General features: G+C 37.8%; 4 protein-coding genes across 4 annotated transcripts; 3 read left to right on the forward strand and 1 right to left on the reverse strand.

The window, feature by feature from the left end:
• Window positions 1-2,002: 2,002 nt before the first annotated feature.
• Window positions 2,003-20,429, reverse strand: LOC139722173 (mesenchyme-specific cell surface glycoprotein-like). The gene is made up of 12 exons (XM_071633489.1): window positions 20,234-20,429; window positions 13,478-13,699; window positions 11,978-12,248; window positions 10,873-11,014; window positions 10,257-10,377; window positions 6,481-6,672; window positions 6,036-6,080; window positions 5,360-5,466; window positions 4,374-4,538; window positions 3,249-3,466; window positions 2,747-2,871; window positions 2,003-2,106 (listed from the first exon to the last, which is right to left on the reverse strand). Exons 1-12 carry the CDS (start codon window positions 20,427-20,429, stop codon window positions 2,003-2,005), a joined length of 1,908 nt encoding a protein of 635 aa, XP_071489590.1.
• Window positions 20,430-31,195: 10,766 nt separating this feature from the next.
• Window positions 31,196-35,742, forward strand: LOC139722150 (ciliogenesis and planar polarity effector 2-like). Its single transcript, XM_071633461.1, has 4 exons — window positions 31,196-31,474; window positions 32,263-32,418; window positions 33,698-33,822; window positions 35,233-35,742. Exons 1-4 carry the CDS (start codon window positions 31,366-31,368, stop codon window positions 35,710-35,712), a joined length of 870 nt encoding a protein of 289 aa, XP_071489562.1. The 5' UTR covers window positions 31,196-31,365; the 3' UTR covers window positions 35,713-35,742.
• An 11,843-nt stretch (window positions 35,743-47,585) lies between these two features.
• On the forward strand, window positions 47,586-71,102 carry LOC139722151 (uncharacterized). The gene is made up of 18 exons (XM_071633462.1): window positions 47,586-47,680; window positions 52,935-53,195; window positions 54,355-54,494; window positions 55,293-55,635; window positions 56,474-56,664; window positions 57,459-57,599; window positions 58,277-58,576; window positions 59,510-59,649; window positions 60,888-61,005; window positions 61,685-61,789; window positions 63,138-63,404; window positions 64,127-64,248; window positions 65,215-65,320; window positions 66,115-66,344; window positions 66,996-67,112; window positions 68,063-68,211; window positions 69,395-69,584; window positions 70,508-71,102. Exons 2-18 carry the CDS (start codon window positions 52,999-53,001, stop codon window positions 70,595-70,597), a joined length of 2,946 nt encoding a protein of 981 aa, XP_071489563.1. The 5' UTR covers window positions 47,586-47,680; window positions 52,935-52,998; the 3' UTR covers window positions 70,598-71,102.
• A 6,878-nt stretch (window positions 71,103-77,980) lies between these two features.
• On the forward strand, window positions 77,981-100,365 carry LOC139722161 (tumor protein p63-regulated gene 1-like protein). Its single transcript, XM_071633476.1, has 5 exons — window positions 77,981-78,203; window positions 84,539-84,824; window positions 86,391-86,662; window positions 89,026-89,182; window positions 94,981-100,365. The coding sequence occupies exons 2-5, from the start codon at window positions 84,618-84,620 to the stop codon at window positions 95,167-95,169; spliced, it is 825 nt and encodes a 274-aa protein (XP_071489577.1). The 5' UTR covers window positions 77,981-78,203; window positions 84,539-84,617; the 3' UTR covers window positions 95,170-100,365.
• Window positions 100,366-144,179: the final 43,814 nt, after the last annotated feature.

Raw genomic sequence — 144,179 nt, forward strand, 5'->3', positions numbered from 1 at the left:
AGTTTGTTTTCCCCTTGATTACTGTGTTAGTGGAAAAAAGGTGAAACTGTGATATGAGGTGACTTAGATGAAAACATTAAACACAGACTGATTTTGTCACCACAAATGAGCCATTCACTCTCTAGCTGTATTTTCAAGGGTGAATATGTAGCAAATTTCCATGGCAATGTGGGCACGGGGACATTCACTTCAACAGTTATTCATTCTTGGATGAATTTGTTGGAACTCTGCAGTATAGTTCATGTCCATAGGTTTTGACATGTCCCATGTATGGCATATGATATGACAAGGTACTGTACAACCAGACATTTTCGCATGCATTTTAGTTTTGCAAATATCACAAAAGCCAAGATTCACGAAATTAAAATACATGCAAAAGTTCTTGTGTACACCATAATGCATGGGATGCCAGTGGCAATTTGCGTAAAAGGCCATAGGCTCCAATTCGTGAAAATTTCACGCCGTGAATATTTCTTGCTTTACAGTGTTGTAGAGTATGAGTGAAGAAGGATATCAGATATATGTGTGTACTATTCAATATACACATGTCATGATGTATGATCCAACTACAAATTTTTATCAGAAAGTGAGAGATATGACATTATGACATTAAAATGTGATTTATGAGCATTTATGCAAGTTGTCTCCTCTAGTGTATGTGTGTTGTGTTGTGATGTAATAAGAATGTTCACCAATGACAGATTGTAGGTGTCACAGTTGTGGTAGTATAGATAGATATGGCAGAAATAGTACGGTATATATTAGACACCAGTACATGTAGCAGTTTTTCTACAGTCGGCTCTGCATATGTTGGAGCTGGCTTTGTCATATTTTTGCTGGAGTCAAAGTAAATGTTGAACCAACTTAAAAGCTGGTACGACATAGTAAAAGTGGAACATTGCCCAAGTCAAACTTATACTTGAGCTCTGATAGATAAGAGTGATTCACAGTTAGCTGTTAACGCAATCCTGCTGAAGATACAAAAATATATCATCAGCCTAAGTTGAAGTAAATTCTCTAAAAAATATGAAAAAAAAAAGATGTATGAAGAACACAATTTGATTTTTACCTGTACAGAGAGCTTATTAATCCAAGGTGCAGTAGATTCCATGTATGCAGAGTCGACTGTATATGCATAATGACGTCGCAGTTAAAGTGAAGAGTGATATAAGTGGTAATGAACATGTTTCGCCCAATCACTGAATATTTTTTTCCAGATATTATTATCTCTCCCTCTCTCTCTCTCTCATTCTCACTGGGATGCTGTCTTCAGCCTTTAGCAGGACAATTCTAACACAGGTTTATGTTTGAGTCTACATTGTTTTATTTAAACATAAAACATATCTACGAATATAAAATATTGTGGAATACGCGGTATGATATGATTCAAAAGGTCAGATTTCATACAAGTGTGTAAATACCTATTCCTCTTTAAACATCTGCATCAGAAAATGCACATAAAACTTTTTGTAAACTACCCCTAAATGCAATAGCCACAGTCCAACTACAAAATACAGTGAAAATGACATCAATCATAAAGTAAATACCAGTATTTCCAGCTGTGCTGATGCACAGAGTATCACGATATTCACTCTATGTGAATCCATTTCCATGCATTCGTCCTTCAGCGCAATTAGCTCTATGTTACACATCAATATTTTGTTTGTGGTCAAGAATAATTTCATATATAGATTGGAAATATACATTCAAGAATATTGCACACAAGAACCCACCCCTCCCCCTCCACACCAGAAAGAAGAAGAAGAAGAAGAAGAAGAAGAAGAAGAAGAAGAAGAAGAAGAAGAAGAAGAAGAAGAAGAAGAAAAGAGAAAAAAAAGAAGAGGTTCCCCATTCTAGAGTAAAATGAGTTTCAGTTGTATCCATTTGCGTCAATTGTACAACCACCTGTGGCTACATCGGCGTTAAATGGTTTCTCGCTGAAAGACGGCAGTTTTGTTTTGTTTTTTGTTTTTTACGTGAGAGTGTTCTTGCATCAGTTTATTCACATGAAGCGAGTAGCAGCAGCCAGAAGCAGTGAAAGCAGAACGGCTGGCAGGGGAGACGGGCGGCTCGCTGCACCGCTTCTTGACATCGCCGCCTCCTTTTCTGTGGTGTGGAAGGAAGTGATAGGAGAAAAAAAAGGGGATTTAGTGTGACTTCTTTATCAAAACGTGAGCAGCTTTAATTCATTAGAATTAGTCAGGTAATTAATCCTTCATTCAGTCATTTATCCATCCATAATCCATCATGATTCCGTCTTTATACAAGATATTACAAATTAGAAAATACTCTCTTTTTTTTCTAATCCACATTACACGAAAATGTGCTACGGATGATGTACAAAGTTACAAATGCCTTGTAGTGCTAAAACTAAAGGACTGGTGCACAATAATCATAATGCTGTTTTAGCTAAAGTGCTTAGATTTAAGAACATGAATACCTGGTACTCTTTGGCACTGTTAATATTTCTTTCTTCACTGGGCTTGATAGAAATGCATAAAATATAGAATTAGTCACTTAAATTACCTATGAACTTATAAAAGGAGAGGGAAAACTAAACAAGAACAGAACCACGATCACGAGGTCTCTGGTTAAATTGCCCTCGTGGCTGTGGCGGTTGTGCCCCCGGGCAACGTACTTTCTCCTTATTGCCGAGTCCCATGGTTGCCTATTCATTGCCTCTTTAGCAGCTTATAAACTGTGATATAATTCAAATTTAGTCAAATATATCATTCAAAATACTTACTGAGTCTTGCAATCATGAGTTTCCTTGGCTCGTTGGTCACTCTGTACATTGTCACCGTACCACTCTTCTTCCCACCAACCATCAGGTAGGCATTCTTGTCGATCGTCTTAGCCGGTGGGATGAATCTAGGACAGAAGCAAATAGGAGATCATTTACCGGTTTAAGCATACTTTATTTTTCCAACGAGGACTTGTATATACAATATATATAAAATCATGATAACTGGTATCCAGCAACGAAATGTTTCATTACGTGGAATCCACTTTGCATGAATAAGTGCTATATCGGGCAATTCTTGGGTAAGCTCTTATAGTAAGCTGGAACAACATTTGTTATTCAAAATTGTAGACTTTTGAATGGATTGTCCGATTTTTGTCAAACTTCACTGATGTGTTCCACTAATATTGCCGCTTTCACTCAATCCATCATTGTAATATTTAGGTTTTATTCCCCTTCAAGAGAAGCACGATACTAGTACTGGATTGCCTTGATGACAACTCACTGCAGCGTGGCGGGATCCACGTCGCCAATCGTCTTGGCGTCCATCAGAATGCTGAACTCTGGCGTCGTGGGCGCATTGCGGTACACGGACTCGAAAGCGGGAGTGACGTTGTTGGCTCCGACGCTGAAGATGGCGATGACGCTGGGCCCATCGACACCGACGAAGACCAAATCGGTGCCGGCCACCTGACCGATGGCAAGGCTCTTGCATTCTGCACCCTGTGCAACATTGTGGAAAAAGGTTGTAACCAGTTATTGAGTATATTCTCTCACCCAATATGCTGAACTGTCGGTAAATTGCGTTATAGCGGCCACTGATGCCATTTTAGGGTTAAACAGAAAACATCCACACATAATCATCATCAATAACTTCAACAACGACAATTGCGTAATTTCCTAAGCACCTGTTGTTGGTGTTTTTTTTTGGTACAAGAAATATGTATAACTGTCGATAGTTATTGCTAATATTCATCAGACATGCTACGTGAATCTTACACAAATACATTCATACATGTGCTGCTTCTCTTTGGTTGTTATAGACAGGTTTGATTGTATAATTATGTATATATGTATATTTGTTTGTGTGCGTGTCTGTAGGGCCTACTAATGTCTGTTTACTAATTGCTAGAAGCATTATGCATTTTGTCGGCATATAATTTGAGTATACATTCCGTACTTTCGTGTTCCAAATAGCATGAGTACATAATAGTGATATGCTATTCGACCTGCTTTCTTCGGTCTCTTATTTTTCGCGACCTGTCAGCCAGCTTTGCCGTTGTAAAGCAACTTTTCTTCTTCTTCTTCTTCTTCTTCTTCTTATTATTATTATTATTATTATTATTATCATTATTGTTATTATCACTATCATTATTATTCTTATTATTATCATCATTATTCTTATTATTATCATCATTATTGTAATTATTATTATTATTGTTATTATTATCATTATTGTTATTATCATTATTATTATTATCATTATAATTATTATTATTATTATCATTATAATTATTATTATTATTATCATTATCATTATCATTATTATTATGATTGTTATCATTCGTCTAAATATAGAAGAGATGCATTGAACAGAAATCTATGAGAGGGAAAAGAAGCCGATTCGTACCAGTGACATGGAGGCCTTATCAGCCTGTGAGGCAGGCCCGTGGGACTGGGCGTCGGCAGTCTTGCTCTTGCTGTTGAACACGTCCGGGAAGGTCTCCTGTACGGCGGTGGCGATTATGTCGCCACTATCCCAGACAAATTCCAGATCGCTTGTTGTGCCGTTGAACTGAAGTCAAAAGATAATGTTTCGGGAAAATCGGGTTATCACGGATATGTCATGCCACGAGCTAGTAGCCTACGTATATCTACTGGGCTGTCGATCGTGCATTTAAACAGAGTGGTTAATTCGTTAACTTTTGAAAATATCGCATCGTAATAATCGGAGCAGTCAGGCGGACGAAACTCACACTTTGATGGTCTTGGTCACTAAGCAAAACTATTCCAAGATAAATGTTGCTTGGAGATTCCCTCGTGAGCAATTATTATGTAGTAAGTGGTGGTTACAGGATCTCGGTGTCCATTTCACTGTCGATCAGTGCGTGATCTATGGTACTGATCTTTAATATTGAATTGTGAATATACGCTACAGTGTAACCCTGATTATTATCTCCCATACATTATCTGCGTTCATAGGAATGTTTTATACCTCGCTCCGACGCTCCCTTGAATGGGAATCAACAGCTACAGTCAAATGCCGATTTTCGTGCACCATTTCATAGGTAGATATATATCTTTTTTGTTGTGCCTCGTATCATACGCTATATACTCTTGAGAAATTTCATAATTATACCTCATAAGTTGCTTCAGACCTGTTATTCATTTCGTGCCATGATACTAACAACAGAACATGGTTTAATCACATAGATCTACATATTTTGAATGTTATACATATATTATCATTATAGTACTTGATATATATCATACATAATCATACGCTATAAGATATATCATAATATATAATGTAATTGTAACATAATATGTATTTGACAAGATAAGCCAATAATTGAAAAATGATGGCGTTAGATTGGAATATGTATATCTTGTTACCTTGAAGAGGGAGATTCCTCTGGAACCAAAGAAGTGAAGACGGTTGATAGGTGACTGTGGGTTTGAGGGGTCTGACCTGCCGTCCACTTTGCTCACCATCAACTTGCCTAAGAGAAAAGAGAAATGATCACGAGCTGATGAATATTCCTCTGCGAAAATCGGTTGTTTCATAATTATCTATTCTTTATCATAGTCTTTAATTTTATCCCAAGCAAAGAGCATGGCATGAATACAGAACTAATGGACAATAAGACACAATGTACTACAGCACCACCCTATCAAACATGAGAGCTGCTGTGTTGTCGAAAGTCTTGTTGCAAAGGACATTATCATAGGGTTCTTCCTTCAGGGGTTTTTTTTAAGCAAAAACATACTTCTCTTTTTGAAGATTTGAGCTTCCGTTTACGGGAGACTTTTGAACAATGACATCGCTATACTTTATTCCATTTTCAAGAACAAATTGCTCATTTCATCTTGACTAAAGTAATTAGTTTAAAAGTGATTATGTACAACCTGAAAACTCCGTTTCTATATCTTACATCCGATTGTAATGAAACTTCTACCATTTTCTGTCTTTTTGCTTAGATACGTGATAGAAACGTAAAGCGGTTTGTGTTTCTACAGAATGCGGCAAACAATCACTCATTATGGTTTGCGGACTGCAAGGGAAACTTACCAAGTTTTGCTGGATCCTGAAGGTCAGCTTGGAGGGCGGCTGGCGCTGTGGTAGCAATGAAACAAATCATGAAATGATTTCATGATTATTAGTTCAGAAGAACGGACATATAAACTAGTAAGCATATAAATGCATTTGTTTTGCTTAAGTGTTTTTTTCCGTCATTGTCGTTGTTACCATTATAAGGAGTATCCCTTCCCCATATATTTCTTGGCATTTTTTTTTTGGGGGGGGGGGGGGCAGAACAGTCGTGTACAACTTCCCTATTGTGATAATGATATCATTTTTATTCATGAGGCTTTACTATTAATGGAATTTTACATTTTAGTAACTTTGATATTACGGAGCCATGGGACTCAGGAATATAACTCTGCTCAGAGGCGTGAAAAATTACACAATATATTTGTGGTAGCCTTGCTTGTTATGAGAATGTGAAGTTAATCACCGTTTTCGAGATTTGCTCCGCGGATAGCATCGGACCAGGTGCGTCCCTCGAACGAGTATCGAGTCATGGCTCCTTGGTCGGCTGTCAGTAGGTACGTGTCCAGCGTGTTCCAGCCGGTCTTGCGCTCAAACGGCTCGATGGCGGCGGCCTGCCGAAGGCTGGAGATGTCGTAGCGGCCGAATGACGGTCCAGCTGAAACGAATCGAGAAAAAAAAAATGTTGAGCTCGAGTATTTTCGTTCCACATTGATCTCTTTTCATGTACGCTGACTCATTAGAAATGATAGTACAAGTGTACTCCCGTTATAACGAACACGGTTATAACGATATTCCGGTTACAACGAAGTAAAAATTCAGGCCGCATTATTATCCGCTCTCTGTTTTTTATTGTTTATTTGTTCGGTTACAACGAATTATCCATATAGCGAAAGAAAACTGCTGTTTCCGAGGACTTCGTTATAACGAGAGTCCACTGTATTAGTAACAAGTATTGACAAGCCTCGATAAACGCCGACTATAGCTCATCACGCACGGTCATGTGAAAATGGTAAAGCTAATAGATGATAAGGGCGCAAAGAGGTATGAAGTTGACTTAAACTACAAACGCTTGTGGTACGATAAATGTCAGGCCCGTAGCCAGGGGGGGGGGGGGGGGGGGGGGTGCGTCGGGTGCGTACGCACCCCCCCAAATTCTGAAAGGTCCACTTTTTCATAATAACGGTTTTTAGCAATTCTCAAGATAACAATCCATATAAATATAAAGACACATTATATGCTACGTAAATGTGGAAGAGTACGTTTAACAATGTTAAAAATAATTGTACGAAACCCTTTTGTTGTATGAACCATCGGATCGTCCCCATGCACACAAACACAATGTTATGTATCAATTTGTGCGAGCTATTATTATATTGGCACTGCATGCCATGGCCCTTGGCGCGTGTGACCGGTGTTTTTTTTTTCCACTGGCCGCCCGAGTACATGCGATTCGTGGATGACATTGAGGTTGACACTTGCATTTTTTCACAGGAACAGAGGTAAGTGGATGAAAATCTAATAGCCTCAAGTTTACATATAAAAAGATATGATAAAAATTAAAGAAATTTCCTCGAAATTACTATAATCGAAAACCTGAGACATTTTATTCATACGTCTCACAAAGATATAGTACATGTACATATAAGTACATGTTGGCATGATAATGCCTGGGGATATATTATTATGTCAACTATTTTCCATTATGAATGCATGCTCCAATCAAATTGTGAAAAGGTGGTCATGAATTAGCATTTCTTACGAACGATCAGGAGAGACAAAACAAAATGAAAGGCCTGTCTTACTCCAGTTCTCTATTAGTTATACATTTTCTCATGTTGTGACAGTTCGATTGGTTCTCATTTTGAAGTGAGCCAAAACCTAAGAACATTCTCACTTATAATATCCAAAGAGTATTATGCAGGCACGCAAACTCAATTTAGTTGTATTTCATTCAAATGTAATGGGTAAGAGGGGATGAGAGAGAATGCTGAGCTATGAAGTAAAATGGTAAAGTAAAAAGTTTGTCAGATAGTATTACAAAAGCCTGAATATTGCAAGAGCTCCGGAGCAAAAACAGCTAGGGAAAAACCCTATGTATGATAACATTGTGAGAGCGTTAGACTGCATTGTGACGCGTCGTTATTTAATTCACATTCTTTATTCATATTTTTCATAAAAAACACAGGTAATGAGCCGGATTGGGTTAAAATTCTCACTTACAGCTTTGTAGAAGTCTGAGTCAACAGTATCACACAGTACTTCAAGACGTATTAGTACAAAACGATTTCTTGAGCCTGCACCGTTTCAGGCTCTGTTCTGGATACGGCGGTAGAAACTCATTCTTTTTTGTTGTTTATTTTATCATTATTTACTAATCTCTTTTCTAACTTACAGGTAGCGGATTTCTTTGCAGGCCAAATTCGGAAATGTACTGTTGATTATTACTTATACATTTTCTCATGTTGTGACAGTTCTATTGGTTCTCATTTTAAAGTGAGCCAAAACCTAAAAACATTCTCACTTATAATTTCCAAAGAGTATTATGCAGGCACGCAAACTCATTTTAGTTGTATTTCATTTAAATGTAATGGGTAAGAGGGTATGAGAGAGAATGGAAAGTGCTGAGCTATGAAGTAAAATGGTAAAGTGAAAAGTTTGTCAGATAGTATTACAAAAGAAACTCATTCTTTTTTGTTTGTTTATTTTATCATTATTTACTTATCTCTCTTCTAACTTAAAGGTAGTGGATCTCTTTGCAGCCCAAATTCGAAAATGCCTAGAGACAGCTAGTAACCAAATATGCTACTATAATTTAATAAATAAGAAATAACCATTCCAGTATGTATCTTAGTGTGCACAGTAAGACAGATCAAATCAAATAGGAAAACATCTGAGCACTAAGCCTGAGGTCTGAATTTGCACTCAACTTCTTCCAATGGCTAACGGATGTTTAATTTTTGAATTTCACTGACCTCCAAATTTCACAAAGAAAACCTTCTTAGCATGATGGTTAATATGACATTTGACTGATATTGGAGATGTTTGTGAATCGGATCTACTACCTTTAATATTATTAAATCTAAAATGATTATTTGAAAGTTCGGAAATGCTGGAAATATCCTACCACAAGGAGGCAAAATATAAATGGTTCACATTTACAATTCATTTTGTTTTAAAAATTTTCTTATTTATTTTCGTTTTTGACAAAGTCGCATACCAACGGCTGATATACTGTATAGTAAAGTGAATGTTTCATCTTCCAAACAGCATCCAATGGGATGGAAAACTCCAACTGAAAGGTGGACACCGTGACCATACTCGCTAAAGAAAACGCGTAATAGGGGTCGTTTTTTCTCACGGATTAGATGGAAAGTGTGATGTACGAGCGTATATAATCAAAGGGTATCAAAAAGGCCGAAATTTGGGAAAGTGGTATATTGTTCAGTCATGATGAAGTACTTCTTTAGGGTGCAGGAAACATTTAAGGAATACTTGTTTTTAAGGCCCGAAAAAGTCATATGATCATTACTCGTTTAGGGGCCATTTTGAAAGTCCATGTATGAGCATGGTGTCCACCTTTTAATTGTCGCTACCCCTCCCGGGACAGTATCAAAGGACCGTTTTGTTAATTAACGCAATCCCCCCTTCCTTTAAAAATCCTGGCTTCAGGCCTGCTAACGCGGGTATACAATAGAAAAAATAAAAGTTAAGACAACACCAGGAAAATCACTAGTCTCAATTTTGCGGCGCGCTACGCGCGCAGAGTCTAGAACACAATTAAACTTTGCAACTTCAAAGGCAAAATGAGTTTTTACTATTTCCTAGATGAAATACCGTAACGCGATTGCATGCAACAGACAAAAATACAAATTTCCTCGAGACTTTAAAACGTCATTAAAACAGTCAAAATTCACAATTTGCGGCGCGCTTCGCGCGCAAATTCTTATACAACTTTTGTAGTTCGGTCGTCCAAAGAATATATATATATATGTATATATATATATATATATATATATATATATATATATATATATAATTGTGTGTGTGTGTGTGTGTGTGTGTGTGTATGTGTGTGTGTGTGTGTGTGTGTGTGTGTCATCATTGGTATTGGTACCGAAGGTCCATTTTTTTAGTGACCGCACCCCCCCTTGAAAAATCCTGGCTACGGGCCTGAATGTTCAATAGTTTCAATCGGCTATGTTCAATGTAAGCTATCGACAGAGTGACCTAAAGACTTACGTTGTGGAGCGTTAGTGGCGTCCAGATTGAGCTGAAACCATTCCTTAGTACGGAGAGAGTTGAATGCAGACACGGTCTCATTGCCATACTCCAGGTTGATCTGGACTATAGCGTTATTTTCCTGAACAAGAAAGATAAGAAAGGGGGAAATTCAAGAATTTGCTGTAACTACGCGGGAGTCTTAGTTTTCTCTCTGAATCTTACTGCATCATCTGCATCAACACTTGATTAAGATATTCATAAGCATCCGAACTGAATTTCCAACAAAATGAACGTTAAAGTCTTGCGATAGAAATGGTTGTTACGGTATATTTTAACTGAATATTATGATACCTGTTATCATTTCTTTCTTTAGGGGGAGTCGTTCGATGGCGTTGTTAGCACTATTACTGTGTAATTAAGTTTTGGTTCTTTTGTATGTTTCTGTGATAACTGTATTTAAAGAAATGATGACAGCTTGACTAAAATGTGCATCGAATCGACCTTTTCCTTCTTGTGGTCCAGTTTTTCCAAATGATTAGCATTCACACAGTTCGCTCAAATCAATAAAAATGCAATGGTGAAGTCACTATCACATAATTATTACCATGGCAAGAATTTCGAATTCGCATCTTACCCTCAAGCTGACGTAGGCGCTGTTGTACGTGGGGTCTCCTGTCACATAGTAGGGCTCCACTCCCTGGGAGAAAGTTGGCGTGCTGCTATCAAGTGAACCGTCATAGGGTGTTCGGACGAAGGACAGGTACGGGGCGAACTTTCTGCAAATTATGAACATACGAAGACCAATCGTTGGCTTTAGTAAGATGGCGTCATATTCTCTAAACGTAGAATTGGAAATTTATCTTTCTATAGTTAGTAACGTTAATGTTAACATAATTAGAAAACAATGTAAACCATTCTGGTTTAATCTGAGCATGTTCAGCCTGTGACAGTCCCCTTTGTATCTTAGTGTGATCAAAGTACGAAAGAATATTTGATTTCAAAACAAATGCGCCACTAGGGATACTTTGTCGTGTAACACAAAGTTGTGTTGAAACGAACACTGCGTAATAAAAACAGTGAATTTGGTCAAGTTTTGATCATCATTCAGTATAATCGAACCGAGGAGTTACGCGGAACTAAGAGATAAGAGCCATTTGAGAACATCGGCGAGGAATGAAACGTAGTGTTGCGGTCATGAAAATAAGCGTAACGTAAATAAGTGTTTTCATCGTGACGTCAGAGTTCTGTTCCCCATTGCCCGATAGACTAACTCTACCGCCGATTCCTCTAACACACATACACACGCACACTCACGCACACTCACACCTTTCTTTCTCTCTTTCGTGTGGAAATGATTTTCGCCGACGTCTTTCGTGGAAACTCACGCAAAAACGATTTATCCCTTACAAGGGTAATACATCACCTGCTTCAGTCACGTTACCCACATTTTTTTTTTCCGACACCATCACACGACATTATTGATGATTCGTCGAGATTAAAATTGCTACAAATCTGTCATTGAACGTAGATACGAACTTCCACCCATCTTTTTTTCCCTTCCTGTCACTTCATTTATTCCAAACGAGTCTTTCTGTGGAATGAATTTTACTCGGGCTGTTGGACACCTTCTCACTCCTTTGGTTCTTACAATATGGTGTTTCAAAAAAAACCCTAAAATTTAGACCATTTGAAAAAAAAAAATCGTTGTAATTGTTAAACAATATCAGGCTCTGACTTACGGATCATTGAATCGTGTGAAGTCAATGGTGCTGATCGTCATTCTGAATGGAGCAGCCGTACCACAGTTTTGGGGTACACCGGGACCCGCTGGTGGGCCATTTGGCGGTAACTGCTGGTTGCCGGAGTTGGGGTACAAACGAACAATGGAGACTGTTCCTTCAGGGTTGGTGAAAGTTCCGGCAGAGGCGTCACCTGCAGCTGTACCCTTGTTGGCGACGACGATGGTCGAGCAGTCATGGAAGAAGCGGAGGTGGACCGGATCACTTCCGACTGCAAAGGACGTAGTTTTATCAAGAAGTTGAACGAACAGAATGTAACACAATTAACACAACAAATAGGAAAGCACAACTTGCTCGTAATCTGTGGTATCTTTTCTTATTATAGTATATAACGTATGATGACAGCGATGCGTTCCAAGTTGTATGTGTCAGAGATTCATTATTGGTGATCATCGTCATCATTAGCATACATTCGACTGGCATTTTTCCTGTAATCACTTCCACTGTCATCAAGATTTATTTCAACATTAATTATCAATATCTATTTCATATTAACATCCTCACCATAAAGATGTCATATCTCTACAGACATACGCTATCCATTCACCTCCTGCTATCAGCATGATACCAAGTGACGGATATCCTGTATAGGCTTTCCTTCATTTGTGACCCGCTACAACAAAATGATCCTAAAGTCGGGCGAGGTCGATTATTTGAAAATTGCATGATATAATTCCCTAATCTTTCTGCTTTAAATTGCACATTTTATAAAAATAATCGGCTGCGGAGATATCGACGTTTAAAAGAGAGCATGTCGGGACGTCTGGAAAATCACTGTTTCGAGAAAATCGCCCTAAAAGTCTTCCTTTCGACGCAATCGCGATCAAGGGACACGCAAGTCAGTTTTCACCTCTGGACAATAAAAGGTAAGCCCTAGCAACCCCCGAAGAGTTCATTCAAGCACATCAGCGTCGGCGGTCTCGTCACCAACCAATCAGTGACCAGGATGTGAGAAGCGGCTGAGCATAGCGCACCCCGCCCACACGCACCAGTCGACTGGGCAGTGTGCGAGCTTCACGCTTCGGTTAGCAGCAAGCAGCAAACTGACCAATGAGATCACTCTGGTCGTTGTTCGGGGCGGAACCTATCTGTGGCGCTCAATCCAAATTTTCGAACCAGTTTCTGCTTCGTTGAAACGCCAAAAAGCATGGCTCAGAAAAACGCTATTTTTTGGTCTTTCCTTTGATCATTTTGCTTCAAAATTTCGACAGAATATGATAGAAAACATGTTAGACTTCAATGATATGTCAAAATCAGAAAATCGTAAGTTTTGACCAATTTTAATGCTCTGACTTCAAACTCGATTTTCACGGCTTCGACCGTGCGCGACTTTAGGACCTTTTTGTTGTAGCGGGTCACATTTATTGAAGTGAAAATACATAGTTTCCTTTGTTTTTATTTCCCCTCCTCTTCTTAATCTTTATAATCTATTTTTCTCACCTTGTGCTGAGCACAGCATGTTCCATTTCTTGGAGACCCGCCTATAACTGTCGTATATCGTCAGGGTTCCCGGATCAGTGATTGACGCACCGCGGGTCAGCCAGGCCACAAAGTATCCGCAGTGGGCAATGTTCGTGACTGCCCCACCTGTAGACTTGACCTTAGCCACGATGTCTGGACGCCGGAAGCGCGCGAAGTCGACAACCTGGACATGCTTGTCACCTGGGGAGATGATAAATGGGAAATGTGAATCTACTTTCCAAATTATCGTACTTCTTATATGGGAATGAGCATGTCTATCTCACTGCATCGCCAGTCTTTTTATACAAACAACCCCGCTCTTCAACCAGGGAGGTGTCTCTTCCCACCTCCCTGCTTTAACCCATTCTGTGTGAGAGACTATGGACAGTGTGTATACACAACTCTCTGCAATGGGTGTTTTGTGTCAATCTTTTCTCAAAGAGAACAAAAGGTTAGTCACTTTGTGCACTGACAAATATGCAGTGTTATATTGTTTCATGATATATGATTTGCAATTTCATAGAGGCTACTTTTATCAGTGTAGAATAACATCTGAATGACTGAAAGGCAACAGCAACAAAAGCAATCTATCCCACTTAGAACCATTGGAAATCAGAAACACATGTACAAGTAGGCCTATCATTAATGTTATTGTGCATATCAATTGCAATTTTTACGACTATGATGAATGAGTTATGACAGCAAGTTAACTTAGCAACCCCTTTGCTATTTTACAAACGCAAGGGAACAACACACTATACAGAGGAAAGGGGCCTTGCTTAAGAAGTATTTTTCTTGTATTGCAAATAATGATAATACATAGAGCGTGATCAGAGGGGTGTTTCATCAATTTAGTCAGCGCTGACAAGTTGTCAGTCTGACAATTTCAGTAAAATCCTTGGCTTTGATTGGCTGAGAAGCTTTGGTCACTGACTGCTACTATGGTAATTGTCAGAGACTGACAACTTGTCAGCGCTGACAACTTTGATGAACAGTGCCCTGGTGTCTTCGCTGACCTCCCACTGCCTGCCTCATCTGCTATCCTTTTTTTTCTCTTTTTTTTTCCATTCGGCACAGATATTTTAAACTGACTGTCAGTGATTGAAAATTATTTTGTGCTCTTGAACTCTCTTGTCGAATGAACTTCCTGAAGACGTCGGATTTTGAAAACTTTTGTATTGTACGGTATTGTATTGTATTGTATTGTATTGTATTGTATTGTATTGTATTGTATTGTTTTGTTGCTTTTTTTTTGGGGGGGGGATATTTAGTCACGTTACTGCCAAGTTAATGGAGCATTAACCAACAGCTTAAGAAAACCTGGGCAAGTTTCAGCTTGGTGCATGTCACGCTAAGTTCACAGTGTTTCCAAAACGTTAAATGTAACTCACTGAACACGAAAATGATACATAAACAACTCTCAGATCTCTCTTCATTCCTCAACTTCGTGAACGAGTTGAGATATGATGTCAGGTTCAATACAGTGTTTTACTACTCCTACAGCAATGTAATAGCCTTTGGAAGATTCATATCTAGCTGACGGCTGACATGGGTTCAGAGATGGGTCATGTCTACTAGCTGCCTGGCAGCACTATATGGCTTTAAGACATTACATGTACCATGATTACTGGCATTAATCCTTCTCTATGGAGACCTTACTAGTCTCTAAGCATAACAGCACCAACTGGGTATATCATTCACGGCTACTTTTATTTTGCCCGCAGTATACAGTACACTCCGTGAAGTCAGCAGGGCGTTTCTTGCTGATTCGGGGGCACATCCTCTTACGTCATTGCCTTGCAGGGCGGCTTTTGATAACAGGAATCCGGTGATGAGTCTCATTAATCGATGTCGGCAGGCCGAGGTTTATTTTCAGGTCTTCATGAGATGTTTCCTCACTCCGTTTCCCAACTTAATAACTATCCGTGACTAGTTTCAAATGACTGGATAGATAATTTGATACCGAATTCCTCTTGACCGCGTGCAGTGTATAGATTTGACCTTTAAGAAAGGGGGGGGGGGGGGTGTTGTGCGATGTAAATTTCAAGGCTGCTTTCTTTCTTTGACTGGCTTCACTAAAGTTCAATGCTGAAGTCTTATGGAAATGAAGACGAGATGAGCACTTTTGGCAACTTTTTTCCTTCTCTTTTGGATGAAATTCACAAAGAATAATCGGATAGGTACATTTTGGCTTAAGAAATATGAAATATGGAGTGACCCCATTTCTTATGAGCAGTTCAAATAAGTCGCCCCTATATACAGCTAGAATAAGGGTATCTTATGATAATGTGCTACTCTGCATTCTATTTGTAATTATTTTGCAATACTGACGGCATTCTCTTAACACAAAAGTGCTATTTTTGTATTTGTACATTTGTCCCACTGATATTTTGTTCAATTTTAAAGCTCTTGAATTCAGTGTTTCATGATTTAAGATGGTGCAGTTATTACAAGAGGATTCACACAAAGTTGACATAAATGAAATACAGACGGGGCGAGAGAGGTCGTGCTCCGAATCACCAAAACATGATGAGTAACAATCTACATTGGTTTGGAGAGAAAACGACAAAGCGTTTAGACAATTATAATTAAAGTAACTTATTGTGGAGGACAAACGTGAAATGACATACGTATTAAGTTTGTCTTGAATATATAGCGTAAATGAAAACCAATCGAACCTAAAGTGACAAAACGGTAGAAGTTTTATTGTTAAAATCGCGCAAAGAAAAGAAACATAAGAAAGTTTTTTTTTTTCTCTCTTGAAACACTGACTTTGGTCACAATCAAAATAAGAATATAGGCCTACCAGGTTTGGGTGTCGTCGTCTTGTATTAGAAGTCTTAAGCTGAATTTCACATAAACCTGGACAACTTTTTTTTTTGGATAAAAGGAGACTAAATCAGCAAGTGTGTGACGATATGTTATCCTTATACGCAACGTAATTTGACTTGATTAAACCATGTGAAACTTTAAAAACATCGTCGTCTTATATATACCTTTCTTATTTTATGTGAGAGTTTAAAGAAACTCTAACATTGCTTCGTTTACTTTTCTTTTACAAAATGGGAGCATAATTATGTATTCATAATATGCATAATTGCAGATATTGATATTTCATTTAGTAACAAATTTATTATTCATTTATTCATTTATTTGTTTATTTATTCATTTGCTTATTTATTCATCTTTTTTAACTGCACACAGTAACAGATGTCGTCTCCAAGCTCCTTATTGAAAAGTGATATCTAATCTAATACTGGAAGATAGTACCAGCCTCACGTATTAGCGAAAGGGATCTAGTTGCCAAATCATCTGACAACCACCAGCACGATCTCTTCTATTTCTGGAAGGCATTATTTGTTAGAATGCGACAACAATCACTAAAATTCGGCGTATTCAAAGTTCTTGCGAATGACTATGACGTCGTTTGACTTGTTCATGATGGGAATAATGCCATTATATTATAGGAGTGCAAAATGCGACCATTATTAAAGGTATAATCCACGTTTCCTGGGGAGGAAAATGCATGTTATCACCAAACAAACCCCGACGGATATTGATCTTAATCACCTGTAACAAAGTTTTGCTCTTTCTCTCAAGCCCAGAACGGAGAGGGATCAGACAGCTCCCTGTGCGGAGGGAGATGTTTTGATATTGCCATAGAATCTTGATTAGTGAGCACTTCCTTGCGGGGCATCCAATAAAGAACTCAAAGTTTTGAGTTTGACATTTCGTGTTCAAAACAAATTCTCTCTTTTTGTTGAGCACTATCTAAATTAATAAACAAAACGTTTATTTCCGGGTTCCTTTCATCTGCGATATTCTGTAAGCCTACAATGGGCAAAGTCTGCATATAATCATTATAGAATGTCGTTTCCTGTTGGACAGGACGCAAAAAGCGACGGATACGCGACGATTTAGCATTCAAATGTTCACGCGCAGGCAATGCCTTCACATACGAGTCATGAACTTGTGGTTAATTTCATTGATGTACCTAATTTCCAAAAATAGTTTCAATACTTGCCACGACTAAAAAAAAAGAGGTTTAAATCAGGTGAATGGGTGGCCTTGTAGGGAGAAATAACCCTATTTTCAGAAACACAGACTGAATTAGGACTGTTTGATTACTCATTTTGGCGACATCGTATAAGCTTGTCGATTGACTGCTGTCACGAAAATAGGACATGAAATTCGAAGCTTGAATTGACTGACATAAAAAGATTTACTTGCGGTGAGTTGATAAATGAGGATATCATGGAAGTGTTTTCATTTTACCAAACACCATGATATTGACTATCTTTGAACTAAATTTTGACACGATGTATAGGCCTAAAAGGCTTGGTGAAATTTGACACATTATCATCTTTGAAAAAGGCGACATTAACAGTTTACTGAGGAGCAGTTCTAGTTTAGGATTTAAGGATAAAATCTAAAGCACGTTGTTCTATATACTGGTGTATTTTTATTCTGGATTGACCTTTACATGAGCTGGGGAAGGGGAAGGGGAAGGGAAGAGTTGGAGAGGGGTAGACAGCGGTCTAGGACGAGAGAGCCGAGTACGGGAAATGACACATCGCAGCGTGTAGCAGACTAAGGATGCCGAAACGACGCACAGGGACTAGACACAAAGAAATCAAAACCTCGAGATGGGTTACGCCAACAGAGACAGAAATCAAAACCGAGAGAAAGAAGAAGAAGAAGAAGAAGAAGAAGAAGAAGAAGAAGAAGAAGAAGAAGAAGAAGAAGGAGAAGGAGAAGGAGAAGAAGAAGAAGAAGATAAGAAGAAGAAATATTAGTGGAAGAAGAAGAAAAAAAAAGAAAAAGGAATATTAGTAGTAGAAGAAGAAAAGAAGAAATATTAGTTGAAGAAGAGACAGACAGAAGAAAGTGTGTGTGAGAGAGAGAGAAAGAAAGAAAGAGAGAGAAAGAGAGAAAGAGGGAGATCAAGAGAATAGTCATATCGTATCTCTCTGATGAAACACTCATGTGGTGACAAGGGGTAACATTGCACTCCTGAAAGAAGAGTTTTCAAGAAGAAAGAAATGCGAAAACTTAATGGCATTACTAATGAGTTCAACAAAAATGAATATTATATAACTACAGAAAGAGAATGTTTTATACAAAAGGAATGCATATATTTTTATTAGCATGATATGTTTGGTACATCTATATTTTTGATCAAAATGAGAAGAAAAAACAGCAACATGGAACAAAAGGTGTGATGATTAGCCTACAAGGGTGAGGTAACCAAAGAGACTAGCACAGCATCTAATGTATGCCTATTATTTTTTAACTATTATGTTTCCAATATACCTTATATACTTTCGTGCTTTTTTTCTTAAATGATGAAACAAAACAAACCTGCTGATTGAGAAATTTTAAGAAATTGACAACGTTAATACACTATTTAGGAACAATCATTATTGATGCTGAGATGTTTGAAATAAGAACAATCAGAGTCAGTTTCGTTGAAATGTTTCCATACAATTGATTAATGTGCTGTGGTCTATTGTGTTTAGATCACAGACGATAAGAGCCAACAGAACACGTGTACTGCGTTCCCCCCCTCCCCCCACCCCAGCATGATACACTTCACTGTCACGGGTACATGTTGCACGTGAATGAAACCGCGAACATCTCACCACGTTAAAAGTCAGTTTCATGAAAAGTTTCCATAAAATCACTTAAATTTCCTACAGCTAACAAACCCAATTTTAGATGCGAGCATGCAATTTCCTACAGCTAACAAACCCAATTTTAGATGCGAGCAGCAGTGGCGTTTATAAAACAGCTTAACAGCTGGAAATAACATTTATCTAGTCTGCTTCAGAAATGTAATGCATATATCTCGAAAATATTTATTAGATTATCGATACAGATATATAGGAGATTAAAACACTACAAGAGGCCTTTTTCATCCTCTGTCATTCCATAGTTATAATATTACATTCACCGTTACTCATCGAAGAATTCAGGCCACAAAAAGCACTGTATCATATATTCCATTGATAAAATCTTAATGAATTGGGGTTGTTTGCAGCCAATGTGCTACCTTTAATTGTGCCCTCGTAGAGAGACGAAAGCACAGCCTTCCCCACGCCCGGATAGACTTAATTTAGCCAGCCAGCTGCTAACAATTTCCCATTCCAAAATTAGCCCCCCGAATTGGCACGCGGACCAACTTCAACAAAAAAAGAAAAATGTTATATGCTAGCCCGGTCAAATTTTTCATCTGGCAAGAGTAGATGTAAAACCATCCAAAAATTAGCAGCAATAATTGGGCTATTACTAATCAATATACTCTATTAACACGAGATGAATGTCTTGGCATCGTCGCATATCGCACTGTATTTATTATCATCAATTCTTCAAATATTCAGTACTGATAATATACACGTTTTTTCCTCCTTATTCTCATATTTTCAATCTGTACATCTCCATTGCTATTGTTAGTAACCATTCCACTTCTGAACGGTTCCAGAAGTTCCAGCTTCATCCTGAGCTGCGTGTATGTATATCTTGTTTAAATGTATATGTAGGTTCAAATCCCAGTCCTGATACTTGCGATGCACTTAGCACCATATTGCATTTCTTTTCTGGCAACCAATCCTCTTTCTCCTTTCTTTACTTTCGATGCCAGCTTCCTCGACGAGAAATACCCTGGATATTGGTAGCCAGAGGCACCACAGTTTGATCAATATACCTTCTTGGTTTGAACACTTGAGAGTGACTTACCTGCAACGTATGCGTAGGAGGTAACTGGGTCGTAGACCACGCTGTTCACTGCTCCTCCATCATAGACGTGAGTTGGTTCTGCTGCGTTGATATAGTCCGCAGGAACGTACTGGGTGGAGAGTTTCTGGAGAGTCCAAACGGCGAAGGCACCGTGGATTGACAACAAGAAAACGGGTAAGATTCGCAGAAGTCCCATGGTTGGGGTGTACAAAGGGGCAAGAGTCCTTCAAGGAGAGATGGATGTACCTCACAAGCGGACTCCTTTGTGAGATGATGAAGTTGAAGAAGAGGCTCGCTAGAGAACGTGGATCAACCAAGGACGTCCACAAATGAAGAGGGTGTTTCTAGAGGGATCGATGAAGGCGGAGCGAAACTTCCCAAAAGACTCACGAGCATGCGCGGATGCTAGAATTAGTAAGAGCGCTCTGACGTATAGATCTCGTGTTATACCTTTACAAAGCTCACGCCAAGATGACTAAAGGCAGTACAGAACACAGCCAGCCAACCAATTCTGACTGCTTTGACATCAAGCGAGTTAATTGTGAAATAGGGCTTAATAATTCGGCTCTCTCCCTTGCCTTGAGCGGATGTGTGAAATAGAGTTGATTACCACAACACTGGTCAGTAAGGGGAATCGCTCATAATCACCCTCTGTGACGTAAAATGTGTTTCCTTATCTAAACACTAGTAACACTCTCTCTTAAAGTTTTCTTTCCTTAAAAGTAGAATTCTTATTTTCAGGACTAGCAATCATATTTGCTGGGTTCAAATAGCAACGACATTATTATCTTATCAATGATGCTTTAAGACCCTTAAGTTCTTTTTTGTCGTGCAAATTTTTCTCCCAGGACATTAAACCATGGTAAATGCAAGAAGTCGGTAAGAAAAATAAAAGATTTTTGTTCGGTTTATTTATTTTTCAGAATCTCCTTCTTCAGAATGAAAGAAAAGAGGGGTAACAACAACAGAGGCAGAATTAAGTCATCTCTATAAGATTTTATGTAAAGACGATTAAAAAAGTGCGTAGATCCCAAAATTGTCTACATTTCAGGACAAAAAGCCTTTTTGCAGTTCCACTTTGCGCATGGGCAGAATAAAGTAAAAATAAATGTTCTTGTTAAAACTGAGATGAACTGACATTAAGAACAACTGTGTTGATCAAAATGCTAATTCTATTACATATTCTCTGTTATCGTATATGCTTCTCCTCAAATAATAGATTGGAGTTTATGTTCAGTTTCATGTGTAGTTCATAGTGTGTCGTATATACTACATTAACAAATGGTTCAAAATTCCCCGAGAGTGAACGGAAGGGATATACTGATGGTAATGAATCCTACTGATGAATAATTGTGTTCTGATTTCGTCAATTTATGATTTTTATGTAATATTCCGTTCCTAAGTTATCCAAGGAATTGTGTACACCTTGTTACAGCACGATCCACGCTTTTGTTCGTTCCTTATACTTTGCTTTTGAATAATAAGGTCCGTTAGAAAGAAAACAATGCGTATTCGTAAACCTTATTGCAGTAAGACGTGCAATTCTAATGTAGGGAAGCTGCCTGCTCTTCGGATTAGATCGGGTTACTACACAGACGCAATTCGTCATGTTCGTTCTGGCCAAAATGCGTATGGCGTCCAGATAATCGACTGTAATCTCAGTTAGTGCTGGTTGCGGTAAGCATGAGTGTGACACATACAGTTTGTGGATGCACACTGACAGTGGTTGCCTGCCTTTGCCTTCTCCAATACTATAGAATACGTAGATACATGCATCGCCAACTTATTACGACGCAAGATAAAAACAAACAAACAAACAAACTTATTACGATGCATGACTTGACGGTGATTCACAGAATTGACGAGATGTTGAATCAGGGCCTAGAGTTTGTGGTCTGTTCAGCACATAAGCATAGAGCACATCGAATACAAGTTTAATGTCAAACAGACTGACTGTTGATTTCCCAGGAACTTTTTATATGAAAATTTCAGCCCCAGCTACGATCTAAATCGCAGGCGTCGAAATCCTGGGAGGTTCCATAGCTATCCTGCGAAAAAGGAGACCTGCCAATATTTATCGTATGATCCTTTAATCACGTCACACTGTCTCATTAGAGATTTGAGAGGTATGATTACGACACTGACAGTAGCATGGTCCGTTTCCGCACAACATTAGGCGTGTGATGAATATGAATGTCGATAGCTTTCTACTATATGTATTGAGCTTGGCTCTGTTTGTTATGATGTGAAACCAGTCTTGTGTAGTGTTATTAATTTTGTTAAAGGTTGATTTTGCGTTATTGTTAAAACACTCTTAACAAGTATGAATCCAAATTATTATGATAAGTTCTTTTGTGTTGCTATCTATGACAGCGCCAAAATCTATCTTAATTAAAGGTTTCATTGAAGCTTAACTAAAGTAGGAACAAAAAGTGTATGCAAAGCAAATTCAAACTGTATGGTTGAAAGGAGTACTGTAAATGAACAACTCATTAATGACACTAATTATTGAGCAAGCTAAATCTGGTAGATCATGTTGATTGCTTTACTTTTTCTTTATTGATATGTTTACTCGTAAAGAAGAAGTTGTATATCTTTCATGCCTTACCATAAAAGTTTCGAGTGCTAATTTTTACGTACCGAACCGCAATTGGTTACGTATTCAATTTCATAAAGCTACAACATTGTTGATGACGACCATGCCCAAGACTTGTCCAACACAGCAACAAGCAAAACACGGAAACTTCATTCCGAAAACTTATTCATTTGATAATGGGCCTGATGATGGTGATTAAAAAGGATAGATTCTTGGCCCATGGTAAAATAATTTGTGAATTTGAATAGATTCGTAAGGTTTCTTAGTAATGATAGAGAGCGTTATTTTCGGCACTATGAATAGGTGACGATGCAGAGTCATCGAATACTAGTACATTGATGAGAACTCGTGTGATTATTACTGTCACCGCCCGTACATAACTTGCTTCCAAACACAGTAATTGAAGCAATACGCATTATGATTAAGCACAACACTGTCCACTGGTCATACACGCATATCTTTTATAGTGTATTGTGTTGCAAAAAGTCTGATACGCAGAAGAAATTCAGAACCTATTTTTCGCCTACGGGCTATGCTTGGGGATCATTGGCCGGATCAGGGGTAATCACACTTTTCCTCTTCGGTATTAGGTTCTTTGTCCCCTTCCCATGTCGAGTTCACAGCGGATGTTGACACATGTGTAAGCAAGCGCCCATTTACTTCTGGCATTGTAGTTAAGCCTGAACATTTTTTCTGTTAAGTTGGTGAAACAGAGAGACATGTTTTGTATGTGTATTATATATGCGTGTGTGTTTGTCTAATACTAGTATATAAGAGTCTACAATTCCACTTCTACAAATTAATTCGTTTTGACTAAAGTAAGATTGCGTAATGACATTCTTTGGAGGACGAAGAGAAATGAAGACAATGGTAAGGATGAATGAGAAAAGGGGGCGAGAGGGAGATTTAGCCAAGCTACTGGTCATGTATGATAATATCATGTGTAAGCTTGCTTGCTATTTGTAATCTCATCTAACCATGATAATTTGCCTTGAAGAGACCCGTCTGTAAAGTATGTTTTAACTACTGATTTCTCCAAATATTTTAAACTGAAATTGATAATCTTAACTCCTCATGTGTTGTTGTGTTCAACATTATATTAAAGCACACATATAAATGAAACCATTCTCGATTAAAACACGCCTGATTTGCTAGGTTTACTTTGCTATTTTTGCATGCTTCCAAACAAGGCCTTTACTCTCAATAAATGTATTCATCCGAATGAATGGTAAAGACCGTTAAACAGAAACATGTCGAAAAGCGTCTGTTTTAATGGTTTACTGTTTATTGTAACTGTTCCCATCCAAAATGGAGTGCACCAAGCGGTTAGATATTATCTTTTTCGAATGTTTAGCATTTCGATTGATTCTATTTCCTCCCCAATTTACTTCCCTTACTCTTTTTGAAAATACACACAAAACTTCTTTTTCAATGGCATTTTTTAATTCCATTCACATAATGTAAGAACAGTAATCTAAAGTGCCATTTCTGTACAACATAACACAATATGTGCATCATTTGGACACAATTAAAAAAAATATCTTTCTGTCTTTTTTTCCCACAGTTAAAGCATATAACCATCAAAGGTTGATACTGAAAACACCGAACATCTCATTTGTTTAAGTGATAACGACTGAAATGAGAATACACAGAAAACAATGAAATCATACTAAATGTAGCCCATTCCAGCCTCATCATCCCCTCCCCAGCTCTCCGCAGTTGCCCCTCCTTTAACCCTGCATAGTGCCTCTTCGACTGTTCTATCCCCTTCACCCTGTTCTTCCTCCCCAAGGTCTGTCAACTTCCCCTGAACACACACACACATATTAAACACACACACACACACACACACACACACACGCGATACAGAGTAACACATACACATACATACGCACACAGCAGTAACACATATCCAGATGCACACATATCTTCTCCCATCTCAATCTCCTCATGAAACAATTTTGACTTCTCTACTCTAAAGGCAAACGTGACTAAGAGTCAGTTACTTCTGTGGCATGAACAAGACGCACACAGGTCCAAAGTCATTAAGGTTGCCATTGGCAACCCGCTGTCTGGTCTGGGGCGAGGTTCCCTCGTGTTCTCGACTAATCTTGTCCCCCGGTCGACGCTAACCACATCGTCACATGGTCGATGGCCGAGTCGAAGGCTGCTGTTGTATCTTACTCAGCAATCGAGCCGCAATGAGATAACGTGTTTCCCTTTTAGAAAGGTTCTTCTTCGTCATCATCTTACCATAACCATATGCATAGAATGTAAACTTTACGGGATTCAGGCCTTGAACGCGAAGTACTCAACAAAAAAAGAAAGTAAACACTTTTTCAAGTTTATGTTTTTTATAGACTTTTTGGCGAAATGTTAAGGCATTATATACCATATGAAAGATAACTAAATTTGCTATCAACTTGGTAAGTCAATAAAAAGGGAAACTTTACCCATGAGTGAACACCTTTGTTTTTCTCTTCCAAAACACAAAAGTGAAAATTGCAAAAATGATCAAGTTGTCATTCTTGCGTAAATGCTCATCAATGTAACAATATGAACAAAAGACAAATTTAACACAATAAAGAATATGGATTCAGTTGCAAAAATATACCTATGATCTCAATATCTTTGAAGCCCAAAAGATCAATAAGGGCTAAAAATAATAGAGGAAAATGAAGAATATTCTGTCAAATCCAAATTCAAATGAAATGAGAGAAGAAGCAACATTAAGAAAAATGGTAGAATTTTGAATTGATTTCTCAAATTAGGAAAATTGTAAATTATATTTGGTTCCTGAATTTGTGTCATAAATTCTTGAATGACTAAAGTGAATTAATGAAATAAAGATATTCTGTTCATTTAAACATCTTTGTGCCCTTACTCCCTATGTCATTTGAAGTTTGAGTTGAGAGAAAATTCTTATCTTCTGCCCCTAAGTTTCCCACTTTGATTTTGTTTGAGGTTATAAAGAGATAAAGAGAACGCAAACTTATTTTTGCTATTTCATTCATGTCCCTTATTGTGTTAAACTGGTCTTTCGTTATCATTGTTATCTTAAAGGGCATTTCCAAATGAAAGACAATTTATGTCAATTTTTGCAATTTTTACTTTTGAGCCTTGGAGGACAAAAACAAATGTGTTCACTCATGCGCAAATGTTCCCTTTATATTGACCTAATAAGTTGATAGCCAATTAAATTACCTTTAATATGGTATATTATACATTGATTTTCATCAAAATCCTCTATGAAAATTTTGAACTCGAAAAAGTGTTTACTTTTTTTTTTTTTTTTGCTGAGTGTATATTCGGTTTGATTACATTAAATCATACATATTAATTTGGACCATGATAACTGTAAAAGCTTGTCTCTATGAAGATAATTGATTTTAAGTTATCTAATCCCTTATTATGCTGGAGAGAAAATATAATTTCATATGAACTACATCAAGGATTATGAATCAAAACCGCTGTGTATCGCCCGCCGACGGCAGTGTTTTACTTTTTTTCGTGCCGATTTTCGCAGTCCTCTTCATTACTGATCTTGTTTAGACTGATTTATGCATGCATGGAACATAATATTAACTCACTTTGAATAAACTTGACCAAAACTGTATGGAAGGAAACATTTTGTGTTCATAGTCCTATTCATCAAATCATTATTTAGAACTGTTAGAAGAAAACTTCACTTGGATTTACCAGAAATAATTTTGCCCCATGTCTACATAATGTATGAGACATGTGCACTTTTCATGGAATACATTGAATCGTCGTTTTGACCATTCTGTTAGATAACAGAAACAAAAATTATGAATATTGTGTCTTTTTCGGACGTTTCCAAAATCATTTTCACAATCATGTGATTATGTCATTCATGCGAAAACTAAGCAGATCGCTAGGAAACTAGTTGATCACCATGAGTTTCACAAAATACACCACTGAGACATATAGCGTACCATGCGAGGGTTTCCAAAATATGAAATCGGCCTCGTCATACAACACTGGATAACAGGGGGGTCAGTCACAGCAGTGACGTAGGCTTTCCCCATCTCTCGGGTCACAGTGTAGGCGATGGCTATGATAGGCCCTGTCAGTCCTTGACGTTATCTGATGCATCGTCACATGAGCCACAGGCTTAGGTATAAGCTCCTGCCATTCCTTTCATCTTTCGTCCGTCGTCAACAAATTCACATTCTTATAACGGATCTATAGTCGAGTCTCATCTGAACTTTTAGGAGTCATTCTTATAGAGCACGTGTTTCAAAGTGTGTACCAAGGTACATAAGGTTAAAACGATTTGGATGGCAGGGCCCCCAAAGTTCCCTACAGGTCCAGAGTCTATCAAATCTCTAAAATCTTCTTCTCCAGTTCCAGGAGGAGTAGATTCACGTCATGTTGCATGTAGACACTGTTCGTCTTAAAGACTATACGTTTGGGTAATTGAAACAATTGGCGCTGTCATCTCATTTAAACATCAGACAAAGACCAACTTCGACAAGAGTCGTTATTAGGAACAGGAGACGCAGAATTGACCATGCAATTCCCCGCTAAGGCAATAGACCTTTGTGTGAAGACCTCTTATTTATGGGAAACTTTACACTTGTTCAAGGTGATGCCACGGATGGCCCATTTTGGCCGCAAGAAAACTTACGTAATATCATTGTTTTCCAGAAATACAATGATCATATTATTATTCAGTAGGGATCACTGGTACGCATTATTGGGGATGTAGGAACATGCTAGTAGTCCGTAAGGAGGCACTAGGGCAGGGTTCCACTGGAAGTACGAGAGCACTATAAATCTTTTTCTCTTGATCCTACAGTAGTGCAAGTGAATTGTAGTTCGTGTATAGGTAGGTTGTGAAGAAGAATAATTCATGTAATTGCCCGTAGAGTCCGAAGACTTGGTTTTTCGTTTAGCTTATGACGCACCACAGGGTGGTAATAGCGACGTTAAACTTCTTGGCGTCAAGTCTCTCTTAGGGCTCTTGTCAATAATGGAATATTTTTCCCCTATGAAACTACTAAGCAGGGATCCTTAACACTCTTTTTGAATAGAAAGGATTCAGTTCGACGTAACTATTAAGGCTTCATTTCATTTCATTTCATTTCATTTTATTTCAACACGGTAATAAAAGGAAACTTGCTCAGCCATCTGCTGTTATTCTGCAAGTCCGTGCATGTATACAATATAACAGAACGAAACGTAGATTCAGTAACAGCGTATAGCAATGATTGAAATAAGAACAAAAAAGAGAAAAAAATCACGAAGAAAAAGAAAAGGCTTGTTGATACATCATTATTTTGATAAACAATCATAAGTGTTTTTCCTTTCATCGTCCATGCCGTCATTGTTATCGGCGTCGGCAGCATGTTATAAAAAGCCCGTGATTTAGCAAGGGGCTCCCATTCATATGAAACCTAAAATTATACTATCATATCCGCTTAATGTATTTTTTGATAATTCGAGCGCCTATGTGGCCTATAGTCAAATATGTCAATTTGTATTTTCATTTAAACACGTTATGTATGTGGTACACTCTATCAAATTAATAAAAAACATAGTTACAGAACAGCAGAGTCGGTAAGAATGTAAATCGCACAGTTATATTCAATTTTCATAACTTTGTTATTTTTAACTTTTAAGGAACATACTGAGCACACTTGGGTATCATGGAAATAGACGATTCTCGTTAGTACCAAAAATCCATACATTATCTTTAAAACAAATTTTAAGGGGCCACAATATTTTATGGGTGTGAGAATAATATAATTGTTATTATATACAATTCCAACAGAAGTGTTTGCAATTGTACGTTTCTTGTATTATTATCTAAGACGACTGTATTTTTCATGTATTGTACTTATCGTTTATTTGTGGTTAGATATATTAGAGGAGATTTGAAGTATTTTGTGTGTTAATATCGTTCTTAAAATGGCAATAAACAATGGTTAAATCCGGGTTTTTTTTTTCTGAATGGGTAGGGAGAACAAGACTAGAGTGCTCCCTTATGCTCCATGTGCCCTTGATTTTCGCAATGTCATATTACTATGTTTGAAGCATTTTCTTTTTATGGGGGGGGGGTAATCATCTATGATAACATTTTGTCACATTTTATGTACTTCCAATAATATGATTTGTATGGTAATAACGTGGTAACACACGTTGAAAATCTCGGGGGGGGGGGGGATCCTACTGCCCCTTGGTGCGTATGGCCTGTTTAATGAAACATGACAGCCTATTATGTGGTTAGCTTTTTCGCTCTCAGTGATAATGGTTTTTTCTGTTCATATTCCACCTGATACGTGACTGACGAATTCTTTGTCTAGAAATAAAGAACGAAATGAAAACATAGCTTCATACAGAACTGCTTGTACTGTAGAAAGTGTCCTCGGTAATAATCACTGAGTCGTTTGCGTATCATCAGGGAGGTGAGAAGAAAAACCTGTCTCACCTCCCTGGTATCATCTCGTACAAGATTGATTGCTCATACGCAGAACTTTCAAAGAAAGGGAAAATCCCGTTCATTCTGCGCCACGACAAGTGAGGGCAGCAAACTGGGTTTGTGTGCTTACGGTTACGACCCACAGAAGTGTGTTACGACCACGACTACCGTACTCGATTCGACTCGAGCGATTTAGTACACAAACCAAGTTCAGTCTCCTGCATAGAGTACGCATACACACGGCATGCACTAAAGCTCTAGCTATTAGCCTTCAGAATCTGTATCCATCACAAGCTAGCCAGCTGCACAGTACAGCTCCGAAGCGACTACACGCCGATTTGAGCCATGTTTCACTTAAAAGTGCTGCATAAGGGTCTCGTAAAAGTAGATTCTAGACGGAGCCACTTGTGAGGTACCGGGTATGTTATTTTCAAATGCTTTTAAGTGTGCTGTATTCAGTGGTATTTTAAACTTATGAAGTTATGTTTGGCAACAAGCAGTCCTTCCCTCGACCTCTCTCACAGCTCAGCCGGCGTCGCGAAGCGACAGCGTCGTGTCCCTTCCCCACTGCACTGTTTAGAGTTCTGTAGACAGAAAATTCCATCTGTCCGGAGGAGTCTTTTATAATTTTGTTGGTTATCATACCGAGCGATCTTCTTCGGTCAAAGAGTTCTGCAACAGAAGCTTACGGGGCAGGGCCTTGGGATCAGCTTCAAAGAATAAAAGCTGGAACAAGCATTGCCAGAAGTCCAACATCAGACACAGAGCAAGCAAGACATTAGCCTAGATAGGGCTTCTCCGCAGAACATTATCACCATGCACCAAGGAAGTAAAGGCCAGAGCATATACCGCACTTGTCCGGCCCCCAACTAGAATATGCATCAGAGGCCTGGGAACCCACACACAGCTACAATGGTAAACTCTCTTGAGCAGGTGCAGAAAACTGCTGCTCGGTTTGTACATGCCCATGTACTTCGATCCTCAACGCTGGTCTCAGCTCTTGGTTGGGATGGTCTCCACACACGACGCCTCCTTGCACAGTGCACCCTCTTTCATAAGATACACTACTGTCAACTTCTACGTTTGCCACATGTGATTTTCCCAGCTACCTACATAGGAAGGCATGACCATAAGCTCAAGTACATAATCCCAACCGCGACCATAGAAGTGTTCTAATTTTCCTTTTTTTCCCCCGAGCTGTTAGAACCTGAAACCATCTGCCACGACCTGTGGTCGCAATTACCATTCCATTAACGTTCAGAGAGGCTGCTCTTCCAGTCATCTGAGTGATGCAGCCTCCTGTTGAGTCACACATGCTCTAATAATACTAAGAAAAGAGGCATTTTTTTTTACTAATACTAGCACTATGCACCATCACTTTTATTGTACATCAGTGACATTTAAAATCATCCTGTTCACCATGTCACCTCTCACTGACGCACGACACTTCTACCATCCCGGGATAGTTTCAAGGAACTGCTGAAAGGGATTACTACTTCAAGGCTCAAGCTGTTTATACCGCATTCATTGTTCATGTCATCACTCTAATCAGTACTATTGCGAGTCATATTTAGCATTAGTTGGTGTCATGGAACTCTGTCATGCCATGAGACCAGTTCTGGTAGAGTACTACTGGCAGATGACTATTTTCTGTTTTCTGTACGACTATAAAAAAGGGGCCTACCCATTTTGCACTTATATATTCCCCACCAATCACCTGACGTGGTGTAATGTCACGCGTATTAATTGCTAGACACTAAATGAACCTGACGTTAATGATTGATTTTTGGTCACTAGACTCTATATATGGATCTTATACTATTACATCATTATTTTGATTACATCTCATACTCCTATATAGACTATACTGTGAGTGTGGTATGCTGTTTTTCTATATTCCTCACAGTGTTTGGCGGTCAAAATCTAGGTCTAATTGTAACAGAATGTTCTGTCGAAAGTATTCCCATCAGTTCCTGATTTGTGAGCAACCATTGTGGCCATGATCAGTGATTAGATTAAATGAATGCTTCTGTCCCATATCATTTCTTTCGCCAGCGTAGCCGTAGCCATTCCAGATAGTAGAGAGACACAATGTCTGTGCAGCCAGGAACATACATCGATCATGACAACTGGCACAAGACTCCAGTTGGTAGGGAGTACTTTGCCAGTATTCTCAGGCATGGAAAACGAAGAACATTCGGTGAGTATACTGACTCATGAAACCTCTGATATATATCAGTAGCAGTGGCGGATCCAGAGGGGGCGCACTGGACACGTTCCCCCTTTCATTTTTTGCTAAAACAAAAGAAAAAAAATGAACTGAAACCCTTCAGTAGCACCAAAAATATTTTTGATTGCACCCCCCCCCCCCCTTTACCCTTTACGGAATTCCTGGATCCGCCCCTGAGTAGCACTATTTAGAAAGTGGAAGAGTTTGCTCAGTGGAAAACCTGTCTTGTATTTAGACACTCTAGGTATCTGGATTCATGTCTCTGCTCATGCCGGTAATTCCTAAGGAACTAGCTCTTCTCTCCAAACAGAAGCAAGACAGTCTGTTCATAAAATTCTAGTAAATGACGTGAATGCCCATGGGAGAAGCTACAAGCCTAACTTGTAGCAGATAATTGTTCACTTCGTACTGAAGAGCAATGTGATTACACAGTGAAGTGGGCAATTTAAAGGCACAGATTGGAAACAATATGTACATCTTGTATTAAGTTAAGTGTTTGAGGTTTGTCCCTGGCAAACAATATTAGCTATAGTACAACACATGAATCCAAAAGCAGAAGGGAACGTTGACATGACAAGTTAAGTATAAATTTGCAATTCTGATAGAGCTATGCCTCATTCTTTAGTAATCTTGATTAAATTAAGAGCCATTTGATTTTAAACATTTTCTTTACTGTGAAATGTAAGACAAAGAGTCACAAAAGGCTCACATTAATCTGTTTTTCACAAGAGTATTGAACCTCATCATTTTTCTTGAAGGTTGCATGGAGAGTCCAATGCCAGCCACACACTTGGCTGGGCCACAGATCATCAAATATAAACTGTGCTTGGTTGGTAAGACTGCAGTGGGCAAGAGTAGTACCGTGGCCAAGCTGTCCGGCCAGTCCGTCCCCATGACTCATTCTGAGACTCCTGGTAAGAGCTTCTTTTATGACTCCTGTTTGGGTATTATATCAATATAAAAATTATATATTTTTTTGTCCAAGCTTCTATGTGGGTTCAATCTGTGAATATGCTTTTTTGTCGAGCCCACCGGAGGTGCGGGGAGACTAAGGGATCGCCTGCTGTGTCTGTCTGTCCGTCCATCGTCTGTCCGTTGTTCGTCCGTCGTCCGTCCGTCTGTCCGTTGTCTGTCCTTAACGCAACAAACTTGAATAACTCTCTACAGAGGACTTCAGTTTCAGTCAAACTTGGAGGGAAGAGTGGTTATACAAAGTTAAACGTTTTGTTAAAAATGAAGGTCACCTCAAGGTCAAAGGTCACAGGTAGGGGTCAATGAACTTTAGGGCCCAATGTTTAGTTTTTACGGCGCGTTTTGATTATGGCTCATAACTTTTGATCCCTACAAATTGTATGTCCATTTGTTACCAAACTTGGATGGTAAATGTCCCTTGGGGAGTTGAAGGTCACCACAAGGTCAAAGGTCATAGGCGGGGTCAATGAACTTCCGGGAGTTAGAAAAATCTTAATTTCTTTTACGTGAATGGGCGAGACACATTTTGGCACTTGCCTTGTGTTGATCATCCAAACAGATAAATTTCTACTAGGCAAAACCATATACATGTAAAATTGTGTCATTGATATCATAGGTGTGTTTGTGTCAAATGATGGTGGTGCAAACCAATTGGCAATATGTTATTTCCCCATTACCCCCTGTTGATGGAATCATACCTGTATCTACAGTGCAGTCACTCTACTGCATTTTTAAGTGTGCGCACACTACAATCCAAGGACCAAATAATAATGATACATTCCAAACAGCCACTGATGGAAATTGTGTTACATCATACTCACTTTCTGCTGTACCCATTTGTTTTTGAATGCCTGAATCATGACCATTTCTAAAGCTGTCCCACTCTGCATTTCTCTGGTTTCCTGTTTTAGGGAATTTTATTTAGATGTCGCTGTGTTTTGTTTTATTTTGTTTGTTTGAATGTCTTTCAGTCTAACAGGCACTTGTTTTGCTTTAATGCAAAATGTTTTCAAGCTGTGTACATCTGTGTATATGATTTTTGGAAATAGGGAAAGAGCTGTAGTAGATGCTGTGTGTTTGTGTGATATATGCCATTGGCAAATCTCTTCTTTTGGTTACAGAAGAATAGAGAGATATGTTATATAAGAAAGGAAGTGAACTGACTTGAACAGCTTGATCTCATGCCATGCTGAAAGTAGTTTCCTATCATTGCTTTGACAGGCATAGTGACCACTACTGCTTACTGGCCAGCATTTCTGAAGAGCTCTGGAAAACCTATCATGTTTCGTCTTCAGTTCTGGGATGCCGGAGAGAGTGTCAAAAGAAAGTTTGATCATATACAGCCAGTAAGTGTGATGTCAGTGTATGCAAACTTTGTATTGGAGGCTTCTGAGTTTGTTGAATACCCATAGATGAAATGTGCAGCCCTTTGGTGTCTGTAAACAGGGAGGTGTTAAGATCAAATGGTGTTGCATCTGTAAGCATTCTGTTTCGGGATCATTTTTACACTTCATCTGTTGTATTGAAGAAATTTACTGTGTACTCTGGACATTGTTTCAAATGCTTGTAAGGACCATGTCTGAAATCTGTACCAATAAAGCTTGCCAAGATATCTGGTATATTTTTTACATGTAAACTACAAGTCAGGTTATCAGTGGCACAATGACATATCTTCCTGCGTGAAATAGTATTGCTGAATGTGATTATTTTCTCTTTTTATGAAAGAACCAAACTGCATTCCATTAAATATGATGACACAACATTTGCTCCTGCAACAATTGCTCAGGTCTTATTTTCTCCGAGGACTTAGGATTAGGGTTAGGGTTGTGACAGAGTTTTAGGGTAGTTTGATGTGAGGATTAGGATTAGGATTAGGGTTGGGGTTATGCTTGTGGATAGGTATTATATTTGGGTTGGCATACATATATCTCACGTAGCAATTGACGCAAGAGTAAATGTCATGGAACCGCTCATTAATGGACCTGCAATTCATGAAAGGCAATGTAGATAGCGTATCTCAGACAAGTGATGTGTGAGGAGCAACAACTGAAGAGTTCAGCTTGAATCTACAAGTTCCTCTACATGGCATTACTTGATTACTGGAAGTATTCCTTGAATGTCATTACATTTTTCTGACTGATTTAGACATCGTTTTGTGTGTTCAAATATAAAAAGTTTATCTTCTTAGACTCAAACCATGCACTGAAGGCTCGAATAAGTTGTCTTATCAAGCCTCATTGCATACTCTTTCCGTTGCTGCACTGCAATGTCAGTCTTGCTTATATTAAAGGCATAATTTACCATTTGCAGATGAAACAAAAACCCGGTATTAGTGCTTTAAAATAGTTCTGAAAATGTGAATTAGGGATAGAAACAACCAATGTAAAAATTTGAATCCATATAATATATGTTAAGTGTTTTGAAATACACAAAATGTGAACAGTAGTTATAATTTATAATTAAAATGTTTCCAGACTAAACCATCTGCAGTTATGGTTTAATAAGAAAAATACTGATATCCTCTTATATTTTAGGCCTTATTTTGAAAATTTTATATGGTAGGGTGTTTTGTGATACAACTGACATACACATATGCATCACATGTGATATCTTGAAAAATTTTTAAATCACTGCTCCCAAAGGTAAACAGGACCTTTAAGTTATGTTGGTGTAGAACATGCATTTGCTGCTATCAAAGATGTGAATGCTTCTTAATGTTTTTAACCTAATTTCTACCTTTCTCAAATCATTCTCAGGCATGTAGGGAAGGAGCACATGCCACCATATACCTGTTTTCCTTTGTGGACCGGTCAAGTTTTGAGGATCTTGGTAACCAGCTGAAGAAGGCATCATCATCAGGCAATGAGGACACGCCCCTTCGTGTGGTCATCGGCACCAAGTACGACCAGTACAATAGGAGTGAGATCACATCGCGGGAGTTGCATGACTTCCAGGAGCAGTGGAAGGTGCCCGTCCTCAGACTAAAGAATGTTGTGAAGCCCACAGAAAGCAATGCCCTGCTGTCTGGGGACTCCAATGCAGAGATTGATGACATTGCGCCTGTCATGAACACGCTGGTTGAGTACCTGTGGGTCCATGAGCAGGTGCTGGCAGGGAACATTAGGTATGGCGCGATGTCACAGTCCAGACACCCACTGCCGGGTGTTTCTAGAGACAGTGCAATAGGTAGTGAAGGTGCCAATGACAGTGAAGATGATGAAGCAACATATGTATGACCAAGGCAGATGGATCCCTAGTGCAATGAACTGAAGGACTGGTCATTGTGCTCGTAGTATGAGCGTCATATTCGCTGTGCTGTTATCATTGTGTAATCACTGTGATGTTACATTGTGGCCATATGGAGCTGCTGTTGTCACTCTTGTTTGACATTGTTGCTACCAGTGACAGCACATATGCTCCTGCAACAATTACTCTGGTCTTATTTTTTTTTCCAAGGACTTAGGGTTATGTTTTTGGCTAGAATTTATGTTTGGCTGGGGGCAAATGTCATGGAACCGTTGATACCATGTACATGTATGTGATGTATAGGCAGTTACGTGTGTAAGTGTCCACTGAAATCTTTCACTGTATGCACATGCATTGTATCTGCAATTCTACCCTTAAATTTTTCACTAGGAAGCTATAAACAATGCCTTTGTGAAAAACACAAGTTGGTTAAAGTTTCCATGTTCACACCACTTTGATGTGGTGTAAGCTAAACTGAGCATACAATATAAGCTGTGTCCTGGTTATACTCGTGGTTATACACAATGTACTTATAGTTTTGTAATGATGTAAAAGACAATGTCCATTTGGAATAGGTTGTTTCATGTCATTTTGCATGAATGTGCCAAATGAGCATATGTGACCCACCACAACAAAAGGATCCGAAAGTCACTGAGGGCTGAGCCAAGAAAATCGAGTTTGAAGTCAGGTCATCAAAACCAGTCAAAACCATTAGATTTCTGTTTTTGACATAATTTTGTAGCCTGATGTTTTGTTAAATATCTGCTGAAATTTCAAATCTGAATGATCAAAGGAAAGGCGTTTTCCTGGGCCATGATTTTCCAACTTACAACGGGACAGAAACGTGTCTGAAAATTTTGATTTTACGCCGCAGATAAACTTTGAAGGCGGTTTTCTTGAAATGCTGATTTCCTAGCCCACTTGACATGCTCTCATAAAATAACGGTATCTCCGCAACTGAGTACTTTTATGAGTCCTTTTATAGATTGAATGAAAGCGGAAGTGTAAGGGAAAAGTGTCATGTCATTTTCAGACGATCGACCTCCCCCGACTTTCAGATCCTTTTGTTGTAGCGGGTCACATATGCTTTGCTGCACATTCTTCTATATGTCTCATTTTTGCTTTCTTTTGATAATGCAGTTAAGTTAAAGCAAACTTAATGAAGCATGAGTGATTACAATTTGTGCTGAGGTTAATTTGAGTCTATACCCTTCATTGGAAGTAAATAATTACCAGAAAAGCGGTTGAGATTAAGACTACGGGATAACATTTGTGTTTTGCCGTAGTTATCAAATGTTGTTTAATATCAAAGACACAAGGTACTATACCATTATCATCAATGCATGTTGTATATGAATGGTGCACAACAACTTTTTCATATTAACAGTTGTTCTTTTTGTGCTCTGTTATTCTCATGTGAAAAAAAAAACAAACAAACACAGAAATTATATTTAGATATGGAGACAGAGTGGTAGTGCAAGACAGTGGGACAAAGAGATGATGGAAATATGGTAGAATAGTGCATTTTTAAAAATAACATTTAGTTTTTGTTGATTATTTTGTTTTCTTTCTGTGAAGTGCTGGTTAGTGATGTTTTTGTTTATACAGCACATTTAATTTTTCTGGTCACCCCCATCAAAAAATCAAATGCTCACACCCTCCTCAAATAAAAGAAAAAAGAAAAAAAAGCAATTGAAATACAGTAAACCTCGGATAAGTCGACGTCGAGTGAGTCGAAAATCACTTAACTCGAAGCAAAATAAAAAGTCCCGATTTTTCCCTATGTATTTTCTCTAAGAAATATTTGGATAAGCCGAAGTACGAGAGTCGAATTTCGGCTGTGTCGAAGTAAAACATTCAGTCCCTTTTGTACAAAATACACATAGTTTACATCACTTGAGCCGAAGAAGATTTGTCTGGCATTCTCATTACATTTAGAGGAGAACAAAAAAAAAATCGGCATGTCGCAGAACCCCGTCCCTGGCCTGCTGCAGGTAAGCATGCACACTCACCGTACCGCTCTGCACGCATGTCGAATACTAGTACATACACATGTATACATGTATACACACAGCACATCGATCCATATACTTTATCCATACACACAGCACATCCATACTTTATCCATGTCAAGCCATAACTCCTTGGTCAACCAATCGCTGCTTTAATATTTTAGTGACAGGCCAAGTGGGCGGAGCTTGTTTGTGCGTGCCCGGCTGGCTGTATAGTTTTGTTCAATGGAGTGTGGGATGGGCCTGGGAGAGTGTTTGTCTCAGGGTAGGTTGACAGAGATGGCTACCTATGTTGCACCATAGACATTATCTTCAAGAACAGACAAATTTGAATGCAAACACACACACGCACGCACACACACACACACACACACACACACATGCATGCAAATGTACTATAATACATGTACATAACTGTGAGTCGAAAAAAAAATCGACTCTCGCGAGAGTCGAATTTCACTTAAGTCGACGCATTTTCGTCAGTCCCGAGAGCTTCGACTCATGCGAGGTTTACTGTATTACACAACCACACTCAAGTTATTGTTTTTTCTGTCTTAGAGCTTCTAAAGCTGTGTTGAATTATATGTTTAAAGCAAACTCTTTTTCACCTTTTTTAACACGTTTTTTAACAAGATAAGCAAATTAATGTAACAGTAGTTTTCACAACATTCACTGCTATACAAATAATGAATGTTTATGAGTGCAATGGACAGAATATTTCACGAGGTGAAAATACTGATCCATTCAATGAGGTGCAGCCAAGTTGAATAGATCAATGATTTCATCTTTCACTGAATGAAATATTTTATCCATTGCATGAATGAAAAACATGTATTATTTGTTTTATATAACACTTTTAAATAGATCCTTGTCATTTGATGTTTTATGAATTCAGAAACAAAGGAGAATATGCAAGATCAGAGATCGATGGAGTGCTGAGCACTCGTTGTCAATATACTTGATCACATGCACACTGCAAATGCATGTGTTTTACGTACCTAGTACGTAGTGTGCTAGGCTCTCAGCGTGCGTGCAAATGGAGCAAATTTCATGGGTCCAAGATTGCATGGTAAATAGAGCCACAATTGCAGGAATGACGACTTAATAGTAAAATGAGACAAATGATCGATGTCAAACAACCATTCAAATGACAATTAGGCTCTATTTAGGTGTTTAATGTGACACCATTCAGACACCACAATCACCCCAATCGGACATACACCACCACTTAAGTGACAAACAAGATACATATGCTCATTTGTGTTCACTGTTGTTTCATAATAACTTTCAATTCCTGTTGGGCTACATGGCAACAGCCATGTTGCTTATTGCTAGCTGCCATTTTTCTGACCACTGACGAAGATAATGGACCAAAAGCTGTGAAGTATAAAACTGGGAATTCAAACCAGCAATGTCCTCGTATTTGTTCATCACTTCATATCTATCAATCAATCAATCAATCAATCAATCTATTTCTTTCTCCATCTATCTATTTATTTATTTATTTATCTATCTATCTATCTATCTATCTATCTATCTATCTATATCAGTTATTTGTAGTCCATGTGTTGGTCAAATGATATATATATAAAAATAGAACAAAACTCAAGAAATGCATCATGCTGTCAATACCAGCAATTTATTTGATACATCTCTTTAGTTCTTTTCTAATAAGATTTTCAGATACATCTTATAGATTATATACACTATATATCATGTAGTCGGGTAAATCTACAACAAAAAATAGCCTTACCCCAAAAAAATTGATACAAAAGGTTTTTTAACGGTTTTGGGTAGGGTTTGACCTCCAAAATAACATACTAAAAATCTACTCAAATCCACCTACCGGAAAGGGCCTATTTCCAAGATGGGGTCCAAAATGGCCGCCGTGGGCTTAAATTGCCATAGAATGGGCACTAGTTGGCCTATATTTGGAATTTTTGTGTCAATTTCTATGTTTCGGAGGTCAACATATCTATTGAAATCATTTTCAAAGTTGATCAGTGATGGGAAAGCCTTAAATCCAAGATGGCGTCCAAAATGGCCCCCAAAATGGCGGTCATGGGCATAAAATTGCTATTAAATTGTCAATAAATGCCGAACGTGTGTGATGTATGTGCCGATTTCTATGTTTTGGAGGTCGACAAATCCACTGATATCATTTTCAAAGTTGATTAGTGATGGGAAAGCCTTTAATCCAAGATGGTGTCCAAAATGGCCCCCAAAATGGTGGCTATGGGCATAAAATTGCTATTAAATTGTCAATAAATGCCGTGTATGTTTGTGTCAGTTTCTACATTTTGGAGGTCAACAAATCAACTAAAACTATTTTGTCACGCTGATTTATAGTGAAGGGAAAGTCTCTAAAACCAGGAATGGCATCTAAGGTGACATCCAAAATGGCCACCATGGGGTTAAAATTTCTATAAAACAGCCAATAATTCGTTATACTCAAAATACCCAATACGTATCTGATACTTCCAATGTTTGGATTGGATTTAATCCGTTATTGTGGAGGTCAGCTGTATAATCCAGGCCAAAATCATTTCTTGCCAAGTGCTAGTGTAACAAAACTTGAAATTCTGATATGGAATCCCACTTATGTGCATTTTCCTTACTTACTTTATAATTACTAACTCGGCTATTGATTGTACATTTCAGTTTCAAATTTGTGCGATCTTTTGTCGTATAACAACAAGTTATTTGTCCCTGTGTTCATTGTTGCTTCAAAAACTTGCACCAATAGTCTATTTGACACCTTGATAATATGTGCAAAATTCAGATGGTTTGTTTTTTAATTTCACAACAACACAAGATTATGAAATTAAATGTTTAATGTTTCCAGGTAAGCGTCCCTGGTCAGTGACGGGGCATTAATCTGCACATTACTTGAATATGAGACCGTTCTGAAGCAAATAATTTTCACACAACAGTAGATATATAATGTACTCTTAAATAAATCCCACAAGGATTGGAACAATCATCCCTCAGCATTCCCACTGATTCCCACTGATCGGTTACTAGCCATCCCCTTTAAACAAAATGTCAATTTTGAGTTGGGTCATTGTTGTCTTATCATTTCACACTGTTGGTGTGAGCATCGATATTTTGTGGGAGCTATCCTTCAGTTTCCGAAAGGCTACCCCAAACTGGCAAGGAATGATGTGCTCGCTTTATCAAGGGTATGAACACCCTGGTCAGTCTTCAGTGATGTTTTTGCCAATGATAGACATGTATTCAGGGGATAAGACTTGCGTTCTATCGACTTTGGAGTTCCTTACCAACATGGCAATGAAGCACAATTTCTCACCCATCAGAACATTTGATCAACCACTCTACTGGAAAGCTGCTGAAATCATCCAAGATGCACAGCATGGGTTGTATTACTGCTTGGCTGTTTTCATTTGTTCATGAACTTGCTCGGTGCCATAGGAACACTCATGCAAGGAACAGGGCTCAGCAAGGTTCTAGAGGTCGTGTATGGTGAGAATGCAGTGGTGCATATGATGACTGGAAAGGCAGTTCAAAGAGCGTTCAGAGGACATTTGCTGGTAGACAAGTGCTTTAATCGAATGGTTGTATCCGAAATGATGAATGAGAATACTGAGTTTGCATCACTTGTGGCTCAGTCAGAGGATATGTACTCTAAGGTGTTGGATGGTGAGACAACGCTTGAGAATGTCGTGACATATGAAGCAATGGTTACAATCAGAAGACAAATGGACAAACGTAAGATGGAACTTCGAACAAGATCCAAGACAAGTCAGTTGTGGTTAAATTATCAGACAATGTTAGGGGTCGCAAGAAAGTTGATCATGGCAGATCGAAAAGCATCTTGACCAATGCACCTACATGCTGTAACTGAATGTCTGCCAATATTTGCTGCAGCTGGCCATTACAACTACCTGAAGTCTCTTACTTCTATCTTCAAGAAATGTCAGAGCTAGAACAGAATCATCCAGATGTCTTCTGCAAGTTTGCAGATGGATTCCATGTCATCCGACGGAGTAATAAGTTCTGGGTGGGTCTAAGCCCTGATCTTGTCATCGAACAGACCTTGATGAGATCCCTGAAGAGCACTGGTGGCCTAACACGCGGAAGTGGGATGGGTGAAGAACAACTGTCTCTATGGACAATGTCAATGCCGGTCACGTCGGAATATAACAGTGCGATGCAGGAATTCACTGATCTTTTGTACACGACTAGTGAACAACACAAGGAATCTAGTGGCGCAAGGATGGAAAGAGATGCTTCTGACCTAGCCAAAAGCAGTTCAAAACTCAATGAATGCTCTCCATTTTCTGCAGATCCCTCACTAAGAAATATTGTGACTGGAGTGATGGCCGCGTTGAATGTGAATGTCCACGAGCATAAGTCTGTTGGAGAGAAGATTATGGAAAGTATGGTCAATAAACCTGCTTTCACATCTTCCTTCAATCGAAAAGACAGAGCCAAAACACTTGGAGATGTATCTTCAGTCAAACTTGGTCCAGACAGAGCAATTGACCCTGCTCTACTCTTTCAAAGATTTCTTGTCGTGTCAAAAACAGGAGACATTTCGTTGGAAAATGTCATGGGCTATGACCTGAGCCCATTTACCCCTGCCCTGTTTGAGGGTATAGGTATTTTCAGAAAGGCTGACAAACCTCCATTAGTTCAAGCTATCGAGACCATTCTGCCAAAGTGTCAAATGATACCGTGTCCGACTCTGTTCCCCAAACTGTGCACTATGTTCTTGATGGTGGCTCCTTGCTGCCTCATTTGTCATGGACAGCCGGGGACAGTTTCAATGTGATAGCCAAGTCGTATGCTGACTTCACTATTCATCACTATGGAAAAGTCGTTTTTGATGGTTATGATGATGGACCATCTATTAAGGACAATACACACAAGGGCCGTGTCCGTGTTCCTGTCCAGGAGCTCCAACAAGCAACAGCTCATCAACCTCATCAGTGAGGAAATGAAGAAAATTTGCTTGAACGTAATTCATGCACCAGGGGATGCCGATGTAGGCCCTAGACATAGTAAAAGCGGAAGTGACATCGTCATACCAACAATCAACTACCCTGATTGAAAAAGATACCGATCTGTTGGTGCTATTATTGCATTACGCTAGCGTCGACAGCAAAGAACTGTATTTTCGTTCTGACAATTCATCCTGGAACTGGAAGGTGCACAATATCAACCAGCTGAAAGTATCATTGGGTGAAGAGCTATGCCCACATCTTCTCTTCCTTCATGCCTTCACTGGGTGTGACTCGACATCTCGAGTATGGAATTGGAAAAAAGTCAGCATTTCAGAAACTGGCAAAGGGGGATTCAGCAATCAAGACTTGTGCAAACACCTTCCTTGTCCCCAACCAAACAAGATACATGGTCGTGGAAAACGGCAACAATGCCATGAAAGTATTATTTGGAGGACATCCCTGTGATTCCCTCGCCAAGTTGCGATATAATGTCTTTGCGAAGAAACTGACTTCAGCTAAGTCGTTTGTCACCCCAGAATGTCTGCCACCAACAGCGTCTTCAACAAGGTTTCACTCTCTGAGAGTATACCATCAGATTATGGTCTGGATGGGGAGGAACGGAAACTTGAAGGCAACAGACTGGGGCTGGAAACTGGAGGACAATAAACTAGTTCCAGTCACGTCAAACAAGGACGCTGCTCCAGAAAAATTGTTGAAGAAGATCCGATGTACTGCACAACTGGCTGTAGAACAATTCGCTGTAGCTGTAGGGGATACGGTCTGCCATGCCACAGCGTCTGCGGACCCTGTCAACTTGATACCTGCGAAAATCCTTTCAACAAGACAGTATCGGAAGACGAAGAGGAAGCATAGTTTATCTATGGTAAATGCTACTTCAATGAACGAACTTTCGTTGATGTTTTCGATTTACCCTAACTTGAAGGCATTTTAATTGAAAGTACGTTCTAGAGGAAATGGTGATCATTGTGAGAATGCCGATTAATTGATAAATTACCAAAGCATATTTTTATTTATGTTATGCACAAAGTGGTTAATCAATTCTGATCACTACACACGGGACTACTTTTTAGGTAGACACTATTTGAAGGATTGGGCATGACCTCCAAAACATAGGAATAAACACAAACACTACAAATGTAATCCATTTATTGCCAGTTTTAAAACAAGTACACGCCCATGGTGGCCATGGGGGGGGGGGGCATTTTGGACGCCATCTTGGATTCAAGGCCATACCATCACTAGTCAACTCTGAAAATGATTTCAGGTGATTTGTTGACCTCCAAAACATAGAAATCGACACATACATCACACAAGCACAACATTTATTGACAATTTAGTAGCAAATTTATGCCCATGGCGGCCATTTTGGGGGCCATTTTGGACGCCATCTTGAATTTAATGCTTTTCCATCACTGATCAACTTTGAAAATGATATCAGTGGATTTGTTGACCGCCAACACATAGAAATCGACACATATATCACACATGCACGGTATTTATTGACAATTTAGTAGCAATTTTATACCCATGGCGGCCATTTTGGGGGCCATTTTGGACGCCATCTTGGATTTAAGGTTTTTCCCATCATTGATCAGCTTTGAAAATGGTTTCATTGGATTTGCTGACCCCCAAAACATAGAAATTGACACAAAAATCAGAAATGTAGGCCAGTTATTGCACATTCTATGGAAATTTAAGCCCACGGCGGCCATTTTGGACGCCATCTTGGAAATAGGCCCTTTCCGGTAGGTGGATTTGAGTAGATTTTTAGTATGTTATTTTGGAGGTCAAAACCTACCCAAAACCGTTGAAAAGCCTTTTGTATCAATTTTTTGGGGGTCAAACCTCAAATTTACTCTACTAATGTGTGTATATGTATATATATATGCATGTATATATATACCGGTATACGAAGACCTGAATATAGGAACGACCCAAGTCCAATTTTTGGCCAAATTCAGTTTGACATGGGAAATTGTAGCTTATGCATGGACTAATCTTGTGTATAAATGATATATCCTAATTACCCCCGGAAGTGCCTGAAATGAATGAGTTAAATCGTATATGAATGTAAGAATGAAGGACTTGGGTCATTCTTACATTCATATTATAGCGCCCTCTCTCATCCTTCTCTCATCTCTATAGCAGAATACCATGTATATGAATCAAAGAACGACCCAAGTCCATCACACAAAATGGCCTCGCCACAATTAATGTAAATGTTAATTGTCATAATGATATATGTTCTAATTCTCATATACAATGTTGCCTTCCCATCACAGTTAAATAGAAATCATTGGACAAATAAAAAAGATATGACTTTTTTTAAGTTTACTTGAAATGGTCTTCCATGGACTTGGGTCGTTTTTATATTCAGATACTTATGTATATATATTTGTATGTATATATATATATATATATATATATGAAGAGTTTGTTTGCCAAACCGATAAGTCCATATTTGCCAAATGCAGATATGTGCGATTAAAGGTCAAGAAAAATACAGAGAATAATAAGAAAAATTTTGCTTCTTTTGACTATAACTTCAAAAATGTACCTTTATATGTAGTGACCAATGTATCATTTAAAAGGTATTATTTGGTATTTTGTGACAGACCATACTTCAAAATCTTCAAAAATGGACTTATCGATTTTTGCAAACAAACTCTTCATATATAATGCATATACATATACATATACATATATATATATATATATATAACATATACATATATATATATATATATATATATGGAGGTGTATCCTGTTACCGAACGATTTTTGTTTTATTGCTCCAAACGGGCAACATTATGCAATAATTCAGCCAAAAATATCCTTATAGATAATTGAAATGCTGATGACTTTAGCTGTAACGAAAATACTTGAAAAATAAGCCAACTTCTAGAAAAAATCCGTATTTCAAATAACCCTTCCACAAAAATTGTCTCTTTTTACCGACGCAAATCGTATTGTATTACCGAACGTGCGCCCTCTGTATGGGGAAAATTGTACATTGCATTTTCGGTCAATGTTTATTAACGCAGGACAACGAACATCGAAATTTTAGCAATTATTACGTAAATTTGAGGTAAATTACGTTTTGTTTTGTTTTTTGCTGCAGTTTAGCAATTTTCGGCACTGGCTTCCCCTGTGAGATAACAGCGCGTAGTGCAATGAATGCGTATTCGAGTTGTTGTACGCGCTCCATTGACAAAGTACGCGTTCGGTAATAGGATACCGTTCGGTAATAGGATACCTGGGGGGTGTTTCATAAAGCCGCTCGTAAAGTTACGAACAACTTACGAGCGACTGGTGATCAGTTCTTGTGCTGATTTATGGAAATTCTGATATGTACAATAGTGTATAGCACATCAGAACTGATCACCAGTCGCTCGTAAGCTGTTCGTAACTTTACGAACAGCTTTATGAAACAGGGCCCTGGGCCCTGTTTCATAAAACTGTTCGTAAAGTTACGAACAACTTACGAGCGACTGGTGATCAGTTCGATGTGCTATACTTACCAGAATTTCCATAATTCAGCACAAGAACTGATCACCAGTCGCTCGTAAGTTGTTCGTAACTTTACGAACAGCTTTATGAAACAGGGCCCTGACTATATATGTATATATATATACACACGCACACATACCTTATCTGTTGCTTCTGTGTATAAGTATGTTTTCTAGCATCAACACCCTTACGTTCTTAGTGTTGAAATAATCCAATGAAAGTGTTTCATATTCCTGGCCTTCATTATTCTCAAGTGGAATAATAGTACATAAAACGTAATACTAGTAAAATTAATGACTGTTAATAAGTCTCATCTATTTGTTCCCATTAGTCCAAATCTTGGGTCCTTGATAGAAAAGCCAGCATGACGTCAAAATGACAAAACTCAACATTTTAGTATCATCTTCATACTGTCAGGTTGTTGGTATTCATTTTTTTTTTTTTTTTTTTGCGCAATCTATCACATCTTCTCACTCTTTTCGCGCGGAGGTTGAATTCAACGTGGAAGAATCGTAGCTACTGATTTCGATATCTCTTTATAGACGATAGAGTTACGCATGCGTTACAGAGACTCAACGCAAGAGGGCGATCTGACACATTAACCAGAGCGGGTTGATAGATAGAGTTGCGACACCGGAAGTTCGCGCTGATTGGTCAATCCCTCAAAATAGTTCCCCCTGGTCGTATGATATCGATAAGACCTTAGAAAACCGCGCACCCTATTATGACGCAAACAATGCATTCATTGTTATTTTGCTCCGTGGCTCGCGCAAAGTAGAGTTACGCGCTCCGCGCATGGGTTTTGCGCGAGAGTGCAAAATAGCTTCCCCTCGTCGTCATAACAACAATAAAGACCCACAACCCGGGATTTTGAATTACAACAACAATTGTAAAGGAGTGGGACTACATGATATTTCCGTCCTTACATTTTGACGTTCGCCCATCAACATCATCCAGGAGTGTTAAAACAACTCTGAAAATATTTCATCATTTCCGGTTGTTTGCATCCGTTTCCTTAACTTCGACAGTAAGTACTCCTTTCTCTACTTCATTAAGTTTACATGTTTGTCGTAAAAACAGGACAATTTTTCTCAACAAGTCACACTCCCGTCGCAAGCAACAATGGTATCTCACACTGCCGCTGGGTCCAGGTACTGCGCGCCTATGTGAAAACCCTGTAGAACTAATTCGTCGACATCGACGACCAGGGGGAACTATTTGACGTGACCTTTGTACCCCAGTGTCGCAACTCTATCTATCAACCCGCTCTGACATTAACCTTTGTGACCCATTCATTTCGTACTCGTTTCGTGACCGTACGTTGTACGTTTTCAACTTTCGATTTGGCCTATATCAGTATAAAACATAACAGCGAAAACCAAGGCTCCGTGATCTCGATCACTCTTCTGTTGAACTTGCCCGACTGGTATCCTGTCTGGCTGTTCTTGGTAAGACAATTGATTTAGTAGTGAAACGTTTGATGCCTTTATTTAGATAGAATACATGAAAATATGGTGTAAAGCAACAGTCAACTTTGTGGAAAGGCTACGAATACGATTACGAATCAACGATCTGTTTCCATGGCATGGGCATGGCATTACACTTACAGGAGAGGGCACGTGTGGGACCGTTGTTGGCGTGCTTTTTGCATTGTATTTGTAATCCCAAAAATGCCAAAAGCATGCCAACGCTTTTAACATACCACGGGTTATTCTTGGCATGTTTATAGCATTCTAAAAGTGTTGACGATATCAAATGGGCCATAAATACAGATTTCATAGTCTATAGATTACTTTACTTAGCTTAGAAGTTAGAGGACAATGTCAATAAGTGAGCATGGACATACACTCACTGTGTAGGTCTATATGTGTGGTGGTGAGTGAGGTGAGGTGAGTGAGTGTGATGATGATGATTTACTGTGTCTGTAAACGTTAACGTTGCCCTGATTTTGGTAGTGTTTGGTGTTAGTTTTTATATAAATTTTAGGTTCTAGTGCCATGGCAATGCATTAGACGCTAACGTTTGATCTATGATCTCTTTGACCGAAAGATCGGTCTGTATCTGTCCGTCAGGCAGGGTATGTTCCGCGGAGACTGCGTCTGGCTTCACGGATCCCCTCTTCAAGTCAATGATTCCGGCTCCTGTGTGGAGCAGTCGCGCTCAGATCAAACGTTACGATAAACCAAATTTCAGACAGCTTTTTTACATTCAAACAAGTTTGACATGACATGACACATTATGCAGCAATATTTGGGGTAAATTTCTCACATTGTGCAATCGAAATACTCGCAGTAACTGGGTTATAACGCAGAAACTTTATCCATATCGCAACATCGCCGTTTGCTAGCTGTAAGTCGCCATTTTGAATCTGTAAGCCAATCACATGCTAAATCACGTGCAATCACGTGTTAAAGTAAAAAAACACGTAGAAATTACCTCGCATGTGATTGGCTAATAGATTCATACTGTATGTTTCTGCAGTTTGAACGTGACGACGCGACGGGCGGGTTGATGTGTGTTTTACGTTGAAAATTCTACCAAAATGTTGGATTATTCATTAATCTGGTGAGTGTAGTGTATTCTTGAAAAGTTGATTTCATTATACAAGCTTAAATTTGCCGACCTAGGGCCGTGAATTAGACGCAATCGAGAAGGGTGAGGTACCTCACCCAATTTTCCATAGAGAGAGTGGTTAAGAACATCCACACAGCAATGGGTACTGATACCTTCCGTCTGCCTACGGAGGACAGCGTTAATGGCAAAATATAAAAGACTCCTCCGGACAGACGGATCTTTCTGTCTATGATCTCTAGACTAACGTTAGACCTAGATCTAGTGACATGACAGTGAATTATGTAATGAGAATTTTGTGATTGTAACACAATTTGTATGTAAATTAATTGAATATACATTGGTGAACACACTGAAGATACAGTTAGGGCACCAGTTTTCGACACTTTAGCACATTTCCTTGTTTACCATCAATACTGCACCGATTTACCTCGGAATTTCGATATGAAGTTTAGCTACTAAGGCCAATTATAAGGCCAAGTAAAAAAAGATAGTAGTTTCTCGTCCGGGTTTTTTTAGCAAGGCGATGAGGGAGGTCCTTACTATTTGATATCTTACTATTTTTTCGAGGATTGTCGAAATGAAAGTAATATGTGTTTCTCGTCCGGTAATTCTGAGAAAGGTAAGGAGAGAGGGCTTTACTATTTTCTATATCCAATTTATGAAATGAAATATCACTCTGGTAGCTGTGTTATGAGAGACCAGGTCCCAAGTGTATATCTTGCCTGCACTCTGTGCATTTTCAAACAAATACATGTAGATTATGTACCATACTTGAAATGAAACTTCATGCATGCAGAAATACATTTGCTTTTTCTTTCCACTATAGATGTCAAGGGAAAATGACCATCTTAACACTGGTATTTAGTGTTGTAATGGCATTTCTGATACCAGTGCACTTGCAATTCTGATGTATTGTGCTATTAAATGAAACAGGTATGAAACTTGACCGAAAGATCGGTCTGTATTCTGTCCGTCGGGGAATGTTCCGCGGAGACTGCGTCTGGCTTCACGGATCCCCTCCGTATACGGAGGACAGCGTTATAAAGGCAAAATATATAAGAGTCCTCCGGACAGACGGATCTTTCTGTCTAGCATAAAACATGTCTTTCAACAAAGAATGTACGACTGAAATAAATTCCATGATATATTCAAAACACTGCTTCATTCATCATTGGTGTTTGTGACTTTTTGTGTCCACACAGCTGGTATATATCTGCATTTCTTCACAGTACAATAAAATTGTAGCACATTCAACTGGAAACTGGCTTGTACAATTGCAGATGGATGTCAAAATGATACTGATATGGCATTATAGCATTAAACATTTAAAGATGTTTCTTCATGTTCTAAAAAGACATTTGATAATCACTCATCATTTGGATGATGAATGATTGTATACCACACTAAAGATGATATGACTCACGGCCGTGTCCGTGACATCGTAAAGAAAAAAATCCCGCAGAAATACGAGACAAACCAGAATCTGTGGAAAAGTTATTTATTTTGTAGATACACCATTTGATGATTCTACATTTGCTGGAAAAGCGCTGTCAGATGCAACGTATACAGTGCAGAGTGTACGGGCTTCTACACATTCGAATATGTTCATGCGTGCGTGCAGACAGCTGACAGACACGGGCCCCGTTGCTAGAAACTTTGCGTTTAAACGCAACTTGCAACTGATTGTCACTGGCCAATCAAAATCATTGTTGCATGTATGTCTTCTTAATAGGGCAGACCCTGAGCCAATCAGAATGGTTGTTTCAAAATTAGCAATTATTTGCAATTGATTGCAACTTTCTTGCAACGGGGCCCAGGGGATGGTACCGGTCGGTGACCGAACCTGGACAGCTACAGACACGCACACTTTGCCAATACGCTGGTGCGGTACAGCCACTGCACCAGCACCGTACCATCCGACACTGCACACACATGCACATATAGTCACAGTGACATGAAAATGTATACAAACTCGATACAATCCTCACAAGCATTTGTACAGTACAATTCATCCGCTTGAAATATGAGAAACGGAGAAAAATACGAACAATGCGCGAAATATGCGTGGAATATCAGCGATTAATCGCAAAAATGTTGCCGCTATCGCGTTCACGACGTACCGAGTGCGCTGTACATCACAGCTAGCCCAGGCGCGGCCTGCCCGCGCCCATCCAACTACAGTTCGACTGCTTTGTGGGTCATTCCTTCTTGCCGAGCTCGCAGTGTGAAATGCATGCGTTATTACATACGCACTACAGAAGCTACAGCTGCACTACAGCTAAGTAGAGGACGCAAGGCGTAATTAGAAATGACATCACGATTGGTAGGTGAATTGTCGATCTTTTTTCGGCGGCCGAAAAAATAGTAAATATCAAAAAAGTCGATGCGGCAACTGAAAATCGATGCGGGCGGGAAGCGGGCTGGGACGAGAATTATGAATTTCTTGGTATTTTCAGCGCCATTTTGAAAATAGTAAATAGTAAAAAAATTGATGCGGCGGCCAAAATCGATGCGCGCGAGGACGAGAAACTGGTTTCTTTTTTTACTTGGCCTAATATGCCTTGAACGAATTCCCATTTGAATGCACTCGTGTTCAATTTTTAAGCGATTTCCGTCATGCCGACGCTGGCATCAGATTTCGACACCCAGCATCATTTTTCGACACAATCACAGCGCGCATCACGCATAAATCACATGGCGCGTACAGTACGCGTACACTGCATTGTGGACGCAAACCAGCAGTCATACATGTACCAGCGGAAGAACTTGTTGTTTCCTCTAAAACGTGTCATAATATGGGAATGTCGAAATCTGATGCCACATTCTCAAAGCCAACTCTTTCTACAAGTTTGCTCATTTATCACGAATTCAGCCATGAAATTACTAAAGACGATTATGAAATCAAACATTAGGATTTGGCAAACAAACTGGTACTAAAGTAAGATAACCGGCATGGGTGAATTTCATATTACGGCGATGTATACAAAATGCGTCATATTGTTTTGAACCCCTAAAAATGGCTGACATCAACATTTCTGCTGACACTGTGTTGCTTTTCTCCTAAATATTCTACCGTCGGATTATGATGACAAGTGACAAACGGTGTTTATATAAGACTAGAAATGTGATTGATAACTTGGTTAGTTGTTGAAGTCAGACGTTTGTATTGAGTATAAAATTTAATAAGGATTATATGCTGGGTGTCGAAATCTGGGTCCTGTCGAAAACTGGTGCACTAACGGTACATTGATATTGTAACTCAGGAACAATGGAATTGTGCAATTTTGCACTTTACGGCCCTATATTATCGGTACCTCATTCACCGTATGCCAAGGTGATTTCCCATGAGCCACCACACTGAGCAGCTGGCGAGCTTCTCTAACAGTAACACTGTACAGACTGACAAATCGGGATAAGATTTTTATATATTTTTTTTTTTGGGGGGGGGGGCACATACCGGTAATAATTTTACCAAGGCAGCGAGTGGACATATGTCTTCTGCAATAAGATAATTAGTGATCCCCTGCTTAAGATATAACGCCAAATTAATTCATTTAAAATCATGATTGAAGCATAGAGCAGAGTTTACCACTCATTGTTTGTGTTCTGTTGCATTATGTGCCAATGCTCTTTCGCGCCATGTTGCGCCGCGCAGGGAAGGGTATTAGAGCCACCATGTGGCATACCATAAGTGCTTTCATCTCCATGCACACACACGTTGACGCACTGCGTCCCAACGAGAAATCTCACACACGTGCTCACGGTACAGTGCCGGAAAACATGCTGTGGAACCCGTGGTGCCTGATAGGTACTTAAATTCACACGCACTGCTCGATTAGGGTAAAATCTTGCAGCGATGATATAGGGCCATAAAGTGCACATTTGCTGTAAGTTGTTAGTGATGATTAGACACTAGATTCTAATTGTTAGAATTTAGCTCATCTATGCGTTTATTCAATTTCTGCCAGCCCCAATGAATTATTTATTACTTCTCCAGCTAGACAGAAGGCACCCCTCTTCAAAAAACAGGTCAGTGAGGAATGGCTGAAACTCTTTGTTTGATTCTGATGAAATCAGAGCAACTTGTAAGTTTGCATTATCTTTGTATGGCTTTATTTCCTAATGCAGAAGCGGCACCCTTCATTTGTGTGGGTGGTGGGAGAAGATAAATGACGTAGAACCCTGAAGAGAAATGCCAAGCTCAGAGAAACACGCACGAAAGGACAAACACAAACAAGAGGAGGGTGATTGGCGAGTGAAGACACTCGACGAGATACGGCAGGAGAAGAAGAAGAAGAAGGAGGAGGAAGAGAAGAAGAGTCGAGAGTCATCTAAAGAGATGGAGGCAGGAGAGAGGAGGCCAAGAAGACATTCTTCAGGAGATGAAAGGTTGGTATACCAGTATATTCTACTTACATTTGCATATATATGGCTTCTTAAATGTCCTTCCTAATACAGTGCACTCCTATTATAACAAAAAGAGCTATGATGAAATTTTATTGCTACAACGTAAAAATTTAGGTCCCGATATTGCCTATTCAGTGCACTCCCGTTAAGCAATCATGGTTATAACGAAATCCCGGTTACAACAACGTAAATACTCAGGCAGCAACATTATTCACAGTATGTTTTGTTTTGTTTTGTTGTTCATTTGTTCCGTTATAACAAAATTTTGATATTATGAAAGAAAACTGCCGGTCACAATGACTTTGTTATAACATAAGTCCACTGTATATATTCATATATGGGTGCTCTATTTGTGAAAAAGCTATAATGGAATTTTGATGTAAAGAAAGAAAACTGCTAGTCCAAAGAGTCGCCTGAGCTAATATTTGTGTAGAATCAAAGTAATCGCTGCCTGCAATGTCAGTGAACAGTATAATGTGTTGATATCTTTCAGTTAAATCAGTTGTCATGAATTCAGTCAGCTGATACTGCTCTCTACAAGAAACCTCACATACAACACACATAAGCCCATACAAATATGCAATCACATTAATACAAGACCCATTGGTCTGATACCTTCATATTTGAGGCAAGTTCAAGCAGCAGTGTGTGAGAGAAAAATGTGTAATTCTTTGAGTGCAGATTGTCATTTGCAAGTCAATTGCTTAGCCTGTATGCATTTGATAAATTTTCAGCAGTAAATTGACATTAACGTATTCTGTTCACATCCTCAAGTAACGGAATTCATAGAGATGTCAGTGAAGTTTCTAGAGTTTATGGTGTACGGATTCAAATCTTCTCTTTATTAGATTATACGAATGTTAAACTGAATCTTTTTTTTTTTTCTGAAAAAGGAAAAGGATCCTTATTTCCTCCACCATGTGGAAATTGAGATTTGACAATAAGGACTACATTGTATTTATGCATGACTACATCTCTTCAACTTCATTTCTGGGATGAACACTGTGCTAGGGCTATCTATAGCTCAGTTGGTCGAGCACCAGACCAGCAGTTCAGAGTCTCGGATTTGAATCCAGATGGAATCCCATTTTTTTTTTGCTCAATTTTTCTCGAATATTATTTTTCTTGAATCCATATGAAGGTTGGATGATGATGAAGATGACATGTTGAACATCCAGCCGCCTCAGGCCAAGGCTAGCTCCCACCGTGACCCCAAACACAGGAAGGAGGAGAAGAGGAAACACGGCCGTTCACACAGCAGGGATCATGACAGGAAGAGAAGTGAGTTCACACTAGTCACTCACCTCTACACACGTTACAGATCATTCCCTTAATCACTTACTATCCAGATAGTGATGTATCATTGGATTTTGCAGGAGATTGACTCCACATTGTGAAAAAACAAAACAACTACAATCTCTGTCAGGAAGAAATGCTGTAGTCATCAACTCGATTAACATTGGATATAAATAGAAATGTGGGCGTCAACGTAGTATTGCATGAGGAAATGACATAAGCTGTATGAATAGCAAAGTTAAATAGGATAGCATCTTTAGCATGATGTCATGTAATAAGAAAAAGATGTTAGATTCCAGTCAGTACCCAGAATCAGCTTGTGTAGCACCAGGTGCTTGGAAGTCAATGAGTAAAATTTTTCCTGTCTTTCTTTCTTTGTCTCCCTAATTGCTCCTTGTTCCACCTCCTTCTGCCTTTCTCTCTTTTCACTCTCGTGCATCATACATTTGTTTCATTTTGTGTTTGTTTATTTGTTTGTTTGTTTGTTTCTTTCTTTCTTTCTTTCTTTTTTTGGGGGGGAAATACACTTTGTCAAGAGTGGTTCCAAAAGCAAGCAAATAATCATTGATTAGCACATGATACATTGTGGTGCTGCATCAGATGATGTTATGATGAAAAAATACTGTTATATTTCTGGCATTTGAGAGGATGTTATGAGATTTGGTTAGCAAAGATCCTTTGTTCCAAACAAGTTTAGGAGTCTGTTTCTCCTAAATACTGAGAAAAATGTCAGCAAAAGTTTTTCTTACACTGCTGGGTATACATTGGTATCTTTTTCATCAGGGAAAAGGTCACGATCAACAGACAAGAGCAAGTCTAGGAGTAAAGACAGCGAGAGAGATAGAGACCGTGAGCGGGACCGGGACAAGGGTCGGGAGAGGGACGGCAGGGACAGCCGGGACCGGATGAAGAAGACTCGCAAGGACGACCACGATGATGGCAGACAGGCTGGGGGCCCCGTGGGACGAGGCCACCACGAAGACACAAGGCACGTGATGAGCGGGGGCGCTGTTGCATCTCAGGAGGACCTCAGGCAAACAATTCTGGAGCGGAGGGACCCAGTTGGGAGTGGTGACAAGTATCAGAGAGACATGGAAAGGAGAGGCAGGGAAGGAAAGAGAGAAGGGTAAATATATTTAGTATAACTTTAATTTTTCTTTTATATACAGCATGCATTTTACCAACTCTTATCGGTGTAGGGAGATCCCGTCGTGATGTAGAAAATACTTACCATCAAAAGAGCATATCAAGCTATTTGGATGTGTGTGTGTGTGTGTGTATGTCTGTTTTTTTTTTTTTTTTTTTTTGGGGGGGGGGAGGGATATATCATAAAATGGGTTCAAGACTGTAGCCAGTTAGAAGTATTGAAATGAATCATGAATGCATGTTTTATTTTTATGCTTATGCAGGGGAGTGCAAAAAGAGCACAACAATATAGCATAATACACTCTCACTGATGTCACAATTTACATACTCTAGCAGCGCACACTAAATCAGTTACGAGCTCGTGTTCCTTAACTTCTTTACTGTTTACAATTTAGAAGTTTGTAGTCAGTGCATTAGGAACATTTGTTCAAACATCTTGACTATTGAGCAAGTTTTACATGTAGCTGACTGATATTCACCCATAAAGGTTAATGGAAATAGTTCATAGACCCATTTTGTAGAACAAATAATGCACAGATTAGGTTCATGATGTTCAATAGTGGAGATGCAGCGCACTCTCACCCACGCATTGTTTGCACTGTAAGCACTCATGTATAAGGCAAACCATTTTTGTCCTGAAAAATATCGCGTTTGGGGCACGCCTTATACACGAATGTAAGAACCTGCGTCAGTGTTTTTTTTTTTTTTCCGGCCCAATGTCCAAAGTTGGGGTGTGCCTTATACACGAGTGTTTACCGTATACTATTACTATACCACTACTGAAGAAGCATTATGGGTTTAAATGCTGTCTGTTGCAGGGAGAGGACTGAGAAGCCAAAGGAGCATTCCTCAGAGAGACCCAGGAGGGAGGAAAGACACCGAGACAGGGAGAGGGAGAGGAGGGAGAAGGAGGAGAAGAGGGAGAGGAGTAAAGGCAGCTCCAGGCACGAGGGACACAAGAGCAGGAGCAGATCACGGAGGGAGGAGCTTACGGAAGAGAAGAGAGATGGTAAGTTGAGATGTGGTACTAGCAGCAGCAACTGTAGAAATGAGTAGTAGTAGTAGTAGTAGTAGTAGTAGTAGTAGTAGTAGTAGTAGTAGTCAGGGGGGATCCAGGGAGGACTGCAACCGGCGCACGCCCCCCTTTATTTTTTGTTGAAACAAAAGAAATAAAAAGAAAAAAATGGGAGAGGGGTGCGTGCGCCCCCCCTTTAATTTTGTAAACGCGCCCCCTCTTTACGGAATTCCTTGATCCACCCCTGGTAGTAATAGTAGTAGTAGTAGTAGTAGTAGTAGTAGTAGTAGTAGTAGTAGTAGTAGTAGTAGTAGTAGTAGTAGTAGTAGTAGTAGTAGCAGCAGCAGTAGCAGCAGCAGCAGTAGTAGTAGTAGTAGTAGTAGAAAAGGTAGTAGTCATGGTAGTTGTAGTGGTAACAGAAGAAGTGATAAATGTACCAGCTGTAAACCTTGTTCTAGTAGCAAAAGTGGGTTCTATGCAGAAGCAAGAGCAGCTGTGATAGTAGTAGTAGTAGTAATGTTAGTAGTAGTAGTAGTATTAGTAGATGTAAGAGTAGAAGTGGTAGTAGGAGTATAGATGTAGTAGTAATGATAGCAGTTTTAGTAGAAGCAATATTGAAATATAACACGGGAAGAATAAAGTGAAGGTGAAATAATTGCAATAGTAGTAAAATGAATAGCAGCAGTGAATGATAATTGTAATGTTAGTGCGTGTGTGTGTGTGTGTGTGTGTGTGTAATAGTAGTAGGTTAATTCCTGTGGCACTTTTTTTTTTTCTCACTGTCAAAGGTCAAAGACCTAGCAGCAAGGAGAGGAGTAGTGGAGGCAGTCGCCATGACGACAGTCACCGTGACTCCAAGCACAAAAAAGGGCTTGAGGAACATCATAGTTCAAGCCGAGAAAGAAGTCCACACAGATCTTCTCGAGAAGGTGTGTAGACTCTTTCTCCTTCGTGCTGAATTTTGATTCTTAATCTGCGTAGATCAGTGTGTTGCAATGTATATGTTTGTAATGATACTACTTGATATCCCATTGCAAGTGTGGGACAATTATGAAAATGTTTAAACATATATATATATATATATATTTTTTTTTTTTTTTTTTTTTTTTTGGGGGGGGATTTTGATGAGATTATACCCTCTCAAAATGAGACATGAGCCAACATTCATATTTTACCCAAACCTCAAACTAGTTCCAGTAGCGAGGCTTTGTGGACTGTTAAACCCCTACTTTGCCTTCCAGTTTACAAAAGTAATATGTATGATGTGTCCAAATTTTCTTTTAGTCATTATTTTTTATGGGTACAGAGGCATGGGCATACATGCCTGGATATAAACCATGGCAAATATGATGTTGGTTAATGAAATTCTGCCAGTAGCATGAATGCCCATAATTTGCCTTCAGAAGTTACTCTCTGTGTTCTACACCTTCTCTGTCTACAAGCTGAAAGCTGAAAAATGCACTATGGCTCTAAAGTTAATCTATCTAGATGCGATGGAGAAATATAAGAGGTTTATATATAAGTAGTATGATTATCATAATGTACATGAAGGAGCGTATTCTTTTCGTCCTTCATACTCCAATACTTTCCCCTTTTATTCATGCAGAGAAATTAAAGAGAGAGGAGAGAAGGAAGGGTGAGGGCAGGGATTCCGATCACGACTCCGACTACAGGAGATCCAAGTCGTCATCCAAGTCATCGTCGAGGTCGGGCGAGAGAGATGACGAGGCGCAGAGGGAGATTGACACCAGGAAAGAGATGATGGAAGATGAGGAGGAGCACGAGGAGCAGGAGGAACATGAGGAACAGGAAGGGCAGGATGAGAGGAAAGAGGAGCAGGGTGAAAGTGAGGAGAACGCATCTTCGTCGTCAGAGGAGGAGGGATCGGAAGAGGAGGAGTCTTCTGGTAAGGCGTGGCAAAATGTTATTGGCAAATTGCACCCCTTTATCTTAGCACGATATGGTGACTGCAAGCTCTTTGTCTTATGACCTTGTCTTCTTTTTGAGGGCATTTATAGATATGAACTGGTATTTCCCTGCCCCTGTAAATTACTAAGTATGCTGTAATTGGTCTCATTGAGTGCATGGCTTGCAGGCTGGGATTAAATGTTCAGGCCTTTGACCACCGCATCCCAAACTACCTCTATCCAGGTTGACCTGCTCAAGACCTTGGGCATGGTATCTTCCCCTCACACAGGGTCCCTGCTAAGACTGCCAAGACCCAAGTGCCAAATATCATGTCCTGCAACCTACAATGTATGTCCCTATGGCCAGTGATTGTCTGCAGATTAGGAGTGAAATTTAGGCAGTGAGATAAAATTGCAGCAAAAGAAGATAAAACCATTATGATTTCAAGTGAATTCTTATGCTAATGCTAATGGAAGGATTTAGAGGTGAAAGTTTTCAAGGTTTGTGCATTGATGAGATTGAAACGTGAGTTTCAAATGTACACCAAGGCATGGAAAGCCTTGTGGTCCTGTGGTGAAGTAGAGTGCAGAAATAGTCACTTGGGAAACTACAGTCATTGAGACTTTATGTGCCTGTTAGAAAGTTTTATGATTGATTGATATGGGCATATTTACCCCTCTTGATATTGAGTCCCTCAAACAACAACTCAAAGGGACACTGACACTTGGCCACTTGGCCTATGCATTTTCCCCTTTAAAAAACAAACAAACAAACAAACAAACAAACAAACAAACAAAAAACCACCAAACACACTCATTTCACCTTCTGTAACAAATACAGTGCTACAGCCCCCTCCTGCACATTCCTAATACGGCTATAATTGTCCCTTGTGTTGATAAACAAACAGAAGCCGAGTCTGAGTCAGAGGAAGAAGAGGAGGAAGAGGGTGAGGAGAAGATGGAGCAAGCCTCAAGCTCTGGGGAGGAAGAGGAGGAGGAGGAGGAGGAAGAGGAGGAGGAATCATCCGATGAAGAAGGAGAAGCATCTGAGAAGGATGATAGTGAAATGGAGGTCAGTATACAAAGTTTTAAAGGGGACCTCCAGATGATTTTCAGACTTTTACATTTGAACAACTATAAATGAGTTAAACTGAGTATGGAGTTTCAGAATTTATAGTGATTGGGATGAGGAATGAGAATGTTTTCATAATTTACAACAAATTGCAATGAACAAGGATGATGACATGGCAGCCTCGCCGTAAGAATGCATGAGTTGGGGCTCAAGGAAACAGAACAAAAGAATAAGGCATGCATAGATTCTTCACAGGTGAACTTGTTAAGCAGGTGGTATTGTAATGGAATTACACTGCTACATTTCTGAAATATGTGAGGCTCTGATGTCATCAACACTGTTCAGTGTAATTTGTTTAAGATTTTCAGTTTATTGGTTTCTCAGCTCAAAGACAACAATAAATCCTACGAATCTATACATGGAGCTGTCGATTTATGTACTACATGATGTGAAATTATGAAAATTGTCTGGAATGCCCCTTTAAGGCAATATCCTGTTGCATACAGACACCACAAAGACTGATTTTCGGTGTCCATGTTCCTGTTTGTAGAACTTTGAGTGTTCAGTTGCTAACCTGGCAGATGTTGCTTGCAAATCCTGCTTTGTGCAATACAAAATGTGATACAGCTGCATATGATATGGTGCCTCCTAACTTCCTTCCCAACTCCAGTATTGAAACATGCAAATGTTAGCATTAAAAAAAAAAAAAAACTATGTTTATTTTTGTGTAGTATTGAAAGTTGTTTGACCAAAGGGTTTGTTCTGTGCAAACTTGTAGTATGACATTATTCCAATACTGCAACACTGCTTTCTACTGAGCAAAAATACTATTCTACCGTTATCACCCTCATTCTAAACCTGGATGTTACATGCACCATTCTTCCTGTGGTGCTTTTGGTCTCATTTTCATACAAAACTGTCCAGTCTCTGGTTCTACAGGGGGTTTCTTGAATAATTGATAGTCATCCATGACTGGAGAAGAGAATAAAAAAACCTGAGTTTTCACCCATTTATCCCCTTGATTTCTCTTTAGAACTCCCTGAATTTGTTGTGTGAATGCTGGTCACCTTTGCAAACTGCAAAATTAGACGCTTTGTAGATAGAATCCCTGAACCAGCAATTGCTATGAAATAATGTTAAGGTCCCCCCCCCCCCCCCCCTCAAAAAAAAAAAAAAAAAAAAAAAAAAAAAAAACTGTCTGTCCCTCTATCTCTCTATTTCTGTATGTTTGTCTCTAGGAAGGAGAACACAAGGATAGTGAGGAAGAGGAAGAGGAAGAAGAAGTTGAAGAAGAAGAGAGTGAAGAGGAGAAGTCTGACTCGGAAGACTCCGAGTCTGCATCAGAGTCTGGCTCAGGTAACCTTTGACCCTTTTGGGACTTTGTTAACATGAAGTGTTGGTCTATATTCACAGGGTGCGTTATGTTGTTATATCCTGTGTTGGTTTTCTCTTTATATGTGGATGTTTGTGTTCTCTTGCATTCAAATATTGAAGGAAAATCAAGTTTGTTTGTTTGCTTGCTATTTTTTTCTCATAGTTTTTCTCAACTCTTTAGCATTCATTAGCCATGGTAAATGTCTAATCTTACGCTCATTATGTGCTCATAGTTGTTTTGTTTTTCGAGCTTTAGGTTTAGTAGAGAATGGTAGTTCATGTGCAAACCTGATCCAACTACATAAGAAACCAAACAACTCTCCATTCTGTTCATTTTCAGGACATTTTTCAGACAAATAACTAGTGCTACCTGTACAAAGAGTAGATGGATCAGTTTACATCATGGTGTTATGCCTCCTGTCACCATCTATTAAAGCCAGAGGAGTTTGGTGACCTTGATGTGATTTTGTTGACATGGATATAAGAGAGGTGCACTCACCATCTTAATAGTGCACCATCTGGAGTACACTTAAAAAAAGTGCCTTCTTTCTTGTAGATTACTGTAAATTATGGATTAGTATTAAGTTCAGTTGTATATCCATTTTATCAGTCCATTGTGAAGATGTATAAATAAAATGTAAGCCAATCTGTACCTTTACAGAGGAGGAAAGTGAGAAGTCTGGAGAGGAAGGGGTCAGTCATCCTGAGCCAAAGGCAGAGGTCCCAAAAGTCAAGGAAGAGAAGCCGGAAGACATCCGTGAAGTGTGTAAGTCCACAAATCCTCTCCTTTGCTTCATAGGCCACCTTCTCCTTATCTCTCTAGCCCCTGATTATGGCCATGGTCACACTCTCATTGATTACTTCACCACTTGTTTCAACCTTGAGGTGTGTATTCATGCATGGATATGTGTGTAGGTGTAGTATATGCAGACACATATACTTTACTTTGCGTGGTTCATATAATGCCTGTTTCACCCTGCACTGTACTTCAACATCTAGAAATCCGAAGTCAATGTTTGTCCATAGTGTGCAAAATATTATGAATGTTACTGCTTCTTTGTGTTAGTACAGATTGACTTCAAAAATATACCAAAAACAGTGCTTGAGGTGGTGATAGGTAATCCAATGCACTGAATTCTTGTTTATAAAATGATTTCACAGTGAACACAAGAAACTTGAGTTATCTGTAGTCATAACTAAAGTAGCATCTCTTGACCTGTTGTTGTTGTTGTTTTAAAGAACGAAAGAAGAGAGAGAGAAAATGGGGCCCTATACAAATAATTTGCCCCAAATGATTTTTTGCAATGATTTTTTTTGCATGTTAGAGAGACTACCTTAAAGGGATCGTATAGTTTTGGTTGAGACTTAACTTCAGGTTTTTATCATTTTTTGGTGAGATAGTGAGAAACCTCTTATGAAATATGAAAGAGCATGTAATTCCATGAGGATTTCAACGTTTATTTGATGAAAATTGATTTTGAAATGGCTGAGATATTCAACACAGAGCCATCCTCATAAAGTGTGGGACCCACATTTTATTACGATCATTTTGTTTTACTTTCTTTTTGGATGTTTCAGCTATTCCAAACCCGATTTTCATCAAATAAACTTTGAATTCCTCTTAAAATGGTATGCTCTGTACTATTTCATAAGTGTATTCTTGGTATCTCGCAAAAAAGTTAAAGCCCAATTTTCATCTCCACCATTACTGTACCATCCCTTTAAAGAAGTCATAAATTATATGAATGAATGAATTAATGAATGAATGGATGACAGACAGACAGACAGTCAGATAGACAGACAAAGCTACATGTAATGCCTCAGCTACAGAGGCCAAAGACTTGGCCACAAGGTCTAAGACAAGCAGATGAGGATATTTTCTGTGAATTGTAGGGTTCTGTATGCCATTAACCTTTCCTGTGTTTCATTGCCCACTTAGCACAATTTGAAATGTTTTAGCAGGACTTCTGTGTTTAATATACTCCCCCATCAATGTCCCTGGTTGCTCCTTTTGTTCAGCACACACCAACATGCCTGTGCACTATGTTGAGCAACCTGTACACGCTCTCATTATTACAAGATTTTCTGATACACTGTCGATTTCAATCTCACAGATGCCAAGCAGGCCAAGTCCAAGTTTGATGACTCCCCCAGCCCTCTTGGCGGTGGAACCGTCAAGGTGGAAGAACCTTCCGACATGCTCAGCGACACCGAGTACCTCCAGGACTCGCCCCCGGCCTCACCCATGGAGCTGGAGGAGAAGCTACCCCCGTACTTCCCTGCCATCCAGGGGTGCCGCAATGTGGAGGAGTTCCAGTGTCTCAACAGGATAGCTGAGGGCACCTATGGAGTGGTGTACAGGGCCAAGGAGAAGAAGAAGAGTGAGTGTTTCACTGAAATACAGGTCTTGAATCTTAGCCTGGGCTAAAGACACACCTTGAAAGTTCTAGAATAGGCTGTACACCTCAGTTTTAAGTTCTGTAGGTCAACAACATTAAAAAGAGATATCAAATGAAACAGATTGTAAGTCTCAGAAGAAATTTCTGTAGGAGTTGAGGTGCTGTAGATACAGCATGATGGAACCCTAGTGTGTTCGCTCTCTATGTGTATTGACCATTGTCACAATTGTGCAGTAGAGCAAACATAAACAAAGTAGTGGATTGATGTGACTTAACCAACAGAATATTGTTTTTAAGGATATTGTGAAAGAGCATGTCGGTAGATATGAAAAAAATGGAAAGGTTGGGAGTATTTCTATTCTAGAACTCTCAGATAAGCTCTGGAAACAAAATCTTTACTACATTTTGTCACTTTTTTAGGGTGTGAATGTTTGTGAAAATCCTGTCAACAAACTGTTAAATTATAAGGAAAATCCTGACACCTAAATGTCAGTCCAGTGGCCTGTGACTGGGCCTGGTTTGTTTGATATCAGAATAGTTACTGATGATAGAATGTTGAAATCATACGATACATCAAAATTTTACGCTCATTTTGTTTTGTTTTGTTTTGTTTTGTTTTGACATTGCCTGTAGTATAAAGTCATAACTGCAAGCACTCTTTGCTCTGTTACTGATCTCCATTCAATATGTACTTTAATGAACAGATGAGATTGTGGCACTGAAGAGGTTAAAGATGGAGAAGGAGAAGGAGGGCTTCCCCATCACCTCACTGAGAGAAATCAGCACACTACTCAAGGCTCAGCACAGGAACATTGTCACAGTCAGGGTAAGGTGGCACACTCCTTTACACCAAGCTTTTAGGTTGAGAACTCTTTCTGTGGGTGATGGAGCTGAGATTGTACTCAAAATTAAGAAATATGTGTTTAGCGTGATAAATATGACTTCTTCCAAAGCATTGTGCACAGAATTGCTTCATAGTAACTTCTCAAGTACTATTAAACAAATGGGAATATTTCTTTCTACTGTAATCCACAATTGTGTCAAGAGGGGTCTGATATTCATCTGCCAAACTCTATTACGTATTTGCAGAAGGGATCCAAAAAAAAAATAAATAAGTAAAGCACACGCTAGGACTATTTTTGTGCTTTATTCCTGTATTGGAAATATGAAGCTTCATGTTTTAAGCTTCATGCTTCATTGATCTTGTAAAGCAAATATTTCAGTAATATTTTCAAAGAAGTTAGGCCCAGACATGAGAATGTTGCCAGTGTATTAAACTTCACATACGATCACATATGTAAGTGAGATGGAATGATGTTGTCATAGTCCACTGATTGTCCATTTGCTCAATGCTGGCTTACAAATCTATCCTAAATTCAAGAGAAAGAAATCATGTGCTTTATGTCAAATTATTCTGGAGTTGTACATAGATGGTAGTGATTACTATGTACAGGGGAGGTATAACAGTTTGCTGAATCATATAGAAGAAGAAGAATTTTAAATTATTTTAGGTAAACACAAGTGGGATAATTTTGGGCAATAGCATCATCACCTGTCAAGTTTGTATATGTGTGATTATTACTGATGTCAATGTTCAGCAAGAACATCAAGAACATATAAAACTTCATATAACTTTTCTATTTTCTATTTTTTTTTAAACGTCTCAATCAAACCAAACAGTGCTGTTTGTTTGATTTTCCACTTATTATAGTCACTTTAGATACAGAGTGGACTTTACTATTGAAGTATCTGCCATCTAGATTTTGCATTGTGTTTGATTAACACATCTCAGGAAATTGTTGTGGGAAGTAACATGGACAAGATCTACATCGTCATGGATTATGTTGAGCATGATCTGAAGAGCTTGATGGAGACGATGAAGCAACCGTTTACTATTGGTGAGTTATTCATGGGTTGTGTAGCTTGATTTAAGAAGGGGTTCAAGTTGACAGTAAGGTTTGACTGAAAAACTCATGTTTCTCATTCTTATGAGGATGATACTAGCATGTCAATTTTTAGGGGTCTTTCTTCATGGGAGCAGGCTTGGCAACAAAACACTTACTTGATTGGAAGAAAAATGCTGGCCATCTTGAATGGTTGTTACCACACCAGAGCCAAGGGCTCAAGTGATTTCAAGGATTATCCTGGGATATATTGGGATATGCACACCCAGCGTTTTTTGAATGGTACATTTGTTTCACATTGTAGACAGGAAGCAGGATCCCAAAATAATGCCCAAGAGATCTACAGTACTGTTAGAGATGATGTCTTATCCAGCTCAAGCAGATAACATCATTTCTTTACTCTTCCATTTTCAGAGCCTTGTTTGTAAAATTTCATTTTTTCAAGTCTGTTTTTGTGAACCCTTCTTTTTCACAGATCCTTTCAAGTTTTATATGTGTATGTCAACCATTCAAGTATTTTTTTTTTATCTTTTCTTCTTCTGTTTGATTTTCAGGTAAAATTCTTATGGCCCTTTTATTGACCCTCATTTTTAAAGCTATTTCTCAGTCTATAGACTACATAAATTCTAACTGGAATTGTTGTTTCACATGTATCCACTCAATTAGCACACTTCTACTCAGTAGAAGCAAAACATAAAGTGGAGAATTGTTCCTTGGATCCTCATTTGGTTATTATACAGTAGCAGCCTGCTGACAGTCAATGTTAATCACATGATTTTACATGATAGGTGAAACCAAATGCCTGATGCTGCAGCTCCTTCGTGGAGTACACCATCTCCATGACAACTGGATCCTTCACCGTGATCTCAAGACGTCCAACCTGCTCCTCAACCACCAGGGCTGTCTGAAGATTGGAGACTTTGGTCTGGCGAGAGAGTACGGCTCGCCGATCAAGCCCTACACCTCCATTGTTGTCACCCTGTGGTACAGGGCACCTGAACTGCTTCTTGGCACAAAGGTAAATCCTTCACTTTCTTTTTAGCTTGGGCAATTTCAGTCTTCTTTTATACCGAAATAAAGGCCTTAAATGTGATGCAGACGGTATGGCCATTATTTTTCCTCTGGAAGTTCTTTTAACTTGATGGATATTTGTCCAGATTGTGTTTCCTTCTTTGCAACATTTTGTAGGAGGTTACTATCACGTCATGTAAGGGGTCATGCATGGTATGCTTTGAAATATCAAATAACATCAAATGAAGAAGATTGCATTCAATCTTCATTTTCCTTTTTCTTTGGCTCCTAGTACAGTAGAAATGAATGATTAATACAATGTATATGCAAAGTAATTTATTCATTTCGTTTCCCCTTACAAGTAGTTAAGTGATTTTAATATATGCTGTCACAACACCTTTAAATATTTCAAGGTACAGACAGCAAGGTCCAGACAGCAAGGTCCAGACTGCAAATTCTTGAGAATTGTCAAGGGGGATGCTGATGGCATGCATTTAAGTGTCACGTAATATTCATTCTGTGATTGAGATCATATGATGTCTTGATTCTGTTGTTCCTCTTTTCTTAAAAAATGTATATAAAACAAAAAAATAACAGGAAGAGTTTAAAACTGAAATGTGTATAATTGATTTCTGCTTGACCTTTTCTATTGTGACAGGTTTATTCCACCCCCATAGATATGTGGTCAGTCGGCTGTATTTTTGCGGAATTCCTGACAATGAAACCCATCTTCAATGGACGTTCAGAGATTGACCAACTGAACAGGATATTCAAGGTAACCGTGAATGTATCTGTATGGACAGTTCTATGAAACAAACAAACAATAGCACATACATACATGTATACAAATAAGAGCAAAGCTTTTAAATATGTATCTCGTGGCATTACAGAGCTGAGAATGTTCAGGGTGAGAAGGAGCATCAAGCAGTAACAGACTTCCTTGAGAAAAAGAAATGAAATAAAAAGGAAACTGCAGTAATTGTGTCTTGGCACAATGTGTGTAATTGGTACATGTAAAGCAATATAATATGGTGGTGCCATTTAGGAGAATGTTTTGCTGTTTCTCCAGTTGAAAAAAAAAAATGGATATACTTAAAGATATAACAGTCAACTCAAAAACCCATGTTTCACGTTTCAATGGTAGCTTCCATTTCGAGGATCAAACTGCTGTTCAAGATTTGTGCTGCGCAAAGGAGAGCATCTGTGTTATGATATTTTGAACTTTTGGTAGTGGTTTTAGCCATATTCTTGAATAAAGGCAGTCTACCAGCTTTGTTGTCGATACAGTATCATGAAGCTTTTTTCTTATTAACACAGTAGCAGTTTTTTCTTCCATTTCATTCTATTCCCTAGAAGAACAGATGCATCTCCAATTGCCCATTTCTTTAGATAAGTGTAGACCCCCAACCCATGTGAAATGACCAGAATGACATTCCAGGAAAATTATCACAGTAGTGACTTGGAATTTCTTAGCAAGTGTGCTTGACATGTTATTATTTATACTAGGTGCTCAAAAGTGAAACATTTTAGTAACCCTTTCTGTATTGCACATCAAGTTATGTTTTATCTAAAAATGTAATCATGTAGTAAGTCAGTTAATCGGCAGAAGTGTCACAACATGACAGAGGTGGCAATATGTAAATATACTTGTTATTATTCACGTTATCAATATTATCTGTATCATAGTTATAAAAGTGATTCCTTTGTCTATCATTTCCTGTAAAGGAACTGGGCACACCCAGTGAGAAGATCTGGCCAGGTTACAATGAGCTTCCAGCCGTCAAGAAAACCACCTTTGCCACACATCCCTACAATAACCTCCGTGGGAGGTTTGGCACCTACCTTACAGACATGGGCTTTGAACTACTCAACAGGTACTGAGGAGCTAAATGTTGTGGCACAGCGTAGTACCCTACAATCACAATTCAATAGTAGTCCTGTTTTTTAGATGGTGGCTGTAGATTGGAAAGATATTGGTAGTTAGCATTTAAAGGACAAGTTCACCTTCATATACATGTGGATTGAGTGAAGGCAACAATGTTAGTAGAACACATCAGTGAAAGTTTGGGGAAAATCCGACAATCCGTTCAAAAGTTATGAATTTTTAAAATATCTGTACAATCACTGCTGGACGGAGAAGACTACTACAGTGTATGATGTCACATGCGTACAACGATATAAGGATAATAAAAAGAGAATTTCACAAAACTTGACTTTTTGAATAAAGTGCACATTTCCTCGACTTGTTACTGACTTATGTTAGGGGTAATATTATTCCCCCTGACTTCTGAAAGAGAGAAGTCGAGTGATCTTTTATTATGTGAGAAAAGTGAGAATATCTTGAATATTCTTTATACTTTCTTTATATACCAGTTGTACTCATATGACATCACAAGCTATTGTAGTCTTATCATCCAGCCGTGACTGAGCAGAAACTTCAAAAATTCATAACTTTTGAACGGATTGTCCGATTTTCCTCAAACTCTCATTGATGTGTTCTACTAATATTGCTGCATTAACTCAACCCACATGTCTATGAAGGTGAACTTGTCCTTTAATAAAGATAATGTATTCATGAAGCTCACATATTTAACGTTCTTCAAGTTATGTGGAGTTGTCTATTAAAAGTGATCATAAAGCTATGCTGTACAAAGAACTGGTAGTGATACTGAATTTTTTAAAAGCAAACAAGAATGATGTTGGCAAATAGTAAATCTCCCACCCTTAAATAAAAAAAAAAAGAACAACAAATGATGTGTTCGCAGAAGTCTTTTGAGATGTGATGACATCAAGAAATCCAGTTCAATGAGGTATTTTCAGTGTGAGAAGAAAGGACATTAAATTAAAAAGTACTGATAACTGTGTCATACCAAGTTTTGTGGATTGGCAAGTTCACATTTTGATCTGATAAGGAGGTATAGTCATTCTATAATTGATGCTGCCTTTGAGAACTGTGCATGATTATTTTTTTATGTGTTTTGTCATAGAACAACAGAATATTTCCTGTTTGTCTCATCATAACTTGTTTATCTTTCTTTTCTTGAACTAAAACAAAAGATTCCTCACCTATGATCCCGTTCGTCGCATCACAGCGGAGGACGCACTGAAAAGTAGCTACTTCAATGAGTCTCCTCAACCAATCAGTGAATCCATGTTCCCCACCTGGCCAGCAAAGAGTGAGAACGCACGGACAAACAAACCCAGAAGTCCACAGGCCCCAGAGGGTGGACAACAATTTGCCAAACTTGTGAGTCAGATGTACCTTTTGAGATGAACCTTTGCATGTAGTTCACCATTCCTGCATCATCATGTATTCATGGGACTACATGCAGTTGATATGTTCACTGTACATACTTTCCTTTGCAAAATAGGGTGAACATCCATACTTTACCACTACTGGTACACCTGAAAGTCTACTTTTATTACATTCATACTAAAAAATTAATAACAAAGTCCTGTTGAATGAAATGATGGTACATCACATTTTCCTTTGTAAGAATTTGGTTCAAGACTTCGGACTGAAAACAGACAAAACTAGTATAACGGTTCCTGCTGTCAAGTACCGGTAGCAGCTGGCTGTTCTCATTTGTAATTTAAGGGGAAGTCCAGATGACTTTCATAATTTCACACTATGTATTACATAAATCAACAGCTCCATGTGTAGATTTGCAGAAATATTGTGATTCTTGATTAGAGAAACCATTACTCTGAAAAACCTAAAACAAATTATACTTATCAAGAACGATGACATGGAACGCTCATATATTTCAGAAATGTAGCGATGTAATTCTATTACAATATTGCTAGTTTAACAAGTTCACCTGTGTGGAATTTATGCATGCTTTCTTCTTTTGTTCTGCGTTTTTATGAATCCACTCATGCATTCTCATGGTGAAGCTGCCATGTCATCATCTTTGTTCGTTGTGAACTGTTATAAGGTTTGAAAACATTCCTGTTCCCTGTCCCAATCACTATAAATTCTGAAACTCAATACCCGGTATAACCAATTTATAGTTGTTCAAATGTTAAAGTCTGAAAATAATCCGAAGTTTTCCTTTAAAGTTGCTAGTCTATCTTTCTTACTCTCCTGTAGTTTCAGTGCAAGATTTACTTTAATTTGTAGATGAAAGCATTAACATTATATTGTCCTTTTCACTGAACACTGTACAGGAGCGAGAAGAGGAGGACTCAGGGTTTCACATGTCTCTGCCAACCCATGGTAGCTCTGCCCAGACCTCAGGATTTAGTCTAAAATTTTGAAGACCGCCAGCAGTCTTCAATCAACGTGGTTGAGCACTGTGAATTTTGCTTGGGGAAAGCAGTTTGGCATACTGCCTGGATATGAGGAGGAATGCACTGGACACAAATTAACAGTACTTTTTGTGATCTGTACAGACTGGAACTTGTCCCCTATGCAGTGACCAGAATTCACCAGCAGCGTGACATTTTACCAGCAAGAGTACATTTTGCATTTCACTTTGACCTACAATGTACTGTTTCCTCATCGTTTGAACGCTTCGCATGAAACCTGCTGTGCCACAATGATTGCGCAATGCATTGTTACGGAGTGAGTTCTATAGTGCCTGTTGGCAAACAATGCAGGCTATCACAACATATTGCTTTACATACAAGTCACAAGAAGGGTCAAATCTTGGATGTTAATGCCTGGTCTATACATGAATATTTGGATGCAGCAGAAGTTGCTATGCTGACACCATGATATCTCACTGTGTCTACATATGACCGATACATCCAATACCCTTATTATGGGGCAAATATGTAATGTGTTTCAATTATAAAAAGCAAAGAATCAGAAAAGCAACTTGATATTAACCCATGTTATGTTCTATTGTATGATTTGACAGAACTGTTAAACCATAAATAAGACATAGGGCCAAAGTAAAGGCTTGTATATTTGTGTACAGAAGAACAAATCAGGTTTCCAGCCACAAGAGGTAAATACAGTTTTTGCCTCTGAGGTTGGATGATCCACATTGCATAGGTATTTGTGAAGATGTTACGTTTACATCTATCGATCAATATATCATAGGTATTCTTGATGATGGCAACATTTAGAAATGAAAAGCCCAGAGATGAATCAGAATTCATGAAAAGCCCCCTAAAAAGTTAGTTTCAAGAAACTGTTCCTCTTTTGAGAGTCTTTTATTTCATGTGTCATAGAGAAGGGGGAAAGCATATCACTTTAGAAATAGAAAAATGAATCAGTGGGTATATTAAAAACAGGTGCATGTGTGTTTTTTAACACCCTGTTTAAGTTAGAGTATGATGATGGTCATCTGTTTCAAGATGAAAATGATAATCTGCTCATGTTCAGAGATGGTAAAAGGCAGCTGTCTTACCACCAACTCCTCCTGCTAGGATGTGCTGGCTTCTGACAGAATTAAAGCTATGTGTTCCACTGTTCCTTTCAAGGTGTTACAAATATGATTGTGGGAGGTGATTTTGTGGATTCTCTATTCTGCGAAGTTGAGTCATTCTCACTGCACATAGATTTCAAGAAAATTCCATATGTGAGCTTTTGGTTGAAACTTTTGCTCTGCATGTGGTATACATGTAGAGTATCTTACAGGTACCTTCTTTTAACTCTTTGTGTGCTGCGTTCACACGTCCGACTCAGTCGACGACGTGCCATCTTCGCATATTCTGCTCAAACGTTTAAACCCACCCATATCGATTGAAAAATCGCCAAATACCGCAGTACAATAAAAGCGTTTCCCGTGCTTCCGTTCCTCTCACATAAAGCTTGCATTTTATGTTATGAAAGACTAACAAGTGGTGTTCCCTATTGGATTTATGTGTCACTGTCACTGTCACTGTTTTGTGTGCAAAAGTTATGCCTTAACAATTTAGTCATTTAGTACTAGTCATATGAAAGAAAAACAACTATAGATTTGTCATATAATTTACATCAAAGCAAAGCTTGGCATTTTCTCTACAACTTCACTCACTATAATGTACGGCTGAACAGAAATCTATAGAAGTGACATTGATTTTAAAAACAGAATATTTTCCCAAAGCATGACAATGTTGGTGTCTCAGAATAATGTAGCACACAGGGGGTTTCCACCATGGCACATAAAGAGTTTGGAAGTGAAAAAGTTCTTAATGCCATGAATGTGTGTGCCCCATAATATGGGTAAGTTACTTTGATATCAATAATGGTTTAAGGTGAGATGGTAACAATAAATCATTGATGCGTTATAAATTTGAATTCTATTTGCCTAAAACAACCACTTGGTCGGGTAAGTCACATTTGGATGCAACAAATCTGCATTGATGTTTTCACTTTAAGCAATGCTTGATCTCTGTGACCCCTCCAATGTGTATTTGAACATTGTAATATAAAGTATATTTGAGCATTGTTGAGAGTAGAAATTGTACAGATGTGTGGAAGCCTTGGGGTGTAGAACACAACCAGGAAGTCAAGGAATGTGTGAATGTGAAAGAGTGCTGGTTTGGCTGAAAATAAGGCCAAAACAAAGCATGCTAGAAATATGATGTTGGCAGATTCCCGCTAACGCAAATGTTCAACATCAGTTGCCTACAAACTTCAAGACTTGACCATGTTCCATGAAAAAAAAAAAAAGTACAGTATTTCAGATCTCAACTATAGTGGAAAATAAAAATGAAGGTAATATGTCTGTAATATATCTTCCATTCAGAACATACCAGAGACTTATTTGTTAGAATGAATTCAGTTGCATTTCCATTGTTCCATTACAATGCCTGTGACTTTGGTTTTTTCATCTTTAACTGGAAGGACCGCTGGAAAAGAAGTTGTCTTTGCCTTCTTTTTCTTCCATGATATGGATGGACATTTGACACAGGGAGAAATATAGACACAAGTGTCCCAACATCTTAATGTAGCATGAAAAATAAATGGGTATTCTAAATAAATAACTTTTTTTTTTCTAAGATCGTATTATCCCACAAGAAAGTGATTTTGTAGAAGGTAGTACAGGTAGTTCAGGAATTTAATGTCTCTTGAAACGTATTGTTTTTCTAGTCCCTTTGCAACACATTCCAAGTATGTATGCTCACTGAGAAGAACCCAATAATGGAGGAGGGAACAGTTGCCAGGGCCTTGTTGCATAAAAGTTGAGATTGAACAAAAGTCAGAAAATTGAGCATAAGCATCTGAGTTCACTCAATCTGATTGGCTGATTCCTTACGTATGTTTCATTTTCTGACTTATGTTTGAGTCCTTTTTATGCAACAGATCCCATATCGGATTTGGTATTTGATAATACATGTACATAATTCTTTTGACTTCATCTATGAGATTTTTTTTTCTCTCTGGGATTCACTTTGAGATGCTGACCTGTCTTCTTGTAATATATGTGATGTATTTTGTTGTGTGCCTCGTTTGGTAGGGTGTATGTGTTTCCTGTAAAAGGAAGTTCATATGAAGACTGAAAAAGGAGTTGAACACGTAAGAAGAAACATTTTCAATAAATACAGTCACTTGCAGATACACGAGAAATTGTGTATGACTGTGACACTCCTTATTTCTTGTGCACTACAGAATTATGTCTCTAATATCATTTTTTTTTCTCCATTTCTGTGTGAAATTTATCCTAACCTGAAAAGTTATGCATTTTACTGAAGTTCTCAAGATATTATGATAGCAGGATTAGAGCACCAATTTTCCAGGGTCCAATTTTTTATGCCTCCGCCAACGAAGTGGCCGGAGGCATTATGTTTTCGGGTCGTCCGTACGTCCGTCGGTACGTCCATCCCGTTTTGTTTTTGTCGATATCTCAAGAACCGTGAGGTGGTTTTGCATCAAACTTGGTATGAGGGTATATCCTGGGGGGATGATACTTTGTTTGGATTTTAGGGTCACGGGGTCGAAGGTCAAAGGTCACAGGTTATTTTGTGAAAAAAAGGTTGAAATTTCATGTTTTTCTCCATATCTCGCAAATGGTTCAAGGTATCTCCATAGAACTTAGTATATATGCATGTACCGATGGGCAGTGATTATCTAGGGAAGTTTGGGGTCATGGGTCAAAGGTCAGGGGGTCAAAGGTCAAGGTCAACTCCTCAAAATATCACTACTTACCTTATTTATGCAATGCCTGAAGGATTTTTTTTCCTTGATGTATGCATGTATAACCCAATATATATTCTGTGGGAAGTTTCTTGCCAAAAGGTCAAAGGTCAAAGGTCAAAAGGTCAAAAGTCAAGTGAAAGTGCTAAATTGCACTTCTTCCTCCATATCTCAAAAGTAACTCAAGGTACAATGTATTATCATGAAACTTACATATTTATGCACGTTCTACCTAACAGTGATTCTCTTTGGAACTGTGAGGTCAAAGGTCAAAGACCAGGTTTACATAATACTATTTTACCATTTGATACTGAAATTATACTTTTTCTCAGTACCTTGAAAATTACTCAATGCATAAACTTATAAAAGGGTCAAAAGTCATGTAAAAATCATCAGTTCCCCCAAATACCTGCACTCTGATTTAATCATTCATCCAATTGAACCTAGTTCTAGGAAAGTGAACATTCAGCACATTTGTGGCAAACCTGTCATTTTAATATTTTGCCAATTGTGTGAAACTGTCATCACACATTGTCAAGACATTGTACTATAGACCTATTAGGAGAACCATGCATTATGGCGGAGGCATACACCAGTCGCCGTAGCGACATTTCTAGTTTTAGGTTTATGTTGGTTTTTATTTTTCAGGAGATTGCAATGGATTCTGAAATAATGTGTCAAAATCTGAGTTTATTCTCTCTTCTGATTTCTGTAATGAAAGTTTGTAAATTTCTCTTGATTTATTGTATCCCATGATTGTTACTAGAGTCAAGTTTTGCTTTAGACTGCCCACAATGTCTTGTATTGAGAGCAGGGAGTTTGGTGGCTTGACATCCATTTTTAGTGGCCCTATAGGCCACTGGGCCACTGATAATGTTGAGCCCTGCCTAAAAGATCCCTGTGTGCTTGGACACCCTTCAGTCGACAAACAAACAAACAAACAAACAAAAACATAAAGAAGAAAGATTGGAAAAAGAAACAAAAGTGAAAAATAAGATAAAGACTCAACTAAAGAGGAAAAAAATATGAGTTATGAAAATAATTGCTATATTCAGATATTTGATCAGCTGTATTTTGTTTTGGACAGTTCATTCACATTCTTCTTACCTACTTCAAAGTCCTGATCTGAACAAATGGGTCTTGAGGATTGTAGCCCTTTAACATCTGAACCGCCTGCTCGGCCCATTTTGATTGAAAACGCACTAAATTAACTGTGGCTGCCCTTTGCGTGCATGTGTGCATGACACTTGGTTGGATGTGAGTGTGTGAGAATGGGTGTAAGACCAGAAATTTTCGCATGCATGAAATTTTGTGAATTTCGCGAAGAGCGAAGATTCGTGAAAGTAAAATGCACACGAAAAGTTCTTTTCTACACAATGCATTTGATGTCGGTGGCAATTCGGCACAAAAGTTCAATGCGGCAAAAAAGCAGTAGGCTCCAATTCGAAAGTTTCATGCCGTGAATATTTCTGATTTTACACTACAAGAATAATTATTACCCCCGTATCACCTTCCTCTGCAAATTTAATCCCTACACAAACAAGAGGTTCGAAGTCTCTCCTTGATTTTGCAGGAGGCTGCATGAAAACCTGATACATATTTATCTCCATGTCTGGACAAAAGCTCATGATAGCCTCCATGATATATGGAAATTATTTTCTCCTGTTGAGATGCATGTGAAAGTCAAGTATTCTACTGATTGCTTTTTGGAACCCTGATTTTGATCTGTGAATGTTGGAATCTACTGTCCTTTTTGCCTAAATCATTTCAGTTTTCTGATTCCTTTCACTCAGCACAATGACACAGTAAGAAACCTAGATGGTACTTATGAATTAAAGAATGTTAAAAATGATCAAAGGAGTGGATTTAACTTTATTCGTATCATTCTCGGTGGATGCCAGTGAAGTGATATTTAAACTATCCAGTCTTTAGGAAATTATGCTCAAGAGATTTGTCATATTTGTTTACATATCTGAATTCCACTTTTCACTAAGATTGAACTGGTTAAATTACAAAAATAAATCTGATAGGGCTGAAATAAATTCACACAAATGTGCCGAATTGACAAAGAATTGGACACTTTAGCCTCCTGGATATTGTGTTAGCAATCAGAATCAGATGATTATTACTTGAGTATTCAAAAATATTTTGCAACTTTTTCATCTAACAAAAATGATTATGATAATTTGAAGAACTTTAAAGCCCAAATAACAGATTTTTCTCCACCTTTAAAAAGGCCAACAGTAAAATGTAATTATTATGTTAAAAAGACACACCAAACCACCAAAATGTGATATATATAGAAACATTTGGTTATGTGAAGGGCAGCAACCTAAAAGACTAATTATATACCGGTACATTTTGTTGACAAGCTTGCAAATCAAATCCTTTCCATAGTGAGATATAGGCTGAAATAAAAAGAACAAAATCAAGCATTTGTAGCAGTTTTTTTTTTTTTCTAAATCGATGTCAGTCAACTGACTTTCAACATTTCTTCACATGTTTGAATCAAGAATAAGTTATGTGTGATCTAGGACAATATAGCTATTAATGATTTTAAATTCAAAACTGAATTTCACAGGCAAATGTTAATCAGAATTCAAAAGTCAGGTAAACAGAGCAGTATAGAAGTCTCACCACAACCAAACTTCTGCTGAGGCAGTTCGTAGATAATCTAAAATTCACACATTTTTCATTGAATGATAAATGTATTAGTCACAACCGCACGTGCAAATCAGCATAGGGAGATGATGTCACTGGTTTATCATAAGGTCGTGTATACAATAATAAGAGAATATTAGGGCATATTTTATCGGTCATTATTCAGCAATGTCGACTCTTGCCCTTTAGAAGCCGTCATTGTTTGGCTGGTCTATTGCAACACAACTCTTTTCATTGTTTTTGTTTTCTCCAAAAATAGATTTCAGTCAATAGGACTACAACGAAGGTTTGCATCACAGGTTAGTGGGAGATGCATGTGATGATGACATCACCACTCCATCTATGAATTTGCATGTGAATGCAATTAAATAGACTACAAATCAGCTGTCGATCTTCTGTTACATGTGACAGCTCAAAACTTCATAGCTTTTTCCTTTAAATCCTACTACCGACTTCTATGCAAACTACAATCACTGTTTTATATTTATATATTTCGAAAAGCTAACTTGAACATGATTGTTACATCATATAGCGTACACCTTTTAGGCCTATTGTGTTTATTAAAAGACACTTGAATCACCTCTTGATGTCATTAGCCCTCCTCTGAGGAATGCTACCAACGTTACAGTTGTAAAGCAGACCTATTCCCAAAGAGCTTAAAACCGAGTACCGGGTATAATGGTAGTGAGCAAAAAATATATACAATTGTATCTTTGTCCGTTACCCATAGAGATATCATCCCTACTCAGCTACTGTACAATTAAAAAAATGTACTTTCTATCGTTTTTTTTTTTTTTTTAACTACATTGTACTCAGTAAGCGCCATCTGCGGTTAAACGGTGGATGAGGCGCCGCGCATCAGGTGATCAGCGGTCGCGGTCACTAGCGGCGATCCCGAGCGAGCGAGTGAAATGACTGCATGATGTTATTTTGGTTTTGATGCAACTGCCCATGTCCAGTGTCGGCGCACGGCGCAGTGACTCATTCATTCTATGTTGTGGTGTTTCCAGTATTTTGAACGGAAGCACGAAGTCTAACTAGTGTCTAGACCTAGCCGTCATTGCATTGTTGTCAGAATTGGTAGCGCCGCATTCACATCTGAGAGCTCGACAGTTGTTGATCTACAAGGACAAGGTAAGTGTTGATGAATTTTATTTTATCTGTTCAGTCATCATCAACATTTGGCAATATAAAATAGATGTCTACCAGACTAAAATATACGGTAAATTTACGCGATAGCGCGACGGTACGTTTAACGTTACACAGCCCGGTTGCAGTCGCTGTATAAACAGCGGCTGTTCGGACTGCAATAATATCAGTTCGGGAAACCCACTCACAAGGGGGGCCCCTCCTTATAAGTAACCCGTCCCCCTTATAAGTAACCCCGTCCCCCTTATAAGTAACCCCCGGGGCACCCCTTAAAAGGAGTCTCCACGCTTTTTTGCAATGCAACGCGAAAATGAAAGGACTGCGGCAATTCGCTTGATTATGTCCATAAAGCTTCACAAGTTTCCTAGTTACTCACGAAATTTGAGCAAAATCGGTTTGAGGCATCATTTCTAAAATCATGGATTTAAATGCGATGTCAAAGGACCCACGCGAACGCTGAAATGCGAGCGATTACTGGCGTGAGTGTCGCCAGGCGCGGCGGCGCGGCAATGCTTGAGTGCAGACGTGGCGACTGAGTACGTACTCAGTCGCCACGTCTGCACTCAAGCATTGCCGCGCCGCCGCGCCTGGCGACACTCACGCTGGTCAGTAATCGCTCGCATTTCAGCGTTCGCATGGGTCGTTTGACATCGCATTTAAATCCATGATTTTAGATGTGATGCCTCAAACCGATTTTGCTCAAATTTCGTGAGTAACTAGGAAACTTGTGAAGCTTTATGGACATAATCAAGCGAATTGCCGCAGTCCTTTCATTTTCGCGTTGCATTGCAAAAAAGCGTGGAGACTCCTTATAAGGGGTGCCCCGGGGGTTACTTATAAGGGGGACGGGGTTACTTATAAGGGGGACGGGTTACTTATAAGGAGGGGCCCCCCTTGTGAGTGGGTTTCCCGAACTGATATGGGATACAATAACAATCATTAACATTACATTTTCTCTCTTTACGATGTAACAATGTGTGTCAGACTTGTACTACAGATCCGTATTAACATAACGATGTTCGGTATTCTACAGACAGTAATTTACAACATACACTGTATTAAAATGGCCAGTGCAGTAGGGTGGAACATCCTATTACCGGACGCTTTTCTTTGTGGCTTTGAATTCCGTACTCATAGAATTGAAATTTCGGCTAAAAACAACACCACTTATTCACAGACTCATGGAAATTACGAATTCAGCCAACTTACGTCATTTCTTCGTTCCAGTTTTTAGAAAATATGCTTCAAACATACCCCTCTAAAAATAGTGTTTTTTTGCGCCGTGCAAAATCGCATTGTATTACCGGACGCTATTTTCGTAATCGAATAATCGAGGTCTTTCGCACCTAATCCTTGCACCAGAATCACAATTCATCCCACAAATCACCGTACACATTCTCACCGAGCGGATGACACAAAAAAAATCTGCAAATGAAGCTCAAATTTCGTATTTTACAGTAAAATGTCTGTCTTGACCATTTCGAACAGTTCACGCAATAAAACCTTGTGAGAAATCGACAACTGGTTAGAGTATACGTGCTTTGTCTATGGGAGCTGCACGCGCGGGTGATGAGTTGCGTGCCCCTTGCGCACAACTATTCCGCATCGTTCGCGTTTGAGGACGATAGCTACAATTTTTTCGATATTGATCAGTGAACTTTTGGTTCTAATAGAATCTTCAGCATTTTTCCTGTATGTGAGTGGGATTTCATAGAATTTCAGTCGCGAAATGTGATTCAAACATACATGAATATTAACTATAAGCGAGGTGCGGGTCACTCAACTATAAATTTGAGGTAAAATGTGAATTTTTTCGTGTTTTTACATTTTTATGTGGCGTTTTTTGCGATTTCGGTCCACACAAAGTTCTGTGAGGCTAATCTACGAAGTCTCGCGCGTACAGAATGTCATTAGTACGCAAAAATGTGCGTGTCCGGTAATACCATGGTGTCCGGTGACACCATGCTTGCCTATACGTAGTAACCAAGGATTCTATGCATGCATACATGTAAATTTACTAGATCCGAATCCGGTCAAAACGTCCCCGGGTCCCATAAATGATAAGGCAGATCCAACAAATTACAGACCGATATATCACTGACATCAGTCTGCTGTAAAATCCTGGAACACATAATTTAACAGTTAGTATGGTTGAGGCGAGGGGTCTAGCATTAGATATCGCGCACGAAAATTTGTGATGCTCTTATTATTGAAATTATTCCACAATCGTACCTGAATTTCTCAATAAATATCACGAAAATGCAGAAAAATCACCTCCCAGAATCTCCTGATGATACGATGACGGAGTAGTGCGCTGTCGCCGTTTGTATGTCGGACTTAATTTTATGCGTTCAATTTCTTGGGGTATGTAAAGGTCGCGCAGCTGCCCTATGTAGTTTCATGCGTGAAAGTGTCTGCCCCTCTGCGGCTGTAACGTGCTTCGGCTTTCGTAGAATACCGTAAAACGGGGTGAATAGGGACAAATTTAAAGTTCTTATGATTGTATTTTTTTTCATGCAGCCCAGAGACTCAATCTTATGTGGGGATTTTATGTCCACCTAAAATACCTTTAATTTGGTATTGTGAAAGAAAATAAATATTTGGGGGAAAAGTATGTTTTTTGATAAAATGATGCTGTCCCTATTGACCCCAAATTTGGGGTCAACAGGGACAACACTAATTTTGATCCAAAAAAAGCTGTTTGGAGGCATTTTTTTTAATATCCATCCAATGAATTGGATTAAGGGAACAACTACAGAGTTTAAAAATGATATACAAACATTTAAGAGCAATCTATTCCATTGTTAAATCAATCTTTAACAAAAATTTCAACAGCCCAACAAAATGAGCTGATATAAAAAAATACGACCCATCAGGTCAAAGGTTAAGATTGAAAAGTAAGTCAAATCTTTACTAATCCATTGAATTGCACTCAAATATTAACTCACTTCTTCTTCAAGTGGCAAATCATGATGTACAATCTTATTCATACACTCTAAATTCAGTGTAACTTGACTCTTATGATGTCGGGGACATTTTGGGAGTTCTTACAGCAATTATAGGCTGGCACCTATAGTATGGGTCTGACCCAAACAGATGTGTTATTGGCATTAAAACATGCAGAAGACAGAGAAAAGGGTCATGAAATACAAGTGGAAAAGTCCTAGCCTGTCTTAGGCAGTGAAAAAAATTCCCAAGAGGGTGGGTGGGGCAGGGGTTCCCAGACCCTTCCTCCCCAAGTTAGGGTTAAGACAGCAAAGTTCACTCTCATCTATGTATACAAAAGTGAAGCCACATATCCAAAGATCTTATTGCTCTCTTGTCAAGAGATTTAGAATGAAAATTCACACTTTTGGAAATAGTCGGACACAACAAACATTTCAGAGTAATTTATGACATTATAATAGTTAATCATACAGAAAATTTAAAGGGCCAATCAAACGACACCATGGTGTCCCTATTCACCCCAGTCTAACTGATTTTTTGCTCAAGAGAAGAAAAAATGTGCTGTCACAAATTCCTGTTGAAATAATCATTTCAAATTTAAAGGTGTGTTGTAGGACCTAATAGGCTAGATTCATGAACCTTTTTTAGCAAATTTCATTAATCAATGGCCACAGGAGCAGAAAAGTTTTGACCGCCCTGATTTTTTTGTGATTTTTTGAAAACTTTTTATTTGGACCTCCAGTACCCTTTAAAAATTTTTTCACATCAGGAGGACCACTTTCTGGACACTGTTGGATAGTCCTTCCATCCTGTGATAAAAATAAGAGAAAAAGTTCAAGCAAATTTGAAACATGCACATTCAAAAAACTTTTCTCGGTTTTGTCCCTATTCACCTCGCCGTCCCTTTTCACCCCGTTTTACGGTACAACGATCGATCGAACAAATTACGAATTCTATCAGCTACGAACGAGACAAGCGAGACGACACGTCTAGGCTACAACATCCTTAAAACAGATTTTAAGCTGAGGTAGGTAAATGACAAGGTAAAAAATTGGAAATTTAGTGAAAAATTTGTCCGAAAAAATTTGAAATTTAACGAAAAATTTTTCGAAATCAAAATTTCTTACCTGCTTCCTTCTCATGTTTAACGGTTGTCAGGTATGTTTATTTCATGGGCATATCGGCAAATTTTGCGCTTAGTGCTACGCGTAATGTTGCTTGCTATACGCAGTTTCGCTATGCGCGACCATTAAGTCCCTGCGCGAGATCTAGTACCCTTAAATCCTATATATAGTCATGTTATAAATCATCTTGAGGACCATAATGTTTTATCTGATTACCAACACAGATTTAGATCCAAAAGATCCTGTGAAACCCAACTGATTCCCACCATCCAAAGCATCTCGGATGCCTGTGATAACCCAAGTGTCAAGCAAGTGGATGCTTATAAATTGCTATCTTACTGGATTTCGCTAGACCATTTGACACCGTGCCACACCGTAGATTATTGAAGAAGATCACCCACTATGGAATCACAGGGAGTCTGCACAAGTGGATATTTGCATTTCTTACAAAACGACAGCAATCAGTAGTTATCGAAGGGGCCAAGTCCAGTCCTGCTCAGGTAACTTCAGGTGTCCCACAGGAGACAGTCCTTGAACCCCTATTATTCTTAATATACATCAATGACCTTCCATACTGGAATTGAGTCCAAAGTATGTCTCTATGCCGATGACTGCATTCTATACCATGAAATCCGTTCACCATCAGATGGTGCTGTTCTCCAAAACGACCTCCAGCAGTGCTTGGAAAGTGGGCTAAAACGTGGCTAATGTCATTCAAATTGCCAAAATGCCAGATGATCCACTTCACAAAAAGGCGTACCATTATCCCAACTACATATACACTCTATGGTCATCGCCTTGCTGAGGTGTCACAACACAAGTATTTGGGAATGACCCTGTCATTGGACTTAAAATGGAATACACATATTGACAACATCACCAACAAAGCAAGCAGTATGCTCGGATTTCTATGGCGTAACCTCCATAGAGCCCCTCCTAATGTCAAAGTGCATGCATATAAGAGTTTAGTCCGCCCTCACCTGGAGTACCAATGTACTGTAGCCCTGTTTGGGACCCGCACACTTTGAGGCTTATCCAAAAAGTAGAGGCCATACAAAGGAAAGCTGCCCGCTTCAATCATAACCAACTACGGTATTACAATTATGGAAGCTCCGTAACAACCATGCTCCAGAATATCAAACTACCTACACTGGAACATAGGCGTCACATGAACAGTATTATATCCATGCATAAAATAATCTATGGCCTGGTTGATTTGCCCTTCGAAACCACTTAGAAGGACCAGGAGATGGGAGCCTCTTCAGATCAAGCTCCCTACTTCCAGAACTGATCTCCATCTACATTCATTCTTCCCAAGAACCACAAGATACTGGAATGCCTTACCACAAGCAATAACCAATATAGCTGATCCATGTTTATTTAAAGATACATTGTTCAATCACTTTGAGTAATGTCCCTCCTACCATGACCTATGAACCAAAGTTGAGTGTTGCTCGACCAGGGCTGATCAATGTACACCATCAAGATCAAGATCAAGAACCCTCTCTTTAAACGTTAGAGACTAGATTCTAAATACAGCTGGAAAAGAAACTTCTCCATCTTGCATGCCACCCGGCAAATAAATCTCAGGATTCACAGTAAATGTTTACGAAACTACACCAATAATTGCAACATAGACATCTAATTGGCTCTGAGTCAATACCGGGAAGATCAAATATCAAAGAGAATGAAAAAAAAAAGAACTGTTTTGCTGACAGTCATTGACACAGCAGTTGAAGTGAATTTGTTGTCTATTGCAGCATTTGCAATGTGTGTGTTCATTATAGTACTTCAAGATGTATTTTGTGTACAATTGTGTGTGTGTGTGTGTGTGTGTGTGTCTTCTGAAAAATTTAAAAGCAACACAAAGACTGCCACTGTTCATTGTATCAAAATTTGGTGATCAAGTATCAAACTTGAAGTTGTTATTTTGTGTTTTAACTTCGTGTCAGGACTTGCACATTTAGATTTCTCATGGAGGCACACATGCTCATCTGTGGTGAGAATTTTTGTTTTGTAGATTGCACATACATGTGTGTATTAAATTATCATTACCAGTATACAGTACATGAATATATTTAGCCATGTTTAGTTTGTTTCTTCAGGAATACATTCTGACCATTATAAATGTAATGCTTGGCTGTGCAGGTTCTTTTGTATGGTACTAATCTTTATGCTTTTCGGTGTATTCAAAACAAGGAGGTAATCGCTCATCACATACTATTTGTTTTGTTTGTTCCAATCTTACAGGCTATCTTGACTCTAAGCAGAGCATTGTCTGAAATAGGTGAAGAAAAGTAGATTCCCAAGGGAGTATTTCATCGATCCAATGACAACAATGAATGGCAACATGGAGGAGAATCTTGAAGAGAAGACAATGCCTGACGTGTCCTTTGAGGGTGTCCGTCTGACCATGGAATCCAGTAACCTGATGGATGAAAACAATGCCCAGGGCAGGGGCGCCACCACTCCTGTGGACAATGCCAAGTACCAGGCCCCGCCCTCTAATGCCACTGGCTTTTACTTCGCCTCCCAGGTATAGTTGCCCCAAATTTGTCAGTAGACAATCTTTGATTCCGTTCAGTGAAACTTTCGGAATCTTGGCTCCTCGTAGAATTTGCAAAAGTTTCATGCATGCGAAAATTTCTGGCTTTACAGCAATGGATAATCAGCAATTACCCATGATGCAAAGTACTCAATAGTCTCATACACATCAAGTTGCGAAAGACCCGCTTGCTGGCTTGCTTTTGGCATCTGAAGCTCATTGTCAGGCAAGTCATATGACAAGCCATTTTGCCTGTTAACCCATTGAGGATGAGCTCAAAGTACCATGTATAACGAGATGCATGTTTAAATCTAAAGCTTGACTGCTACCACTAATGTTGCCCCATTCTATAGTCCCACAAAGTGCAACTCACTGCCCAACTGGCAAATGCTAGGACTTCAATTGGGAGTCTCGTTTCTGGTATATGATAGGAAGGTTAGCCATTGTTGTAGCTACTGGCCAATGTATCGCTGAGTATAATATCTGATTGGAGGTAGTGGTATGGATTTAGTCATAATTTTGGACATTTATGGGGACAGCAGCAGATGAGCCAATAGATCAGGCTGCAGTTGCCTTCATTATGTGGATCATAACCAACACAAGATATGAATTACAAAATTTTTGATAGTACACTTCAGCCAGGTTTCCAATTGCCCATTTCCCTATATTGTAATGTGGGTACTACACAAGTGAGGCTTAATTCTTGTAGTATTGCCCACTCTGCTGACCTACCGGTATCTTACATAAGGTGGATGCTGGTAGGAAAGAATGATTAGATAACCTTTGCAGCTCCAGGGACTTTATGTGACGCTTACCAGGGACTTTATGTGACACTACAATCTGCAGTAGAATAGACATTAGACATTTTGAGTACCGGTAACAAAAAAGACCAAAAGTCTACTAAACAGAACAAGACTTTATTGGCAATCTGGTGATGATAGGGTTGAGTGGCTGAGAGTGCACTCGATCCTCCCAATTATTAAAGAGTTTTTTCTTTGTGTATGACAATATTTTACCCCACAGAAAGCTTTATGTTGGATGTTTGCAGTATCAGTTGCAGGGACAGATCATTAACCCATTTGGGCATGTGGAGATATCCTTGTATTTCCTTGAGTGCAATTCTACAGACTTTCCATCTCCCCGGTATGCATTCCCTGTAAATGACATTTCATATGCTAGCAATAGTCTCACAACCCATGAATGACACCAGAACATCTAAGGAGGCTTTGACTGACATGAATGTGCAAATGTAAGCATAAAGCCAGCAATCATGACAGGCCTACATAACAGAATGTGCATCGAAAATTAATGGTAGTAGCTACTAGCCAATGTTTCACTGCATATAATTCTCTAGAACATTGTTATGGGGGGGGGGGGGCATGGGTCACTTCTGTTATTTTCATGAAAGTGTGACATAATCTATAAAAATAAAAGAATGAAATGTAAGCTGCATACTATGACTAATCCACATCTCTCTTTCCACGTGCCGTTATTTGTTAGTTTGATTGCACATTTTTGTTGTGGCTGTTTATCCCCCACCCCCCGCCCCCCTTGTAGTCTGGTCGGCTGGAGGCAGCGGCCACCGCCTGTCAGAACACGCTGCTGAAACCGGAAGAAGACGGGCGTGTCCTTGGGGTGTGGCTCCTAACAGAGATTGATCACTGGGACAATGAGAAGGAGCGCGTTGCCGTGGTGGCGGAGCACTGTCTCTTTCTCATCAAGTTTGATTTCATCACCAACGTCATCAAGAGCTACCGCAAGATCCTCTATGGTACCCTCACCTCCATCCAGAGAGGGAATTTTTCATACCCCGAGAAGACTTTAGCCTCGTGAGTAGTCTCTTTTCTCCCTCTTCACTTTGATAAAAGTATCTGTAAATTGAAAGTGGAACCCTTTTTTGCCAGCCCTAATTTCCAGATTTCCTGTACAGTAGTGCTGTAGTCAAAATTGATATAGAATGGCATCATGAGTGTTCCATGGAAGATTTAAAATTTTATTAAAAACCGAAACAGCAGTATGACTAGTATATTTTGAGAGCTTACATGAGGAATAAATCCAAGACGAACGCAGTTAAATTTTCTCTCATTTCGTGATCATGATTTCTTTTGGAAATGACTCACTCAGCCAGTGTGAAATATCACTTATAGGGCTGTTAGATCTCATATGCTTGTTGTATTCTAGCTGTAGTTTCTGACAATGGTTTATTGGCTTGTTAAACAGCCATGTCTGTATGGCCCAAAGTGCTTCTGATCACAAAGTACATGTACATTGTTCCTTGCATTTGCAATTTACTTCTGCAAAGGCAGTATCTCTATTAGAGACCTCATAGGACTTGGAGACTCTTATTTTCAGCTCACCTAAGCCAAGTGGCTTAGTGAGCTATGGCGGTGGCTTGCTGTCTGGTGTGTGTTGTCCATCATGCACTGTGTGTAAGCTTTTAATATGATACATTTACTGGAAGATAAAACAAGCTTTAAAAAAAAAAAAAAAAAAAAAACTACATGAGTTTGGCATCATTGCACTTATACAATGTCAATATGATGAACCACACAGAACCAAAGATAACATAGCTACCCACATGTAATTCTAAATGATTTAAGTACAAGAAAAGCTCTTGCAGTTATCTAACTGTTAAGAGAATGTTTTATCCAGTTTCTAAGATGTTTCTTTGTAAATGAAGTTACACAAATCCAGGTAAGTAGGCCTGCTGTCAATGTGCCAATGACAAGAATTAAGAAGCTTTTAGAGCCAGTATGCAGCAATTAAAAAACCAAGATTTTGTAGGAATGGAGGTCATAGTATTTAAAAAGACAAACAAACAAACAAAACAAACAAAAAACTAAACAAACAAACAGATTCTTGCCCTTACCGTAAGGAAATAATACAATATGAATTATTCTTGTGATAAATAAGTTCAGTGTTTTATGCTTTCTTTGTTATAACACTCCTTTACCTTGGAATAACCTGACAGCAAGTAAGTTTATAGCCACATCTTTGCATAGATTTAAAAGCTGATTAAAGTCTTTCTTTCTGGCTGTTTTGTTCATTGCATTTATAGACTCAAATCTTGCTGTGATTTGATTGCTCTATTTACATGTCGCAATCTTACATATATGGGTTCCAGCTTCATAAAATTATTTTGCCTCTTTTCCATTGTTAAGTTTCCTAGAAACTTCTTTATGATAGAACCATCCATTGTTTTTCTGTCTAGAATAAGTTCATTGTGCCAGTGTCAAGTATTAAATAAAGAGAGCCTGACTTTATTGCCTAACATTGGATTGGCCTCTTCTTCTTTTCTTTAACATCATCCATGTAAACCTTTCATTGATTCTATGTAATCACATTCTTTAAATGATTTTCATATTTGCATGCAAAACTTCTTATTCTCTTTTAATTTGTTTACCTCAGTTAAAAGTAAAAATATGTATATAGTGGCACAGTCATTTTCCGAGTTGATTTATTTCATGATATATTTTGTTACGTAGATTGATTAAGGTGTTCATCTGCTTTTGCATATTTTTTTTTTTAATCATAGCATGTTATGATTATGAAATGTTATACATAATAATAGAATGGCAATAATTTTGTGAATTTATCAGATAAGAATTTGGGCGGCATAAACTCTCCTACAGGTTCTTGATCTTTCAATTTTCTGTGGTAACATTCTATAGACTTTGATCTATAGTATGCATTGGAATTTGATTTAAGTATAGCATATATCTGATCAGTGTGATCTTTGCAATCTTCTTGTATCAGTGTATAAAGTATCAGCCAGTTCATGGTTGGTTTGTTATTTGTAATCTAATTTTTAAGAAATATGAATGAAGGACAAAAGAGATGAATAATTAAAAGTGGTCCATATGTACCAATAATTTCTCAAAGCATTGGCATGATGTGTGAGCATCCATTCAACCTTATATGAGGTGACCGTGATTGTCCTTAAAGGGGAAGGCTAGTAACTGATCAGTGGGAATCAGTGGAAATGCTAGGAGATGATTGTTCCAATCCTTATGGGATTCATTCAAGAGTTCATTGTATATCTATTGTTGTGTGAAAATGATTTGCTTCAGAATGGTCTCATATTCAAGTAATGTGCAGTTTAATGCTTCCAGGTTAGCGTCCCTGGTCAGTGACGGAGCATTAAAGGTCAGAATGAATATAGATTTGTCCCTGTATCTTGGTGTCCTAAAAGTGCCCGCACCGGGGAAGGGGCCAGACTCCACTGGAGCAGCAATCGAGATGTGTCTGTCCTGGACAAGTGGAACCCCTTCAGTGACTCCATACCCTACATCACGCTGACTGGCCACCCTCTGCAGTCGGACGACTCCAGACAGGTCCAGAGCTACCAGGTACTCTCCATGTGTGGCATAATCTTTTGGTCACATGATGATTTAGATCACATGATCTCTTGATCACTGCAGTGGACAAGGCTCTAATAACATCACTAGCACGTCCATGCTGCGCTGCACTGAGCATGCGTTGTATGCAGGTACCGGTTACCGGTCTCAGGTCCCATCGAGAGCGAGCCAAGAATTATTTATCAGTCGGGTCAGCCGGGCTGGCGAGTGCACACAGTATGCGTACCACCGTAGTAAGCAAGATGCTAAGCGCTTTCACACATGTTTTGTCTTTTCCCCTCAGGCAGCTATTTTGCTCCCTGGTTCACATATGTACACAGGCAAGAAAAAAATCTAAATTGCACTGATTCATGAAGGAAAATCAGGACTCAAATCACAACAGTGTGTGAGAGGTCAAACTACACATGGATGAGGTCCCGCGCAGCTTGCATTGTGGGATATAAAAAACAAGTGCAATCTCGTTCATACAAACCAAAAGCACCACAGATAATTGTCACATTCAGTCAGAAAAAATTGGGGCTATTTCTTAAGTGTCACCCTTTAGGCGGTGCGCAGATTGCAATTTGAATCTCACTGATAGTCACAATTATAATGTCCACACACATAAATAAAAATAAAAAATCAGTTTTTGCAGCGTGGTTCAAATTGTGACCCACATAACTGCTACTGTTGATAGCTATGTGAATAGGCCTTTTAGGGACACACTATGCACACCATGATCCTTCCAACTAAAACAAAGGGATCATTTGATGGCCACTATTAGAATTTTCAGTGTAGTTGGCATAGGATAATTCTACAGAGAGCCAGTAGGAAATTTGTTTCTGTCGTGTAGGCACAGAGCTAGTCATATCACCTTGAGACCTTCATCCTATTCAGTTTAATGACACTGCGCTTCTTCCTGTTTGCGTATTGCTTCATGTATAATCAGGACACACAGGAAATAATGGGAAGCTATACAGATTTGACTTCTTTTGTTTTCACCCACAAGGACATTTAGAGTTCAGAAGTCAAAGTTGACTATATTGGGTAGAATTAAGTCATGTTCTTTGTTGATGATTGGGCTAAAACAATGCCTTGCAACAATGCAGTCATCCCTGCTGAGTTGGTATAAACCTACAATCTCTTGATGCAAAGAATAAGCATAGCCCGTAGTCATTTCATGGAAAAAGAAATATATTTTACATTTATAAGGTTTTATATATGCAAGTTAGTGATGGACTTATCAGATAATGACATCAACAACGTATATATTTTGCAGATGTGTTGCAAAACGGTGAAAAACTATAGAATCAGATTTTTTAAAAGATTTATTCCACTTAAGTGAAACTTCCATCATTCTGTTCGCAAAAAGAATTTTTACAATGATGATTTGGCCTTGCAATACAAGCTCGAAAGTTGTTACTTAAAGACATATTATCCCTTTTGCATGCAAATTTTTGAAAATTTGGTGAGAACACTTAGGTATTGAAGAAAACACTATTTGGAAACCTGTAAATTTTGAACTCAAGAGGGTCTTTATTTGTTGAGTTGAATTGACCGTTAAGATTTGAATAATTTTTTCGTACTACGAAAAAATTACAAATCTAAACTACTTGTCTAGTTTTACAGACCTATATGATGCACTTATGTAGTTCACGTAAGTGGTGTGTTATTTGCCTTAGATAACAAAGTAAAAGAAGCTCGTGAATTCTTCCTTTCTGACAGCTTTAACATGCATATCTTTTGTTTGAAGTATAGTATCATATTACAACCACAGGAGGATTAGTATAATATGCAGCTGTGCCTCATACACAGAATACGTTACGGTGAGCATTTGGTGCATTACTTGAATTTTAACGGCTGACAACCTTCAAATATCACAGAAATGTCATAGCTTTACAATAGTCTTGTCATTCTGGTGGAATATGTTCTGTGCTATTTGGGAAGGAATGCAAAGGGGATGGCCCATCTTTAAAGGGGGTACACAAAAAAGGTAGCAAATTGATCTAACTTTCTGAAAGGCACAAACAAACAAACAAACAAATTAATGAAGTAATAGGTCACATCCGAGAAGGAACAAATTAATGTGTCCTTGTGTAAAATAAGATCAAAACTTCTGTTTTTAAATGATATTTTTGGAGTCTCCCCCTGTTATTTTAGGGTGAGTAAGTGGCATGTTGGGTTCTATGATCATGTGTACACTCTGAAAACCCACAATAGATTTTAGTGTCCATTCTTTTTATGGCATTGCTGAAAATCACAAAGGATATGTATGAGAATTGTGATGACCATGCATCAGGGAATGGATACAATGTACATCAAATGTCTTGTAGATGGCTATAGTACAAGTACTTATTCTTTGAATAAAATTTAAATGTAGTAATTTGATTTTTTTTTTTCATTATTACCATAGCAAGCTGCTGCTCCCATGCAGCAACTTGCCAAGTCATTGTATGGGCATTGGGTAAATTTTCTCAAACACATGACCTGAAGGTAGTCAAAAAAGCCACTCAGGTAACACAATAGTACGGTTCCATATGAAAGTGTACATTGTACAGTGTGGATTTGGCAAGATCACATAATCCTTATTTTCTCTGCCATTAATAAGGTCCAGGTCTTTAATTTTGTGCTTATCGTGGACTCTTATTATGTCAACATAAAACAGATAAGGAGTAGTTAGGTTTAAAGCTAATCTTCACAAATGTTTGTCTTTGATTTGATGTTAATGTAAAAACACATTGTTGTCACACTTTTCCTAATGGCTTCCCAAAATTCAGCACTGGTCTAAAAAAGAAATGTTCATATCAATTTATCCTCATTTATTTCTAAAACTGTCACACGGAAATGGCACGTGGTACATGATGCAAAACATTCTATCGTAATCTTATTCTAGATGAAGTATCATTTGTAGTTATTGGATAGAATGTAGTCTAGCAGATATTAACCCGTTGAGGACGGACTGATTTTGTTATACCATGCATTTCCTATAGACACCTGCCCGGGTGTACTGGGGTCTCTTCTTCAACAGGTTAAGTTGATTTAAAAGAGAGAGAAAAAAAATGTGTGTTGTGTGTCCTGCATAAACTTTTGACATTTTCATTAAGGAATCTGAAGATCTCTAGAACCAGAAGTAATAGAGCTAGCTAAATTAATACATTGAATCAGTACTGTAAAAGTGGTTTCTTTCGCGGTGGTTTTATTTTCGCGCATTTCGCGCTTTGAGGTTAAACCGTGAATTTAACATCAAAGCGAAAATGTTTTTAACTCGCCTCTTGTTACAATGCTATTGCGCACATGCACACACGAAGATTCCGCGCATTGAGTGTATTCAGAGCTACCAAGTCTCACGCATTCTGAGTGAGACTCAAGCATTTAGGGGCCGTCTCACGATCTCACGCATGGCACCCATTTTTGTCACGCATCGGGCGAAGTCTGCAACCTTGGCATATAATAAGGAGCATAGCTCAAAGGATTAAAGTTAATATTTGCAATTGAAGGTATATTTCCCTTTTGTCTTTCAAAGTAAGAAAAAATAGTCACGTAAATATGCACCTGGTCGCACCATTAAGAGCTAAAAATTGAAAAAGCTCCCTACCGTGGGAGGCCACAGGGAGGAAAAACCCCTCCCACACCCTCGCTCGCACGCACATTTGCGCACCGAGATGCCGAGTCATGAAAGTCTCACTCATAAAAATTTTTTGAACTTGGCATCCCTGATGTATTGATGGTCAACACACACACAGTGATACCGCACAATGTAGATACAAGCATGTTATAAAGTACTCGAGAGACGGGATTTCAGGTAAGCCTGCATTTAATTTCAATTTCTATTTAATAAGTAAAAGAATAATTGGATTCTAGTTTGGGTTTCATGTGCAAAATAAAACAGTTTTTGCCCACTGTGAATTCACAGATTTTGCAGACCGCGAATTTAAACACACACGAAAAAGTCAGCACCGATGGAAACCGCGAAAGCATCTGTACGCGAAAGAAACCACTTTTACAGAGTATATTGATGACTCTTGTTTCAAGTTTGTTCATGGCAGGATCAGAGTGCCCCCCTTGGGACCAGGGGGGGGGGGGGGTCCTAATGGGGGCCTCATTTGTACATTTTCATCTTCTTCTTGAAAACCCCTTGATGAATTTTTACCAAACTTGGCAGGATACATCCCTAGGGGATAGGATCTCAAATCCATCAAATGGGCACCCTGCCCCACCTTGGCCACATGATTGGTCTCAGCCAATCGTTTGATAGGATCCATACCGCTGTTTTATAATGGATGCTATGTCTAAATATGCATGCTAAGTACAGAGCAAGGCACCTACAATAATGTATCACACACACATACATACACTCACACACGCACACACACACACACACTCACTCTCTCTCTCTCTCTCTCCTTGAGCAAGTATTGTTGTGATTTTGCGGTTCTTGTAGGGCTGATTATACCAATCACTTTTGATTACTGCATAAGCCATATGTACCAAGTCTATTTTTTTTCCGAATCGGGACGAATTCATGAAAATAGAAACCTTGCAAAATATTTGGCACATACAGTATTTGTTATTTGTAGGGAAATGGAGCAGCAACTATGCAGAACCGGTCTCTGACACACCATGGCAATGGCTCTGTGTTGATCAGACAATCTGGGCATTATGTTAAGAGCACAAACACATCCAGTAGGCATATGCTTGTTTACTTCAAGGCATAGATATTGGGACAAGGAATTGGGCTGCCCAAGTAGCAACTAACTGATCCAAGCTCTGAGCCAAGACGAGGATTTGAATGGCTGAATGATCATAAATTAATGCCGCATTATTGAATGTTCACCTGGTGGAAATTTTTTGTTTTTTGTTTGTTTGCCTGCATTCAACCATAGTTGTTTTTCCAGTAGTAACAAGCCTTGAACAAACTTTTGTGATTTTTGAGAAGAGCATTTCTTCTTTCTTCCCTTTGAGGTCATTCAGCTATGAAGCTGTGGCATCTTTCATTGTAACACATCACTTAGGAAACCATCGTAGGATTATATCTAAGGTAGTTTTATTGAACATTATTCTACATTGCATTATTATGATGAATATTGTCAAGGGGGAGACTTAACTTTTGGTGATGTGTTTTACGATAAGTTTACGGTAAGTTGTAAGTCAAGCCATTGTTGTCATGAGTGTAATTGTAAAAATATGTCATATTGTACAATCTATACTGTTCTATGAGAAATCATTGTGTCATCCATTAAAATAACCTACCAGCTTTTATGCTTTCACAATATTTAGATAATGTAGTATGTTTTTTTTGTGTTTTTTTTATCATTAAACTGAAATATACTAGTATATATATATATATATACAAAAAATTAAAAATCTGCATCGCTTTGGCGATCCCTTGCATGTATTCCAAAGTTGATTTACATCCTTTGGGTTTATGTCAGGTTAATGTGTGTGTGTGTGTGGCACACAGACACACACTATAGCTTCTTACCACACAAGCAAAGAGTATATATATATATATATATATATATATATATACATGTATATATACTTAAAAAAAGAGAAAAGCATGTTCTTTGGAAACTTGATTGGGTATGCTTAGTGTGTGCAAAAAATTCATGTCTTTTTTTTTTTTTTTTTTGGGGGGGGGGTTCAGAATATGACTTTTGCCTTATATATTATTTTGTTCACAGTACATCAATAAGCTTTGTTGATTTGTAGAAGTTAGCAGCCTTACACCAAGCTTTGCACACTGATAGCTACCATGCTACCCTTTTGACCTTTGCTGATATTCTTGCCCTTTCCTTGTGTCCTCTCAGGTTGGTCCTTTTCTGAACACCTTGAGCCAGGCAGTGACCACCAGTAGGAGCCAGAGACACCCCAACCTTCCTCCAGTGAGCACCGTGGAGGCCCCCATCCAGTGTGAGGTCTACGTGGGCCTCTCTAGCATGGTCTTCAACCAGAGTAAGCTGGGCTTCTTCAGGGAGCGTGGTGGAGTCAGCTTCTAGAGAGGTCATACCGACCAAGATATATCTTGGTCAGCTTCTAAAGAGGTCATTCCGACCAAGATATGAATATATCTTAGTCAGCTTCTAAACAGGTCATACTGACCAAGATGTATATCTCGGTTGGCTACAGGAGTCAGCATCTTTCCTTTTTCTGTGAGTACACAGTGATTCGATAAAAGATGATATGGTACAAATAAGTAAGGAATCATTTACTTGCTGGAAGAGGTAATATGGTGTAGTTTGTGAAAGATTTTTGATTTTCATTCACCTTACATATGAAACTTCATACTGAAATTAAGATAATAGATGAGAAAGGGGAAAATTCTGAGAATTTTGAGAATGTAGTACCCATTGTATTTAGCAAAAGTGTGTATAGTAACATATTGGTATTGATTGATATATCAGAGGCTGGAACTGAGTAAGTTCAGTGTAGTTTGTAGTTCCTGTGAGTAATTGATCATGTGTATATTTGTTATAAACAGCATTTAAATGATGGCAAAATATCAATACTTTTACACCTTTAATCTGGCAATACCTCATTCTTACAGCACATTGAATAGGCTGCAAACTGTTATGTATTTAAAAAAAACTTCATATGCATCTTTTGGCAGTTTGTGCATTTTGTCTTTCTAAGGGATTGTTGCTGTGTTAAGTGATATTGATGTTGTAGCTTGAAATATGACATAAAATATACACATTAACTAGTGCCATCTTACAACTTTGTGCTGACGAGGATGATAGTAGTGTTTCTGTGTGCATATGTTTGGAATTATCTATTATCCTGAGATATCTGCCTAATTTGACATCAAATTTCATTCTGGTGAAGGAATTGCAAATATCTAATTTCCCTGAAATAATGTTTGTTTGGAATTGTGCAATCGTGGTCTCTACTCATGGGAGTGCCAAATAGTAAAAAAGCTGAATGACAACTCACATTATAGCATTTTGATATTAATGATTTCTTCCAAGATTGGGGTGACATCGTCTTCTTCTATTACAGCAGTACGCGAGTGTCTGCATAATCCACTAGGTACGATCCTTTGAATAAGACAAGACTTTAAACAGATAAAGTCCAAATGTTTCCTTTAACTGCTATACATTTCATTAATTTAAATCAGCAATACTACAGCTGAAAGCAAGTTTTTCGCATTTTACCCAATACTAAAACTGGAAGGTGTATCCTGTATGATTAGCAAGATACATTGATCTGCAGTTACTGTCGACATCCATGATTCCCCTCCTTATTTGTCTCTCAATTGATTTCTTGTTTGATACCAAGACCCAGTCATAAGCTATTCTGTATGCAGTGGTTTTGAGGGGTAGGATCATAGCAGTATAAGTCCAGCTGTTGATACATCGCAGCAGTGACATTGTCCAGCATGGAATATGTTCATGTGTATCAGCAAACTTGATTATTTCACTGTAAGTTTCGCTACTCTTGCTATTCTATTAACTATGTGACACTTGCCTCCACGGAAAAGTTTATGACAATCATATCAAAACTATAATATGTCTTTGTACATTGGAACTTGGTCTGTGAGATAAATTATGAGATCATTTCTTTCCAGCAAGATGCAATACACAGTACATATACTAAAAAGATAAACCCTCCCACTCTTTTAGCCCACGAAGGATAAGCCAATTCAGCTAATGTTTTACATGACAATGTTTTGTTTTGCACTATGATAAACATTCATTGCAATTGATAAAGGTAAATTTGGATTTTGACTGTGATGAAAATCATGTGGCTTATGTTAGGATGTAATATTATTCGTACATCTTTCCTGCATTGAAGAGTGAAATAGATGTGACATGAAGAGTGCATAAGTTGTGGATATCACTAAACGGTAGACATTATTTGTTCTTTATTGTTGTAGTTCATACACCAACTCAAGCAAGCAGAGGTACTATTAATTTATTGTTGTTATATACTGAAATGTACTAAAATTAATTAGAACGATAGATTTGACATTTATGCTGGCTGTATGCTTTTGCATGAAAGAAGTTTATTCCAAAGAGTTGATGTTGTATAATATATATCTAGTAAAGAAGGGAGTTCGAGGAGGACTTATTTATCAGCTCACAGAAAACAAATAAACTAGCAATGTTGAAGAAGTAGTTTTGATGATGTTCATTGCATTTGACTTTAGCAGGTATTCTTGCAGTTTGATTAAACTCTCCTTCCTTCATCTTGTCAAGAAAATCAAATTTTAACATTATCAGTAGTCTTTATATTTGTCATTATTGCATGTTATGACATAATGCACATGAACCACAATTAGGTGTACATTCTTTGCAGTATGCATTCTGTTAATGCCTAGTGAAGGTGAGCATGATTTGTGCTCCACACAGGTTAGTGCAAAATTGTGCAATTGTTTGCAAGAAGACAACTTTTCCCTGCAGGTATGTGCCTCGCTACTTTGTGAAAGCAGGCAAAATTTAAATTCCTTCACTCTTCTATTCTTTGTCTGATTTTATTGATACTTGCAGTGTTCCAAAGTGTTTTATTTATATGTCAAAGTGTATATTATGAAGATGAAGTTGATTTTCACATGGTTAAGGAATGGCACAGGCCTCTCATCAGCAGCATGCACTTAGCCTGTGCTCTAAAGGTAAAACCCAAAACATTGGATTTTTTTTTTAATCCTGATGGAACAAAAGAAAATCTTCTACTGTAGATTTAGGACAGTTTACTAGCTTTGTCAAAAGTATATATATTTTATTTGTGACTATACATGTATTAACTTAAAACTATATTTGGTTGCATTTAAGTGTGTGTGACGTTATTATCAGCTGTTTGTATGTCAGCATGTCAAAAATTGATAGTGCGGCTTGTGTTGTCATAATGATATATTTACATTTTAATGTATTCTTGTACATTGTGCTTATATAAGCCAAAGCTATGACATATCCTAAAACTATTGTCAATAATCACAATACTCTGTGAGAGGTGACTTTTAAGTTTTCTTCCTTACCTTAATTAAACATTAGGGAGCTTTAGATTTTTGAGACGGGGATGTTCAGAGGAAAAAAACAAGTTCTGAGCACGCGCAAAAAGCGTGTCAAGTTGATCTGTGTATAGCTTAAAGTCTGAGTTTTTCACTACGCGTTCTGGGCTATTTTTATGTTCGCTCAATTCACAACGTAGACAGCTACTTGATGCACGCCTATCATATGGGGGCACCATTTTATTTTTTGTACAATGCGTCCCAGCGTAATCTAAAGTGACTTTTCAGCACGACGCAAGGGGAGAGGGAGACAAGTCTCATAACCTGCTAAATTGAGTGAGATGATGTATCATTCGATGTAGTCAATTCTAATGTCATGCACTTAGGTAGCTGATCTAAGATACATTTTTTTTTTCTTCAGTTCCTTGCACAGTTGCTGTGTCTTCCCAAAGCCCATTCCTATCCAATCCAATTGCTACACATTTTTTATGTAATCTTACTTGAATTTCCCTTCCGTCAAATTGTCAATGTGACTTTTCCGTATGCAAAAAAAAAAAAGAATAATAAAATGAAATAAAATGAGATTAATGAATACAATGTAAATGATAATGATGCATTAATAGAAGTAAAGACAAGATTTAAAAAAAAATGGGGGAGGGCAGATGTTGAAACAGGTCATATGGTTCTGAATGCCATTCATTTTATTTGATATGGGGATAAAAAATAGTTTTTGTTTGTTTGTTTTTTGTTTTTTTGATAAGAGTAATATCAAAAGTCGTCCTAGAATAAATTTGAAATGAGTGAAAAAGAAATTAGCCAAGAGCCCTGAGGCTAGACCAATGAGGTTTAAGGCAATTATTAGGGTTGGGGGAGGAAAAAATACTATTGAGAAGAATAGAAAGATCTTACTCAAGTCCTGAGGAAAATTGCAATCATGTGTTTCAAATTGAGTTACTGTAAGAAATATATGTATTTCACAACTTTTTGTACGACAATCTGGCTAAAAATTGATGCACACACCGACTTCAACACAAGTCCATATCTCCGTGTATTACTCTTGAATATGTATTCCGAACAGTTTGAACTGAATGCTGCGTCATAAACAAAAAATTCCTCTAAAGGAAAATGAATGTAATAGGAAAGTTGCATTGTAGATCAGCTGGTAACAGAGGAAAGGTTGACTGTATTATATGAAGTCCTCCATTCAAATTTAGAAGTTATGACATTTTTCATTATAAATATTTCTTGCCCGTTTATTGTGATGTTCTACATGCTACGCCACATTAGTGCAGGTAGTAATGAAAAGAAGACTGGATTAATACTGGAAAGGTTAGATTGATAAGATTTCTGGATCTTTTTATCCCCATAAAGAGGAGCAGCTCTCAAGTCTGTCTGTCTGTCTGTCTGTCTCTGTAAACCATGTAGGGCCTACATCTGTAATTAACATTTAATAGTAGCATTCTATCGTTATGTTATGTATACCCAAAGAGCACTTAGTTGTACCTTGAATGAAAAAAAAAAGAAATCTTGCTGCCATTACAATTTAATTAGTTTATACCTCCATTTTAGCATATCTGCAATTATCACACTTTCGTTTAAGCTTTGAATTGAACCATTTATTCATTCACAGCTAATTCATATTTGCTCTCCACTTGCCTAACTCCCACAGTTATCAGTCTGAAGAACTGAATAGAACAACATAACATAAACTCAAGAACTTTGCTAGAGAGATTATGCATATGGTTTTTAAAACAATGTAAACACGACACGAGTAATTCTATTTCCTGAAATTTATGTCGATTTTTCTTGTAGCTATGAAAATATTTTGTTTCCAAGCGATAGTGAAAGAAAACTTAAAATTACCTGAAATCCCCTGTAGGATCATGCGGGATTTTGTTGGTACGTTGTATTTTCTTTGTGTATTCAGATACTGGGATACAACAGACAGGCTTGCTGATAGATTAAGTAACTTTAATTTGTGTTTTCCTTTATGGTTTGTTTTCTACCCTATAGTCACTGTGATTCTTCTGTGTACATAAGGTCTGACAGTTCTTTTTGTCTTTTACTGCTAAGTTATTGCAATTCCATACACGTGACAGAGCATCCCAAGTAGGCTGATTATACTATTACTGTGTTTGTCTGCATTTTCTGTGACACAAGTTGGTATTGTCCATTGCAAAGTCGTGATTTGTCGGTGTGTATGAAAAGCTTATGATAACGCTCAACATTAAACTATTTGACTAAAAAATGGCCATTCAGCGCTTGCGTGTAACTCTCCCGTCTCGGAATCACCTTGTTTTGATTACTATATAGGCATGTATATATACATACATACATATATATATATATATATATATATATATATATATATATATATATATATATATGGGGTGAAGTTCTGCGTCAGTGTGTAATAAATATACAGTGTGTATCAAGAGTAAAGCAGTAGGAGTCAAATAACACCGCAGGAGCAAAAAGAAAAAAAAAAGTTGGCTCTTGCCAAATATATGTGCATATACATACATATATATGCAAGTGTATATATATATATATATATATATATATATATATATATATATATATGAAGAGTTTGTTCGCAAAAACCGATAAGTCCATACTTGCCAAATGGAGATATTTGCGATTAAAGGTCAAGAAAAATAAAGAGAATAATAAGAATTTTTTTGCTTCTTTTGACCATAACTTCAAAAATGTACCTTTGTATGTAGTGACCAATATATCATTTAAAAGATATTATTTTGTACTTTATGACAGAGACCGTACTTCAAAATCTTCAGAAATGGACTTATCGGTTTTGGCGAACAAACTCTTCATATATATATATATATATATATATATATATATATAAATCAGGTTCCATTGTGACTGTGAAGCATATGATTATACACACGCTTACTCATAGGAGGAGAACTAGTGATTAGTTCACTCTTGAGATTTGGGAAAGCATTTAACAGTGAACGTAATCGCTTGATAGTTCAAATTACAGTATCAATTATTAGCACAGTTATCGAAATTATCCTCTTACACTCAGACACTGTTGTTTGTAATGATTTAAAAAAAAAGGAATGATGCAACAAAACAAATTGTTATACACGCGGGATGAGCATGATATGGACTGCAGAGATGCACTATAATGACATGTACTATACGACTGTATAAATAGATCTATGTTATACGCCTATACATCTGGGTACAAAACAAAACAAAGGAAAACAAAGCAAAATAAAAAACCCGGAAATTGACCTAAAACTAAAGCTATAGAACAAAGCTGGAATTTTATGTCATGTAGTGTTGTATTTCATCCTCAACAATGACTCTTCCCCTTTTTCGGGGTGGGGGGGGGGGGGGATGAGAAGGAGGAGGACAAGCCCCGTTCATGTCTGATAGTCATCATGTTTAATTTTGCAGTTCATTTTTTACAGATCGATCTTGAAATTTGACTCCGCAATCCTCCCTGCTCCCTAATGTCATAGTAGAACACCAGACATTAAATTTTTACAATATTATTTTAAGGAAAATTGAAACCATGAAGTGATTGTGCTTGTCAAACTGAATCATGATTTATTATGTTCTATATAACCTGCCCAGTTTGGGTTTTATGTACGTGAGAAAACGCGGTAATGATCGTCTGTGATATATTATTACCCCACGTAAAGCCGAATCAATGTTGCAGTGTTTGCAATTTTCCGTGTTTGCAATTCTCCGTGTTTGCAATTTTCCGTGTTTTTGTTTTTTTTTGTTTTGTTTTAAATTCTGAATAATGTAATGATGGTATCCTGATGCAATGATGATACTGAAAATAATGATAATATTAATGATAATGATAATCATGATGATAACAATATAAAAGCAATAATGATAATGGAGGAACGAGGATAAGAAGAATGAATATAATATTTTGATAATGATGATAATTATTACCATCATGATCATGATCTTGAGAACATTGTATAACTTATACCGATAACAGATGCCTTAATGCAGTCCGTCATGCTGTAAATTTCTCTACTTGAAATAAAAATGAATGTATTGTTAATTAGGCGATCGTTTTAATGGTTCAAGAACTGCGGGTGTATAGGCCTATATCCTGTGTAATGCTTTGAATGGTATACAACATCAACAATCTATGCAGAAATATACTGGTATCTCGCAGAGACATAAAGGCCCTGCCTTAAGACCTTTATTCTTGATTTATAATGATGAATAACTTTTTATTAAGTGCTTGAAGTGCATTAAAGGCTAGCACTTACTCTAGGCCGATGTCACATGTTTTTATTTTTCCTATAATAAAGTCCCATGCGATAAATTTGAGGGGAAAAAAATTCAAGAGGGAAATGGCAACGCGGACTGAACTAATAATGTCACATTTTGATTTTGGAAAAATAAACTGAAGAATGTAACATTCGGAAAAATAAACACGTTTGTTCTAGAGATTGATATAAGCAATAACAAACTTCACATGTTACTAATCAGAGCATATACACGATATAAGATACAAAGATCAAAAAAATATTAATGTTTGACCTATCATGTGGAACTACACGGAGAGAAGGTCGTCGTTTAACTATAACAATAACTTGCGGAAGCTGATCAATCATTATGATTCGACAGAAGTCACGCTTTAATGCGGATTATGAAAGCAATATTTTATGAAGGCTTGACGTAAACATACATACATACTGAGAACATTGTTGTTTTTGATGTGGGGGTAGTGCCACGTACCAAGGAGGTACCTCGTACCAAGGACGTGTATGATACCTCCTTCGCTCGCAAGAACAGTATAATGTCACCCGCGCGAGCTGTGAGAACTACTCTGAGAGTGAGATGGAAAATTTCATGTGATTATGGTGTGCAATACAATATAGACCTACATGGACCATATAGACAGATTCTAATCCATATATCAACGGGATCAATATAACGAGGCATTGTTCAACAAGTTTTACGGTTGAAATCTGAGCTGCATGTCCCCATATGCATAATGTACCTATGTCTTAATTGATATCGTGTAAATTAAGGAATGATGAAATAATTTATGACGTTGGCGTTAATCGCTTCAAAAGTTGCTGAAGTCTATTACAGTTTACGAAATTATCACACACAAGTTTCCCCGTAGCGAACAGTGTGAGTAAACATAATCAAAGAAATGGTTTTAAAAATGGTGATTTATTCTGTTTGTATAATGTACAAAACTAAAAATGTTGTATTCCGGTGTGTGTGTGTGTGTGTGTGTGCGTGCGTGCGTGTTTGTTTAGCTATTGGCACGCCATTATACAGCTCATTCAGGAAAGTTCCATAAAAATAATAAATAAATCAAGTCAGCCATGAGCATGTATTTGATGGACTGTTGCGCTATAGAAGTATACACAATCATTATTATTATCATTGTTATTATTATTATTATTATTATTATTATTGTTATTGTTGTTATTATTATTTATTATTATTATTATTATTAGTTATTATTATTATTATTATTATTATTATTGTTGTTATTATTATTATTTATTATTATTATTATTATTATTATTAGTTATTATTATTATTATTAGTAGTAGTAGTAGTAGTAGTATTATCATCATCATCATCATCATCATCATTATGCAATTCTATATAAATTTCTTTGAAATTCAGTAGGGCCAACAACAAATTCTGTAGTTTCATTAAATTTGTTATCACATACAACTCGAAGATAATGAAGCGGAATTTCATTTGGCAAGCGTCCTCCTCCACATCTTTATTACAGCATTATCCATGGGTAAAATTTAGACCTTGAAGACTGATTTGCCCCTATAGGCTGTTAAGTGCGCGATAAGAATTCCAAGTGTGATGGAATGTATTTTTCATGAAAGATAAAGAACTCATGAAATGAGATCTCGGCAATTGACTCGATGAAAGTTCCTCCATTAAGAAACAAACGTATATAGACAGTCTTCCAGGAGCCGTGTACTTATGCAAAATCATGAATTTACCAGTCACTAATTGTTCTTTATCCGTCATAAATATCACGAAATGATTTTCGTCAAATCGCACTCTTAATAAGCATACAGTTATGATTGATATTATTGTAAATCACATCGTGACAGCAGAGATAAAACGGGGTAGGCAAACTCATCGACAAAAAAAAAAAGAGAGTAAATCATAACACAACCGAACATGATCCCGACAAGTTCAGTTCTTCACTCAGTTTGTCCTTCGTTTGTTTCCTGCTTTAAAGGGACTGTACAGTACTGGTTGAGGTGGGGATTCATGTTTTGAACATTCCTAAGTGAGATAATGAAAAGCCTCTTATGAAATATGAAAGAGCATGTAATTTTAAGAAGGATTCAACGTTTATTTGATGAAAATTGGTTTTCAAATGGCTGAGATATCCAAAAAAGTGCTAATAATAAAAGGCGATATGCATGGCACAACTTTATTAGGATCTCTTTGTTTCACCTTGTTTTTGGATATCTCAACCATTTCAAAACCGATTTTCATCGAATAAACTTTTGATACCCCTTAGAACTGCATGCTCTTTGACATCTCATAGAGTGGTTTCTGAATATCTCGCAAAACGTTAAAAGCTAAATCCTCACCTCGACCAGAACTGTACACACCCTTTAACCATGCTCAAATAACTTTCAACATCAGCACTGCAAATTTTATTAAGTGGTTCCCACTATCCGTCCCCTGAATACCAATCCCATGAGCAGCGACGGATCCAGAGGGAGGCGCACCGGGCGCCCACCCCCCCCCCCCCCTCTTCATTTTTTTGGCTAAAACAAAATACACTGTAGATAAAAAGAACAATGCGGGGGGGGGGTGTGGGCGTGGGCGTGGGCGTGGGCGTGGGCGTAGGTACCCCTTTAATTCTGTAAAGGTGCCTCCCCTTTACGGAATTTTCTGGATCTGCCCCTGAACATCGGCAGGAAAAGCAATTTAGCGCTTTAAAAACGATCCACAAACGACAATGATTATGATAAGGACAATATCCGTGATCCACCTGATCGACGAGCTGTATTGCATTTGCATAGTGATTGTTTCGAACGCCTCTATAACCTTGGCGTGCTACAAGAGACGATCTCATGCACAGATCAAAGTTTCCTGCTACAAGAGACGATCTCATGCGCAGATCAAAGTTTCCTGCTACAATACCTCATTTTCGCGCGATTTACACTGGCTGGATGGGCAGTCTTTGTAGCGTTTGATAATCCTGCAGTCCGCCTCAGTTATATATTACGTTATTATTGTTCGCGTCCATTCTAGTTCCACTTCGCTGCAGGGGAAGAAAATCTCTATCACGACCCTGGCGCCGTTTATATTGGGGTATACCGTCTCTCTCGCCTGAACATTCTGTAAAGAGAGAGAGAGAAAGAGAGAGAGAGAGAGAGAGAGTTGGAGAACTGATATCGATTGAGCCAATGAGCGTACTTCTACAGCGATCTTCTCAGCTCGTCCTTTATGTTCGTTTATATAGATAGATATTTGGAGTTGAAGATTAGTTGTGCGCAGAATCCGCTAGGATTGAGTAAGTTTATGTCTCGTGCTGGACAATCTTGTTCGCGTTTCCACTCTCGCGATATTTGGAATTGTGAGCCGAGTTTGTGAAAAATCTCCGTCCAACTTACAGGTTTGCATCATCGAACGCAACTTCGTGTGACCATGTCTGTCTTCGGAGCTCTGATCATTTCTGCGTTGTTATTCACAGCTGCATCGCAAGGTAAGACGTTAAACAAACCGTCCTCTTCGACAATAACATTACGTTTATTATGTTTTATCCGTTAATGTACCAAAAAGGTAATAAACGAGAGAACTGATCATCTTTCAATCACGATCGAGCCTTGAATGAGGAGTGATTATTTCTCATGATCTGTTTCACGAGAGAAAAAAAGTATTACAATTGATTAGGTAGTGTCAGCTGTAATCATCCCGTGACTTTTTCCATCTGTTATCTTGACTTCGAAGGTAAAGTTAGCTGCGAATACCGACCTGACTTTCATTTTCATGGAATAGTAAATACCTCGGACCGAGCACACGCCAACACACGCTACTGATTTGCGCCGCCTCAGAGTGACCTATTACCCTCGGGGATACTAGTACTCGTATAGTGGTCAAGTACGAGGGGTGTGTGCACGGGACGAGTGCGGAGAGAGGGGCGAGGTGGGGGAAGGGGGGGGGGGGGGGGGGGGGAGGGGAGCACTGTGGTATCCCGGACTCGGCTCTGTCGAGTCATTAAAAAGAAGTTTAATTCCTGTCCAGGTGTATACATCATCAGGCTAAGTGTTTTGCCCATGAATACATTTCTCTCTTGACCCAGCAGTAAAAACTTTCAATTGACTTGCAATACGTGGGAAATGACAGAGTCTTATAGAGCGAAGAGGCTATACAATTCATAATTTAATTAATCATTGGATGGCACAAAAGATATTGATTTGTTCGGAATATCACGAGGCAAAGTGGTATCAAGTATAAGACATATTGACTATCACTGACATAAAATCGTAGTTTTTATAAGTTTCATCATTTTTGTAATCAGTATTACATTAATCAACAACATCATCAACGTGCTAGGCACAAAGGCTATTTTGCACTTTGTATTACACACACACTGACACATGTGACGTTTTGATAAAAAAAATGACGGCTTCTGATTTGAACATACCCATATACAACACGACGTGGAAAAGAAACAGCGGAAGACAAGAGAAGGAGAGAGAGAGAGATAGAGAGAGAGAGAGAGAAAAAAAAAGAGTGACTATGAAAGTTGTCGCTCCAAATATGAGTTCTGGAAGTATGGCATAACGTGCATTAATGCCTTGGTGGCTCTGCATCTGGAAGAGGCGAAGAGGGGTCATGACCCTTGCTTGATAGAATACACATTGTGTAGAACAGTACAAATTTACATGCGCATTGTTAAACATTTCACACATTTCGCATCGGTATACTTTTATCCATTCCTTACTCTGTATGATAGTTTGTAGTCATTCTGTTGGCATGCTGGTAACGGGACTTTGCACATTTCTGAGAGTGACGTCAGTAAACCTAGTAGATTGAACTTCCTCGGTCCTTTTCCCTACATTTTCTCCTTCCTTCAATTTCTATTACCCCCCCCCCCCCCTGCCAGGTTTATCATATCTCAAGATCATACTGACCCCCAAACCCCATAGCAACTGTTTCACCTTATCGACCGCAAACACTCAAGTATTTCCATCCGCGGGAAAACAAAATTAAACGCTCCCCTCTCTCACTCGTTTGAATACTAGCGTCATTATCAACCATTAAAGCTCTGTTGTGCCTAATTCTTGTCGACAACATCTAAGGTCTCACCAACCTTGATCGAGTCGCAGCATGGGCTAGAAATAGGCCTATGGCAACATGGTATTGTGTATGTAAAACAGGATACTAGAGTACTGTGGTGTAGTGGATAAGACGTAAAACAGGTGGTCGTGATTCGAGTCGTGAATGTTTATTTTATGACGAGATTTTATTCGTTTATCTATTTCTTATAATGTATTTATCGATCGATTGATTCATTGATTGACATAGTGATTGATTGATTGATTGATTGATTGATTGATTGATTGATTGATTTTATTTTACCCTATTTTGCTTGTAATGTTCCTCTGGACCCTTTCAAGTTTGTGGTAAAATATGATAATAATCATTTGCTATAGTGAAAGCGTTGCCGTATAGATGAGACGATATCATTATTTTACATTATCACGCGACATCACTGATCAGGGATACTATAATGTGTATGATCCTACCTGACGCCAAAACGGAATATTTGAAGTACGTATCCTGCATTTATAAAAAAAAAAAAATGATCGAGGACCGAATTATGTCCCGAGTGAGAAGATGAAGTCTTCTTATAATTTTGTGTAATCGACTTTATAGGCGGCACGTCTTTAAATAAGGAGGTGAGGGAATTTATTGTCCCACTGAACACCGTGATCAGTTTGAGAGACAAGATAACTATAAATTGTCTTAATTAAATCGATTGGCCAAACTTCCCGTAGACATTGTAGAAGGCTTGTTCAATCGTTGTGTGCTTTTGAGGACATGACTGTCCCAATGTAGGAGTCTGCCTGCCACAAAAGAATTGAAATGGAATAGATCTGTTGAAAAGAACACAATGTCCCACAGTTTCTTCACATAATTAGCTGTTTGAAAACGCTGGATTGACAGAAGAAAAATCAATGATGATGTATGTTATATATATATATATATATATATATATATATATATATATATATATACATACATAATTATATGTGTAGAGAAAGAGAGGGAAAGGGAGAGGAGAGACAGACAGGGAGAAGGAAAGATGGAGAGAGAGAGAACTCCCTGGTGTAAACGAGGTAAAATGGCTGTTCCAGCTATAGCCCATCACATTAATTAATTTGCGACAATAATCTTCGTATTTCTCTGCAAATAATATTTAATCGTGGTCGATCAGAACCTTTTGACGAACCACCGCGCTAAGCGTATGCCGTTTGTTTTCACCCCGGAGGTATGTTTTTTCTTGTGTTACGGTCACACCTTGAACTTTGTCTTCCTTTTCTCAACAACAAATTTATATCGTATGCACATAAGAATCAAGGTAACGTACATCAAGTATAGGAAGACGAGGGGATCTTTCGGAAGCACAGTTCGTCAAAGCAGGTTTAATTACCCTTCTGTATTTCAGTATCAGGAATCAGATGGCCTGAATGATTTGTTGTTTGTTATACACTGTCACAGAGGAAGAGGTGATTATGAAAGCTAAAAATTCAGAAGTCACTAATGTTGAAGGGATTTTCTGTCAGTGTGAGTAACTAAAAAACTAAAAACTAAAAACTAAAACTAAAACTAACTAAAAAAAAAAGGTCACAATCTACAAACTTTAGTTCGATAGCGATACAGGTTTTGAGCAATTCTTGAAGGGATGTATTAAGTGTAACCTCTTTACAAGACTTACCCTGTTCGATAATTCAACTGATTTTAACCCAAGTGCAGCAGTGCAAGTGCAGGACTGGTTGAGGCGAGGATTCAGGTTTATAACATTCCTTTATAAGTGAGATAATCAGAAACCTCTTATGAAATATGAAAGAGCATGTCATTTTAAGAAGAATTCAATGCTCATTACTTGATGATGCTTGGATTTCAGATGGCTGAGATATCCAAAAAAGTGATAATGATAAAATGCGACAGGCCACGCCTTTTTTATTAGGATCTCTTTGTTTCACCCTGTGTTTGGATATCTCAGCCATTCCAAACCCGATTTTCATCAAATAAACTTTTGATACTCCTTAGAATTGCACGCTCTTTAACATCTCATAGAGTGATTTCTGAATATCTCGCAAAACGTCAAAAGCTAAATCCTCACCTCAATCAGAACTGTACACCCCCTTTAATAGCTAGGTCTGTATGACCACAATAACGTCCTTACGTCAAGCTTTATAGCTAGGTCTGTTAACCCTATTAAGCCCAAGCTATTTTGACCCCTCGCAGGCCCAAGGGGGGGGGGGCACATTGTGCCCCCCTCTATAATATTTTTAATATTTGATGTATCATCGTCATATTTGGCACGTGGGTAGAGTAACTCATACTCTACATGATCGTACATTTGAATTTTCACAAGGTCACCCATGGAGGGCGCTATTTAAAAAAATATAAAGAAATAGATAGGAAATATGCTAAAAACATGATTTTTCGGTATAATTTCTTTATCCCCATTACTTATGTCTTGTTATAGACCAATCATATTCATATTTGCCACAAATGATAAGCAAGTGGAATTTTATTATTTTTTATGTTTGAAATTTCTCAAGGTCACCACATGGGGGCGCTATTCATATCAACATAGTGATACATTATGAGACCTGAGATGAAATGTTTGGGATGGGTACATGTATAGTTATGACATTTCATATTTGCATAATAGTGGAATTTTGAGATTGCAAATTGATAATATGATAAACTAATGATATCAGAGGCCTAACTTGGGTGAAGGAATCAAAATAACTCAAAATATAAGGGCAATCTGTAGAAAATATTATTGTTTTCAATTATCTCTATTATATCTATTGTTTTATGCCTTTGTCACATAAAAACAAAGGAAATAATAAGAAAAACTTTCCAGGACCATAATTACTTCAAATTTTGCTTCTTCAACAAATATCAGCCAAGAAACACCCATTTCATACACTGTAATGCTGTTAAATGAAATGGGAACAGAAAAAAGATGCAAAATCTGACTGACATGGTTGTCATTTTATGGTTGCCATGGCAACTAGCAACATCAAATATAGCTAAATTATATATCGAAATGTTCGCAATAAGATTTTAGGAAAAGTCACCAAATTTGGTTGAAATCGGATTAAGGACGAAGGAGTGGCAAAGGAAAAGCTGGTAGGGGCACATTGTGCCCCCCCCCCTCCCTCCTTGGGCTTTATAGGGTTAAGGACTGAGTCAGATAAAGATTGAGGTGTGTCCTGGCCGAAACCTATTACGTAAGTCAAAGTTAAGTTTATACTGCATGATGGCATTATATAAAAACATCACAACAAATGGGAGCTGATCAGGATGCGCTGTAAAGTTCTTTAACATCGTTTAAAACGTGAATCCCGGCTCCAGTCAGTTACCTTTTATTTGTCAAAATGATAATGCTGCTAAGAGGAGGTAAAGGTACTGTATATTAATGTTTGTAGAACTTGAAAGAACTTTGTATTTCTGGCATCGGTATCACCCTTCGCGAAGCCTTGATGAGAGTTTGAGATATCGGCTCAGCTTTCATCGGAACTCTTCGGAATGTTGTCAATTTTACATTTGGTGGTTCTGATGAGCCTCTGGTGGTCGGTGGAAGGGAGTATTATTCATAGAACTACTAGCTCGGTCTTTATTTGGGATCACAAAGAGAACGGTTACGTCATCCAATGCCACTGCTTGCGCGGTAAGGTCTCGACACAAACACGTATTCAAATGAAGGAAACGCAAACCTTCTCAAAATCAAACATACATTGGAATGATGAAGGACTTAGACGAAACTTAAACCACTTGAAATCCAGGTGTGGGCTTCAAAATATAGTACAGTGTATACACCATAACGGTTTCTCGAAATTATAGATATGCGGACGAAGCCTTGGGATTACAACTCATGATAAGAATGTCATGATCTCATAAGTAAGTCACAACTTCAGATGAATTATCATTTCCTTAATCATGAGGCCGACTTGTAATTAATTAACGATCTCTGAAAACAAATTCATGGAAGGATTATATCAATCAATTCTGCACAGCATGGGTCAATATAATCATAGTTAGATATACCAGATATAGGCCTATCGATTATAGACATATCTGTTGCTTCCTGCATGATCTGTTTTGTGCGTTTACATTCTTTGTTCAAATGGAAAAGAATAACATTAATGAAATGAAATGAAATGCATACAGGAAAATCCTCAATTTGGGATAAAGTACTACACACACTCCGCACACGCACTCACTCACACAAACTCATCTCTAAATACAATATTCATGAATACATAATGACAGTAATATTGCTAGCCATAATTATGTTGGTAAATCGGGGCCATCCCACGAGACCGACACCCACTATACAGCCCACGAGTTCGACATTGGTAAAAAGATCCATGAGTCATTGAGCCCACGAGTCATGCAGCTCATGAGTTCCACACTACAAATAGGTACAAGCAGTCCATATCACGAGTTTGACATTACAGCAGCTATAGGGGGCTTAATGTGTAGGTCTCGTGGACCTCGTTTGCTTATAGTGTCGAACTCTTGGGCTGTTTGACTCGTGTGCTGGATAACTCGTGGACTGAAGGACCTATGACTAGTGGGCTGCATGATTCGTGGGTGTCGACTCTTGACAAGGTTTGTTATTCTGAGGGTTCTTTAATCCGAAACTGAAATAAGGTTTGTTATGTATATGTTGATGATATATATATGTCGATGTTTGTAGATAGATATATATGTCGATTTGTGTAGACAGATATGTACAGAGTTGTATGTCGATGTGTCTAGATATCTATATATGTCGATGTGTGTAGATAGATATAGATAGATATGTAGATATATATATATATATATATATTATATAATATATATGAATATATGTATATATATGTATATTATATTATATTATATTATACCATAGGCCTATTATTTATATATATATATTACATATTATATTGTATTATCCCATATTATATATATATATATCATATTATACTATATATATATCATAATCGATGTGTGTAGATAGATATATTATGAAGATTCGTTAATCCGAAAAAAAAAATCGTTAGTCTGAAGATTCGTTAGTCCGAGAACGAAATAAAGCACGTAATCCCGAAAGTTCGTTAGTCATTGTTAGTACATACTTCGGATTAACGAACCTTCGGAATAACGGACATACCTGTACTATCATATTGTAAGTTCATCCATAAACATGATAAAAGATTGTCGGATGCACCACGAACTTTCACACATTTCACAGATTTTGCTTGTCTTAGGATCTCATTTTGATCATGTTCTCGTCTTGAAAATATAATCGCTAAGTCATACTATTCACAGCTATAATGCAATGGTGTAGGTGTCTCCTATTTTCATACAACAAGCTCTCTTCAAATCCACGAGAAATTCAATGTACACATAGACCACATGAAATTTGCCATACATTTGCTATACATTGGGCTCGTCGATGCATTCATGATTGAGTACAAAAGACATTGTCATACTGCCATTCAAAAGTGCATTATAGAACTCATATTTATAAGACGGAGATGACAGTTTGGCTTTGAATGGTTCTCAAGCTATCGACATATTATGTCGCATTAAAGCATTAAAGGAAATAACTGTCTAAAAGTCAATATTTTGATTAAACAGCAAGTCCTTTTATACCATTGATTTTCAAAATCTCGCTGATCAAGGTACAGTACTAGTATAATAGTTGAAAGCTCTACATTGTTGCTTTATTCAAAGAAACATAAGCATATTCTTTTTTCCCCTTTCTTCTCCTCTTTCTCTCTTTCAGGGGAATATTTTGTCAAATTAGTTGACGGTTCAAATGGAAGCCGTCACTCGTGAACGAAGCGGAAGGGATGCGATGCAAGTTACATGTCAATCTGTCCTTTGTGGAGGAATTATTAGAACGTTACTTTCTATTTACCTTTCAATTGGCGACGTTTCCATGGTTACAGTCATTCACATCTCTTTCTTCTAGCGGACTGTGAAATGCAGTGGAATATGAAGCAATCAAAATTGATATGCCCTGTTTATTTTTATATGCAATGATTACTTTCTTCCCCAATGAAGGGTCGCCTCAAATTCATGAAATTCTTCCGTCGAGATGTTTTCATCGCAACTGACTGACAAATTGCCCTACATCGACGTACATCGACGTCGACGTTGATGTAGGTCAATTTGTCAATCAGTTGCAATGAAGGGTCGTCTGTTCAGTGGTGCGCGAATTTGGGCTAAAATGATCGAGGAAAAAAAAACAATGGATAAGAAGGAATATAATGATTCAAAATAATCTAACTTGATGTTTATTCAGAGCTGTTCCGTGCTCGTCTCCGTAAAACAAAAAGTTTTGTCGTTTTGCAACTCTGCTGACTCGTCTGTAAAATAGGCCAGCTTTGATATATATATAACTACGTTAAAATGTATGTATGTATGTTTCATTGGAAAACCTCTATAGGCAGCCTTTTCATTTACATTCCTTCCCAGGGCATTTTAGTGTAGATTGAGTCCTTTTTTGTTTGCGTTCGTTGTCAAACCATTTTTTTTCTGGTTGCAGATAACAAATATGGTTCTGATGGATATGAATAAGTACCGAACCAGTTCATTGCATGCTTTTCTATCTCCTACTTGCATTCTTTTTGCATCCTTTCGTCGCGCTCGTGTCAGGTACGGCAAGGTGACATAGACGACCGGTCAACTGTAAAGTCTCGGATGTGATATATGAGGTTTGTGTGAAAAAGAGACAAATAAGAACAACAGCAATATCTACAACAACAGCAACAACAAAGCAGGGCGCCGAATAGTTGTGGATCGAAGCCCATCGTCTGCAAATATTTCACACACATGTCATGTAGGTCACATGCAAGGTGTATGGATGTAAGTCACTGTCTCGTGAGAGAAACTCTGCACGAAACCCCCAGTCTGTGCACATCTCTGCTGCAGTTTGCAAACAGATTCAGGAAAAGCAAATTTACGCACTCGTCGTTACTTCTGAAACTACGGAAAGTATTTGAACAAGTTTGTATACATTTTCACTATTGGTGAACCAATGGACGTGTCCTCTTCAAAGGGACTGTTGACGAAACGATCGTCGGCTGCAAAATGATAAACACCACGTAATCAATGTTGACATCCACGTGATATGAAGATGACCATGATTGAAATTAGTATACGCAGTATGGTGACATGGTTGACGTCATCTTAATCTTAACTTGTGACTATTTCCACAAAGTCACTTGATTATAATAATAATAATAATAATAACTAGACTTGGAATTTGTCAAGACTGACAAATTAGGTGATCCGATTTTTTTTAATCAATGATTCGAGTCCTGATCGCAATAGGCATGACCATATAGGTTTCATCTGTGTTTAGAGACATTGGACGTGTGATATTTGGATTCTCATTTAGAAAAGAGAGTTAGGTCTGCTATCTCTGTTACCAAATTCGGTATACACTATAAAGAAGATACAGAATGAAGTATATTTGACCATTGACCCAACTTTGCACAGCCAAGATGGCATCTGACCAAAAAGTGGTTATTTTGTGAAATGATTCTTGTAACATGGCCTTTGCGTGTGTAAAATATGGGAAAGATAGGACATGTATTCACCAAGATACAGGTTAAAACATTTATGACCTTTGACCCTAATTTACATACCCAAGATGGTGTCTGATCAAGTAGTTGTTATTTTATGAAATAATGTACGTGACATAAACTAAACATGTGCCAAATATGGGGATGATAGGGGCTGTTTTTCTTGAGTTATTGCAAAGAAAGTTGCAGAGAGAAAGAAATATCTCAATACATCGAATATAAGTTTGATGTCAACCAAGTTTTTACGTGATCTCGGCATCGTATGAAAAAATGAAGAATCACTGATGATAGCCCAAAGTCTCAGCTACATCATATTAAAATCTGGGAGAAATTTACAGAAGAGTAAGTGAGGTAGTGCTCGATAAAGAAAGTCATGTCAATTTTCATTTCCAGAAAAATTCCCTCCCATAGAGATAACACGTAAACTGGTTAAATTTGACAAGGTTACATTATATCCATTTTCACGTGGTGAAGACATCATCCGATTAAAACTTTGATTAACAAAACTTAAAGAGTATTACATTGGCTACAACATACTAACATCTGGAAGAAATTCACCGAAGGGTAATTGAGCTAGTCGTCGATAAAGACAATCATGTCAATTTTCACATCTAGAAAAATTCCCTCCCATAGAGATAACACGTCATAATAAAGATAAAGAAAGAAGTACATATGACCTTTGACCCTACTTTGCACAGACAAGATGGCGTCTGAGCAAAAAGTGGTTATTTTGTGAAATGATTCTTGTAACATGGTCTTTACGTATGCAAAATATGGGAAAGATAAGACATGTATTAACCAAGATACAGGATGAAACATTTTTGACCTTTGACCCTAATTTACATACCCAAGAAGGTGCCCGATCAAGTAGTTGTTATTTTATGAAATAATGTACGTGACATAAACTAAACATGTGCAAAATATTGGGCTGATAGAGCTTGTTTTTCTTGAGTTATTGCAAAGAAAGTTGCAGAAAGAAAGGAATATGAAAATACATGGAAGATAAGCTTTAATTTCAACCAAGTTTTTGGGCATGATGCCGACTCCGTATGAAAAAACGAAGGGCACATTAACGATAGCCCAAAGTCTCAGCTACAACATACTAAAATATGGGAGAAATTCACCGAAGCATAAGTGAGCTAGTGCTCGATAAAGATAGTCATGTCAGTTTTCATTTCCAGAAAAACTGCACTCCCATAGAGATAACACGTAAACTGGTCAAATTTGACAAGATTACTTTAAATCCATTTTTACGAGGTGATGCCGTCATCCAATCAAATTGTTGTTATTATATATCTGAAAGACCATTTAATAAGCTACAACATATTGAAATTTGGACGTAAATCAATTAAAGAAAAAGTGAGATATGCTTGAATGAACTTGAAATTTGATGACGTCATTTTGAAAATTTACTTTTTTAACTTTATTAAGAAATTTGATATCTTTGAATGACTTTTTCAGTATCGCCAACCCATAAACTGACATGTACAACTCATCAGCTTTCAGAATATGTAAAGAAAATGGGGGGTCACCGTCCATCCTGACGAGTAAAATCGGATTTAAAATTGGCGGTTTTGGGGCATTGTTGTACTGTATATCGCCATTGACGCGCGCGCGGAATTTCAACTTTGACAGTCCCGTATGACGTCATATTGAGTCGGATTGACTTGAAACTTGCTAGAAATATTCCTTGACTTTTCAGACATCCGATAAATGTAAAAAATCGGGAAATTTCTGTTGCATATGAGCTGTACGTGCGTATATGTGCGCGCGCGTACGCGTCCGTCCAATTTTTTCAATTTTTCAAAAAATGCTCCAAATGGTCTGAAACGTATGCAAAAAAAATTTGAGCTTGATTGGAGCATACAAATATTTCAACGCGCGCGTACGCGCACGTCTTTACGATGCGAGGAATTCTGAAAATATGGGTAGAATTCCCTTGAATTGAAATTTATGTGACGTAAATTTCATTGAGAAATTCCACTCCATTAATGAGATATGATTGAAAATGTGTTTTCATATAATGACGTCATAGTGACGTCACGGTCGACTGATCACTACGATTTTACTTGACATGTCGTCTTTGGGACATGATACACATATGGTATAAGTTTGACATTCATAGGCAATGCACTTTCTGAGCTTATCTCTACACAACTTTTGCGGAGAAATAAAGAAGAAGAAGAAGAAGAAGAAGACTAGAGATTGTAATTTGTCATCACTGACAAATTAAGGTGATCCGATTTTTTGTTTTATCAATGATTCGAGTCCTGATCGCAATAGGCATGACCATACAAGTTTCATCTGTGTTTAGAGACATTGGCCGTGTGATGTTTGCATTCTCATTTAGAAAAGGGAGTCATATCTGCCATCTTTGGTACCAAATTCTGTATACACTGAATAACGAAGATACAGCAATGAATACATATGACCTTTGACCCACCTTTGCACTCCCAAGATTGCATCTGATGAAATAGTGGTTATTTTGTGAAATGATTCTCGCGACATCATCTATACGTGTGGAAAATATGGGAAAGATAGGACAGGTATTCACTAAGATACAAGATGAAACATTTATGACCTTTGACCCTAATTTACATACCCAAGATGTTGTCTGATCTAGTAGTTGTTATTTTATGAAATAATGCACGAGACATGAACTAAACATGTGCAAAATATGGGGGTGATAGGGCGTGTTTTTCTTGAGTTATTGCAAAGAGAGTTGCAGAAAGAAAGAAATATCTCAATACATAGAAGATAAGCTTTAATTTCAACCAATTTTTTATCGTAATCCCGACATCGTATGAAAAAACAAAGGAAATGAAACGATAGCACAAAGTCTCAGCTACAACATATTAAAATCTGGGAGAAATTCACCAAAGGGTAAGTGAGCTAGTGCCCGATAAAGACAATCATGTCAATTTTCACATTAAAGAAAATTCTCTCCCATAGAGATAACACGTCATAACGAAGATACAAAAAGAAGTACAATTGACCTTTGACCTCAATTTGCAACGACAAGATGGCATCTGAGTAAAAAGTGGTTATTTTATGAAATGATCCTTGTATTATGGTCTTTGCGTGTGCAAAATATGGGAAAGATAGGACATGTATTCACTAAGATACAGGGTGAAACACTTATGACCTTTGACCCTACTTTACATACCCAAGATGGTGTCCGATCAAGTAGTTGTTATTTTATGAAATAATGTACGTGACATGAACTAAACATGTGCAAAATATAGAAGTGATAGAGGCCGTTTTTCTTGAGTTATTGCAAAGAAAGTTGCAGAAAGAAAGAAATATCTCAATACATCGAAGATAAGCCTGAATTTCAACCCAATTTTTTGACGTGATTCCGACATCGTATGAAAAAACAAAGGGCACACTTACGGTAGGGTAAAGTCTCAGCTACAACATATTAAAATCTGGGAGAAATTCACCGAAGGGTAAGTGAGCTAGTGCTCGATAAAGATAGTCATGTCAATTTTCATTTCCAGAAAAACTGCACTCCCATAGAGATACCACGTAAACTGGTCAAATTTGACAAGATTACTTTTAATCCATTTTTACGAGGTGATACCGTTATCCAATCAAAATATTGTAATTTTATGTTTGAAAGAACATTAAATAAGCTACATCATACTGAAATCTGGGTGAAAATTGACAAAGGACTAGTGAGATACGCTCGAATGAACTTGAAATTTGATGACGTCATTTTGAAAATTTACTTTTTTTACTTTATTAAGAAATTTGATATCTTTTAATCATTTTGTCAGCATTGCCACCCCATGAAATGACATGTACAACTCATCAGCTTTCAAAATATGTACAGAAAATGGAGGGTCACCGTCCATCCTGACGAGTAAAATCGGATTTAAAATTGGCAGTTTTTTGGCATAATTGTACTGTATATCGCCATTGACGCGCGCGCGGAATTTCAACTTTGACGGGCCCGTATGACCTCATATTGAGTCGGATTGACTTGAAACTTGGTAGAAATATTCCTTGACATTTCAGGCAGCCGATAAGTGTGAAAAAACGGGAAATTTCTATTGCATATGAGCTGTGCGTGCGTATATGAGCGCGCGCGTACGCGTCCGTCCAATTTTTTCAATTTTTCAAAAAATGCTCCAAATGGTCTGAAACGTGTGCAAAAAAAATTTGAGCTCGATTTGAGCATACAAATATTTCAACGCGCGCGTACGCGCACGTTTTAAGATATAGATGAATTTTGAGAATGTTAGTTAATGCGCTTGACTTGAACTATATGTGACGTAAATTTGATTGAAAAATTCCATTCCATTAATGAGATATGAATGAAAATGTGTTTTCATATAATGACGTCATAGTGACGTCACGGTCGACTGATCACAATGATTTTACAAGATTTGTCGTCTTTGGGTCACCATACATATATGGTATAAGTTTGACATTGATAGGCAATGCACTTTCTGAGCTAACCTCTGCACAACTTTTGGGGAGAAATAAAGAAAACTAGAGATTGTAATTTGTCATCACTGACAAATTAAGGTGATCCGATCTTTTTTTAATCAATGATTCGAGTCCTGATAGTGCAAAGTCTCAGCTACAACATATTAAAATCTGAGAGAAATTCACCGAAGCATAAGTAAGATAGTGCTCGATAAAGAGAGTCATGTCAATTTTCACATCTAAAAAATTCCCTCCCATAGAGATAACACGTCATAGCAAAGATAGAAAAAGAAGTACATATGACCTTTGACCCCACTTTGCAAAGACAAGATGGCATCTGAGCAAAAAGTGGTTATTTTATGAAATGATCCCTGTAACATGGTCTTTACGTGTGCAAAATATGGGAAAGATAGGACAGGTATTCACCAAGATACAGGATGAAACATCTATGACCTTTGACCCTAATTTACATACCCAAGATGGCGTCTGATCAAGTAGTTGTAATTTTATGAAATAATTTTCGTGACATGAACTAAACATGTGCAAAATATGAAGGTGATAGGGGCTGTTTTTCTTGAGTTATTGCAAAGAAAGTTGCAAAAAGAAAGAAATATTTCAATACATCGAAGATAAGCTTTAATTTCAACCAAGTTTTTTCACGTGATCCCGACAACGTATGAAAAAACGAAGGGCACACTTACGATAGCCCTACATCTCAGCTACAACATATTAAAATCTTAGAGAAATTCACCGAAGCATAAGTGAGCTAGTGCTCGATAAAGATAGTCATGTCAATTTTCATTTCAATAAAAATTGCACTCCCATAGAGATCACACGTAAACTGGTCAAATTTGACAAGGTTACCTTCAATCCATTTTTTCGAGGTGATGTCGTCATCAAATCAAAATTGTTTAAGTACATTTATGAAAGAACATTTCATAAGCTACAACATATTGAAATTTGGGTGAAAATTGGCAAGGGATTAGTGAGATACGCTCGAGTAAACTTGAAATTTGATGACGTCATTTTGAAAATTTACTTTTTTGACTTTATTAAGAAATTCGATATCTTTTAATCATTTTATCAGCATAGCCAGCCCATGAAATGACATGTACAACTCATCACCTTTCAGAATATGTAAAGAAAATGGGGGGTCACCGTCCATCCTGACGAGTAAAATCCGATTTAAAATTGGCGGTTTTTTGGCATAGTTGCACTGTGTATCCCCATTGACGCACGCGCGGAATTTTGAATTTGACGGGCCCGTATGACGTCATATTGAGTCGGATCGACTTGAAACTTGGTAGAAATATTCCTTGAAATTTCGGACATCCGATCCGTGTGAAAAAATTGAAAATTTCTATTTCATATTAGCTGTGCGTGCGTATATGTGCGCGCGCGTACGCGTCCGTCCAATTTTTTCAATTTTTCAAAAAATGCTCCAAATGGTCTGAAACGTGTGCAAAAAAAATTTGAGCTGGATTTGAGCATACAAATATTTCAACGCGCGCGTACGCGCGCGTTTTGAGATAAAAATGAATTTTGAGAATATGAGTAGAATGCGCTTGACTTGAAATATATGTGACGTAAATTTCATTGAAATATTCCATTCCATTAATGAGATATGCATGAAAATGTGTTTTCATATAATGACGTCATAGTGACGTCACGGTCGACTGATCACTATGATTTTACTTGCGCTGTCGTCTTTGCGACATGATACATATATGGTATAAGTCTGACATTGAGAGGCAATGCACTTTCTGAGCTAACCTCTGCACAACTTTTGAGGAGAAATAAAGAAGAAGAAGAAGAAAAACAAAGAATCCGTACAGATACAGAAGGTGATCCGAGAGGATACTCGGATCACCTAAAAAAGAAGAAAGAATCCGTACAGATACAGAAGGTGATCCGAGAGGATACTCGGATCACCTAACTAGAGATTGTAATTTGTCATCACTGACAAATTAAGGTGATCCGATTTTTTTTTAAATCAATGATTCGAGGTCTGATCGCAATAGGCAACACCATACAGGTTTCATCTGTGTTTAGAGACATTGGTTGTGTGATGTTTGGATTCTCATTTAGAAAAGGGAGTCAAATCTGTCATCTTTGGTTCCAAATTCTGTATACACTAGATAACGAAGATACAGCAACAAATATATGATTTAGGCATGACCATACAGGTTTCATCTGTGTTTAGGGACATTCGCCGTGTGATATTCGGAATCTCATTTAGAAAAGCGAGTCAGATCTGCCATCTTTGGTACCATATTCCGTATAACACGTCATAATAAAGAGACAGAATGAAGTATATTTGACCACTGACCTCACTTTGCACAGCCAGGATGGCATCTAAGCAAAATGAGGTTATTTTGTAAAATGATTCTTGTAACATGGTCTTTGCGTGTGCAAAATATGGAAGAGACAGGACATGTATTCACTAAGATACAGAATGAAACATTTATGACCTTTGACCCTAATTTACATACCCAAGATGGTGTCTGATCAAGAAGTTGTTATTTTATGAAATAATGTACGTGACATGAACTAAACATGTGCAAAATTTGAGGGTGATAGATGCTGTTTTTCTTGAGTTATTGCAAAGAAAGTTGCAGAAAGAAAAGAAACATCTCAATACATTGAAGATAAGCTTTAAATTCAACCACGTTTTTTAACGTGATCCCGACATCGTATGAAAAAAACGAAGGGTAAAATACAATAGCCCAAAGTCTCAGCTACAACATATTAAGATCTGGGAGAAATTCACCGAAGCATAAGTGAGCTATTGCTCGAAAAAGATTGTCATAGCTTCATTCGCAGAAAAAACTGCACTCCCATAGAGATAACACGTCATAATGAAGATACAGAAAGAATATATGACCTTTGACCCCACTTTGCACAGACATGATGGCATCTGAGCAAAAAGTGGTTATTTTGTGAAATGATTCTTGTAACATGGTCTTTGTGTGTGCAAAATATGGGAGAGATAGGACATGTATTCACCAAGATACAGGATAAAACATTTATGACCTTTGACCCTAATTTACATACCCAAGATGGTGTCCGATCAAGTAATTGTTATTTTATGAAATAATGTACGTGACATGAACAAAACATGTGGAAAATATGGGATTAATAGCCATTGTTGTTGTTCATCTATTGCACAGAAAGTAGTAGAAAGAAAGAAAAATAAAGAAAAAATTATGTTATTTTTATAGAAATTTGAAGGAGAAGCATGAAAAAATCAGAAAAAGATAAAGTTAGGAAAGGAGATTAAGACTAACTAAAGAAAAAAAAGGAAAAAAAGTGTTCAAAAAAAAAAAACTGGCAGGGGTGAGCATCGAACCAGGGACCTTAGGATTACGAGTCGGATGCGCTATGCAATGACCTATTTCATGCTCCATAGGCCCTGTGTATTAAGCAAAATGACGCTGCATCGAAGCCACATGCAATTTTTCAACCAAGTTTTTCGATGTGATACCAACGTTGTATGAAAAAATGGAGGTCACACTTACGATAGCCCAAAGTCTCAGCTACAACATACTAAAATCTGGGAGAAATTCACCGAAGCATAAGTGAGCTAGTGCTCGAAAAAGAGAGTCATGTCAATTTTCACTGCCAGAAAAACTGCTCTCCCATAGAGATAACACGTAAACTGGTGAAATTTTACAAGGATACTTTCAATCCATTTTTACGAGGTGATGACGTTATCCAATCAAAATGTTGTTTTCACATTGATGAAAGAACATTTCATAAGCTACAACATACTGAAATCTGGGTGCAAATTGGCGAAATTTAAGTGAGATACGCTCGAGTGAATTTGAAATTTGATGACGTCATTTGGAAAATTTACTTTGTTTACTTTATTAAGAAATTTGATATCTTTTAATCATTTTTTCAGTATCGCCAACCCATGAAATGACATGTACAACTCATCAGCTTTTAGAATATGTCAAGAAAATGGGGGGTCACCGTCCATCCTGACGAGTAAAATCCGATTTAAAATTGGCGGTTTTTTGGCATAGTTGCACAGTGTATCCCCATTGACGCACGCGCGGAATTTTGAATTTGACGGGCCCGTATGATGTCATATTGAGTCGGATCGACTTGAAACTTGATAGAAATATTCCTTGACATTGTGGACATCCGATCCGTGTGAAAAAACTGAAAATTTCTATTGCATATGAGCTGTGCGTGCGTATATGCGCGCGCGCGTACGCGTCCGTCCGATTTTTTCAATTTTTCAAAAAATGCTCTAAATGGTCTGAAACGTGTGCAAAAAAAAATTGAGCTCGATTTGAGCATACAAATATTTCAACGCGCGCGTACGCGCACGTACCAAGAAAAAATGTGAATTTTGAGAATATGAGTAGAATGCGCATAACTTGAAATATATGTGACGTAAATTTCATTGAAAAACTTCATTCCATTAATGAAATATGATTGAGAATGTGTTTTCATATAATGACGTCATAGTGACGTCACGGTCGACTGATCACTTTGATTTTAGTTCGATTGCCGTCTTTGGGACACGATACATACATGGTATAAGTTTGAACTTGATAGGCATAGTACTTTCTGAGCTAACCTCTGCACAACTTTTGGGGAGAAATAAAGAAAGAAGAAGAAGAAGAAGAAGAAGAAAGAATCCGTACAGATACAATAGGTGATCCGAGAGGATACTCGGATCACCTAACTAGAGATTGTAATTTGTCATCACTGACAAATTAAGGTGATCCGATCTTTTTTTTAATCAATGATTCGAGTCCTGATAGTGCAAAGTCTCAGCTACAACATATTAAAATCTGAGAGAAATTCACCGAAGCATAAGTAAGATAGTGCTCGATAAAGAGAGTCATGTCAATTTTCACATCTAAAAAATTCCCTCCCATAGAGATAACACGTCATAGCAAAGATAGAAAAAGAAGTACATATGACCTTTGACCCCACTTTGCAAAGACAAGATGGCATCTGAGCAAAAAGTGGTTATTTTATGAAATGATCCCTGTAACATGGTCTTTACGTGTGCAAAATATGGGAAAGATAGGACAGGTATTCACTAAGATACAGGATGAAACATCTATGACCTTTGACCCTAATTTACATACCCAAGATGGCGTCTGATCAAGTAGTTGTAATTTTATGAAATAATTTTCGTGACATGAACTAAACATGTGCAAAATATGAAGGTGATAGGGGCTGTTTTTTCTTGAGTTATTGCAAAGAAAGTTGCAAAAAGAAAGAAATATTTCAATACATCGAAGATAAGCTTTAATTTCAACCAAGTTTTTTCACGTGATCCCGACAACGTATGAAAAAACGAAGGGCACACTTACGATAGCCCTACATCTCAGCTACAACATATTAAAATCTTAGAGAAATTCACCGAAGCATAAGTGAGCTAGTGCTCGATAAAGATAGTCATGTCAATTTTCATTTCAATAAAAATTGCACTCCCATAGAGATTACACGTAAACTGGTCAAATTTGACAAGGTTACCTTCAATCCATTTTTTCGAGGTGATGTCGTCATCAAATCAAAATTGTTTAATTACATTTATGAAAGAACATTTCATAAGCTACAACATATTGAAATTTGGGTGAAAATTGGCAAAGGATTAGTGAGATACGCTCGAGTAAACTTGAAATTTGATGACGTCATTTTGAAAATTTACTTTTTTGACTTTATTATTAAGAAATTCGATATCTTTTAATCATTTTATCAGCATAGCCAGCCCATGAAATGACATGTACAACTCATCACCTTTCAGAATATGTAAAGAAAATGGGGGGTCACCGTCCATCCTGACGAGTAAAATCCGATTTAAAATTGGCGGTTTTTTGGCATAGTTGCACTGTGTATCCCCATTGACGCACGCGCGGAATTTTGAATTTGACGGGCCCGTATGACGTCATATTGAGTCGGATCGACTTGAAACTTGGTAGAAATATTCCTTGAAATTTCGGACATCCGATCCGTGTGAAAAAATTGAAAATTTCTATTTCATATTAGCTGTGCGTGCGTATATGCGCGCGCGCGTACGCGTCCGTCCAATTTTTTCAATTTTTCAAAAAATGCTCCAAATGGTCTGAAACGTGTGCAAAAAAAATTTGAGCTGGATTTGAGCATACAAATATTTCAACGCGCGCGTACGCGCGCATTTTGAGATAAAAATGAATTTTGAGAATATGAGTAGAATGCGCTTGACTTGAAATATATGTGACGTAAATTTCATTGAAATATTCCATTCCATTAATGAGATATGCATGAAAATGTGTTTTCATATAATGACGTCATAGTGACGTCACGGTCGACTGATCACTATGATTTTACTTGCGCTGTCGTCTTTGCGACATGATACATATATGGTATAAGTCTGACATTGAGAGGCAATGCACTTTCTGAGCTAACCTCTGCACAACTTTTGAGGAGAAATAAAGAAGAAGAAGAAGAACTAGAGATTGTAATTTGTCATCACTGACAAATTAAGGTGATCCGATTTTTTTATTTAATCAATTATTCAAGTCCTGATCGCAATAGGCATGACCATGACAGGTTTCATCTGTGTTCAGAGACATTGGCCGTGTGATGTTTGGATTCTCATTTAGAAAAGGTAGTCATATCTGCCATCTTTGGTACCAAATCTGTATACACTATAACGAAGATACAGCAACAAGTACATATGACCTTTGACCCCACTTTGCACAACCTAGATGGCATCTGAGCAAAAAATGGTTATTTTGTGAAATGATTCTTGTAACATGATCTTTGCGTGTGCAAAATATGGGAAAGATAAGACATGTATTCACCAAGATACAGGATGAAACATTTGTGACCTTTGACCCTAATTTACATACCCAAGATGTTGACCGATCAAGTAGTTGTTATTTTATAAAATAATGTACGTGACATGAGCTAAACATGTGCAAAATATGGGGGTGATAGGGGCTGTTTTTCTTGAGTTATTGCAAAGAAAGTTGCAGAAACATAGAAATATCTCAATACAACGAAGATAAGCTTAATTTCAACCAAGTATTTGAACATGATCCCGACATCATATGAAAAAACAAAGGGCACGTAACGATAGCGCAAAGACTAAGTTACAACATTTTAAAATCTGAGAAAAATTCACCGAAGGGTAATTGAGCTAGTGCTCGATAAAGACAATCATGTCAATTTTCACATCTAGAAAAATTCCCTCCCATAGAGATAACACGTCATAACGAAGAAACAGAAAGAAGTACATATGACCTTTTGACCCCACTTTGCACAGACAAGATGACATCTGAGCAAAGAGTGGTTATTTTGTGAAATGATTCTTGTAACATGATCTTTGCGTGTGCAAAATATGGGAGAGATAGCACATGTATTCACTTAGATACAGGATGAACCATTTATGACCTTTGACCCTAATTTACATACCGAAGATTGTGTCCGATCAAGTAATTGTTATTTCATGAAATGATGTACGTAACATGAACTAAACATGTGCGAAATATTGGGTAGATAGGGCTTGTTTTTCTTGAGTTATTGCAAAGAAAGTTGCAAAAGGAAATTAATATGAAAATACATCGAAGATAAGCTTTAATTTCAACCAAGTTTTTGGACGTGATCCCGACACCGTATGAAAAAATGAAGGGCACACTTACGATAGCCCAAAGTCTCAGCTACAACATATCGAAATCTGGGAGAAATTCACCGAAGCATAAGTGAGCTAGTGCTCGAAAAAGATAGTCATGTCAATTTTCACTTCCAGAAAAACTGCTCTCCCATAGAGATAACACGTAAACTGGTCAAATTTTACAAGGATGCTTTCAATCCATTTTTACGAGGTGATGACGTCATCCAATCAAATTTTTGTAATTATAAATATGAAAGTACATTTAATAAGCTACAACATACTGAAAACTGTGTGAAAATTGGCAAAGGATAAGTGAGATACGCTCGAGTGAACTTGAAATTTGATGACGTCATTTTGAAAATTTACTTTTTTTACTTTATTAAGAAATTTGATATCTTTTAATCATTTTTTCAGTATCGCCAACCCATGAAATGATATTTACAACTCATCAGCTTTCAAAATATGTAAAGAAAATGGGGGGTTACCGTCCATCCTGACGAGTAAAATCGGATTTAAAATTGGCGGTTTTTTTTGCATTGTTGCACTGTATATCGCCATTGACGCGCGCGCGGAATTTCAACTTTGACGGGCCCGTATGACGTCATATTGAGTCGGATTGACTTGAAACTTGGAAGAAATATTCCTTGACATTTTAGGCATCTGATAAATGTGAGAAAACGGGAAATTTCTATTCCATATGACCTGTGCGTGCGTATATGTGCGCGCGCGTACGCGTCCGTCCGATTTTTTCAATTTTTCAAAAAATGCTCTAAATGGTCTGAAACGTGTGCAAAAAGATTTTGAGCTCGATTGGAGAATACAAATATTTCAACGCGCGCGTACGCGCACGTTTTAATAATAAATATGAATTTTGATAATATGAGTAGAATGCGCTTGACTTGAAATATATGTGACGTAAATTTCATTGAAAATGTCCATTCAATTAATGAGATATGAATGAAAATGTGTTTTCATATAATGACGTCATAGTGACGTCACGGTCGACTGATCACTATGATTTTACTTGCGCTGTCGTCTTTGCGACATGATACATATATGGTATAAGTTTGACATTGAGAGGCAATGCACTTTCTGAGCTAACCTCTGCACAACTTTTGAGGAGAAATAAAGAAAGAAACAAAGAAAGAAGAAAGATTCAGTACAGATACAGAAGGTGATCCGAGAGGATACTCGGATCACCTAACAAAGAATCCGTACAGATACAGAAGGTGATCCGAGAGGATACTCGGATCACCTAATTTGTCATCACTGACAAATTAAGGTGATCCGATTTTTTTTTTTTAATCAATGATTCGAGTCCTGATCGTAATAGGCATGACAATACAAGTTTCATCTGTGTTTAGAGACATTGGCCGTGTGAGGTTTGGATTCTCATTTAGAAAAGGGAGTCATATCTGCCATCTTTGGTACCAATTCTGTATACACTGAATAACGAAGATACAGCAACGAATACATATGACCTTTGACCCACCTTTACACTCCCAAGATGGCATCTGAGGAAAAAGTGGTTATTTTGTGAAATGATTCTTGCGACATCGTCTATATTCGTGTGCAAAATATGGCAAAGATAGGACAGGTATTCACCAAGATGCAAAATGCAAAGTCTTAGGTACAACATAAAATCTGGGAGAAATTCACCGAAGGGTAAGTGAGAGCTAGTGCTCGATAAAGAAAAGCATGTCGATTTTCACATTAAAAAAAAAATCCCTCCCATAGAGATAACACGTCATAACGAAAATACAGAAAGAAGTACATATGACCTTTGACCTCACTTTGCACACCCAAGATGGCGTCTGAGCAAAAAGTGGTTATTTTGTGAAATGATCCTTGTTACATGATCTTTGTGTGTGCAAAATATGGGAAAGATAGGACATGTGTTCACCAAGATACAGGATGAAACATTTATGACCTTTGACCCTAATTTACATACCCAAGATGGTGTCTGATCAAGTAGTTGTTATTTTATGAAATAATGTACGTGACATGAACTAAACATGTGCAAAATATGGGATTGATAGCCATTGTTGTTGTTCATCTATTGCACAGAAAGTAGTAGAAAGAAAGAAAAATAAAGAAAAAATATGTTATTTTATAGAAATTTGAAGGAGAAGCATAAAAAAATCAGAAAAAGATAAAGTTAGGAAGGGAGATTAAGACTAACTAAAGAAAAAGAAGAAAAAAAGTGTGTAAAAAAATGAAAAAAAAATATTGGCAGGGGTGAGCATCGAACCAGGGACCTTAGGATTACGAGTCGGATGCGCTATGCAATGACCTATTTCATGCTCCATAGGCCCTGTGTATTAAGCAAAATGACGCTGCATCGAAGCCACGTGCCATTTTCAACCAAGTCTTTCGACGTGATGCCGACGTCGTATGAAAAAATGAAGGGCACACTTACGATAGCCCAAAGTCTTAGCTACAACATACTAAAATCTGGGAAAAATTCACCGAAGCAAAAGTGAGCTAGTGCTCGAAAAAGAGAGTCATGTCAATTTTCACTGCCAGAAAAACTGCTCTCCCATAGAGATAACACGTAAACTGGTCAAATTCTACAAGGATACATTCAATCCATTTTTACGAGGCGATGACGTCATCCAATCAAAATGTTGTTTTTACATTAATGAAAGAACATTTCATAAGCTACAACATACTGAAATATGGGAGAAAATTGGCGGAGGATAAGTGAGATACGCTCGAGTAAACTTGTAATTTGATGACGTCATTTTGAAAATTTACTTTTTTTACTTTATTAAGAAATTTGATATCTTTTAATCATTTTGTCAGCATTGCCTACCCATGAAATGACATGTACAACTCATCAGCTTTCAATATATGTAAAGAAAATGGGGGGTCACCGTCCATCCTGACGAGTAAAATCGGATTTAAAATTGGCAGTTTTTTGGCATAGTTGCACTGTATATCGCCATTGACGCGCGCGCGGAATTTCAACTTTGACGGCCCCGTATGACGTCATATTGAGTCGGATTGACTTGAAACGTGGTATAAATATTCCTTGACATTTCAGACATGCGATCAAAGTGAAAAAACTGGAAATTTCAATTGCATATGAGCTGTGCGTGCGTATATGCGCGCGCGCGTACGCGTCCGTCCGATTTTTTCAATTTTTCAAAAAATGCTCCAAATGGTCTGAAACGTGTGCAAAAAAATTTTGAGCTCGATTGGAGCATACAAATATTTCAACGCGCGCGTACGCGCACGTTTTAAGAGAAAATATGAATTTTGAGAACATGAGTAGAATGCGCATAACTTTAAATATATGTGACGTAAATTTCATTGAAAAATTCTATTTCATTAATGAGATATGATTGAGAATGTGTTTTCATATAATGACGTCATAGTGACGTCACGGTCGACTGATCACAATGATACATTAGATTTGCCGTCTTTGGGACATGATGCATACATGATATAATTTTGAAATTGACAGGCAGCGGACTTTCTGAGCTAACCTCTGCACAACTTTTGAGGAGAAATAAAGAAGAAGAAGAAAAACTAGAGATTGTAATTTGTCATTACTGACAAATTAAGGTGATCCGATTTTTTTTTTCAATGATTCGAGTCCTGATCGCAATAGGCATGACCATACAGGTTTCGTCTGTTGTTAAAAACGTTGGCCGTGTGATGTTTGAATTCTCGTTTAGAAAAGGGAGTCATATCTGCCATCTTTGGCACCAAATTCCGTATACACTAGATAACGAAGATACAACAACAAATACATATGACCTTTGACCCACCTTTACACTCCCAAGATGGCATCTGAGGAAAAAGTGGTTATTTTGTGAAATGATTTTTGCGACATCGTCTATACGTGTGCAAAATATGGGAAAGATAGGACAGGTATTCGCCAAGATACAAGATGAAACATGTATGACCTTTGACCCTAATTTACATACCCAAGATGTTGTCCGATCAAGTAGGTGTTATTTTATGAAATAATGTACGTGACATGAACTAAACATGTGCAGAATATGGGGGTGATAGGGCGTGTTTTTCTTGAGTTATTGCAAAGAAAGTTGCAGAAAGAAAGAAATATCTCAATACATAGAAGATAAGCTTTAATTTCAACCAAGTTTTTTATCGTGATCCCGACATCGTATGAAAAAACAAAATGAAATTTAACGATAGCGCAAAGTCTCAGCTACAACATATTAAAATCTGGGAGAAATTCACCGAAGGGTAAGTGAGCTAGTGCTCGATAAAGACAATCATGTCAATTTTCACATTTAAAAAAATTCCCTCCCATAGAGATAACACGTCATAACGAAGATACAAAAAGAAGTACATATGACCTTTGACCTCAATTTGCACAGACAAGATGGCATCTGAGTAAAAAGTGGTTATTTTGTGAAATGATCCTTGTAACATGGTCTTTGCGTTTGCAAAATTTGGGAAAGATAGGACATGTATTCACTAAGATACAGGATGAAACACTTATGACCTTTGACCCTAATTTACATACCCAAGATGGTGTCCGATCAAGTAGTTGTTATTTTATGAAATAATGTGCGTGACATGAACTAAACATGTGCAAAATATAGAAGTGATAGGGCGTGTTTTTCTTGAGTTATTGCAAAGAAAATTGCAGAAAGAAAGAAATATCTCAATACATCGAAGATAAGCCTGAATTTCAACCAAAATTTTTGACGTGATCCCGACATCGTATGAAAAAACAAAGGGCACACTTACGGTAGTGTAAAGTCTCAGCTACAACATATCAAAATCTGGGAGAAATTTATCGAAGGGTAAGTGAGCTAGTGCTCGATAAAGATAGTCATGTCAATTTTCATTTCCAGAAAAACTGCTCTCCCATAGAGATAACACGTAAACTGGTCAAATTTGACAAGGTTACTTTCAATCCATTTTTACGAGGTGATACCGTTATCCAATCAAAATTTTGTAATTTTATGTTTGAAAGAACATTAAATAAGTTACAACATAATGAAATCTGGGTGAAAATTGACGAAGGACTAGTGAGATACGCTCGAATGAACTTGAAATTTGATGACGTCATTTTGAAAATTTACTTTTTTTACTTTATTAAGAAATTTGCTATCTTTTAATCATTTTGTCAGCATTGCCACCCCATGAAATGACATGTACAACTCATCAGGTTTTAAAATATGTAAAGAAAATGGGGGGTCACCGTCCATCCTGACGAGTAAAATCGAATTTAAAATTAGCAGTTTTTTGGCATAGTTGCACTGTATATCGCCATTGACGCGCGCGCGGAATTTCAACTTTGACGGGCCCGTATGACGTCATATTGAGTCGCATTGATTTGAAACTTGGTATAAATATTCCTTAACATTTCAGACATCCGGTCAAAGTGAAAAAACTGGAAATTTCAATTGCACATGAGCTGTGCGTGCGTATATGCGCGCGCGCGTACGCGTCCGTCCGATTTTTTCAATTTTTCAAAAAATGCTCCAAATGGTCTGAAACGTGTGCAAAAAAAATTTGAGCTCGATTTGAGCATACAAATATTTCAACGCGCGCGTACGCGCACGTTTTAAGAGAAAATATGAATTTTGAGAACATGAGTAGAATGCGCATAATTTGAAATATGTGTGACGTAAATTTCATTGTAAAATTTCATTCCATTAATGAGATATTATTGAGAATGTGTTTTCATATAATGACGTCATAGTGACGTCACGGTCGACTGATCACAATGATACATTAGATTTGTCGTCTTTGGGACATGATGCATACATGGTATAATTTTGAAATTGATAGGCAGCGGACTTTCTGAGCTAACCTCTGCACAACTTTTGCGGAGAAATAAAGAAACAAAGAAGAAGAAAGAATCCGTACAGATACAGAAGGTGATCCGAAGGATACTCGGATCACCTAACTAGAGATTGTAATTTGTCATTACTGACAAATTAAGGTGATCCGATTTTTTTTTTCATCAATGATTCGAGTCCTGATCGCAATAGGCATGACCATACAGGTTTCGTCTGTTGCTAAAAACGTTGGCCGTGTGATGTTTGAATTCTCGTTTAGAAAAGGGAGTCATATCTGCCATCTTTGGTACCAAATTCCGTATACACTAGATAACGAAGATACAACAACAAATACATATGACCTTTGACCCACCTTTACACTCCCAAGATGGCATCTGAGGAAAAAGTGGTTATTTTGTGAAATGATTCTTGCGACATCGTCTATACGTGTGCAAAATATGGGAAAGATAGGACAGGAATTCGCCAAGATACAAGATGAAACATTTATGACCTTTGACCCTAATTTACATACCCAAGATGTTGTCCGATCAAGTAGTTGTTATTTTATGAAATAATGTACGTGACATGTACTAGGCATGTGCAAAATATGGGATTGATAGCCATTGTTGTTGTTCATCTATTGCACAGAAAGTAGTAGAAAGAAGAAAAATCAAGAAAAAAATATGTTATTTTATAGAAATTTGAAGGAGAAGCATAAAAAAATCAGAAAAAGATAAAGTAAGGAAAGGGAGATTAAGATTAACTAAAGAAAAAGAAGAAAAAAAGTGTTTAAAAAAAATAAAAAAAAAATATTGGCAGGAGTGAGCCTCGAACCAGGGACCTTAGGGTTACGAGTCGGATGCGCTACGCAATGACCTATTTCATTCTCCATAGGCCCTGTGTATTAAGCAAAATGACGCTGCATCGAAGCTCGTGCCATTTTCAACCAAGTTTTTCGAATTGATGCCGACATCGTATGAAAAAATGGAGGGCACACTTACGATAGCCCAAAGTCTCAGCTACAACATACTAAAATCTGGGAGAAATTTACCGAAGCATAAGTGAGCTAGTGCTCGAAAAAGAGAGTCATGTCAATTTTCACTGCCAGAAAAACTGCTCTCCCATAGAGATAACACGTAAACTGGTCAAATTTGACAATATTACTTTCAATCCATTTTTACGAGGTGATGCCGTCCTCCAATCAAAATGTTGTAATTATATTAATGAAAGATCATTTAATAAGCTACAACATACTGAAATCTGGGTGTAAATTGGCAAAGGATAAGTTAGATACGCTCGAGTGAACTTGAAATTTGATGACGTCATTTTGAAAATTTACTTTTTTTACTTTATTAAGAAATTTGATATCTTTTAATCATTTTTCCAGCATCGCCAACCCATGAAATAACATGTCCAATTCATCAGCTTTCAGAATATGTAAAAAAAATAGGGGGTTACCGTCCATCCTGACGAGTAAAATCGGATTTAAAATTGGCGGTTTTTTGGCATAGTTGCACTGTATATCGCCATTGACGCGCGCGCGGAATTTCAACTTTGACGGGCCCGTATGACGTCATTTAGAGTCGGATTGACTTGAAACTTGGTAGAAATATTCCTTGACATTTTAGGCATCCGATAAGTGTAAAAAAACGGGATATTTCTATTCCATATGAGCTGTGTGTGCGAATATGTGCGCGCGCGTACGCGTCCGTCCAATTTTTTCAATTTTTCAAAAAATGCTCCAAATGGTCTGAAACGTGTGCAAAAAAAATTTGAGCTCGATTGGAGCATACAAATATTTCAACGCGCGCGTACGCGCACGTTTTGAGAGAAAATATGAATTTTGAGAATATGAGTAAAATGCGCATAATTTGAAATGTATTTGACGTAGATTTCATTGCAAAATTCTATTCCATTAATGAGATATGAATGAAAATGTGTTTTCATATAATGACGTCATAGTGACGTCACGGTCGACTAATCACTATGATTTTATTAGGAGGATCGTCTTTGGGACATGATACATGTATGGTATGATTTTGACATTGATAGGAAGAGGACTTTCCGAGATTACCTCTACACAACTTTTGCGGAGAAAGAAGAAGAAAAAGAAGAAGAACAAAGAATCAGTACAGATACAGAAGGTGATCCGAGAGGATACTCGGATCACCTAACAAAGAATCCGTACAGATACAGAAGGTGATCCGAGAGGATACTCGGATCACCTAACTAGAGATTGTAATTTGTCATCACTGACAAATTAAGGTGATCCGATTTTTTTTAATCAATGATTCGTGTCCTGATAGTGCAAAGTCTCAGCTACAACATATTAGAATCTGAGAGAAATTCACCGAAGCATAAGTAAGACAGTGCTCGATAAAGAGAGTCATGTCAATTTTCACATCTAAAAAATTCCCTCCCATAGAGATAACACGTCATAGCAAAGATAGAAAAAGAAGTACATATGACCTTTGACCCCACTTTGCACAGACAAGATGGCATCTGAGCAAAGAGTGGTTATTTTATGAAATGATCCCTGTAACATGGTCTTTACGTGTGCAAAATATGGGAAAGATAGGACATGTATTCACTAAGATACAGGATGAAACACTTATGACCTTTGACCCTAATTTACATACCCAAGATGGTGTCCGATCAAGTAGTTGTTAATTTATGAAATAATGTACGTGACATGAACTAAACATGTGCAAAATATAGAAGTGATAGGGCGTGTTTTTCTTGAGTTATTGCAAAGAAAGTTGCAGAAAGAAAGAAATATCTCAATACATCGAAGATAAGCCTGAATTTCAACCAAAATTTTTGACGTGATTCCGACATCGTATGAAAAAACGAAGGGCACATTGACGGTAGCGTAAAGTCTCAGCTACAACATATCAAAATCTGGGAGAAATTTATCGAAGGGTAAGTGAGCTAGTGCTCGATAAAGATAGTCATGTCAATTTTCATTTCCAGAAAAACTGCACTCCCATAGAGATAACACGTAAACTGGTCAAATTTGACAAGGTTACTTTCAATCCATTTTTACGAGGTGATACCGTTATCCAAACAAAATTTTGTAAGTGTATGTTTGAAAGAACATTAAATAAGCTACAACATACTGAAATCTGGGTGAAAATTGACAAAGGACTAGTGAGATACGCTCGAATGAACTTGAAATTTGATGACGTCATTTTGAAAATTTACTTTTTTTACTTTATTAAGAAATTTGCTATCTTTTAATAATTTTGTCAGCATTGCCACCCCATGAAATGACATGTACAACTCATCAGGTTTTAAAATATGTAAAGAAAATGGGGGGTCACCGTCCATCCTGACGAGTAAAATCGAATTTAAAATTAGCAGTTTTTTGGCATAGTTGCACTGTATATCGCCATTGACGCGCGCGCGGAATTTCAACTTTGACGGGCCTGTATGACGTCATATTGAGTCGCATTGATTTGAAACTTGGTATAAATATTCCTTAACATTTCAGACATCCGCTCAAAGTGAAAAAACTGGAAATTTCAATCGCACATGAGCTGTGCGTGCGTATATGCGCGCGCGCGTACGCGTCCGTCCGATTTTTTCAATTTTTCAAAAAATGCTCCAAATGGTCTGAAACGTGTGCAAAAAAATTTTGAGCTCGATTAGAGCATACAAATATTTCAACGCGCGCGTACGCGCACGTTTTAAGAGAAAATATGAATTTTGAGAACATGAGTAGAATGCGCATAATTTGAAATATATGTGACGTAAATTTCATTGAAAAATTTCATTCCATTAATGAGATATGATTGAGAATGTGTTTTCATATAATGACGTCATAGTGACGTCACGGTCGACTGATCACAATGATACATTAGATTTGTCGTCTTTGGGACATGATGCATACATGGTATAATTTTGAAATTGATAGGCAGCGGACTTTCTGAGCTAACCTCTGCACAACTTTTGCGGAGAAATAAAGAAACAAAGAAGAAGAAAGAATCCGTACAGATACAGAAGGTGATCCGAAGGATACTCGGATCACCTAACTAGAGATTGTAATTTGTCATCACTGACAAATTAAGGTGATCCGATTTTTTTTATATCAATGATTCTAGTCCTGATCGCAATAGGCATGACCATACAAGTTTCATCTGTGTTTAGAGACATTGGCCGTGTGATGTTTGCATTCTCATTTAGAAAAGGGAGTCATATCTGCCATCTTTGGTACCAAATTCTGTATACACTGAATAACGAAGATACAGCAATGAATACATATGACCTTTGACCCACCTTTGCACTCCCAAGATTGCATCTGATGAAATAGTGGTTATTTTGTGAAATGATTCTCGCGACATCGTCTATACGTGTGGAAAATATGGGAAAGATAGGACAGGTATTCACTAAGATACAAGATGAAACATTTATGACCTTTGACCCTAATTTACATACCCAAGATGTTGTCTGATCTAGTAGTTGTTATTTTATGAAATAATGTACGAGACATGAACTAAACATGTGCAAAATATGGGGGTGATAGGGCGTGTTTTTCTTGAGTTATTGCAAAGAGAGTTGCAGAAAGAAAGAAATATCTCAATACATAGAAGATAAGCTTTAATTTCAACCAATTTTTTATCGTAATCCCGACATCGTATGAAAAAACAAATGAAATAAACCGATAGCGCAAAGTCTCAGCTACAACATATTAAAATCTGGGAGAAATTCACCGAAGGGTAAGTGAGCTAGTGCTCGATAAAGACAATCATGTCAATTTTCACATTAAAGAAAATTCCCTCCCATAGAGATAACACGTCATAACGAAGATACAAAAAGAAGTACATATGACCTTTGACCTCAATTTGCAACGACAAGATGGCATCTGAGTAAAAAGTGGTTATTTTGTGAAATAATTCTTGTAACATGGTCTTTGCGTGTGCAAAATATGGGAAAGAAAGGACATGTCTTCACTAAGATACAGGGTGAAACACTTATGACCTTTGACCCTACTTTACATACCCAAGATGGTGTCCGATCAAGTAGTTGTTATTTTATGAAATAATGTACGTGACATGAACTAAACATGTGCAAAATATGGAAGTGATAGAGGCCGTTTTTCTTGAGTTATTGCAAAGAAAGTTGCAGAAAGAAAGAAATATCTCAATACATCGAAGATAAGCCTGAATTTCAACCCAATTTTTTGACGTGATTCCGACATCGTATGAAAAAACAAAGGGCACACTTACGGTAGCGTAAAGTCTCAGCTACAACATATTAAAATCTGGGAGAAATTTACCGAAGCTTAAGTGAGCTAGTGCTCGATAAAGATAGTCATGTCAATTTTCATTTCCAGAAAAACTGCACTCCCATAGAGATAACACGTAAACTGGTCAAATTTGACAAGATTACTTTTAATCCATTTTTACGAGGTGATACCGTTATCCAATCAAAATATTGTAATTTTATGTTTGAAAGAACATTAAATAAGCTACATCATACTGAAATCTGGGTGAAAATTGACAAAGGACTAGTGAGATACGCTCGAATGAACTCGAAATTTGATGACGTCATTTTGAAAATTTACTTTTTTTACTTTATTAAGAAATTTGATATCTTTTCATCATTTTGTCAGCATTGCCACCCCATGAAATGACATGTACAACTCATCAGCTTTCAAAATATGTACAGAAAATGGAGGGTCACCGTCCATCCTGACGAGTAAAATCGGATTTAAAATTGACAGTTTTTTGGCATAGTTGTACTGTATATCGCCATTGACGCGCGCGCGGAATTTCAACTTTGACGGGCCCGTATGACGTCATATTGAGTCGGATTGACTTGAAACTTGGTAGAAATATTCGTTGACATTTCAGGCATCCGATAAGTGTAAAAAAAACGGGAAATTTCTATTGCATATGAGCTGTGCGTGCGTATATGTGCGCGCGCGTACGCGTCCGTCCAATTTTTTTAATTTTTCAAAAAATGCTCCAAATGGTCTGAAACGTATGCAAAATAATTTGGAGTTCGATTGGAGCATACAAATATTTCAACGCGCGCGTACGCGCACGTTTTAACAATGCGATGAATTTTGAAAACATGAGTAGAATTCCCTTGAATTGAAATTTACGTGACGTAAATTTCATTGAAAAATTCCTTTCCATTAATGAGATATGATTGAAAATGTGTTTTCATATAATGACGTCATAGTGACGTCACGGTCGACTGATCACTACGATTTTACTTGACCCGTCGTCTTTGGGACATGATACATATATGGTATAATTTTGACATTGATAGGCAATGCACTTTCTGAGCTAACCTCTGCACAACTTTTGAGGAGAAATAAAGAAAGAATCAGTACAGATACAGAAGGTGATCCGAAGGATACTCGGATCACCTAAAAACAAAGAATCCGTACAGATACAGAAGGTGATCCGAGAGGATACTCGGATCACCTAACTAGAGATTGTAATTTGTCATTACTGACAAATTAAGGTGATCCGATTTTTTTTTTCATCAATGATTCGAGTCCTGATCGCAATAGGCATGACCATACAGGTTTCGTCTGTTGCTAAAAACGTTGGCCGTGTGATGTTTGAATTCTCGTTTAGAAAAGGGAGTCATATCTGCCATCTTTGGTACCAAATTCCGTATACACTAGATAACGAAGATACAACAACAAATACATATGACCTTTGACCCACCTTTACACTCCCAAGATGGCATCTGAGGAAAAAGTGGTTATTTTGTGAAATGATTCTTGCGACATCGTCTATACGTGTGCAAAATATGGGAAAGATAGGACAGGAATTCGCCAAGATACAAGATGAAACATTTATGACCTTTGACCCTAATTTACATACCCAAGATGTTGTCCGATCAAGTAGTTGTTATTTTATGAAATAATGTACGTGACATGTACTAGGCATGTGCAAAATATGGGATTGATAGCCATTGTTGTTGTTCATCTATTGCACAGAAAGTAGTAGAAAGAAGAAAAATAAAGAAAAAATTATGTTATTTTATAGAAATTTGAAGGAGAAGCATAAAAAAATCAGAAAAAGATAAAGTAAGGAAAGGGAGATTAAGATTAACTAAAGAAAAAGAAGAAAAAAAGTGTTTAAAAAAATTAAAAAAAAAATATTGGCAGGAGTGAGCCTCGAACCAGGGACCTTAGGGTTACGAGTCGGATGCGCTACGCAATGACCTATTTCATTCTCCATAGGCCCTGTGTATTAAGCAAAATGACGCTGCATCGAAGCCTCGTGCCATTTTCAACCAAGTTTTTCGAATTGATGCCGACATCGTATGAAAAAATGGAGGGCACACTTACGATAGCCCAAAGTCTCAGCTACAACATACTAAAATCTGGGAGAAATTTACCGAAGCATAAGTGAGCTAGTGCTCGAAAAAGAGAGTCATGTCAATTTTCACTGCCAGAAAAACTGCTCTCCCATAGAGATAACACGTAAACTGGTCAAATTTGACAATATTACTTTCAATCCATTTTTACGAGGTGATGCCGTCCTCCAATCAAAATGTTGTAATTATATTAATGAAAGATCATTAATTAAGCTACAACATACTGAAATCTGGGTGTAAATTGGCAAAGGATAAGTGAGATACGCTCGAGTGAACTTGAAATTTGATGACGTCATTTTGAAAATTTACTTTTTTTACTTTATTAAGAAATTTGATATCTTTTAATCATTTTGCCAGCATCGCCAACCCATGAAATAACATATCCAACTCATCAACTTTCAGAATATGTAAAGAAAATGGAAGGTTACCGTCCATCCTGACGAGTAAAATCGGATTTAAAATTGGCGTTTTTTTGGCATCGTTCACTGTATATCGCCATTGACGCGCGCGCGGAATTTCAACTTTGACGGGCCCGTATGACGTCATATTGAGTTGGATTGACTTGAAACTTGGTAGAAATATTCCTTGACATTTTAGGCATCTGATAAATTTAACAAAACGGGAAATTTCCATTGCATATGAGCTGTGTGTGCGAATATGTGCGCGCGCGTACGCGTCCGTCCAATTTTTTCAATTTTTCAAAAAATGCTCCAAATGGTCTGAAACGTGTGCAAAAAAAAATTGAGCTCGATTTGAGCATACAAATATTTCAACGCGCGCGTACGCGCACGTTTTAAGAGAAAATATCAATTTTGAGAATATGAGTAGAATGCGCATAATTTGAAATGTATGTGACGTAAATTTCATTGCAAAATTCTATTCCATTAATGAGATATGAATGAAAATGTGTTTTCATATAATGACGTCATAGTGACGTCACGATCGACCAATCACAATGATACAATAGATTTGTCGTCTTTGGGACATGATACATATATGGTATGAGTTTGAAGTTGATACTCTGGGTACTTTCTGAGTACGTAGATACACAACTTTTGTCCAGAAATAAAGAAAGAAGAAGAAGAAGAACTAGACTTGGAATTTGTCAAGACTGACAAATTAGGTGATCCGATTTTTTTTAAATCAATTATTCGAGTCCTGATCGCAATAGGCATGACCATATAGGTTTCATCTGTGTTTAGAGACATTGGACGTGTGATATTTGGATTCTCATTTAGAAAAGAGAGTCAGGTCTGCTATCTTTGTTACCAAATTCGGTATACACTATAACGAAGATACAGAATGAAGTATATTTGACCATTGACCCAACTTTGCACAGCCAAGATGGCATCTGAGCAAAAAGTGGTTATTTTGTGAAATGATTCTTGTAACATGGCCTTTGCGTGTGCAAAATATGGGAAAGATAGGACATGTATTCACCAAGATACAGGTTAAAACATTTATGACCTTTGACCCTAATTTACATACCCAAGATGGTGTCTGATCAAGTAGTTGTTATTTTATGAAATAATGTACGTGACATGAACTAAACATGTGCAAAATATGATGATGATAGGGGCTGTTTTTCTTGAGTTATTGCAAAGAAAGTTGCAGAGAGAAAGAAATATCTCAATACATCGAAGATAAGTTTGATGTCAACCAAGTTTTTTTGACGTGATCTCGGCGTCGTATGAAAAAATGGAGAATCACTGATGATAGCCCAAAGTCTCAGCTACAACATATTAAAATCTGGGAGAAATTTACAGAAGAGTAAGTGAGGTAGTGCTCGATAAAGACCGTCATGTCAATTTTCATTTCCAGAAAAATACCCTCCCATAGAGATAACACGTAAACTGGTTAAATTTGACAAGGTTACATTATATCCATTTTCAAGTGGTGAAGACATCATCCGATTAAAACTTTGATTCACAAAACTTAAAGAGTATTACATTGGCTACAACATACTAAAATCTGGAAGAAATTCACCGAAGGGTAATTGAGCTAGTCGTCGATAAAGACAATCATGTCAATTTTCACATCTAGAAAAATTCCCTCCCATAGAGATAACACGTCATAATGAAGATAAAGAAAGAAGTACATATGACCTTTGACCCTACTTTGCACAGACAAGATGGCGTCTGAGCAAAAAGTGGTTATTTTGTGAAATGATTCTTGTAACATGGTCTTTACGTATGCAAAATATGGGAAAGATAAGACATGTATTCACCAAGATACAGGATGAAACATTTTTGACCTTTGACCCTAATTTACATACCCAAGAAGGTGCCCGATCAAGTAGTTGTTATTTTATGAAATAATGTACGTGACATAAACTAAACATGTGCAAAATATTGGGCTGATAGAGCTTGTTTTTCTTGAGTTATTGCAAAGAAAGTTGCAGAAAGAAAGGAATATGAAAATACATGGAAGATAAGCTTTAATTTCAACCAAGTTTTTGGGCATGATGCCGACTCCGTATGAAAAAACGAAGGGCACACTTACGATAGCCCAAAGTCTCAGCTACAACATACTAAAATATGGGAGAAATTCACCGAAGCATAAGTGAGCTAGTGCTCGATAAAGATAGTCATGTCAGTTTTCATTTCCAGAAAAACTGCACTCCCATAGAGATAACACGTAAACTGGTCAAATTTAACAATGTTACTTTAAATCCCTTTTTACGAGGTGATGCCGTCATCTAATCAAATTGTTGTTATTATATATCTGAAAGACCATTTAATAAGCTACAACATATTGAAATTTGGACGAAAATCAACTAAAGAATAAGTGAGATATGCTTGAATGAACTTGAAATTTGATGACGTCATTTTGAAAATTTACTTTTTTAACTTTATTAAGAAATTTGATATATTTTAATCATTTTTCCAGCATTGCCAACCCATGAAATGACATGTACAACTCATCAGCTTTCAGAATATGTAAAGAAAATGGGGGGTCACCGTCCATCCTGACGAGTAAAATCGGATTTAAAATTGGCAGTTTTTTGGCATTGTTGCACTGTATATCGCCATTGACGCGCGCGCGGAATTTCAACTTTGACGGACCCGTATGACGTCATTTTGAGTGGGATTGACTTGAAACTTGGTAGAAATATTCCTTGACATTTCAGGCATCCGATCTGTGTAAAAAAAGTGGAAATTTCTATTGCATATGAGCTGTACGTGCGTATATGCGCGCGCGCGTACGCGTCCGTCCAATTTTTTCAATTTTTCAAAAAATGCTCCAAATGGTCTGAAACGTGTGCAAAAAAAATTTGAGCTCGATTTGAGCATACAAATATTTCAACGCGCGCGTACGCGCACGTTTTAAGAGAAAATATGAATTTTGATTATATGAGTAAAATGCGCTTGACTTGAACTATATGTGACGTAAATTTCATTGAAAAATTCTATTCCATTAATGAGATAGGAGTGAGAATGTGTTTTCATATAATGACGTCATAGTGACGTCACGATCGACCAATCACAATGATACATTAGATTTGTCGTCTTTGGGACATGATACATATATGGTATGAGTTTGAAGTTGATACTCTGAGTACTTTTTGAGTACGTAGATACACAACTTTTGTCCAGAAATAAAGAAAGAAGAAGAAGAAGAAGAAGAAGAACTAGAGATTGTAATTTGTCATCACTGACAAATTAAGGTGATCCGATCTTTTTTTTTTTATCAATTATTCGAGTCCTGATACTGCAAAGTCTCAGCTACAACATATTAAAATCTGAGAGAAATTCACCGAAGCATAAGTAAGATAGTGCTCGATAAAGAGAGTCATGTCAATTTTCACATCTAAAAAATTCCCTCCCATAGAGATAACACGTCATAGCAAAGATAGAAAAAGAAGTACATATGACATTTGACCCCACTTTGCACAGACAAGATGGCATCTGAGCAAAAAGTGGTTATTTTATGAAATGATCCCTGTAACATGGTCTTTACGTGTGCAAAATATGGGAAAGATAAGACATGTATTCACCAAGATACAGGATGAAACATCTATGACCTTTGACCCTAATTTACATAC

This window comes from Diadema antillarum, unplaced genomic scaffold (assembly GCF_040938485.1).
Source record: "Diadema antillarum isolate AM-2024a unplaced genomic scaffold, OU_Dant_1.0 scf00000159, whole genome shotgun sequence".
NCBI classification, from domain to species: Eukaryota; Metazoa; Echinodermata; class Echinoidea; order Diadematoida; family Diadematidae; genus Diadema; species Diadema antillarum.

Excerpts from the sequence above, each read along its gene's own strand:
- LOC139722173 (XM_071633489.1), bottom strand. The coding sequence starts at position 20,429 with ATGGGACTTCTGCGAATCTTACCCGTTTTCTTGTTGTCAATCCACGGT. Across the intron at positions 12,249-13,477 it reads CATGCTGTGCTCAGCACAAG|TCGGAAGTGATCCGGTCCAC; the intron begins GTGAGAAAAATA and ends CGTCCTTTGCAG. Across the intron at positions 6,081-6,480 it reads CGGAGCAAATCTCGAAAACG|CGCCAGCCGCCCTCCAAGCT; the intron begins GTGATTAACTTC and ends TTGCTACCACAG.
- LOC139722150 (XM_071633461.1), top strand. The coding sequence starts at position 31,366 with ATGTCTGTGCAGCCAGGAACATACATCGATCATGACAACTGGCACAAG. Across the intron at positions 31,475-32,262 it reads TGGAAAACGAAGAACATTCG|GTTGCATGGAGAGTCCAATG; the intron begins GTGAGTATACTG and ends TTTTTCTTGAAG. Across the intron at positions 32,419-33,697 it reads GACTCATTCTGAGACTCCTG|GCATAGTGACCACTACTGCT; the intron begins GTAAGAGCTTCT and ends TTGCTTTGACAG.
- LOC139722151 (XM_071633462.1), top strand. The coding sequence starts at position 52,999 with ATGCCAAGCTCAGAGAAACACGCACGAAAGGACAAACACAAACAAGAG. Across the intron at positions 54,495-55,292 it reads GGATCATGACAGGAAGAGAA|GGAAAAGGTCACGATCAACA; the intron begins GTGAGTTCACAC and ends CTTTTTCATCAG. Across the intron at positions 58,577-59,509 it reads GGAAGAGGAGGAGTCTTCTG|AAGAGGAGGAAGAGGGTGAG; the intron begins GTAAGGCGTGGC and ends AGTCAGAGGAAG.
- LOC139722161 (XM_071633476.1), top strand. The coding sequence starts at position 84,618 with ATGACAACAATGAATGGCAACATGGAGGAGAATCTTGAAGAGAAGACA. Across the intron at positions 86,663-89,025 it reads CCCGAGAAGACTTTAGCCTC|TGCCCGCACCGGGGAAGGGG; the intron begins GTGAGTAGTCTC and ends GTGTCCTAAAAG. Across the intron at positions 89,183-94,980 it reads GACAGGTCCAGAGCTACCAG|GTTGGTCCTTTTCTGAACAC; the intron begins GTACTCTCCATG and ends GTGTCCTCTCAG.